The sequence below is a fragment of the Mesocricetus auratus genome, unplaced genomic scaffold (assembly GCF_017639785.1).
Source record: "Mesocricetus auratus isolate SY011 unplaced genomic scaffold, BCM_Maur_2.0 Super-Scaffold_100013, whole genome shotgun sequence".
NCBI classification, from domain to species: domain Eukaryota; kingdom Metazoa; phylum Chordata; class Mammalia; order Rodentia; family Cricetidae; genus Mesocricetus; species Mesocricetus auratus.
In genome coordinates this window covers 79,705,551-79,846,744 of record NW_024429196.1, presented here as the reverse complement: position 1 = coordinate 79,846,744, position 141,194 = coordinate 79,705,551, and the positions used below count along the sequence as shown (strand labels likewise).

The 141,194-nt window shown below is 47.6% G+C and overlaps 4 protein-coding genes and 1 long non-coding RNA gene across 12 annotated transcripts; 4 read left to right on the top strand and 1 right to left on the bottom strand.

Annotated features, from left to right (window-relative positions):
* The first annotated feature begins 36,090 nt into the window (after positions 1-36,090).
* On the top strand, positions 36,091-90,836 carry Tut7 (terminal uridylyl transferase 7). 6 transcript variants are annotated; one of them, XM_040756123.1, is made up of 29 exons: positions 36,091-36,177; positions 37,228-37,779; positions 43,011-43,192; positions 43,485-43,601; positions 44,072-44,249; positions 46,704-46,792; positions 50,263-50,314; positions 51,340-51,409; positions 52,342-52,468; positions 53,324-53,443; positions 60,635-60,787; positions 63,800-63,980; positions 65,297-66,402; positions 66,892-67,042; positions 68,234-68,320; positions 69,108-69,208; positions 71,653-71,710; positions 74,374-74,477; positions 75,654-75,743; positions 76,161-76,274; positions 76,422-76,499; positions 77,388-77,565; positions 78,836-78,883; positions 78,968-79,059; positions 79,997-80,112; positions 81,219-81,544; positions 83,900-83,964; positions 84,277-84,340; positions 89,840-90,836. In XM_040756123.1, exons 2-29 carry the CDS (start codon positions 37,260-37,262, stop codon positions 89,905-89,907), a joined length of 4,635 nt encoding a protein of 1,544 aa, XP_040612057.1. In that variant the 5' UTR covers positions 36,091-36,177; positions 37,228-37,259; the 3' UTR covers positions 89,908-90,836. The 6 variants fall into 6 exon arrangements, with proteins under 6 accessions (XP_040612057.1, XP_040612054.1, XP_040612059.1 ...); XM_040756120.1 differs by having other exon boundaries at positions 36,129-36,285; XM_040756122.1 differs by lacking the exon at positions 36,091-36,177 and adding an exon at positions 36,302-36,480.
* Positions 85,819-92,497, bottom strand: LOC121143698. The gene is made up of 4 exons (XR_005881015.1): positions 92,188-92,497; positions 91,599-91,748; positions 89,084-89,171; positions 85,819-85,971 (listed from the first exon to the last, which is right to left on the bottom strand). It is a non-coding gene; the product is annotated as an uncharacterized LOC121143698 (long non-coding RNA).
* An 84-nt stretch (positions 92,498-92,581) lies between these two features.
* Isca1 (iron-sulfur cluster assembly 1) lies at positions 92,582-103,959 on the top strand. Of its 2 annotated transcripts, XM_021231984.2 has the most exons (4): positions 92,582-92,771; positions 98,460-98,513; positions 100,403-100,508; positions 102,570-103,959. In XM_021231984.2, exons 1-4 carry the CDS (start codon positions 92,691-92,693, stop codon positions 102,716-102,718), a joined length of 390 nt encoding a protein of 129 aa, XP_021087643.1. In that variant the 5' UTR covers positions 92,582-92,690; the 3' UTR covers positions 102,719-103,959. The 2 variants fall into 2 exon arrangements, with proteins under 2 accessions (XP_021087643.1, XP_040612060.1); XM_040756126.1 differs by lacking the exons at positions 92,582-92,771; positions 102,570-103,959 and adding an exon at positions 92,782-93,022 and having other exon boundaries at positions 100,403-100,481.
* Positions 103,960-114,841: 10,882 nt separating this feature from the next.
* On the top strand, positions 114,842-121,422 carry LOC121143697 (spermatogenesis-associated protein 31D1-like). The gene is made up of 3 exons (XM_040756119.1): positions 114,842-115,016; positions 117,329-117,386; positions 118,263-121,422. The coding sequence occupies exon 3, from the start codon at positions 118,279-118,281 to the stop codon at positions 121,207-121,209; it is 2,931 nt and encodes a 976-aa protein (XP_040612053.1). The 5' UTR covers positions 114,842-115,016; positions 117,329-117,386; positions 118,263-118,278; the 3' UTR covers positions 121,210-121,422.
* Positions 121,423-130,007: 8,585 nt separating this feature from the next.
* Positions 130,008-136,079, top strand: LOC121143696 (spermatogenesis-associated protein 31D4-like). Of its 2 annotated transcripts, XM_040756118.1 has the most exons (5): positions 130,019-130,145; positions 130,225-130,245; positions 131,301-131,343; positions 131,808-131,868; positions 132,576-136,079. In XM_040756118.1, exons 1-5 carry the CDS (start codon positions 130,095-130,097, stop codon positions 136,021-136,023), a joined length of 3,624 nt encoding a protein of 1,207 aa, XP_040612052.1. In that variant the 5' UTR covers positions 130,019-130,094; the 3' UTR covers positions 136,024-136,079. The 2 variants fall into 2 exon arrangements, with proteins under 2 accessions (XP_040612051.1, XP_040612052.1); XM_040756117.1 differs by having other exon boundaries at positions 130,008-130,245.
* The last annotated feature ends 5,115 nt before the right edge of the window (positions 136,080-141,194 follow it).

The window sequence follows — 141,194 nt, the reverse complement described above, 5'->3', positions numbered from 1 at the left end:
GGAGCATGGCTGACCTACCAGGGATCCCATCCTAAAGAAAATGGACACTCGTGTGTGTGTGTGTGTGTGTGTGTGTGTGTGTGTGTCTGTGTGTGTGTGAGTGTGTGTGTGCATGCGTGTGCGTGCGTGTGTGTGCGCGTGTGTGTGTCTGTGTGTGTGCGTGTGTGTGTCTGTGTGTGTGTCTGTGTGTGTGCGTGTGTGTGCGCGCGTGTGTGTGTGTGTGCGTGTGTGTCTGTGTGAGTGTGTGTGTGTCTGTGTGCGTGTGTGTGTCTGTGTCTGTGTGTGTGCGTGTGTGTGTCTGTGTCTGTGTGCATGCGTGCGTGTGTGAGTGTGTGTGTGTCTGTGTGTGTGCATGTGTGCGTGTGTGCGTGTGTGTGTCTGTGTGTGTGCGTGTGTGTGTGTGTGTCTGTGTCTCTGTGTGTGTGTGTGTCTGTGTCTGTGTGTGTGTGTGTGTCTGTGTCTGTGTCTGTGTCTGAAAAGCCCCCGAATGTCTGCACATCCTCAGCTGAGGCTGGGAGCTTGAGACTCCTTTCTCCCTCCACGCTGGAATGTTGACCACCTTGATCTTGTACAGGTCCTATACAGGCAACCACAGCTGCTACAAGTTCCTGGGTGCAGAGCTCCTGTGGCTTCCAGAACATGCTGTGTCACTCTGGTCTTCCCCAACATCTTTCCACCCTCTTCCGTGATGATCCCTGATCCTGGGGCTGTGGGGTGATAACAGATGCCACGCGTGTGGGTGAGCAGTCCACACATGCCCACTGTCTGCATTGAACAAGCTATGGGCTTCTGTGTTGATCAGCATCCACTCAACAAAGACCTCCCCATCCCCCACCCCCCACCCCTTACCCCCCACCCCCTACCCTCCCACCCCCCCCACCCAGATCAGGTCTGGGGACAGAACTAATCTCCGAGTAGAAATACATTCGTTTAGAGGGCATCTTGATACTTTGTTCATTTAACAGAGTCCCTGGGGCCTTTGAGCTCCCCAGCCACGGGTTATTGGCCAGATTTAGGATACGAGACTTGTGTTTCCTCCTGTGGAGCAGGGCCTTAAGTCCAAGCAGAAGACAGCTGGTTACCTGCATAACCCTTGTACCACACCCACACGCGCACGTGCCTCACCATAGTAATCATCGCTGCAGATACAGAGTTCACAGCTGGGTGAAACTGTTGCTGGCTTGTATCTCCCAGCAGCCTGCACAGCACCTTCTATCGCTATGGAACCTAGCCAGCAAGGGAGAAGCTTCCTGGTCAGTACCAACATGATTTCTCCACGTCCTATGACCATGCGTATGGTGTCTGTAGCAACTGGGATCTTGCCACCAAGTTCTGGTGAGCGGCCAAGAGCAATGGCAACAGACTATATTGTTAGTGTCCAGGCTACTTCTGACCAACTCCGGGGGAGAGGGGGGCACGCCACACCTGGTACTGAGGCTCGTCATTTGCTTCCCTGAGGCTTCTGGAAGATTTTGTTTGCGGGTTTTGTTTTTGTTTTTTATTTTACTACCACCTAGTGGACAAAAAAAAAAAAAAAACAATCCTGAGAGCTGCTTAAAAAAAAAAAAAAGAGCCGGGCGGTGGTGGCACACGCCTTTAATCCCAGCACTCGGGAGGCAGAGGCAGGCGGATCTCTGTGAGTTCAAGGCCAGGCTGGTCTACAGCAGCGAGTTCCAGGACAGCCTCCAAAACAATACAGAGAAACCCTGTCTCGTGAAAAAAAAAAAAAAAAAGAGTATCTGAAAGGCAAAACTTGTGCTTTACCTTCAAAATAAACTCTGTAACTGCCATGTCCTCTTGCCTTGCTTTGGATTAAGTAAAGTTTATAATAAAGAGGCACTGGAAAAATGTATGCTGTCGTTCAAATCATCCTGAAAACAACACAGACAGTAAGGTTTGGTTTCCAGGAACCACCGACCCATTTGACCTCTCAAAGAGGCCCCGGCTGTATTCTCAGAACTTGGTCTAGCTCCTGCTCCTGCTTCCCAGATGGTCAGCTGGGAGGAGGAAGGCGAAGCCAGACAGAGCAGGAAGGAAAGGAAAGGCAGAGGGGGAGAAAGGAAGCGGATGGAGGGGAGGCACTCAGCGCGAAGCGAGCTAAGAATTCTAAAAACCAAAACAAGAAGGCTGGACTGTGCCGGAAGCCGATTGTGGAAGGTTTGCGTGAATTCCCCAAAGATTCGTGTGCCGGGAGAATGGTCCCCAGCGTGGTGGTAGGAGATGCGAGATGGGGAGGGGGAGCCACCCTTGAAAGAGGTTACTGTAATTCTCAGATGATATCAAGTCATTGGTCAAGGAGAAAATCCGAGTCCTGAATCCATCTAATGTCCTTCCTACCACGTGATCGCCCCTGCAGCTGGCCGATGCCCTATCTGATTCTCAATCTGTGGCACAGCCAAGGGCTCCTAGTGAGGACCCTGATACCCACCTGGTTACAGACTGAGGCCACCAGAACAGTGAGCTAAAAGCACTACTTCTGTAGCTCAGCCAAGGGTGACTTGGCCAAGAGTGTTTTTTATACATAGCAATATACATAAACCAAGACCTGGGACCACGGCTCTCAGGAGGTAGCAGCTGGGGTGGGGGAGATTAGCTAAAATTCAAAGCCGGCTGGGTGACAGAGGAAACTCCAGACCAGCCTGGGCTACAGAATGAGACCCTGTCTCAAAAAAAAATTAGAAACTGGAAATGGCCAGTTAAGAACACTGGATGCTCTTCCAGAAGTCCAGGACTTGGTTTCCTGCCTCCAAACTCCAGTCCCTTGGGGATCTGCTGCCCTCCTCTGGTCTCCTCCAGTACTGCATGCACATTTTAGACAGATGCAGGCAAAACACCAATATACATACAAATAAATATTTTTTTAATTTTTAATAAAATAAAAATTAAGAATCCTAGAAATCTATAAAGGTGGAGAAATATAAGGAGCTTAGGGGCCTGGGACTGTAACTCAACAGTAGAGTGTTCACTAATGCATATAAGGTCTCAAGGTCCTTTACCACTGACAGCAAGTTTCAAATCTCCCCAACCTCACCTCCCATCCCACCCTAAATCCCCCATCCCACTCACCCTGCCCCCAGCCTCACAGCTGCACCACGCATACACAGCACTGATGCCCTCCCTGCTGTCCAATCCCTTCCAGCCACCTTCCTTCCTAGGGTAACTGGATTATCTTTATGCTCGCCCTTCCTGCTAGAACATGAACACAGGAAGGCAGGGGTTTGGACCATTTTTTATTTTTTATTTTCTCCTTCCTGTTCTGTCCACTAACAGAGTAAACCCTGGCGCAGGCATGGTGAGCACTTGGTAGGTATTTGTGAGAGAGATACAGGAACAAAAGCAACAAGGGAAGGAATATGGCTATGGCGGGGTCCACTCCAGAGTTGAGCGAGGGCATCCGTGTGGTTTGTTCTGCTTCGAAGCTGACTCCCTTTCTCACACTCGGGCAGAGCACGTTTCCATTTGCAGATAGCCCCCTGACCTTTGACTCCTGCTGTTTTCCTAAAGATACGGTGTGGATACCTGGCAATCACTGCTGTCTTCCCACTGAATAAACACTTCTTCTGTTTGTCCCGGACAGAGACACCACGGGAAGCACACAGTTATAGACATAGCGTGAACAAACAGCACTCAGGATGGCCTGGGTGTCCATCCAAAGCAAAGATACTGACGGGTGGGGTGGTGCGTGACTGTGATTCCAGCATGCCTGTGTTACAGTACTAGCGAGGCTGAGGCAGGGGGATTACACATTTTGAATCTAGTCTGCTACGCTGGGATATTTGCAAATGGAAAAAATAAATAAATACAAGGAGTGGCATATCCCTGGGGCGTTCCCCACCAAAAAATGATTTTGCCAGTGGTCACACCCAGTTTCTTCTTATTCATGAGGCTGCCAACAAATTCAGGTTTCTCTGGTTCATCTCCTTTCATGCTGGTATATGTTTATTAAAGTTATTAAAAGTGAAATTATCACATCTCCCTGAAGCTCACGGGCTGATTTTGTATCCTCCAAGGTTAGCATTAAAGCCTCCATTCGTGACAAGTGTCTGAATCCATCAGGTCCCTGTTTTCTCACTAGCTCATCCTCCTGCCTGTATTCACCCCTGCCTCCCTGTATTCACCCCTGCCTCCCTGTATTCACCCCTGCCTGCCTGTATTACTCCCCCTGCCTGTACCCCCACCCCCTACCCCCATGTTCCTCTCCCTGTATCCCTCCCCAGCCTGTATGCCTATGCAAAAGGAGAAAGAGAACAGCTCTGTCTCCAGCAGCAGGTGTATCTTTCAGCTGGCGTGCCCTAGATTGTCCTAAAAAGAAGCAGCTGAAGAAACCATAGGAACAGAGGATTCTAACCCTCCCTGGGCAACTGCGCCCAGGCAGCTCAAGAACATCTATCTGTATTCTGAGTCGCTCCAGTTTTCTAGAAGGGAGGGCATCATTACCCTCCCCTAGCTAGACCCCGTGGTCTGCACACTGGCTCAGAAATGGTCCACAGAAGGCTCCACCCGGTCTCACCTCCACTCACACAGCTCAGCCTCTTCTCAGTCTCTGTGATTATTGGCTGCCTACGGGGATTTTACAAATTTCTTCAGTTTTTTCCCCTTTGTTGATTGAACCTAGAACTTTGTGCCTGCTAGACAGACAAGCATTCCTCCACTGACCTGTGTCACCAACATGGCTTCAAACTCATCATATACCCAGAGACAATCTTGAACTCCTGACTGGTGCAGAAGAATTTAAAGTTCAAAGCCAGCCTGGGTACCTACTTAAAACGATATCTCCAAATAAGACAGCAGGCCAAGCTTGGTGGACAATCCCAGCACTTGGAAGAGAGAGGAAGGAGGACCAGGAGTTCAAGGTCATCCTCAACTAAATAGTGAACTCAAGGTCAGCATGGGCTGCCTGAGACTGGCTGTCAATAAGGGGCTAGAGATGGCTCAGCAGTTAAGACCACTGGCTATTCCTCCAGAGGACCTAGGTTTGGTTCCCAGCACTGACAGTGGTTCACAAACATCTGTAATTCCAGTACCAGAAGATCTGGTACCCTCTTCAGGCCTCCAAGGTTACTGCACATAGGTGGTGCATACACATTCATGTAGGCAAAACACATTTTTCTAACACTGCAACCCTATAATACAGTTCCTCACATCGTGGTGATCCCCCAGCCATAAAATTATTCCCATTGCTACTTCATAACTAATTTTGCTACGGTTAAGAATCATAACATGCTGGGCGTTGGTAGCACACGCCTTTAATCCCAGCACTCGGGAGACAGAGGCAGGTGGATCTCTGTGAGTTCCAGGCCAACCTGGTCTACAGAGTGAGTTCCAGGACAGCCTCCAAAACAATACAGAGAAACCCTGTCTCGAAAAACCAAAAAAAAAAAAAGGAAAATAAAAGAAAAAAGAATCATAATGTAAATATCTGTGTTTTCCCACAGCCTTAGCAATCCCTGTGAAAGGGTCATTTGACAACCATACCCCCTAAAGGAGTCGCTACCCACAGGTGTAGAGTGCAGCCTTCCCGCCAGCCTGGTTCCAGAGCCGCATCAGTCCCAAATGAACACACAGGACGCTATATTAATTATGAAGCTGTTGGCCATTTGCTTGGTTTCTTACTGGCATTCTCTGACTTAAGTATTTACCTCACAATTGTTAATCTAAGTATTTCTCTTACCGGAGAAAGGATCCAGACCTCTTACTTCTATGGCAGATACATGATGTCTCCTCTGTGTTTCTCCTTCCCAGAATCCTTCTCAACTCCTAGTCCCACTATCTTGCTTCCCTATTGGCCAACAGTGCTTTATTGACATCTACACAGGACTTCCCCATCACACAGGTTAAGAACCACTGACTTAAACACACAGAATAAATAAATCTAATTTTTTAAACAATGAAACAAGCCCTCCTCCCACCAGCATCATTGGAACCTCATAGAGCTGAGGAATCCACGGACTTCACCTTTGAATTGAGCACAGTTGTGCCTCAGTTCACTCCATAAGTCCTGGCTTGGCTTTTATATGCTTACATGCGATGATAATGATGATGATGATTTTATATCCCTACCACAGTCCCCCTCCCTCCTCTCCTCCTAGTCCATCCCCCCACTTCCTCTCTGCCCCACCCCCATTTACTCCTCCTCCATTTCTCTTCAGAAAAGGGCAGGCCTCTCATGGATATCAACTAAATACGGCATATCAAGTTGCAGGAAGACAAGGCACCCACCCTCGTACTAAGGCTGGGAAGGCAGCCCAGGATGAGGAGTAGGGCCTCCCAAAAGCTGGCAAAAGAGTCAGAGGCAGCCCCTCTCCCACTGTTAGGAGTCCAACAAGAAGACCAAGCTACACAACTGTAACATATATTCAGAGTGCCTAGGTCGGTCCCACGCAGGCTCCCTGGTTGTCCGTTCAGTCTCTATGAGCCCCTGTGAGCCCAGGTGGGTTTTCTTGTGGTGTCCTTGGCTCCTACAGTCTTTTCTCCCCCTCTTCCCCAGGGCTCCTCAAGCTCGGCTGTGGGCTTCTGCAACTGCTTCCACCGGCTGCTGGATGAAGCCTCTCGAATGACAACTGGTCCAGGCTCCCATCTTTGAGTAGAGCAGGATATCATTAGGTATCATTACAATGTATCGTTACATTGACATTTTTTTGCCAGTCCTGTTTGGTTCTATCCTAGGCATCTGAGCCATCCAGCCTCTGAGTCCCGGCACTCCAGGCAGCGCCAGGGATAGGCTCACACTTGTCGCATGGGTCTCGGACTGGACCAATCATTGGATGACTGGACACTCCTTTTAAGTGTTTCTCATCCATTTAGATGCCTCTGTTGAGAATTCACTGTTTAGATCTGTACCCCATTTTTAACAGGAATATTTGGGGTTTTTTTTGTTTTTTGTTTTTTTTTTTTGATGTCTAGTTTCTTGAGTTCTTTAAAATCAGCCCTCTGACAGATATGGGGTTGGTGAAGATCTTTTCCCATTATTGTATGGTAACATTTTGTCCTATTTACAGTGTCCTTTGCCTTACCGAAGCTCCTCAGTTTCAGGAGGCCCCATTTATTAATTGTCAGTCTCAGTGTCTATGCTGTTGGTATTCTGTTCAGGAAGTTGTTTCCTGTGCCAGTGCATTGGAGAGTATTTCCCACTTTCTCTTCTATCAGGTTCAGTGTATCTGGATTTATGTTAAGGTCTCTGAAGTACTTAGATTGATATGGGTCTATTTGCATTCTTCTACATGCAGACATTCAGTTAGAGCAGCAACATTTTTGAAGACGCTTTATCTTTTTTTCATTGTATAAACTTGGCTTCTTTGTCAAAAAGAAGGTCCCATAGGTATGTAGAATTACATCTAGGTCTTCAATTCCATTGATTCATCTGTCTGTGTTTATGAAAATACCATGCAGTTGTTATTACTATAGCTCTGTAGTAGAGCTTGGCATCAGGGATGGTGATACCTCTGGAAGTTCTTTTATTGTATAGGATTGTTTTAGTTATCCTGGGTTTGTTTTTTGTTTGTTTGTTTTTGTTTTTCCATATGAAGTTGAGTATTGTTCTTTCATGGTCTGTAAACAATGTGTTGGGATTTTGATGGGGATGGCATGGAATCTGTAGATTTCTTTTGATAGGATGACCATTTTTACTATGTTGATCCTACTGATCCATGAACATGGGAGATCTTTCCATCTTCTGATATCTTCTTCAATTTCTTTCTTCAAAGACCTGAGGTTCTTGTCATACATGTCTTTCACTTGGAGTTACACTACGATTCTTTATATTATTTGTGGCTATTGGGAGGGTGTTGCTCCCCTGATTTCTTTCTCTGCCTGTTTATTGTTTGTGTGCAGAAGGGCTATTGATTTTATTTTAGTTCATCTTGTATCCAGTCACTTTGATGAAGGTGTTTATCTGCTGTGGGAGTTCCCTGGTAGAATGTTGAGGGTATCTTATGTATACTATCATATCATCTGGGAATAATGATATTTGACTTCTCTCTTTCCAATTTGTATTCCCTTGGTCTCCCTTAGTTGTCTTATTGGTCTAGCTAGCGCTTTAAAATACTATGTTGGACAGATATGGAGAGAGTGGACAGCCTTCTTCTATTCCTGATTTTAGTGGAATTATTTTGAGTGTCTTTCCATCAATTGGATGTTGGTTATCCCCTTGCTGTATATTGTTTTTATTATGTTTAGGTATGCCCCTTGTATCCCTGATCTCTCCAAGATTTTTATAATGAAATGGTGTTGTATCTTGTCAAATGGTTTTTCAGCATCTAATGATATGATCATGTGGGGGTTTTTTTCTTTCATTTTGTTTATATGGTAGATTACATTGACAGATTTTCATATGTTGAACCATCCCTGCATCTTTGAAATGAAGCCTACTTAATCACAGTGGATGGTCTTTTTGATTTGTTCTTGGATTTTGTTTGCATGTATTTTATTGAATATTTTTGCATCAATGTTCATAAGAGATATTAGTCTGCAATTATTTATCTTTGGTGAGTCTTTGTGTGGTTTGGATATCAGGGTGTCCCTGGTCTCATAAAATGAATTTGGCAGTGTTCTTTCTGTTTCCATTTTGTGTAATAATTTGAGGAATATTGATATTAGCCCTTCTTTGAAAGTGAGGTATAATTCTGTGCTAAAACCTTCTGGCACTATTTTTGTTGTTGGTGGTAGTTTGTTTTTTGGTTTTTGTTTTTTGTTTTGTTTTGTTTTGTTTTTTTGGTTTTGGTTTTAGATGGGAGACTTTTAATGACTACTTCCATTTCCATAGGGGTTATAGGTCTATTTAAATTGTTTAGCTGATCTTGACTTAACTTTGGTAGGTGGTATCTATCAAAAAAACTTGTCCATTTCCTTTAGATTTTATAAGCTTGTGGAGTACAGGCTTTAGAAGTATGACCTAATGATTCTTTGGATTTCCTCGGTACCTGCTATACCCCCTTTTTCATTTCTGATTTTGATAATTTGGATATCCTATCTCTATCTTTTAGTTAGTCTGGATAAGGGTTTGCCTATCTTGTTGGTTTTCTTAAAGAACCTCATTGATTCTTTGTGTTGTTCTCTTTGTTTCTGTTTTATTGATTTCAGTCCTCTGTTTGACTATTTTCTGCCATCTACTCCTCTTGGGTGTGTTGGCTTCTTTTTGTACTAGAGCTTTCAGGTGTGCTGCTAAGTTGCTAGTATGTAATCTCTCCAAATTCTTTATGAAGGTCCTTGGCACTATGAACTTTCCTCTCAGCACTGCTTTCATCATGTCCCATAAGCCTGGGTACGTTGCACATTCTTTTCCATAGGATTCTAGGGAGTCTTTAATTTCTTTCTTTACTTCTACCTTGACTCAATAGAGAGTTCTTCAGTTTCCATGAGTCTGTAGGCTTTCTGTTGTTTCTGTCGTTGTTGAATTCCAGCTTTAGCCCATGGTGGTCGGATAGGATGCAGGAGGTTATTTTCATTTCCTTTTTGTATCTGCTGAGACTTGCTTTGTGACCGAGTATGTGGTCAGTCTTGGAGAAGGTTTCATGAGGTGCTGAGAAGAAGGTATATTCTCTTGCATTTGGGTGAAATGTTCTGCAAATAGCTGTTAGGTCCATTCGGTTCGTAAAGTCTGTTAGCTGCAGTATTTCTCTATTTTAGCTTATGCGGGATTGACCTGTCCATTGGTGAGAGTAGGATATTGAAGTCTCCCACTATCAATATGTGAGAGTTGATATGTGATTTAAGCTTTAGAAATGTTTCTTTTACAAATGTGGGTGCATTTGGGGCATAGATTTTGAGAGTTAAAAGGTCATCTTGGATTTTTCCTTTGATGAGTATGAAGTGTCCTGCCCATTCCCTCTCTCTCTCTCTCTCTCTCTCTCTCTCTCTCTCTCTCTCTCTGTCTGTCTGTTTTGTTTTGATTTTTTTCAAGACAGGGTTTCTCTGTATTGTTTTGGAGGCTGTCCTGGAACTCACTCTGTAGACCAGGCTGGCCTCGAACTCACAGAGATCCATCTGCCTCTGCCTCTGCCTCCCGGCCACCAACACCCGGCCCTGCCCATTCTCTTGATTAATTTTAGTTTGAAGTTTATTTTGTTAGATATTGGAATAACTACACCACCATGATTCTTGGGGCCATTTGTTTGGAAAATCTTTTTCCAACCCTGAATTCTGGGGATAACATCTTGGATGCTGAGGGGCATTTCTTGTATGCAGCAGAAGGATGCTAGGTCATATTTTCTAATCCATTCTGTTCGTCTGTCTTTTTATTGGGGGAATTGAGACCATTGATATTGAGAAATATCAATGACCAATGAGTGGTAATTCCTGTTATTTTGTTGTAGTTTGTGGTGGTGGTTGTGAAAGACCCCAGGCGGGGGACTTTCACGGGAGGGAGACCCGAACCCAAGGAACACCGAGGCCACGAGCTTGGATGCAAACAGCAAGAGGCTTTATTGATAATACACGGGTACCCGGGGCGTCTCAGTCTCGGGAACTGAGAGCCCCGAGCTGGGGACTCAGGGGTTCTTTTATAGCAAAAAGCGCAGTACAGAAGCGAGAAGCCTAGTTACGGGACCCTGATTGGGTAATTTAAATGAGGCGGGGGCTCAGAACGAGGTTTCTCTCATCTGGACAGAGAGGCAATTAAGGTTTCTCTCATCTGGACAGAGAGGCAATTAAGGTTTCTCTCATAACTCAATTCTCGGCCTTGGCCCTATCTGAAGAACAAAGGTTTCTGTGCCTGCCCAATCTTTCTGGGCTGGCTGTGCAGACCATAGACACCTGGGCCCCTATCTGGACAGAGATAGTAGTGACTATGCAGCTGTAAAGACCTTGAGCTGAGCTTCCTTCTGATCGAAAAAATGACTATTCGGCTGATCTGTGGGGGAAAAGGAATTTTCCATAGGCCTCAGCCACCTGTGCTGGCCCGGGGTCTTTCAGTTGTATGTGTGTGTGTGTGTGTGTGTGTGTGTTCATTGAGTTTTACTAGTGTGAGATTATTTATTGCCTGTGTTTTTTTAGTTGTTGTTGACTTCCTTGGGTTGGAATTTTCCTTCTAGTACCTTCTAAAGGGCTGGACTGTGAGTGGATATCGTTTAAATTTGACTTATCATGGATTGTCTTGTTTTCTCCATCCATGGCATCCACATACAAATAACATGTACTGTGAGAAGCTGTCTTTGAGAGGCTGCAGTAAAAGCTAGCTGACTTACCCAGTTCGTACCTGAGAGGGGGAGTGTGGATTGAGAGAGGGTAGGTAAAGACATTAAGAGAAAGACAGAGACACAGGATAGAGTCAGGAGAGCAAAATCCAGCCAATACTGAACAGCCCAAGTTTATTCTTCACCATTCTTAAATACCTTAATCAAAAAGGGAGACATGGTATCATGTATATAGAACAAACAGACTTTTCTTACTCAATTCTCCAAGGATTCGGTAACCACCCCTTAGATTCAATTTCTCAGTTATCTGGCCTTGAGGATCAAGAGTAAACACACTTGATACCAGGTCTATTGTTATTTAGATAAAACACTCAAGGCCAAGATCAAACATCCTATTGTAGCCAGGCCTTACACCTTTAGGTCTTATGACTTTCTAGGGATACTTTTGAAGTCTCTGACCTAGATCCAAGATGACATGTAGCCGTCTTTATGAGCCCCAACAATGTACACACACACACACACACACACACACACACACACACACACACACACAAATACATGTGACTAAAATGTTTAAATAAATATTTACAAAAACATATCAAGTCAAACAAAAATCTCTGCAGAAAGTCCTGGTATAGACTGTATCAAGTAGAGGAGAGACCATCTGAGCTTGAAGACAAGATGGACAGGCAGAATCCAACAATTACAGAGGTGAAGAGTAGGAAGGCATCTGTGGAATCCCAAATCTGTAATTCTTGGTGTAGGAGAAAAATCCCCCTATTAAAGACATAGAAAATATTTTTTAAAGAATAATAATGGAAAACGTCAAGGGTTAGGAAGAGATAACAATCCAGATAGAGGAGGCATTTAAGATACAAACAGACAAGGCCAAAAAAACTACCCCCGTATCATACTATAATGAAACTCTAAACCCACAGAAGAAAAAGTCCATTGGAAATGGCAAGAAAGAAGAACCAAGTCAAGCTGAACAAATAACAGAATTCAAATGATGTTATTCATCTGAAACTTTAAAATCCAGAGGGGCCTGGAATGATGTATTTAGAAGTTCTGGAAGACAGACATTGCAACCCAGAATCCTATACACAGCAAGCTGTCTGACATGACTTATGGGATAACAAAACCTCTACCTGACAAAAAATAGGCAAAAGGAATTTTTGGCCGTTAAGCCAGTGCTACAGGAGATACTTGAGGGAATCCTTCAGTCTGAAGAGAAAAACAAACCCATCCATTGGGTTACAGGAAAAGGTCATGCTACAATAGTTTAGTAAGACAGAAAGCAGAAGAAAAAAAACCACTACATCAGCAAAGTAACAAGAATCCATGCACACACTGCAATAACGACTCTGTGTATTAATGTTCAGAATTCCCTAATCAGAAGATGCAGGTTAGATCCCCTTGGAATACACCTATATTTGTAATAAAAAAATCTTCAGGGAAATGGAGGTTACTACAAGACTTGAGGGCCGTGAATGCGACCATGCAGCCTATGGGGGCTCTGCAGCCTGGCTTGCCCGTGCCTGTGGCCATTCCTAAAGACTGGCATTTGATTGTCATTGACTTGAAGGATTGCTTCTTTTCTATTCCCTTGCATTCTCAAGATAGTCCTCGGTTTGCGTTTAGCCTTCCTGAGATTAACTTTAGGGAGCCTGCCCTTCGCTTCCAATGGGTGGTGCTCCCCCAAGGGATGGCTAATAGTCCAACTATATGCCAGATTTATGTAGCTGCCTGTTTAGATCCCCTCAGACGTAAGTTCCCTGACCTTTACATTATCCACTACATGGATGATATTCTTTTGGCCGCGGCCGAAGAAAGACAATGTTACATAGCCTTTGCAGAGCTACAGGAGCTTCTGGAGGCCCGAGGATTTATTTTGGCTCCTGAAAAGATCCAAAAGAGACCCCTTATACTTATTTGGGTCATCAAATTCAACAAACTGGCCTCCGGCCACAAAGACTCCAAATCGATTGTTCAAATTTAAAAACACTTCATGATTGGCAGAGATTCTTGGGAGAGGTGCAATGGTTTCACCCTTCTCTTTCTATTAAAACAGGGGCTCTTAAAGCGCTTTATGATATTCTTCCTGGGGACCCTGCTCCAACTTCCCCTAGACAGATTACCCCAGAGGCCAGGGAAGCCCTACAATTGTTGTTAAGAAGTATAGAGCAAGCCCACCTTTGGCGCATAGATTATGGGCAGCCCCTTGTTCTGGTTGTACTTTCATCTAGCTTTTCGCCCACTGCCGTGTTTTGGCAGACTGGTCCTATTTATTGGATACATTTGTCAGCCTCCCCTAAGAAGGTAGTGACCCCTTACTATGATCTCATTTTACAATTGTTGTGGAAGGCGCACAAGTTTAGCATTCAAACCTTTGGAAAGAGTCCTGATAAAATTATCCTTCCTTATGGTAAGGAGGAGGTGGAACATCTACAGATCTTCCATGATGGGTGGACCCTGTTTATTACATCTACAGGCGCCCAGTTTGATAACCATTATCCCAATAGTCCCTTGATGTCCTTTTTTAAACAACACCCTGTGATCTTTCCCAAGATTTTAAAGGAGAACCCTCTAGTTGGAGCTCGCTCAGTCTTTACAGACAGCTCCTCCAAGGGTTTCGCGGTGGTGGTTTCTTCTCAGGTACGGAAGAGGGTACCCATAGGACAGATGTCAGCACAAGCTGCCGAGTTGTTTACATGCTTGATGGCTTTCCAAATGTTTGAGGGAGAGCCCTTTAATTTATATACTGATAGTGTTTATGTTGCCAACATTGTTAGACCTTTAGAAACTTCTCCATATGTTCTTCCAACCTCCCAGGTTCGTTCCTTATTAGTTCAGCTCCAACATCTTATTTGGCAGCGCATCCACCCTGCTTATGTGGGATTTATTCGTGCACATACTAACTTTCCAGGACCCCTTGCCCAGGGCAATGAAATTGCTGACTCCTTGACCCGCCCTAGGGTCTTATTTACTCAGGAGCAGCTTGCCCACCAGCTCCATGAGCGGTATCATCTAAATGCCCGCTCCATTAAATTTCACACTGGGTGCCCCTTATCCATAGCTACACAGATTACCTCTCAGTGCCCTGATTGTGCCCCTTATCATAATTCTCCCAATGAGGGGTAAATCCCCGGGGCCTCAGGGCCAACCATCTCTGGCAAATGGATGTCACTCACCTGCCGCAGGCAGGGAAATTAAAATACATACATGTCTCGGTGGATACGTATTCTAAACTGATTTTTGCCTCTCTCCACTCAGGAGAGAAGATTAAAGATGTTATTTCTCATTGCCTGCAGGCCTTTGCCTACATGGGTGTTCCAGATGCCCTAAAAACGGACAATGGCCCTGCCTATGCCAGCAATCGCTTTGCTGCCTTTTGCAGGGAACATCACATTGTCCATTCTTTTGGTATTCCTCACAACCCCACGGGACAGGCTATTGTGGAGCGCACCCATGCCACTCTCAAACAGTATTTTAAGAAAATAAAAAAGGGGGAGTATGTTACCTCCCCCAATATTCAGTTATCCACCATACTTTACATTTTAAATTTTTTGACCATAGACCATAATAATTTGTCTGCTATGGAGAGACATTGGAACAAACCCTCCCAGTCCTTGGGATGGGTCAGATGGAAGGATTTGATTACAGGAAAATGGCAGCCACCCACTCCCCTACTAGCTAGGGTCCGAGGGGCTGTTTGTGTTTTCCCTCCAGGAAGTGAGAAGCCCATTTGGGTCCCCGAACGGTACATCAGGCATGTCGACCCCAATACTACTCCGGATACTAGGAATGCTCACCATGCTAAAGATGATCCAACCATTGCTGAACACTCAGGAAAGGGAAATATGGGCGTTGGTGAGGATTCCCCCCCATGTTAATGCCAGTTAGTCATTCCAGCTCCCTGTTCATCAAATTTTATAACACCAATAATACATTGGGAGCGGCTGCTGCCAATGAGATTAAAAAGTCAAAAACTAGACATTCTGAGTTTCCCCCTCCTAAGCCTGATACCAGGGTCAGGAAGTAGGGGAATCCAAGAGATTCCCAGTGGCATACGCCTTTAATCCCAACACACCTTTATGCAAGTTCCAGGACAGCCTCCAAACAATACAGAGAAACCCTGACTCAAAAAAAATTGGTAACAGTAAAGAGGTACTGGTATTAAGTAAAGAAAAAGAAAAAGACAAAGGTATATGGAATGGAAAATTTTGTTTACATTTAAGTTCTATTTTGTGAGTCATCTCTAAAAACTTTTGGCCAAAAGCCTGGCCTCTCCACCTTACATCTACAGAATTACAAAGAGTAGGTACAGCTGTACCCCATGACTGTAGCTCAAATGGAGGAATGATAAAGAACATACAGGACTTTTTAACCCTTTTAGTTCAAGGATTGGCTGGAGTTGTTCTTTTACATAGATTTCAATTAAGGGAGCTTCATTGCAACAGACTAATCGTGACCTAGGGAAAAAGGATGACTAAAAGATGCATGTATGTTCTAAATGTATGGTGTGGCCACACCGGTATGTATAAAATGTGATTGTGAATGCGTGAGTATGAACTGCTTATATGATTAAAAGGATACTTAAATCCCTTCAAAAATAGTTCAAAAGCTACCTAGATTGCTTTATATATAGCCAAAAGAAACATCCAGCCAGTCTGTTAATGTTTTAACAGAAAAATTTAAGATACAAATGAGGCCTTGTCAGCTAGTGAGAGCTCTACAGGTTAGATTTGGAAAGACTGCTCACAGACTTCAAATAATTTTCGAAAGTTATTTAGACACAGTATAGTTTACAATCTTTGAGTGATTTTCAGAAGTTTTTGGGAAATATCCAAAGGATATGTCCTTTTTAATGGGCATCTACAAATAATCTAAATAGTAAGCCCAATTTACCTAGATAGTTAACCAAGGAGGGTAGACAAATCCTTCTACTGTTATGGTCCAGCTTCAACAGTTCAAAAAAGAAAAATTTTTTTAGAAAATAAAAAAGGGGGAATAATGCCTCCAGTCCTCACATGACTCATCAAATAATACACTCCTCATTTAAAAATTTTATAATGTGAATGCCAGTGAGCTTCAGACAGATTCTGGCATGATGGAACTTGAGCAACCATTGCTCAGGTCAAATGGAGACATCCATGCACTAGACAGTGGAGAAGACCCTAATTTGGGGTCGAGGGCATGTTTGTGTTTTCTTTCAGGAAAAGAATAAAGCTTTGGCAGCTGTCAGACCATTTAGTGAGATGCATGGAGCAGAGAAAAACTGGACCTGAGACCATGGGAGCCTACCTAAGCCAGTTTGAGTGAGATCTCCTAAATCAGTGTTCCTGACCCTTGATGTCATCGAATCTACAGCCCAAGAAAGAAAGAAAACAGTCGGTTCGAGATTTCCAGTTTCTCAACAGACCTGTTGCATCAGCCTTCTGGACCCGTGAGTTTTCATCCCAAAGCCAACAGAGAACTAAAAAGACTGTCTGCCCTTGACACACCTTGAAACAACAGAATTCATTTTGCCAGTTTTCCCTTTAGGGGAAAAAAGGACCCATTTAAAATATTTGGACATTGGTATGGACTATAAGTGACAAAAGCCTCTTTTCAGTATTTGAACAGGACATGGTCACTTGAAATATCAGACTTGATGGTTCCTGTTTCTGGAATCACGACTAGGCCAGTGTATTTTTCTGGAGAAATGCAACTTGTCCTAATGCGACAACTATTGTTCATATTTTTCATAATGCTACATGTGTAACATTAATGATTGTACCTAATGTATCTGTGCAAGTGCACTTTCTAAATGCTTTCCTGAGCAGATCTTAAAACGATTGGAAACTTTATCAAATTGTAAATGTAAATCACATGCGGGTTACCCTTGTAACAGAATGTAAATCACGTGCAGGTTACCCTTGTAACAGACGAAGGCTGGTAGAATGTTATGGCCCAGATCTGGTGATGGGTATGGTGATGGAGAGGCGCTATGTCAATGGGGGTCCTGGAAATGGTGGCAGTGGCGGCAGGCATTCTGGCTTTATGCCGAGCTCAAACATGCCTTGTTCCAGAGACAAGAGATCCGTAACCAAGTATTGCTTAGCTTAGCCCATGGCAATCCCGATAGCCATGAAGGTTGGTTACAGATGATTTAAGGTTGGGGTATCTCAGATGACGGGCAACCTGTGGGGAAGACCCCCTCCCACCTAAAACAGGGGTTCAAGGTCCCCCAAAGACGGGAAAGGGAGGGTGACCCTACTTGACCTAAGACAGGAGTGCCTCATTTGAAAATAAAAAAGGGGTGAATTGTGGGAACACCAGACCTTGAGCAGAGACCCACTTCCCCTTCTGCCTGGGAGTAGGCAGCTGTAAGACAATGTTTAGTAAAAACATGTTTACTAAAAACGATACAATAAGTTCCTGGGAAAGGCCTTCCCACGGAAACCGCCCTGACCTCGACCTTGTCCAAAGACTAACCGCACCTTCAAAAACCCACACACATCCACCTCTGGTGTCAGAGCAGAACCAGCCAGGGGAGAGGAGAGAGCAGAAGCTTCTCTGGTGGGAGCTTTTCTTAGGAGGTTTTCTTGAACCTTTTTGGAGCCTGTTTAAAGTTTTCTTTATATCGTTGAATGAGTCTCTGTGTTTTCAATACCCAACACCCTCCGCACGTTCTCGGACACAGGCCGCGCAGCAGACGTGACACAGATGTGGAGTCACAGGTTAACCTCAGTGCCATGTGGTGGGTGGTTCAATATCCACTCTCACCATCTGACAGATCATCCTGACAAAAAATAAACAAATATCTCAATCAGGTGATACCATCAACCAAATGGAGTTAACAGACACCCAGAGAATGGTCTTAGTTGCGATTACTATCACTTCAACAAAACACCATGACCAAAAGCAAGCAGAGGAGGAAAGGGTTTATGGGGCTCACACTTCCAGATCATAGCCCATCAGTGAAGGAAGTCAGGACAGGAACTCAAACAGGGTGGGAACCTGGAGGCAGGAGCTGATGCAGAGTTCATGGAAGGGGGCTGCTCACTGGCTTACTCAGCCTGCTTTCTCTTTGTTGTTGTTGTTTTGGTTTGGTTTTTTGAGACAGGGTTTCTGTGGCTTTGGAGGTTGTCCTGGAACTAGCTCTTGTAGACCAGGCTGGTCTCAAACTCACAGAGATCCTCCTGCCTCTGCTTCCCAAGTGCTGGGATTAAAGGAGTGTGCCACCACCGCCCAGCATCAGCCTGCTTTCTTATAAAGGCCAGGATCACCAGCTCAGGGACAGTACAACCCCCAATGGGCTGGGACCTCCCCCATCAATTACTGATTAAGAAAATGCCCTGCAGCACCATTATGGATGGATTTTCTCAATGGGGGTTTGCCTCTTTGAGGATGACTCTAGCCTGTGCACAAGAATATTCCATTCAAACACTCCAGAGTACACATTTTTCTTAGCAGTCCATGGAACTTTCTCTGAAATATGTCTCATATTAAGACACAAAGCAAGAGAGATGGTCCATTGGTTAAGAGCACTGGCTGCTCTTCCAGAGGACCTGAGTTCAATTCCCAGCAACCACATGGTGGCTCACAGCCATCTGTAATGAGATCTGGTGCCCTCTTCTGAGCTGCAGCCATACATGCAGACAGAACAGAATACACATAATAAATAAATCAATTTTTTAAAAAAGACACAAATCAAGCCGGGTGTGATGGCTCCATCTTTAATCCCAGCACTCAGGAGGCAGAAACAGGTGGATCTCTGTGAGTTCAAGGCCAGCCTGGTCTATAGAGTGAGTTATGGGACAGCCAGAGCTAAGTAATACAGAGATCCTGTCTCAAAAAAAATTCTAATAATACAGGAAAATTGAAATAATTCCTTGTAACCTATCTGATCATGATGTATTGAATAAGACTAAAAAGCAACAGCAAGGGAAACCCCAGAGCATGCACACTTACAGAGGATAGAAACTGTGGTGTGATAAATGGGTCTTTGAAGAAATCAAGACGTAAGAGCATCCAGAATCAAAAGTAAAAGACAGCGATTCAAGGGTTGGAAAGATGGCTCAGCGGTTAAGAGCATTGCCTGCTCTTCCAGAGGTCCTGAGTTCAATACCCAGAATCCTCATGGCAACTCACAAACATCTATAACCCTGGTCCCAGAAGACCTGATCTCCTTTTCTTGACTTACACACATAAAAATAAAAATAAATTATATCTCTAAAACAAAACAAAACTCACAACAAGGCAGCGAAGCATACAGCATCCCCCGTTTGGTTTGAGATTATGCTCACCCTCTCCTTATAATAATGAACTTGAGCCTTGTTCCTTCACCTACACATATGATCCAAACATACACCTGTCCAAACGATACATGCAACAACCTCAGAACTCTCTCAATCCCCCAGCTGTGCTAGGTACAGCCCTCCCATCTTTGATAAAGCTAATCTGCCTGAACTGGTTTTAGATGCCTGTGCAGAAAAGCAAGCCTGTGTCTTCTAAGTAACTTTTTAGGGAGAATCTCTGTTTACTATATAATGCCTACACTTAACTGGGCAAGCATATGACTAAAACCAGATGTATTACGGGAAGGGACGTTCACAGTGGAGGAATGGCTATATAACAAATCTATATAAAAATAAAAAGCATCCAAAACTACCTCTACTGGCAGGCCCCTCCTTCACTTGGAGACTCTATCAAATGAGAGCCAGGTTCTAGCTGGGACCCAGCCAGCCTCGACAGCACACCCCTCTGAAACCTGTGCTATCACTTCGCTACAAATAACGCTAAACCTGTGGGAGCCCCTATGTTCAGTTCTTTAGATAAGAAGCCAAGAACCTAGAAACCTTCAGTCTAGAGCCTGAAAAACCACTAACAACAACCCACCCAAGGATCTTTAGATCTCTAAGTGCCTGCAGTAGAAAACTAGAGACGTCAAATAAATAACGTAAGGAAACACCTTTTAAAAGTTCTGTTTAAAAAAAAAAGAACAAGCCAAAAGACAGCACTAAGATCAAGGTAGAAATTGATGAAACTGAAACAGTGATAAGGAGTCGGGGAGACGGTTGGTTCTTTGGAAACATAAACAAGATTGGCAAACCCTTAGGCAGACTACCACGAGGAGAAAGGCAGAGGATCCAAACTAATGTGATTAGAGGAAAACCATTAGCTCTTGCCTTTAAAAAATGTATTTCACTAAATTTCAAAACCTTAAAAAAATGATACATTTTAGACAGATATGGGCTACAAAAATTAAACCAGTTGCCAAGAAGGCTCATCAGGTAACTGTGGTCAGTGCCAAGATAAATGGCCTGAGTTTGATTCCCCAGGACCCACGTGGGAAGGAAAACCTGGCTCCCACACGTTGTCCTCTGACCTCCATAGTTCCCTTGGGTCACACACGCACACCTGGTAAGTAAGGAATATTTTTAGTGACTGGACCACAACTAGAAAAGCACCTACGATAAGCGGTGAGATTGAAGCAGTGACTAGAAATCTCCCCACACAGCCTGGAGGTGGCTCAGCCTCACGAGAATTTGCTGCTCTTCCAGAGGACGGAGTTGATTCTCAGCACCCACATCAGACGGCTGGGAATCACCTGTAACTCCAGGGCCAGGGGATCTGCTGCCCCCTTCTGGACTCCATGGGCACACACACTCATACATGCACACACACAAACACACACACACTCACACACTCACACATGCACTCACATTCACACATGCACACACGCGTACACTCCTATGTTGAGTGAAGCCTTTTCCTTGCCAGCCGCTTTGGTTCTTCCCCACCAGTTGCCTGGGCTCTGCCGCGTTGTAGTCCCCAAATACAACAAGACACTGTATTAATTATGAAGCTGTTGGCCTTGCTTGTTTCTTACTGGCTAGCTCTGACTTAAGTATTTAACCCATAATTGTTAATCTAAATATTTCTCTTACCGGATATCTTACTTCTCTGGCGGGCTACATGATGATTCTTTGTGTTTCTCCTACCCAGAGTCCTCATCCATTCCTAGTCCCACCTATCTTGCTTCCCTATTGGCCAACAGTGCTTTATTGACATATACACAGGACTTCCCCATCACTCGTACACACTCACACATATACACTCGCATGTACACATACTTACGTGCATTCACACATGAGCACACACACACACACACACACACATGCACATGTACATGTATTACAAATAAAAACAAGGCCCAGATGGATTGAGTAGTAGGTCAAGCACACATGGTCATCTCAGCAGATGCTAGAAAGGCTTTTGATCAAATCAAACACCTTCATGATGAACAGCCCGAAGGAACAGCATAATACAGGCTGTAAATGACAAACCTACACCCAGCATTGTGTTAAATGAGGAAAAAGGAACACATAAATAGGAACAAGACAGAGGTCTACTCTCCCCATGTTTATTTAGAGCACATTTGAGTCCATTCGTGTAATTTATAATATTTACTGTATATAAATCATCCTTTGCATCCAGAATAAAGCCAGTTTGATCATAATGAGTATGTCTCTAATGTGGTCTTGAATCTGCTTGACAAGCACTTTGTTCAGGATTTTTGTCTCTATGTTCATCAAGGAAATTTGTGTGCATTTTCTCTTTCATTACATGTTTATCTGGTTTTGGCGTTGGATGATCCAAGCTTTGCTTAACTTAGCAATAAGACAGGAGAAGCTAATAAAAGGGAAACAAAGAGAACACGGAAAAGTCAAAGTATCTCTATCTACAGATGATATTATTCTGCACATAAGAGACCCTAAAGACCCCACTATAAAAATATTAGAACTCATAAACACTTTCAGCAAAGAGACTTGTTACAAATTTACTACACAAATCAATAGCCTTCCTTTATACCAAATGACAAGCAAACTGAAAGAGAAGTCAGGAATATATATATATATATATATATATATGTATATATATATTTTACTTTTTGAGACAGAGTTTCTCTGTATTGTTTGAGGAGGCTGTCCTGGAACTTGTTCTGTAGACCAGGCTGGTCTCGAACTCACAGAGATCCACCTGCTTCTGCCTCCCAAGTGCTGGGATTAAAGACATGCACTACCAACGCCCAGCCTGAGAAGTCAGGAATATACTTCCATTCACAATAGTTGTTTTTTTTAAATACCTCAGAATCCAGCTAACCAAGGATGTGAAATACTTCTAAAATGAAAACTTCAAAACACTGAAGAAAGAAATAGAGGGAAACCCTGAAAGATGAAATGACCCGCCATGACCTTCGATTGAAAGAATCAACCTTGGGGAAACGGCTGTGTTAATAAAAGTAACCTACAGATCCAAGGCAGGGCTAGCAAAATCCTAGCGGTATTCTTCACATAATTTTTTTAATCTTAAAACTCATGGGGAAGGGCCAGGCAGTGGTAGTGCACGCCTTTAATCCCGGGAGGCAGAGGCAGGTGTGTCTCTGTGAGTTCAAGGCCAGCCTGGTCTACAACGTGAATTTCAGAACAGCCAGGGTGGCTACACAGAGAAACCCTGTCACAAAACAAAACAAAACAACAAAACAAAACATGTGGGGAAGGACCAGACAAAGCGCAGGCCTTCACCCCAGCAGTCAAGAGGCAGAGGCAGGCAGGCCACATGGTGAATTCTACGCCCACCAGGGGGACAAGAGACATGTTTCTTTGGGGTCCTGGCCTTGTCTGGTCATCTATGCTGCTGTCCCCACATCCACACACATCTGGGCAGCCCAAACTGGACCCAGTGAATTATTTAAAAAGAAAAGACATGAATCTGGTTTGAGGAGTTCAGGGAGTTTGGAGGGAGGAGGAGAGTCGGCATGATCTAATAAAATACATTGTATACATTCAAGGGAGGAGGTGAGCCTGGATGGATCTAATAAAATACATTGTATACAAGCAAGGGATTTTCAAAGAATAAATGAGAGAAACTTCAGACACTAGGCTGTGTGTGTGGGTCAATGGCATTGCACTTGCTCAGCATGGACAAGGCCCTAGGCTCAGTCCCCAGGACAGTAAAAAGTAAATAAAACAAAGCAAACCAAATCCTTAAAGCCTGAAGGGACAGTAACAAGTGACAGTAGCATCCCTGATATGCTTACGTAGCATCAAGGAAGAAGGACTGGCACTTGCACTAAGCAAAAGTTGCAGGTGACGGAAAGGGAATAGCGTGTCCAACGCCTGAGGGAAGCCGGATTAGCCAGGAAGACCTGGAACGGGCATCAGGCCTTTCCGGGTAACCCTAAGAATGTATTTAAGTGGCCTGCGCTCCACTTGATTTTGTACAAGGATCCTAACAGGACTGCTTGCGCATGTAATTTCTCCTATTGTTTTCCCTGGAATAGAAGTGGCCCGAGAAGGGGAGGCTGGGAAGCAACACGGGAGGGTCCTGTCCCCTGGGGCCAAGTAGGACGAAAGTGTCTGGGGGGGCGAAGGGAAGTTGTTCTCAAGCATGTCAGCCGTGACAGCTTATGGTAGGGCTGTCTGTATTTCACTGTTTTTAGTTCATCGAACTCTGTGTTTCCTAGAGAGGACTTCAAGTGGCATGCCCTCCTCACAGGAGGCATGCAGCACTCTTCAGGCTTATCTGTTCCTTAGCAAAGTACGAAGCTCCCCTTTATCAGTCTTCTTTAGCTTCCAAACACGCTCCTTTCCTGCACCCTTCACAACCCTTCCCTCTGCCCAACTTCTACCACTTAGGCCTAGGAGGTAACACCCAAAGGCTGCAAAGAGCCTGAATTGCTTGCGAACGAACACAGTAAGAGTCACTGTGTTAACTCCGCCCAGCGATGTTAGAGAAAGCACTCTGACCGGGCTGGTCAGCACCGCTTTCTGTCAAGGGTGTCTTGACATAGCCACCAACAGTTTGGAGCAGCTGAGAGCAAAGGCCTCACTTCCTCCTCTGCTTTACATATATTTTTATGTGCATGTATGTAAGTGCATCATGTGCGTGCCTACAGATGTATGAGCTATTGCGTGGGCGCTGCAAACTGAACCGGGGTTCTCTGCAAGAACAGCGAGTACTGGTAACCGCTGAGCCATCTCTCTGGTCCCATTATCACACCCTCTCTCTCCCACCATTCAGTCTCCCTTCTTTCTGATTTGGCCACCATCTCTTGTCTTTCAGGACATCTAAAGGATGGAAAGCCTTACTCCCGAGCATTGTCCCTTCTTCTCTCCCTGGCACCTTCACGTCTCCTCCAGGCCAACCATATCAACTTCAGAATAATTATTTAATAATTCATTTGTTTCTATTTTATGTGCACTGGCATTTTGTCTGCTGTATGTCTGTGTGCTGGGGCCTGAGGAATACCAGGCCTGTTTAGAAATACATTTGTTCCTGAAGAAAGCTATATAGCACACTGTGCATGGGAACATAGCTCACTCAGAAAAGCCTGCACCTAGAGCCCCAAGTACTAAGGAAAGGGAGCATGAGAGCTACTTGAGCGCAGTCGCCACACAACCTGGATGACAGAATGAGGCCTTGTTTCAAAAAACAAAGCAATAAAAATAGAAGCCACTGGTAAAAATTCATTTTTAGCTTACATTTGAAATGTTTTTTAAAAAAACATAAAAATCATTTCAAGTATAAAAACATCAAATGAGCCAGGTTGTGGCCCAGTGGAAGAGTGTTCGCATAAGTGTGTGAGCAGCCCTAAGTTTGAGCACCAGCGCTACAGGAGGAAAAATGAAACAGATGTCATGTCGATAATCTTGATTAGCGACTTGCCAGGATCTGGAACTAACTGAAAGTCCTGTCTCTCTCTGAAGCAGGAAGACTAGTCCTGTGTGGACAGCGCATTCCAGCTGGTAGTCTGGAAGCGATGACCTCCAAGGCAGATGCAGTGTGGCCGGCCTGTGGCCTCTGCCTCCTGCTGAATGCATCTCTCTCCTGCTGCTTCTGCTGCTGCTGCTGCCACCAACCCCTGGTGGCATCAGACTGCAGCTTTTTTAGGCTCCCAAGGTGGGCTGAAGACCCACGACTCTCTTGGAGCCTCCCAGGTTTTAGATGCCAGAAGGGGACTGCCAAGGCCTCCGGTTTCTTAGAATGACCAGCTATCGGGCTGTCATCCTCTACACTGCTCCAGCCCTGGGGTCTTCCCCCTAGGAATGTGTCTAGAAGCCAGCTGCACCCCAGTCCTACGGAGTTATGATATGAGAGACCCCCTGCCCAATACAAGGCTCTGTAACCAAGCAGGACTTGTCCCCTGGTCTTAACTTTCTATTATGACCTGTGTTTCCATATTTCTCCTCTTTATTTTCACGGCATTGTGAGCTTCATCATGTTGAGGACAAGCAAATACCCACAAATTAAAACACAAAAATTAAATAAAACACATCCGCTGGGCCTGGTAACGCAGGCCTGTAATCCTAACTACTCAAGAGGCTAAGGCGATGGGATCACAGCCTTGATGGCATCGTGAGTTCCAGGCTACACAAACTACAAAATGAGATGGCTCCCGTTTCCAAAACAAACAAACAAAAGCACCCCCGATTAGTAAAATATACAGCCATGAAGATGTGGGGCTTAGCCATTTCAGCTGGCTTTACTTTTCATTGTTAAATTACACTCGAACTTGAAAAAGAAACCGTTTCAGGGCTGGCAAGATGACTCAGTCAGTAAAGGGGCTTGCTGCTAGGCTTTACAACCCGAGTTCCATCCCCAGGACCCACACGGAGATGAGCAACTCCTGAGAGTTGTCCTCTGATCTCCACACGCATGCACTACCAGACGTACGCACGAAACAAGAATGGATGAATGAACTAAGAATTTAAAAAGAAAAAAAATATTCCAGTGGGAATGAACAAAACAAATTTCTCATAGACAGGTAGCAAGGCTGGAAAAGCCAAGTGCCTAGTCATTTCAGGGTCACTTTACAAAGTCCACACAGAACAGAAACCTTAGCAGATGTCCAGCATTGGGTCACCCAAGCTTATCTCTTTGTGTAAAGACTAGAGCAGAGGGGACATTCATGACCACATCAGTTAAAACTAAACCATTTAGTTTAGATGAGAGAGGCGAGTAAGACTGTCACTCACTCAAACAGCTGTATGTGTATGTATGTGTGTGTGTATGTCAGTGTGTGTATGTGTTTGTATCTATAAGTCTGTGTCTGTCTCCCTCTCGTGTGTGTGTGTGTGTGTGTGTGTGTGTGTGTCTATGTCAGTGTATATAGTGTTTGTGTCTGTATGTCTGTGTCTTTTTGTGTATGTATGTGTGTCGTCTGTGTACTGTCAATGTGTAAATGTGTTTGTATCTGTAGGTCTGTGTCTGTCTCCCTCTCTCTTAGTATGTGTGTGTGTATCTGTGAATGTCAGTGTGTATATGTGTTTGTGTCCGCATGCCTGTGTGTCTGTGTGTCTGTGTATGTCGATGTGTATATGGGTTTGTGTCTGTCTCCCTCTCTCCGGGCTCCGTGTGTGTGTGTGTGTGTGTGTGTGTGTGTGTGTGTGTGTGTGTGTGTGTGTGTGTGTGTGTGAGTGTGTGTGTGTGTGTGTTGTCAAGGACTTTTCTTGAGTCCATATGATTATATCTCTAAGTGTCATCCAAGAAAAGTGCAGGGGTGTTAGGAGACAAATCTCTCAATGGGAAGAAAGGATCTGAGGGGCTGAAGTGATGGTTCAGTGGTTAAGAGCACTTGCTGCTCTTGTGGAGAGGCCTGGTTCAGTTCCCAGCCTTCACAGGAAGGCTCACAATTGTCTGAACTCTAGTTCGGGGGGGGTCAGATGGCCCTTACAACACCCATGGTTACTAACATACACATATGCAAGGAAAACACTCATACACATAAAATGAAATAAATAAACCTAAATATTCATTTAGGGTTTCCTTTTTGAGATAGTACTTCACTCTGTGGCCCAGACTAGACTCAGAGTCATGATCCTCCTGCCTCAGTCCTTTCTGAACACTAGGACAGATATATTCCACTATAGCTAGCTTGAACAATTGTTTTCACACTCCCCCCCTCCACACACACACACAAGACAGGGTCTCACTATGTTTTCCTGCCCAGCCTGGGACTGGCTGTGTAACCAACCTGGCCTCAAACTCGCAAAGATCCTTCTGCCTCTGCCTCTGCCTCTGCCTCCTAAGCACTGAGTGTTACTGCACCCTGTGAAAAATATGATAGCCTGGTGTGGTGGCACAGATTAGTAAAAACTGTGTTTGGAAAAATGGACCTTAAAAATTATGAGTTTAGGCAGGCGTTGGTGGCGCACACCTTTAATCCCAGCACTAGGGAGGCAGAGGCAGGCAGATCTCTGTGAGTTTCAGTCCAGCCTGGTCTACAGAGCCAGTTCCAGGACAACCTCCAAAACAATACAGAGAAACCCTGTCTTGAAAAACCAAAAAAAAAAAAATATATATATATATATATATATATATATATATATATATATGAGTTTAAGTTTAGTCTGGACTACAAGAGAACTTTGGGGCAAACAGCTATGTATCAGAGTAGGGTGGCATGGGTCCATTATAGGGGGAGGTTAAGGCAGGAGCTCTGACAGTTAAAGGCCCACTTGAGAAGCTTTAAAGACCTGGGTTGTTGTGTCTTTGCTGTAAGCCGTAGGCATACGACTTGGTGGTAGAGTGCTTACAGTCTCCAGTGCTTGAAAACAAAGCAAATAACAAAAGCTAGAACTTTGGTGCCTGTTGAAAACTCCAACTGGCTGGAGGGCACAGGGTGGGGCTAGTAACTGTTTTCAGGTTAAAATTCGTAGATTAATTTTCTTCTGCTGCTGCTGTTTTGAAGCAGTGAATCACTAAGTACACCTTGCTGGCCTGGAACTCACAGTTACCCATCTGCAGTGCTGAGCTCTGTGTGTGCCACCACTCTGCCCCTAAAATCATGAAATTCTATTGTATCTCAGTTATGTCTTTGTGCTTTCATGCCTGAACAAAAGAGAGGAACCAGAGGTGCACAGGCACATGTATGTGCTCCAAGAATGTATATGACGTACTTGTATTAGAAATCTTTTCTACTTGTTTTCATCTTATTAACCTGTAAAGAATAGCAAAACAAGGCAGGAAACAAAGGTCAAACACAGGTCATGTTTTATCTTCATGAGGGAAGTAAATGTGTTTCTGAAGGTAAATGGAGCTATGAGGACATTTTAAGAACCTGTGTTTACTCTCAGAAGCAGCAAGAAGTTAACACAAGCCTAACTCTCTGGAAGCCAGCCAAGCCAGGCTGGTGACTGACAGACTCACACCAGGTTCTAGGCTGGAGATGTGGCAAGAAGTTGCTGGACTCTGTACATGTTTACCTTCCTTTTGTTTTCTTTTGCTAGGTGTATTTAAAGAAGAGTGGACATGATTTGCTAACAAAGTGGGCAATGCCTCGAGAGAAAGAGAGTATAACCTAGCTGGTAAAACAATGAATCACTGTACTTCCGATGACATGGACCTACAGAGCAAAGGACACTGAGTTTGTTACAGGTGTATCACAGTAAACCACTTCCGTTCCCTAAAGAAGATACACTGTAATATGAAGAGCAGTGTCACTATTCTTAAAACAATCCTGGATGATCTACAGTCTCCTGCCCCTGTGTTTCTGCTCCAGGTTATTGAAACAACAAACATTTCAAGAAATTCAGTCTTTCTCCAAGGACTTCCAAAGAAAATCCAAACCAACCATTTCAACTGCATTAGAATTTTCATGATCAGTGTAAATCTCCAATATATGCTGACAGGTTTATTTTGATATACTTTTGATTAGTACTAGGTCCTCCATGTGATTTTTTTTCAGTGGTGGGAAGGAATCAAAAGCATTCTTCCTACTGAGTACACCCTCACATGAATGATGTTTTCAAGAATTTGTTTTTATCATGTGTGTGCACATATGTGCATCTGAGTGCGGTTGCCCTAGGTGGTCAGAGGCACTAGGTCCCTCTGGAGCTGGAGTTACAGGTGACTGTGAGTCACCCCACATGGGTGACTGGAACTGAACCTGAGTCCCCTGCAAGAGCAGCCACTGCTCTTAACCTCTAAGTCACTTCTCCAGCTCCCGAAGACAAATTTTTCCTTTTGTTAAGATTTAATTTCTTATGTGCTTGAGTGTTTTGCTCATATGTATATCTATATACATGTGTGTCCAGTGCCTGTGAAGGCCAGAAGAGGGTCTTGGAGCCCCTGGAACTGAAGTTATGGACAGTGGTGAACTGCCAATGGGTGGTGGGAATGGAACGTGGGCTTCTGCAAGAGTAACGAATTCTCTTAACCATTGAGCCATCTTTCCAGTACTCAGGATCTTAAAAGCAACTATTTAGAACAGGGAAAGACTTTAAGCATTTCGACATATCAGATGGGATGGACCGGGATGGATTATGGCACTTGGGAGTCATAGAATACTGAGTATTACAGCTCGATGAAAAGGTATCCTGGCACTTGGGAGCCAAGGAATACCACAGGTGACAGTAAGCATAGCAGCTTACCAGGGAAAGGCTTCCCCAGTTTATTGGCTCTGCTCTGGCAGGAGAGGGTTTCCCCAGTGAAGCTGCTACAGTTCTGCTCCAGTCCCCCAGAGAGAAGAGTGTAATAACTCTGCTTAGCCAGGGGAAGGTTTCCCTGGCAAAAAGTGTTACAGCCCTGCTCGCTCTGCTCTGCCCAGGGTCATCTCTGCTCAGGCAAAAGAAGGTTTTCACCCAAACCTCATTCAAGAGATTTATTGGGATGGAAGAATCCAGGAGAGTGGCTGCCCTCTGCCATGGTGGCAGAGAACAGCTGGGCAGCCTGAACAGCCATAAGCTGGACAGACACAGGGTTTATATAGGGATTCTTAGGGGGCGGAGTTTTCCAGGGTGGGGATTGGTCGGATTCCAATCCCTGAGTTTAGGATGGCTAGATCTCCTGCTCAGGGATTTATTAGCTTTCTGCACAGGCTTAGGGTCAGATTTGGGTCTGTTTTCAGGGCTGAAGTGTGCTTCTTTCTCTCGTCATTTTTAATCTTTTGGCTCCAATTTTAGGGCCTGTGTGCATTTCTTTCACTGGTTCTGATTCCAGGGACAAAGTATGTTTCTTTGGCACTGGTTTCAGGGTCAGAGTGCATTTCTTTGGTTCTGGCTGTAGGGTCAAAGTGTGTTTCTTTGGCTCTGCTCAAGGTGTGTGGTTTTTTTGGTTTTGTTTTGTTTTGTTTGGCTGGATCCTTTTTCCTACAAAGTCTATAGGCAACATATTGAAGAAAATACAAATCAAAGTATTTTAAGTCCTTAAAAGAGTGTATGCTGTGTCCTTCCTCTAGGATTCTAGGAACGGAGGCTGGTTTACCCAACCCAGGACTTTGGTACAGGGATTACTCACCTGGGCGTGGTGACGCTGCAGTGGCCCATAATAAATGTAATGATGTATCGCCAACTCCCTTTGGACTCTATGAATTGCCTCTGTCTTCCTGGCAAACAGATTATTAGTTTGGCTCCCATGAATTTTCAGAACTAAAACATCTACATAAGAGACCATCACAAAATTTTAAGAGTGCATTTCAAGGCACACACAGCTACATTAAAAACTTCCAGCTGATGAAGGTATGGATTTCAGTCAGGTCTCCTTGAGAGCTAAGCTTTGTCATCTCAAAAATGGGAATAATAATCATGTTTCCCCTAGAGTGGTTCCTAATGTGCTTTTCATTTTAAGAGGCGTGTGTGTGTGTGTGTGTGTGTGTGTGTGTGTGTGTGTGTGTGTGTGTGTGTGTGGTGTGTTCAGGCATGCAGGTGTTGGTGGAGCCCAACAGAGAGAGAACGGGGTTATAGATTGTCCCGCGCTCTATCTCGCCCGCAAGAATGACGCGGCACACGATCAGGATCCTTCTGCAGTAAGCTTTATTGCTCCTGAGAGGAGGAGCATAAGCTATCACAAAGCGAAGACCCCACGCCCTAACGGGACTCTCCTTATATAGAGAGTTTCTCTCGCCTCGGACGTGGCAGTTAATTACTGGTCCAATTATGTCACCCGAGGTGACGTAAGGCACAGGCACCCCCGGCCTCGTGGGCAGGGAGCTCCTGCTCATGCGCAGCAGGGTTGTCATTGCAACTGTCAGGCGGATGTCAGCGCCATCTCGCCATGGCGTGGTTCCAGGGCAGCGCCCAACATCTCCCCCTTTTTATTTTAATAAAAGCACACAAAAGTGTCCCAACTGGGCTGCATAGGCTAAAACACCCATCCTCGTGCAATGCAACAAAGTCGCTGAGGGTGCAAGGGCTGTTCTGCCGACAGCTAATGGCCACCTCGTCACCAGAGACAGAAACCAGATGAATGGCCTACATCCGTTGATCACCATCAGGCTCTGCAGCCCATCAGGGTTCGAAACAGATGAATATACCCCATATAGCACCTTTCCGCGTGCAATGAGACGAGCTCAGCGGAGTGCAAAGGCTGCAATATCAATGATCACCTTCTCTGGTGCAAATGTCCAAAACATTTCGGACTCAGAGGTGCAAAGGCTGATCTATTGAAGCAGGGGCAGAGAAATATAGCCGGAGTCTGCCAAGGTGACAGGGAAAGCCAGAATGAAATGGGGATAATCAAAGGCTATTCTCCACGCTTTAACATGGTGAGCCAGACCTCCGCCGAGGCCCCATACTCTAGAGCCGCGAGTGCCTGTGTAATCATGACTTTATCTGTTTTTGCCTTTTTGAACACTTTGCAAAACAAAAAGAATAAAATTGCCATTCCGAAGCAGAGAAACATCCCGAAGCAGAGAAACATCCCGAAGAGTCCCACCCCCACCCATTCCTTGAAATAAGAGAAGACAGAAGAGATCCATGACGACAGTCCTTCTTGTAGGGAGACATCAATTCTGGTGGATCGCTGTTCTCAAGTCCTGCAGTATCTGTTCAAATTCGAATGTCCAATTCTGTAAAATGAACTGAGAAAGACTTTTGGACAAATTAGCCGCTCTAATAAAATTTTCATATTGTATTGATGTAACACAAAGTCCAGGCATTTTATATTCACATCCTAACTGCGCCAATTGCCATAAAATATCCAATTGTTCTTGAACCAGGTCGATGCGCTGATTAACCAGCATCAACCCTCCCTGAATTTGAGTATTTGCCGAACTTTGTCGGTCGAGCGCCACTGATACTGATGATGAAAGACCATCAAGAGTATCTGCCGTTTGTACAGATGTGGATAGGGCCATTGCCGAGGCGGTCACAGAGGCAGCCACTGCTGTAGTGGCCACAATGGCTACAATTATGGCCGAGATGCCGAAATCTCTTTTTGTGCGTAGCAGAGACAAGCTACTCGGGGCTTTCACCGGCACGGGCACAAACCTCGGCATTCTAGTCACCACAGCATAAGAATATTTCGTGGCATCCCAGCATAATGTATAAAAGCAGCTCTTGGTATCACATCTTAATTCCTCATTCTCACCTATAAAATTATTGCTTACAATCCATAAAAAGGGGGCCAAACACAAACTGGTGATGGGGCATATTCTTTTCTAATAAATTCTTTATGCTTCATATCTGAAGCTTGCCAAGTGCCGGAGCCAGATCCCCCGAAAATTTGCCCTTCCAATTGTAAGAGATTTGTCCTTTTTCCCCAGCTCCTCCTCCTATCATTACCATAGGAGTCAAATCCGTCAAAGGGATTGACCCAAGTTGTCAAGGGTGTCATATTCAAAAAATGATGCCCTAGGCTGGGTGAGAAAGTGAAGGTATTAGGGCCTACCCAGTGTTGATACCTAGATTGACATTCAGTCCAAGGCAGGATATACTCTTCTGATTGAATCCCTTTACAAAATGGGGCTAACTTTGGCTGATCATGGGGAGTAGCATTAGTACTAACCGGCAGCGCCCAACATCGGATGCATTGGCTACAATCTCTAAATCAGTTCCCCAACTAGCCTCGCCTTGCCAGGCAGCCGATTGATTCCTCAAATTAACACAGTTAATACTATTTTTATTATCATTTACTTTGGAAAAATGAAAGCATAAGCTTCCTCTTAAGGAGAGGGAGCGATTTTCTTGTACTGCATGAATCTGATTATCTTGGGGCAAATAAGCTAGCCCTAGCTCTTTATTGGTGAAAAAAAATCTAGGAAACACTTGTGCATTATACATCACCGGCATGGGGAGGGGAAAGGTCGACATGATTCCCCATCTTCTTTCTCCCGTTGCCCTCCAGGCTTGAGCCATGATCATTATCATCAGGGTTCCCCATCTTACGAATGAGTCTTTCCGGAACCCAGAACGGATTGTCTTCATCCTGTGGAAAAACACAGACAGCTCCCCTGGACCTTATCAGGATAGGATCCGGGCCTTTCCATTGATTAGTTAGCACATCTTTCCATTTCACCCATTCCTTGGGCCTTTTAGGTTCTGTGCAATGTCGCTCAGCCGCACTCATCCCTGAATCATCCAAGTTCAAAAAATTCAGGGTAAAGAGTGACATGGCTATGGCCACTCTCGGTCCAGGGGGTAGCTCCATTATTGCTCCCCTTTTTGCTTTAATAAATATGATTTAAGTGTCCGATGTGCTCTCTCAATGATGCCCTGACCTTGAGGATTATAGGGCAATCCAGTAATATGAGTAACTTGCATTTGTGCACAAAATTGTTTAAATTTTTGTGAAGTATAGGCAGGCCCGTTGTCGGTTTTAAGACAGCGGGGTTTGCCCCAGGCACTCCAGGCCTCAAGACAGTGCTGAATCACATGAGAAGCCTTCTCCCCTGAAAGTGGGGTGGCAAAAAATATTCCAGAACAAGTATCAACAGAAACATGTATATATTGCAATTTACCAAAAGGGACATAATGGGTAACATCCATTTGCCAAACTTGTAAGGGGATCAAACCTCTCGGGTTAATTCCTCGATGGGGGACAGGCAAAAACTGACAGCAATTTTGACATTGTATCACTATATCTCTAGCTTCTTTTCTGGTTAAAGAAAAGCGTCTGCGTAATGTCTCTGAAGTAACATGAAATTTATTATGAAATTCTTTTGCAGCTATTATGGGTGAAGAAAGCGCAACAGCTGCAAGTCTAGTGGCTTGATCAGCGAGCGCGTTCCCTTTTGCCATGGGGCCGGGAAGACCAGAATGAGCTCTTATGTGTTCAATAAAGAAAGGATGCCGCCTTTGCAGCAGAGCAGCTCTAATGGCTTCAAATATGTGAGCCACCTTACTAGAAGGTCTAATCAACCCGGCAGTTTCAAGAATTTTAACTGCATTAACTACATATAATGAATCTGAAACAATATTAAGTGGGCCCATAAATTGTTGTAAAACTTCTAATACCACGAGGCATTCAACGACTTGTGGGGAAGATTCAGGAAAATGTTTTATATAAGTCATATCATTTACAACATAGGCCCCTTGTCCTGTTTTAGAACCATCTGTATATACTACTATCCCATTCTTAATTGGGGTATTAGAGGTAATTTTTGGGAAAACTAAAGGCTGGGCCAAAGCAAACTGTAAAAGTGGATGCCTGGGATAATGATTATCAAAGGTCCCTGAAAAATTTGCACCAGAGAAGGTGATCATTGATATTGCAGCCTTTGCACTCCGCTGAGCTCGTCTCATTGCACGCGGAAAGGTGCTATATGGGGTATATTCATCTGTTTCGAACCCTGATGGGCTGCAGAGCCTGATGGTGATCAACGGATGTAGGCCATTCATCTGGTTTCTGTCTCTGGTGACGAGGTGGCCATTAGCTGTCGGCAGAACAGCCCTTGCACCCTCAGCGACTTTGTTGCATTGCACGAGGATGGGTGTTTTAGCCTATGCAGCCCAGTTGGGACACTTTTGTGTGCTTTTATTAAAATAAAAAGGGGGAGATGTTGGGCGCTGCCCTGGAACCACGCCATGGCGAGATGGCGCTGACATCCGCCTGACAGTTGCAATGACAACCCTGCTGCGCATTCCTTAAATGTAGCTACAGAGGGATACTGTACTTCACTTGGTAGCCATATTTTACTGCCTGTAACTTTTACTCCTAGTGACAGGAATGTTCAATTTATGTTAGTAGAACAACTATTGACATTGTGGGACCTTTGAGATGGCTCAGCTGAGCCACAGATGATTCCAACAAGGTGGAAGGAGAAAACCAACTCTGACAAGTTGTTTGTAAAACACTTACCATTTAGCTACCCCCCCTTTTGTTTTTAATTCTATTGTATCCTGTCTCCCTAAATTACTAGGATTAAGTTAATATTTATTTACTTACAAAGTTCCCCAAAACAGTCTCTTGGAATAGCCAAGGCTGCCTGCGTTCCTCATTTTAAGACTGTTGGCCACAGAGCCAAAGGATTTAAATTTATGTGGTCACAGAAATATAAAAAAAAAAGCTGCCTTATTTACTCGTTGCTTGATGTTTTCGAGTACATCAGTTAACAATGAATGCTCAGCTAGAAAACAAATTTACCAATGCGCCCATTCCTCAAAATAACGACCTTTTCTTTTTTTTTTTTTTTTTTTTGAGACAGGGTTTCCATGTGTAGACCAGCCTGGCCTCGAGCTCAGAGACTCTTCTCCTGCCTCCTAGGTGCTGGCATTGAAGGCGTGCGCCACCCACGCTCCGCCAAAATTAGACTTTTTTTCACAGAGTCCGACTGTACCACTTGCAACCTACAGAAAAGAGCAGGGGCTTGAGCTCCGGGTAAGCAAGAGGCTCAGGTGGCTGGACTTCCTTCAGTGGGTAACGAAGCCCTCACTGAAACCTCGAGTCGCTTGGAATTATTTAAAAAAAAAAAAAAAGGCAGCAGCAGTTTGTCCCCCGGAAGCCACCGAGGGTCCCTAACCCCAGGGGAGTCCGAAAGCGCTCGCCCGGCCCACAGAAGGCGCTCCCCACGAGCTACCGGGAGCCTCCCGAGCCCCGGACCGCACCCGCCGCTCCCCACCCCCGGCGCCGGGCGGAACCTGGGCGGCGCGCGCTTCCGGTGCGCGCTTCCGGCCAGCGGCGGAGCGCGGGGCGGTGGGGGGGGGGCCACCGCCGGCTTCCAATCGCGCACAATGAGACGGCGCTGAGCGCCGGAAGTGGGGCCGAAGGAAAACACGGAGAGGAGCCGGGCCGGACAGGAAGCGGCGGGGGTGTGTGTAGGGGGGGAACCGCAGCGGCGCTGGTGAGTGCTCCCGGGGGCGCCGTCTCGTCGCGTCCCTCCCGGACTCGCCTCCGGGCTGGGCCCGTGGGTTCCCCGGGCCCCGAGGAGCGCGTCTCGCCCGGCCCCGAGGTACGTTGGCGCCGTCCTTCTCGGGCCGCCTCGGCCCGGCTGCGCGCCGGGAGCCCTCGGGGTCGAGTCCGCGTCTTCACTTTGTGTCGGGGCTCCGGCGCCGGCCCCGGTGGGGGGACCCCGGAACCCTGCCAATGGCCGGGCGCTTCCTGCTTCCTGGTCCCCGCGGCGGCGGCGGCGGCGGCGGCGCAGCCAGTAAGTGCGGGGCCGCTGCCTCGGGTCGCCCGGGGACTCCGCTGGTGGAAACTGAGGCACACAGGGGTGGGGCAGCCGGATGGGGAAGGAAACGGAGAGTCCTTCGGCCGAGGATTGCGGTCGGTGTCGGAGCCGGACTTGTCTGGGGCTGGGGCCTGAGAAACCGGGTAAGTCAGCCGGCGGGGGTCGCCTGGGGTTGCCGGGCGCGCCGTCGCCCCCTCGGCCCCGCGGTCGCGCCCGGGTCTGCGGTGAAAAGCGGAGCAAAGAGAGGAGGGGGGCTGATCCACGTTGAAACCTGCTCGCGTAGCTCCGGCTGCTTTGACACTTGAAAGTAATTGCCGACCTTTCCCCCCACCCTTTTTTTTTTAAACATAGACTTGGGAGTTTTGTAACAGTGTTGACTTTGGGTTGTTTGCTCTGAAGAGGGGTGTTTTTTATTGTTGTTGTTGTTGTTACATAGAAGCTGACCAAGTTGCTACATTAGTTTTTTTTTTTTTGAGGTTGTAGAGGCGTCTTCACATCTAGTCGGAGTATTAAAGGACTAATTTTTTTTATGAGCTCCGTAGGGCTGAGCCTCCTAACTACTGGAATGCACTAATTATTAGGACTGCGATAGCGATTTCGTGTTTTTTAAATGGTGGTGGGTGGGGGTGGAATTAAGGCTTCAGGGCATCAGCGTGTTACGTGGAGTATTTGGTGTGATATTGTCTAATAGTCTTGTTTCTCCCAAAAAACGCCTTCTTCCAGGAACAAAGTAAGAGAAGTTGAAGTCAAAGACCATGGGAGATACGGCGAAACCTTACTTTGTGAAGCGCACTAAAGATCGTGGAATTACTGATGATGATGATTTCAGAAGGGCTCATCCCCAACAAGATTATTTAATAATGGATGATTATGCTAAAGGCCATGGCAGTAAAACGGAAAAAGGCCTTCCCAAAAAAAAGATAGCGCCCGGGAACTATGGGAACACCCCCAGGAAAGGACCGTATGCGGTTTCCAGCAACCCGTATGCATTTAAAAACCCAATTTACAGTCAGCCTTCTTGGATGAATGACAGCCACAAGGATCAAAATAAGAGATGGCTGCCCGATGAACTTACCGGTAATGCCGATGGCTGGAGAGAGTTCAAGCCTGGGCCCAGGATTCCTACCATTAGCCGTTCGAGGAGAGAATCCTTTCAAGAAAGTGAGGATGGCTACAGGTGGCAGGATGGACGTGGCTGCAGAGCAGTCAGGAGGCTGTTTCAGAAGGACCTCACCAGCCTAGAAGCCCTGTCGGAAGCGGACGCAGGAAGTCCCGGTATGCCTCAAGTCTCTAGGTTACGTATCTGCATTATGGTTTTTTTCCCCCCGTCCAAATAAGTTTTGTTATTTTCAATAATGAGCTACTTAATGTGATCCGTGTTAGGGTTTATCGTGCTATGGTTGGGTGACTTCACCATATTCTAGACATTGGACTGTCACAAGCTCAAAGCCAGGCTGGGCTGCAGAACAGGGTACTGCCCCTCTCCCCCTTCCCCCCAAAAAAATTACAATACGGAAAAAAGTAAAGCTCACTTTACGTTAGTAAACACCTTATAGCAGAGGTGATACTGCAATTTCCGAGTAATGTGTATGTGTTTTCCTGCTCATAATTTTAACTTTAAAATGTGTTCAAAATGTACATGACAATTTAAAACAAAGTATTTTGTGTGAAGACAGAGTATAGGCTGCATATATTCCAGAGAGAGGGAGGTAGAAAGGGTGGTGGCCAGGGGGAAAGAGGAAGCTTGGGAAAGGGGAACTGAGTTGCTGTGTAAACAGATTCACCCCGCGGCCTGGGAGCACAAGCTAGACAACAGGATTTGGGAACACGTATTTAGAGACCAGAATGCAGATAAGAAGCAAGACTGGGAAGCTGTTTCTTTTTCTGAGACACAGTTTCATGTGGCCGGGGCCAGCCTTGAACCAAGTGCTAACTAAACTCCATTTCCTAGTAACTTCACATGCTTTGTAATAATTACACAAAGTGGCTGTGCACTTTTCTGAAAGGCGCCAGTAGATGTTGTGTAGCAACTACTTCTCAAAACAAGAAAGTTATTTCTGTCTAATTGATGTATTTACTGGCCTGAAATAAAAGTTGTGAATTGGATGCAAAAAAAAAAAGGTGAAAACTGTTTATAGTTTGAAATTGGACTTAAAAAGCACCTTTTTTTTTTTTTTAAGACAGTGTCTTAATGTGTAGTGCTGACTGGCCTGGAACTTACTATGTAGACCAGACTGGCCTCACAGTGGTCCTCCTGCTTCTTCTTTTGAACTAGAGTTTAAAGAACCCTGCCTCAAAAAACAAAAATAAACAAACTGTAAAACCCAGTAGCTTACAGATCTTTGAGCTGGGAAGGCTCTTGTGTGGGATGACAGTGATGTGCAGCCGCAGTCCTACAAATTGGATAGCTGCAGTTTGGAGAGGTTAAAATGGTCCAGATTTGTTGATGCCATGCTGGGCGAAGAAGAGAGACTCAAATTGAAACAGAAATTGGGGATTCATTCTGTGTCTCTGGCCATCACCTCAGGAATGAATAAGGAAACTGCATACTTATTTGTGATTTCTAGGCTTTTGATTTGTTTTTTCTTTTTTATAAGTTTGGGCGTGCTTTAAGTTTTCTAATATTATAGTGCCCATGTAGGTGTGAACACTATATTACATTTGTCTTATGGAAATTTAAAAAATGAAGATAATGTGTGTGTGTTACATGTCTGCAGTCCCAGAACTAGGGGATGGTAGAGATTTGAGGCCAGCCTGCACTACAGTGGCAGGACCTTGGATAGGGGATGAGTTTTGAGAATCATTTTTGGGCCAGGTGTGGTGGTCTGTCTACTCCTATAATGATAACATTTGGGAGGTGGAGACTGGAGGGGTCAGGACTTGGAGATCAGCCTCGGCTGCCTGAGTGAGTTCCAGGCCAGTCTAGCTTCCAGAATGAAATAAAGCAGACAAATGAAAAAGGAATGGGGAAGGAGACTTTTAGGAGTCTCATGCCCCCCTGGCTGAGCGGGAGGGACTACCTCACAAAGCACTTTTAAGCCAGGCTGAGTGCTACATACTGTTATTCCCAGAATGCTAGAGGCAGAGGCCAGCAGATGTGTGAATTCGTGGTCAGCCTGGGCTACATAGTGATTTTCAGACCAGCCAGGGCTGTTTAGTGAGATCCTGTCTAAAATTACTGCTCCTAATAATGATTTTGTAGATGTTTTGCAGCTAGAAAGTTTTAGGAATAACTAGGGAGGTGCCTCAGCAGGTGTGAATGGGAGTACATTGTCGTTGTGTTTACAAAAGCTCATTTAAGTGTGTGCATGGAGTACAGACATAAGTTTCAAGTTGCCAAGTAAGAAATGGATAGCTTCCGTTGAAGATCTTCATAAAGGAAACAAAGGATTTGTGTGTAATAGGAGTTTAATTTGATGTGTAAATCTGCAGTGTATGGAAATGAGCCTAAGAAAGATCAATAAAGGGACTGAAATGTCTTCATAAAAATTAATTAACTTTCTTTTTGCGATGGGGTCTCTCCTGTGTAGCTCTGGTGGGCCTGGAACTCTCTGTGTAGATAAGGTCACCTCACACTCAGAGATCCACCTTCCTCTGCGCCCCTTGTTCTGGGATTAAAGGGGTGTGCCACCATGGCCTGCAATAGTAAGAATTAAAGTATGAGACAATGTGATTAAAAATTGTATTAAAGTTGATTTTTAAAACTTTTTAAGCCGGGCAGTGGTGGTGCACGCCTTTAATCCCAGCCCTCGGGAGGCAGAGGCAGGCGGATCTCTGTGAATTCGAGGCTGGGCTGGACCGATAGCCTCCAAAACAATACAGAGAAACCCTGTCTCGAAAAACCAAAAAAAAACAAAAACAAAAAAAAACAACTTTTTAAGTACTGATTTATTTATTATCTTTTTCAATCCTACATTGTTGACCCTCCCAAACCTCAAGTGCCTTAATTGGCAATTATTTGGGGATTGTCATTAATAGACTGGAGACATCCATTCAAATAAGTATCCATTCAAATGTCCTCTGTGACTGGAGTGATGTACCATATGCAAATAAGATGTGAGGGACTTGGAATGCTCACAGACAGCTGGCGTTGTGACAGGCCAGGGAGCCTGAACCTTCCTGTCAGTGGCTATGGAGCCGCCTTGGACTGTTTTGTTGCTCCTAAGCTGCTCAGGGAGCTTTTCTCGAAGTTGGTACCTGCAGGACTAGGTAGCGCTGTCAGTTCTGTCTGTCCTTGATGTGGGACGTGTGTGTGTGTGTGTGTGTGTGTGTGTGTGTGTGTGTGTGTGTGTGTGTGTGCCACAGGGGGCTTTGTCGGGATTTCACTTTGCGTACTGGGAGGTACAAGGCTAATATCTGCCATATTTTTTTTTCGACACAGGGTTTCTCTGTATTGTTTTGGAGGCTGTCCTGGAACTCGCTTGGTAGACCAGGCTGGCCTCGAACTCACAGAGATCCACCTGCCTCTGCCTCCCGAGTGCTGGGATTAAAGGCGTGCGCCACCACCGCCCGGCCATCTGCCATATTTTAAATTGCAGCTTAGATCTTTATTTTACCTTGGCCCTGTGTCCTTAGGCAAGTCACTTAGTTCTCTGAGACTGCTGTTGTCACCGTGTGCACCATGGGGCTAATCTCAGCATTGATGTGGGCTTACTATAGGGATCAGAGGAGGCAGGGCACATAAAAAAGCACTTGCTTTCCTAATGTTGTGGGATGAGATAGTGATGCTTGCTGTTGACATCACCCAGCATTTGTTCAGCTCTCCCTTGCCAAAAGGAGTAAATCAGTGTCCCAGTGTGGCGGCAAGAGTGCGCCCCTGATCACAGCTACTGCTGCTGACTGCTGATTGATGGGTTGTTTTCCCCAGGCTGGGCAAGTGTCCCCAACATGGCAACGGCACTCTTTAATTTTGTAGGATGTCTGTGCACTATCCATATATAGGAACCCATGGTGGCCGGAGGGGGCGTCAGATCCCCTGGAATTAGAGTTACAGACAGTTGTGGGCCTCCTTAACTGCTTAGCCATCACCCGCCCTCAAAGTGGTATTCTTTAAAACTGGAAGTCCTGTATTTCCTTTTCTACCCAGAATTCTTTTCTGCACTTAGCCAATGCTTTGCAGTTGCTGTCCTGGTAACCAGTTCCTCCGAAAGCTGGGGAGAGGTTGCTCTGTGCAAGATCTTTCCCAAGCACTGATGTATGGAAAGCCAATGAAAATTGCTCCACCTGTTTAATCAGAATTTAAAAAAGATTTGTTATTTTAACTTACATGGGTGTGTGCATGTGTGGATGCCTGCAGAGGCTACTTGGGTGCTAGGAACAGAACCCAGTTACTCTGCAAGAACTAACTTCACTGAGCCCTCTCTCCAGACCCTCATTCAACATTTATTTTATCTTGGGAATAAATATTATTTCAGCCCCATGTTACAATTAGCATTCACTGTCTTTCAGAACCAGGTGGAGTCCCAAGGCTGCTTACCATAGTGTTTAAAGTTCAGTCCCACAATTGTTATATGCGTCACATGTTGAAAAGTAGTTAGCCTGAATGTATTTATTCAGTCTAAGGTTTAGAGAACTAACAATTCATAAAACTTATGTAGGGTAAACTTTGATCTTTCACTGCCAGTTTTTCCCCCCTGTGGCGTGTGCTCAGTCAGTGGTGGTATGTTAAAAAACCAAAGCAAAAGTAAAGTGGGAACTATGGTCTCAGTAAATAAAAGTTTGGCTTGGATTTTTTTCTTCTTAATGAAGGAACCCAATTATGATCGAAGGCTAAATTTGTAGCTAAGTGATTGTATTTGAAACACATAAAAATGTGTTTCTAAGATCTCTGGGTACACGCAATATTGTCCATTCTTACCTACTGGGATTCTTCACTTAAAAAAAAATCAAAACAAGCCTGGTGGTGGTGGCAGCGCAGGACTTTAATAACTTTAATTCCAGCACTTTGGAGACAGAGGCAGGTGGATCTGTGTGAGTTCAAGGCCAGCCTGGTCTACAGAGCAAGTTCCAGGGCGGCTAGGGCTGTTATACAGAGAGACCCTGTCTCGGGAAAAAAAATCAAAACAAATATGAATACTCTTCATTAAAACACCAGGTACATTTACAATTTGGTTGAAAATAATATGTACATTATATATCAAGTGTATTAGAATTGGGAGTACTTTTACTGTTGCATGAGTATGCTCAGCAGTGTAATGTGGGAGGAGATAAAATCAAAGTGTATGGAAAGTACAATCCTTTTTAATTGCAACGATTTGTGTGGATGTGTGAATGTGGAGAATTACTTTCCCCCATTGTTCAGTGTGGGGGCATCATTTATCCTATTGTTGAAATAAGTTCCTATGGGCTTGGGCTAGAGCATGGGGTCTAGCACTTGCCAGCGTGTGTGAGGACCTGGGTTCAATCCCTAGTGCTGTGTGTAAGGAGGTGAATTTAAACGAAGAAAGTTGTGCTTCTTACTCGGAGGGATGGTATTCAACACTGCCAATATTGTCCCCCAACTTAAGAAAACAAGAAACAGCGGTCCAGACCTCGGAAGCCCCGGAGGCCTAGAAATGAGGAGGGCGAACAGGATGGAGAGTTGGAAGGTCCTGTGATTGATGAGTCTGTACTTTCAACAAAGGAACTTCTGGGCTTACATCAGGCTGAGGAACGACTAAAGAGAGACTGCATCGACAGGCTGAAAAGGGTAACATTTTTATGCATACATTTGCTAGATTGTATCTGTATTTTACTTTGCACTGTGTTAGTAATCGCAACATTTACCTCAGTGGGTTAGGCTTTCCACTTCTTTATTCCTGTGTAAGTCTGCACGTGAAGGGATTCTCGGTGTGAGTTAAGAAAATGAAGAGTGACTGCCATTGTACCTAAATAAGAATGGCTGTCAGCTTTGAAAGTCATGGGGGAACCATTATTCTGGCTAATTTTGTTTCTCTAAATGTCTGGAGATAAATCTTTCTGTCAATCTTGTCAAACTGTAGCGACCACGAAATTGCCCTACAGCAAAGTACGCCTGCAAGCTGTGCGATGCTCTGATGGACTCCATCCCGTTCGCTCACAAGCACATGAAGGAGAAGAGGCACAAGAAGAACCTCAAGGTGGGTCCCTGGTGACTCTGTCTTCATGGCTCCCCTGGAGCCCCGTAGGCATCAAAGCAAATTACCAACTGAATTTATTTGAGCCAGAATACTTGTCCCCTACTCAGAAGTGTTTGCTGGGTAGCCCCCGTGAGTTTCCCCAAGTGCAGAGTCAAGCTGTGGGAAGCCATTGGTGGGACCTAGGTGTTCTTATGTAAACGAGGCACGCACTGTCTGTCTTGCTGTCTTTGTTCTCGTCTCCTTGTCCCCACCTGCTCCCTCCCTACTGTCCATATTAAGTACATAGAGCGTGCACGTGCGTTCGTGCATGTGTGTGTGTGTTTGATAGGATGGAGACCACCATGTCTAAGATGAGGATGGCTGTGAGGAGTCCAGAAATTCTGTAGATTTTCATTTTTCACTTTTCAGTGAAAAGTGACAGGTAGCAACTGTGTATGAGTCCTTTTTAATCTTACCATTGATCTTACTAGGAAAAGCAGGAGGAAGAGTTGCTCACCACGCTGCCCCCGCCAGCGCCTTCCCAGATAAATGCAATTGGCAGTGCCATTGACAAAGTGGTGCAGGAGTTTGGTTTACACAATGAAAGCTTGGATCAGAGGCTAGAGATTAAGCATGCCATGGAAACTGTGTTCCAGCACAAACTACCAGGTATTTTCTGGATTTGTTTTTCTATTTAGCATCTAAGAATGCTTCAGAGTTCAAGTTACTTTCAGCTAGTAAGAATTAACTTATGGCCTGGGCACAGGGCTGCTGCCTGTAATATGGGCTTACAGAGGTGGAGGGGAGGGTGTCCTGAGCTTGAGGCCAGCCAGCCTGGGCTGCATAGCAGACCCTGTCTCAAGAAACAAAGTATCACTGGGACTTTTTTTGCTACATCGGAAAACACCTATTTTTAGTGTTCTGATGGTGGTGTTTTTTTGGTGTGTGCCGATGGGGAAGGAGGGTGAGGGAGTGTTCATTTTGTTTTGTTTTCCTTCTTTCCTTCAGTGGTCTAGACTGCTCTGAAGTTTGCTATGTAGTCCAAAGTGACCTTGAACTCATGAATCCCCTCCCTTAGTTTCTTGTGTGCTGGGATTATAGGCATGTAACACCACACCTAGTGCGTGCATATGCGTTGAATATTCCATATTATTGACACACTATGAGGTTATCATGTATTAGTTACTTTTTATCTGAATTAACATAGGTTTTTTTTTGTTTGTTTATTTTGTACTAAAAGCGAACCCAGAGTCTTTTGTAAAGATTAGACATGTGCTTTGATATTGACTGAGCTATTTTTTTCTTAAACTAGGCTTATTTATTAGACTATTTTTTATAGCACTAGAGATTAAACCTAGGACCTTGTACATAGGAAATTGCTCTATACTGAGCCCTAGCCCAGTTAAACGTAGAGAGGTAGATTTTATGTGTCAGTTGGAGCCTAGTATACATCATGTGTTCTTGTTTTGTTTACTCTTACAGTGATTTTCAAAGGTATGCCTGTCTTTTGCCCCTTTCAGTTGTAGGGATAACTTTCTAGGGACGTGCTTGTCTGTTAACATTTAAAGTTGGGAGTGGTCAGTGCCTGACAGTCACTGACTGGTCCTTTACAGCAACAGACCCATCCCACACCCTGGCTGGGCCTCTGCGGGCAAATGGCTGAAGAAGCTTAATCAGCTTCTGAGTCTTCCCTGCGCGGCACAGTTGCCAGTAACAGTGGGCAGCCCCTCCGAAGGCCCCAACACTTGGGAGGCTGATGCAGGAGGATCATGATTTGGAGCTACCTGAGCCACACAGTGAGATGTAGAAGGGAGGTGGGGGGGGGGTCATTGCTTAATTGCCTTCCCTTACAACTCTAAATTACTCATACGGAAAAGTCATGCACATGATGATCTGTGACAAGCGACCAAAATTAAAAGCACTTCAGCTTTTGTTTTTCTCTGGAGACAAGATCTCACTGTGTAGCCCTGTTCACTGTGTGGACCAGGCTGGCCTCAAACTCAGAGATCTGCCTGCTCCTTCCTCCCAAGTGCTGGGACTAAAGGCGGGTGCCACCCCACCTGGCAGCTCTGTCTCTTCAAGCAACTTATGGGTGCAGACGTGTGTCACCTGTGCGTTATTTATGACATTCAGTTTCAGTGTGTACTTCCATTGAGCCAGAAAGACCTTCACTGTCAAGGGCAGCTTTTTCTTAAAAAAAAAAAAAAATTAAATGATTTTAAGTGACTTCTTGGGTTTTAACAGTTTTCTGTAACAAGGTATATTCTATTTTACAAGCAAAATTCACTGAAGTTACAAGTGACACCTCTATAAGGAAGTGGACAGATTCTGTCTCATCCTCAAGGGAGTTCTCATTCCTCAGCCTCACTGCATCCAACTGGTCACATTTTAAATTGTTCTGTAATGCTTTTGCAAATGATTTTCAGACATGGTTGTGTTGTGTTAAAGGCTTTTTGTTGGTGCTGTGGTGATTCCTACTAAATAGCAACTTTAGAGCCTCTGTCATACAAGCTCAGTTCCAACACCTAGGTGGAGGCAGGGCCATTGGGAGCTCAGGTACAAAGGGATGCCTTGCCTCAAAGACCTGTCCCCTCACAAAGATGATTATGTTAGCTGAGTGCAGCAGACAAGACTGTAATTCCAGCTTTGGGGAGGATGAGGCAGAATGATTGACCCAGGATCAAGGCAAACCTGCATAGCAGCAAGAACCCGTAGTTTTCATGAAACTTACTCTTTATAATAAGCTAGAGCCATGTGTGCATTCTGACTTTAGGAAGATATGCTTGCAGTAGCTCACGAGTATACTGTAGGTTTTAAAACCAGGTGTCCTTTTCAACATTCGGTATCAGAATTTTAAAAATCATTGCAGTTTTTCTAACAAGAAATGTGAGCGTGATCATGTAGGAGTCTTTCGATGCTTCGCAGCTCATGGTGGGCGGCTGCAGTCCAGGGATGAGCCTAGCAAACGGCTTTGCAGTCCTCGTTTGTGAGTGCCTGGTCTCGGCATGCGCTTGCTAGTGTGCACAGCTGTGATTGATGGTTTTGTGCTTTAGGAGCAGTGTTTGGTTACAGCTTGTGAGAGACTGTTCTGTCTGTGACTCCCATGTGCTTACTTGTTTCTAGACTGTTCTCTTAGGCTGTACGGGTCTTCCTGCAGCAGACTCGGCTTCAGAGACTCAGATGTGAACATTGACGTTCAGTTCCCAGCTATCGTAAGTACAAAATGATGTGGTGGACTTTGCAGTCACAGAGAATTCTTCTATTTGTTTAGCTTTTAAGAAAAGTATATTTACATGCTTGTATGAATTCATGTGCCCTTCTTACTCTGTGTGTGTGTGTATGTGTGTGTGTGTGAGAGAGAGAGAGAGAGAGAGAGAGAGAGAGAGAGAGAGAGAGAGAGAGTGTGTGTGTGTGTGTGTGTGTGTGTGTAGATATGCCCATGGGGGCCAGAGAGGGCATCAGATCTAGAGCTTGTGAGCCACATAATGTGGGTGCTGGGATCTGAACTCTGGTCTTCCAGAAGAACAAGTGCTCTTAACTCCTGAACCTGTCTTCATTTGAGCTTATTTATAACATTGCTGAATACATGGGCCAATTGTGTGTTTTTTCAGTTGGCGGGGCAAACATTCTTGGTCTTAGAATATCAAGCCAGTTGGTGACTTGGCTCCTTATCAGAAACACACAGATCTTGGTGTCCTTATCGTTTCTGTTCCTCCCAAAATATACACAGCAGCCACTTTCTTAAAGGAGTAATGGGGAGTCTCAGGGGCACGAGGGGCCTGGCTTTTAGACGTGAGAATTCTCAGGGTTTGGTTGCTGATCACATGGATTGTGAGGAAGTCAGGCCCTAATCTGTTGGTGGCCGTGCTCCTTTCTGAGACTTCAGCTTTGTCTAGTGGCAGCCAGCTTGTTCAGGAGCCTGCTTGGGACTTGTGACTGTCTGATGGCGAAAAGCAGAAATGCTTTTAAATGTGACCTGGATGTGACTAGATTCTGAGACTTAACATCCTCCCTGAAGATTTGCATTTTTATGTCTTTTGTCTTCAGCTTCAAAATTTTATTTTTTTACTTTACAGATTTTCATGCTTATTTTGGTACAGATCTTTCTTGCTTACATGTAAAGCTGGTTTTCTAGATGTATGGATCTTGTGAGGGTGTGTATATCTCCATGAATTCAGAAAGTTTAAATTCTTTTTTTTTCTTTTTCTTTTTTTGGTTTTGGTTTTTTGAGACAGGGTTTCTCTGTGTAGCTTTGGAGGCTGTCCTGGAACTCACTCTGTGGACCAGGCTGGCCTGGAACTCACAGAGATTCGCCTGCCTCTGCCTCCCAGGTGCTGGGATTAAAGGTGTGCACCACCAACAACACCCGGCTCAGAAAATTTAAGTTCTCTTCATAAAACCAACCTTCCTATCACAGGAAGGCAGATAGATGTTCAAATAATGTACATTTGTAAGGATTTATGATCTGGAAACCTAATTAACTCCCCTCTTATATGTTATTAATAATAATAAAACATAATAATAGTGATGGACCAGAGAGATGGCTTAGTGGGTAAAGGTATTTGGCTCCAAGCCTGAGGACTTGAGCTCAGTCTCGTGCCGTGAACTGGCCATATGTATGCCCCACACATGTGCCCAATGAATAAATACATCATATGTATGCCCCACATACATGTACAATGATTATATCATATGTATACGCCCACACATACATGATGAATAAATCATGTGTACGCCCCACACATGTGCACAATGAATACATGTAATTTAAAAAATAATTGGACTTTTTAAAACCCCTAATCTCATGATTACACACCTGTAATCCCAATACTGGAGAGCTGGAGGCAGGAAGATCAAGACTTCAAGGCTAGCCTCAGACAAAGCAAGCTGGAGGTAAGCATAAAGTGAGGAACCACACACACACAAACACCCCGACACACACACACACCAGCCACACAAGCCTACATTTTGGTGAAATATGATTCCCAAAGACATGGATAAATCAGAACTTTACCCACTCTGGTTCTCACTGGCTTTTTTACAGTTGGCCTATGCTTAGTTTAGTTGCTGGTTAAAAATATAAATTTTGAGACCAGGCCTGGTGGCACATGCCTGTGATCTGAGAGGCAGGTGGGTCTCTGTGAGTTTGAGGCCAGCCCGGTCTACATAATGAAACGTTCCAGATTAGCTGGGATTACTTAGTAAGACCCTGTCTTTGAAATAGCAACCAGACTCTGGGGTTGGATTCCTTAATGGTCTTGCTCATAGCCTCTCATTCTTGCTGTGCTTGGTTCTATAGCTACCTGGTTCGGCGACCCATAAATTTATTACTGCTTTTTAAAAATCTTAGTGTGTGTGTGTGTCTGTCTGTCTGTCTGTCTTCATGTGGGTATATGCATGTGAGTGTAGGTGTGCATGTGAGTATTGGATTCCCCCAGGAACTTAAGTTACAAGTGGTTGTAAGCTGTCCAATGTGGGTGCTAGGAACTGAACTCAGGTCCCCTGGAAGAAAAGTATGTACTTGTAACTGCTGAGCCATCTCCAGTCCCAATCTTAATATTTTTTTTAATTTCAAATTCTGGTTAGTGATTTATCAGAATAAATTCATAGTAATTTTGATCTGGTACCATTAATGTAGTAAATTTTTACTAAACCCCTGTTATATACTAGTTTGTAAAGGACAGATAGGCCTGACTCTCTGATGGCACTTGTAGCTAGTCAGGAGGTAAACTAGTTCCTCAGTTACTAATGATAGTGACAGCTATGCAGAGAAGCAAGGCTGAGTGACAAGCTCTGGGAAGACTTAGCTTCCTCAAAGAGGGCGCATTTCCACAGGACTCCAATTAAGATATAGACAATTGGGTCACTTGTTCAAGATCTTGAAGGCTATGTAGTAAGACTTTGATTTTGACCTAACAATAATAGGTATCACGAATTTTAAGGACCTTTGGTAGGGGGCGGGGTGTGGCTCACACCTGTAATGCCAGCATTTGAGAGGCAGTGGTAGGATTATTGTGAGTTTGAGACCAGCCTGAGCTATAGAACAAGACCCTGTCTCAAAAAAAGAAAAAAAAAAAAAGGCTAGATTGATGGCTCAACAGTTCAGTATTCATGCCGCTTTTACAGAGGACCTGAGTTTGACTTCCAGCTCTCACATCAGAGTGGTTTACAGCCGCCTATCCCTCCTATTCTGAGGATTTGACACCCTCTTCCAGTCTCTTCAGGGACACACACACACAAATAAATAAATCTGTAAATAAAACACCTCAAACCAAAAACATAAGAAACAGACTGAAGGATCCATTGGAGACTTTTAAAGGGTTTTGGTCCATTGAAGAACAAAGATTGGAGTAAGGGATACTAATGATAGAGCTAACAGCTGTGTTGCAGCAGTGTTTCAGAGCGAGAGGAACTTTGTTGCAGTGGAGCGCCTTCCCATCTTCCATTGAGGGACTACTACCTCAAGAATGAGGTTGTATGCAGTTAGCAATTTCTTTACCCACACACAGGCCTCCTTATGGGCTCTTCGCTGGCCTTATACACAGGCTAATGCTGTTTCCTTCATCTGTAGCAATGTGCATTTCTTATTTGGAAAGAAATTTGGGGAACTTCAGACTGTATTTTACCAGAAAAACAAAAGTGTTTAGGGATTATTTCATGTATTCATTCATTTATTTCCTAGATGTCTCAGCCAGATGTCCTCTTACTTGTTCAAGAATGTTTAAAGAACAGTGGTAAGGCCAAATTCTTCCACATTTTGCTTCTGATTTTGTCTTCTGTCTATAAATTTGAATATATCTTGCTACCAAACTACAAGTAGGAAGTTTTCTTTTAAAAATTACTTATATGGGTAAAATCCAAAGCAAAAATAAATGTAAATGCCCTTGAATAATTAACTAGAGTCCAGCTAGCACTGTGCAGGAACACCAGTCAGGCAGCTGTTAGTTTGACAGCGTTCAGAGTTAATGAGCCCTAGACTGTGAGCGAAAAATGCAAAATATGTGAGTTACTCTTGGGAGTAAGCTCATGGTGATTTGCTTTATTGTGTGGTTTAAATCAACATTACAAGCAGTAAATAGGTGTGGCCCCACCCTGATTAATGAACTCAAAGACAGTTGTTCCCAAATGGGCTCATCAGTTGTCTTGTCCAATACAGCGTCCCCCTTGGGGGGCTTATGGCTTTTTCTCAGGGGCTAGGCCTTATCAAATGGGTTAGGCATTCTTTTTTTTTTTTTTTTTTTTTTTTTTTGGTTTTATGAGACAGGGTTTCTCTGTATTGTTTTGGAGGCTGTCGGTCCAGCCCAGCCTCGAACTCACAGAGATCCACCTGCCTCTGCCTCCTGAGTGCTGGGATTAAAGGCGTGCGCCACCACCGCCCGGCTTCATTCGTATTCTTTTGTTATAAGAAACATTCAAACATCTCTTCTTGTCTCGGCCAGGACATATTTTGGCACTGTCGCTGAGTAGCTTTTGCGTTGCTTTGTCTTTATTCTCCTGTGCACATTTCTAATTACTTGGTCCACAGAGCATTTAAATGCTGCCTCAGCACTGCAGTCTGTCTCATCCGCCACTAGATTTGAAAGGGTAGGGCTTGGACTGTGATGATTTGATTCTTGAGCACAGTGTTCTCTCTTCCTATGCGCCCTGAGGGGTGTTTGTGGTAGTGGCCTCTCAACCCACACCTGCGGTTAGGTTTTCCCAGTTCTGCTTCCACAGAGGTTTTAATTAACCCATTTGGTTGTTTTTCCTCTTTCCTCAGATGCCTTCACTGACGTTGATGCCGACTTCCACGCCCGAGTGCCCGTGGTGGTGTGCAGAGATAAGCAAAGGTCTCTGTGTCTTTGAGCTGTTATTTTTATATGATTTATTTGGGTTTCTGTGAGATAAGATCTAACTATAACCCAGGATGGCCTGGGATCACAGGGGTGTACCACCATGCCCAGTTTATCAGATTACCAAAGTCACAAATATTTTGTTAAATCTCAGGTTTAATTTATAGAATTGTAAGTTTCTAATCTGACTATTATTTGTACTTCTTGCTGGAATGTTTCCCGTACTTTCATTGTAAGAAGAGAAGGAAAATTAAGTGCTGGAAGGATGTTAACAGATTTCATCTGAACTGGCCTGTTGCTTCCTCTCAGCGCCTTCTTTTCCACTGTTCTCAGTGGCCTTCGTGGCATCGGGGACAGTGGTCAGGGTGACCTCATGTGTCAGCTCTTTTCCCTTGGAAAGCACTGTCCCAACCACCCATCAGGAGCTTTGTACATTGTGATGGCTCTCCGTGAAGCCAATGCCTTTGACTCTCAGGAGAAAACTCTTGGACCATTAGGATGACCAGAGCAGACCTTTGATAATCCTTTTCTGTTCTTGTGCTCTTTCCAAAATTTCTAATACCCAAAAACAGCTGCCATCTTTTTTTTTTTTTTAATTCAGTTTCGGGGCTGGAGAGATGCTCAGAGGTGAAGAGCACTGGCTGCTCCCAAAGAGGAGCTGGGTTTGGTCCCCAGCTTGGTGTCTCACAGCCACCTGGGACTCTAGTTGCAGGGATCAGACGCCCTCTTCTGACCTTCTAGGGGGCCATGCATGTACGCGGTACACAACATACTTACATTTAGACACAACAGGCGCACACAAGGCAAACCAATCAGCACCTTAGTGAGCACTCCTGAGTGTAAGCTCTCTTTAAGTTTTACTGTTGGTGTAAACGTGCTGCCTAACACAGCTTTTCTCCTTCCCTCCCACCCACACCCTCCCCCACTAGTGGTCTTCTTTGTAGAGTGAGTGCGGGAAATGAAAACGCTTGTCTGACCACGAAGCACTTAGCAGCTCTTGGAGAACTAGAGCCGAGGCTGGTTCCTCTGGTGATGGCATTTAGACACTGGGCAAAGGTACGGTTGGGGGCGTTGAGAATGGGTTTTTGTCTTGTTTTGTTTTGTTGTTTGTTTGGGTTTTTGGGTTTTTTTGTTTTTGTTTTGTTTTGGCAGCCATGAATGCCACCATGCCTTAACTTGAGATATGTATCTGTAGGTGTCGAGAGTAGATGTCAGAATATTGGACTAGACACTATAAAATACACAGGTTTGTTTGCAGTTAGCAAGTCCTTTAGAGTTTGTATGTCAGTGTGACATTATTCCTCAGAAGATAAAATGAGTTACAATACTACTAAAAATCAGATTTGGGACCCAAGAAGTTCTATCTTAACTCCTTTGTGAAGACTTTTCTGAAGTGGGAGTGTGTATGATGACACTTCTTACACCATTCCCTGTAACTTATTCAGAGACTTTAGAAACAGAAAAAGTGCTGTAGCTGTCTTACAGTTCCCTGGTGTTCTAGATAAGCAGTCCCAAATGAAGATCACATCATGACAAATAAGATTGACAACTGGTCAGGTGTTGGCACATGTTGATAGTCCCAGCACTAAGGAGGTGGATATGAGAAACTCTCAAGTTCCGGGGTAACCTGAACTACGACGTGCCAAGATCCTGTCTCAACAAAAACAACTACAGGAGTAAAACATCCAGTTCCATAAGCAAAGCTTTACGATTCAGGTATAGCTATGCTAGAAGGTTCCACTTCTTGAGTCCGAGATAAACAGGATTCCCCGTTTTTAACTTGGTGAATGGGAAAAACCTTCCAGTGTAGCTCAGTGACAGTGAGTTTTCCAGTACAAGTGAGGCTGTGGATTTAGTATCCAGCCACTCCCAACTAATGTTATTGATGTGGGTTTGTTTGTTTTTTTGTAGCTTTGCAGTATCGATCGCCCTGAGGAAGGAGGCCTGCCACCATATGTGTTTGCCCTGATGGCTGTTTTCTTTCTTCAGCAAAGGGAAGAGCCCCTCTTGCCAGTTTACCTAGGATCATGGGTATGACACCTTTTGGTTGCTAGTGGTTTAATAAATTCCTTATGAAAAAAAATCTAAACACTTAGCCAGTCTACTTATCAGTGCTGAAATATTAGTAGTGGATGACAATATGTTATTCCGTACCCTGTGTAGTGATGACACTATTTTTAAAGAGTAACCTCATCTTAGTTTGGGAAAAACTCTGAGCTGAGTTTGAATTTTTCATTGAGCTTAACTTTTGGACTTGATACTTGATTTTATGTAGCATCTCTGTGCTGTTTGTAAACCATTAAGACTTTTGTCTTATTTTTATCATTTGCTGATGTTTTTGAGGCTGAGTTGCGCTGCTGCCCATGTTACCGCAAACGTGAGCTCAGCTTATCCCCGTGTCTCAGCTGTCTGAGTATGTGGGACCATAGCACTGTGTGTCTCTGCTTCCTCCGTAGCCCTCACACCCAAGAAAACAAGCTGGTGTTTGCCTCAGCTGTGAGCTGCAGAGTGACACTTTATGTCACCTTGTGACAGTTGCCCTTAGCGGTGGGACACTGGGGGTGCAGGTCTGTAGTCCAGCTGTGCAGGGAGCTGAGGCTGGAGGACCCCAAGGTCTAAGCTTTCCTGGGCTAAAGAGAGTTCAAACTCAGTTCCCTTAGGCAATTTAGCCAGAAATAGCTTGAAAAAATGAAAAGGCGAGCTGAGGGTGTGGTTGAAATGTGTGCCTTGGCCAGAGGAGTCCCTGTATTCATACTCTGACACTGGGAGCTGAGGCGTATAGACCTTCTCGAGGCTAGGTGTGCTGTCCATGCTGTAAACCTAGCACTCTGCAGGCTGAGGCAAGAGGATGGTGACTTCTAGGATAGCCTGTGCTATGTAGCAATGCCCCCTCCCTTGAAAAGGGGAGGAGGGACTCTAAGCAGTTATTTGATTATTTGATGAAGCGGTTGCAGTTTGCAACAATTAACTACCTGGAGCTGGGCGTTGGTGGCGCATGCCTTTAATCCCAGCACTCAGGAGGCAGAAGCAGGTGAATCTCTGTGATTTCGAGGCCAGCCTGGTCTACAGAGCAAGTTCCAAGACAGCCTCCAAAACAACAAAATCCCCCCCCCCCAATTAACTACCTGATAAAGCAAACAAAACTGTCAACATTTGTTTGGTTACAGCATAAAGAATCCAGATTTTTCACAATATAGAATAGTGTTTATAGTGTCTAGGATGTAATAAAAATTGCTCAGTGTACAAGAGCCAAAAAGCCTAGACAAGATCCTGTGTATTAGTTGGCTTTTGGTTGCTGCAGCGGGACATGTGAGAGATCAACTTACATGCATTTGTGCCAGTGGCTTGATTTTATGTTGTCTTGGCTGTGTTGCTTTGGTCTTTGGTCGCCCTATGTACATCATTGCAGTAGGGACACTTAGCATAAAAGACTATTCACCTCAGAGTGGCCACAGGCAAAGAGAGAGAGGTGGGGGCATGTTCTAGAGGTACTCTTATTAGTAAAGTAAATGAGAGGACCCAAGTCAGATCCCTAAAACACTTGTAAAAAGCCAGCTATTGTGTTGTGTATCTGTAAGTCCAGTGCTGGAGAAACCAACACAGGTGGGTCCCTGAAGCAGTCTCGACAGCCAGCCGAGTCTGATTTGGTGGGTGTCAGACCAAATGGAGACCCTGTCTCCAAAATCAGGGCAGACACCTCCTGAGGAACACATTGAAGGTGGTCCTGTGGCTTCCACACGTATGCACAGGTGTGCCTCCTGCACCATCCCAAGCACACACAAGTGAGAGATGCATGAGGTCCCAGAGTCTCCTGTAAGGGTGTGTCCCAGCAGCCTAACTTCTTCCCAGGAGGCTGTACTTTCCCAACCTTCTCCCACCTCCCAAAAGCACCATAGACTCCCAGCATGGCCTTCAGTGTGTATATTTCCAGCACGGCCTTCAGTGTAGACTTCCAGCACGGCCTTCAGTGCGTGGGTGTCTGGGGGACATTTAAGTTCCAGACCACATCATTGACTCCAAATCTGCCCAGAGGTGACAGCTGCCAAAGCCTTGAGCCCAGCTTTGATAACTTTGCATCTGGAGACAGAAAGAATGCACTTAGAATAAATGAAAGACAGAGACACAGAAAGTGCAAAGAGAGTGACGTGGCTGTTAACCCTGAACCAGTGTCTGTAGCAAGCTTTCTTGAACTTCCAGCCCCCCAAATCATGACATGGAGTCTTAGTATCAATTATGAGTGCTCGTCCTTATTTTGTGATTGTCCCACTAGCTCTTATAACTCAATTTCACTATTTCTCTTCTGTGTTTTTTGGTTTTTCGAGACAGGGTTTCTCTATTATTTTGGAGGCTGTCCTGGAACTCGCTCAGTAGACCAGGCTGGCCTCGAACTCACAGAGATCCACCTGCCTCTGCCTCCCGAGTGCTGGGATTAAAGGCGTGCGCCACCAACGCCCGGCTCTTTATCTGTGTTTTACCTCGAGGCTTTTTACCTTTTTTTCATTCTGTATGTCCTACTTTCATGGCTGGTGCCCTGGGCATCTTCCTTCTCCTACTTATTCTTTCTGCCCATCAGCCCTGCATGTCCCTCTACTGCCTAACTATTGGCCATTTAGCTTTTTATTGGACCAGTCAGGAGCCTTAGGCAGGCCAGGTAAAACAGCATCACATCTTTACATAATTAAACAAATGCAGCACAAGCAGATGTAACACACCTTTACATGGTTAAATAAATACTCTATTCTACAACGAGCGACAGCAGTAGTGATCTGAAATGTGAGTGAGCTGTTAGACGACCCTGTTAGAAATGCCAACCTAGACGGCATACATCTGTAGTCCCCGCAGTCAGGACGCTAAAGCAAGAAGGCTGAGGGGCCTGGAGAGAGGGCTTAGTCCTTAAATCACTGGTTGCTCCTCCGGAGGACCCAGGTTTGATTCTTAGCATCCACATGGTGGCTCACAACCATCTGTCACTCCAGTCCTAGGAGATTCCACACTTCTTCTGGACTCTGTGGGTACCAGGCACATGTCATACACAGACATATTGTAGGTAAAATATCCATACACATAAAATAGACAAATGGTTTTTAAAATGTTGAGTGATTGGAAGTTGCTTGAGCTAGTAAGACTGTCAATACTGCTTATTTTGTTGTTTGCACCCTGTCTTCAGATATCAGCCTGTTCCATGAGGGCCAAGGGTCATGAAATAGCTTCACTACAAAAGAAAGAAGAAGCAGATAAACTGTATACTTTAAAAAATAATTTTATTTTATTATGCTTATGGGTGTGTATCTGTGCACATGAGTGCGTGTGTGCACAGAGGCCAACGGTATCAGAGCCCCTTGGAACTAGAGTTGCAGGTGGGTGTGAGCACCTGACATCGGTGCTGGGAATCAAACTACGGGGCCATCTCATTTCTCCAGCCTCAGATGTACATGGTTTATAATACTAAACGTAGCACTTTCAGCCAAAGGAAAAATAACCCAGTAAGCCTTTCCTCCTCCTCCTCTTCCAATGTCATCTCACCATGTTGAGGCCTTGACTGACCTGGAGCTTGCTCTGTAAACTAGATTGACCTCAAACTCACAGAGATCCACCAGCCTCTCTCTCCTGGTTGCTGGGATTCAAGGTATGGCAGCTTTTTATTTTGCTAGAGAAGTTGAATTTGACAGTAGACATTTATGGAAAGTATCTACAGCTAACTCCCATACTTCCTTCTTCTGAAACATTAAAAATGCTTGTATTTGAAGGTTCTGGGAGAACCTGTATGTAGCTGGCGGATACGGTATTGATGCTTGTAGCTGCCTCAGCACTCAGCATGGAACTGCCCTGGTATGCCATGGGCTACAGGCGCCTGGCCAGGCTCTGCTTTCCCTTCTCATAAGAAACTTTCTCAGCCACCACTGATACCAACATGTCCTAGTATGAATTTGTCCTTTAGACTCCCTCTTACACCTTAAAAAAAATTCAAATGCTGATGAAAATTTTGGGAAGCTACCCTCAATGAAATAATGACCACAAAGAGTGGCTGTATTGTGTCTGGTCCCCTCCCCAAGCAGCCGACCTGATTTTTTGCTATCATACCATGACATGCTTTTCTATTGCTGTGATAAAATGCCATATCTTAGTTTGGATTTCTGTTTCTATAAAGTTCCACGACCAAAAGGAACTTGAAGAGAAAAGGGTTGACTTTACCTGAGGGAAAACAGGGTAGGAACAGGAGCACAGGCCACAGAGGAGGATTACCTTTCCAGGGATGGCACAGCAAGTTTAAAAATTAATAAACTTTTTAAATTCTGAAACTCTTGCTGTTCAAAAACTGTTAAGGACAGGATAGACTCTGTGGTAGAGTATAACTGGAGTTTTTCATTGGTCTAAATAATAAAAACCCAGAGTCAGATATAGAGGAAAATGCTAAGAAATCAGAGAGAAGGAGCAAGCCACAGCACACCTTACCTCCGTAGTGTCTCAGTTTACAAGAGAGTGAGTTCCTTTTCTCCCTGCTTATATCCTATTTCTGCCCAGCTATCTCACTTCCTGCCTGTCTGTACAGACCTCCAAACCTCTATGGTTAGCTAGTGGCAAGCTCCTTTCTCTGACCTTCAGACAGGCTTTATTTGTACAAGCAAGATATCACCTCAGTAGAGCCCTTTCCTGGTTCTACAAAAAAGAAGAAAATGTAGCACGAATAATGAAAACCCAGAGACAGATATTGGGGTTCAAGAAGAAGATCAGAGAAGCAAGGCAACCAGCCGCCAGAGAGCTCTCACCGCTACCAATGCTCAGACCAAAGGGATGATCCCTGAACCTCAGACTGCATCTCCAGACTGCACTGCTGCTCAGATTCACTGATACGGCACTGAGCTCCTTATGTTCTCTCTCATGCTGGGATTAAAGGCATGAGCTCTGTTTCTCTTTTAGACTGATTCAGCCCTGGGTGGCCTTGAACTCACAGAGATGCAGCTGCCTCTGTCTCCTGAGTCCTGGCATTAAAGGTGTACGCTGCCACCAATGCCTGACTTGGCCTCTATGGCTGTGGATACTTTTGCATTCTGATCTCTCTGCAAGCTTTATTAGATCCTAAAGAATAATGTATCACCACAGGAAAAATTATGATGAAGACCAGAAATACAGCACTGACTTCAAGAACACTGATTCCATGCATCTAACAAAGAGGCAGTGTCACTCCCTGTGTTCCGTGGTGTCTTTGGGACAGTTGTTACAGACCGCTGTCCTCTCCAGCTATTCTGGGTGCCGTGTTAGAACAACAAACCAAACAAAATGCATGTCATAAACATGTTTACCAGTCAGGGTGAGGCCTTTCTCATGCGCTAGCACATGCGTGTCAGGTTGGATGTTTGAGAAAAGGGGAAGCATGTAGAGAAAGGGAGCGAGTCTGTGGCGTTAGAAAGGTTGGGAAAAGACTGACGTCTTAGGTGAAAAGGAAAGCGGACAGGCAGGAGAGCCACGCACGGGCTCTTACACTTCAGTAGGATTGCCGCCAGCTGGGCCATTGATGAACAACCTGTTTGCGTAGATGTACATTCGGTAACATGCTCCACAGTTTGTTAACTTGTTGAATTACATGTGATGGTTGTGTGGTCAGCTTGACAGGATCTAGAGTCACCTGGAGGAAAGCAAGCTTCTAGGTGTCCTTATGGGAGTTGTCTTCACCAGGCTGATTGGGTAGAGCAGAAAGCCACCTTCACTTCTCTGCCAGGACAGACCATGAGCTCGAATTAACATGTTGTCCCTCATGTTGTTTCTTTCAGCGACAGGGAAAGTAGCCCAGACACCATGACTGATGAGCCCCACGGTGTAGGGAGAGAAATGTCCAGCGTTTCATAGTGCCTTTCAGAGCTTAGCGCCCCTAACCTTTTCTTCTGCGGTACCCTGGCATTTTCTTTAATAATGTAAAAAAAAAAAAATACACAGATTCTTTGGGACTTAGTAAGAATTCATGCTATCTAATATTTTATGGAGTGGTGATTCTGGGAATTAAACTAAGGGTCTCAAACATGCTACCATCACAAATGCTCCACCACAGAGCTGCATTGTTAGCAGCCTCCTAACTTCTGTCATGCATGCATGTGTGTGTGTGCATTTGTGCGTGGTTGTGTTTGCATGTGTGTGTATGTGCGTGGTTGTGTTTGTGTGTGTATGCAGGTGCCCACAGAGCAAAAGGCATCAGATCCCCTTGGACTCCCGAGTTACAGGTGTTTGTTAACAATCACGTGGGTGCTGGGAATCAAGCCTGTGTCCTCTGGAAGGGAAGGAAGCTAGTGCTCTTAGACACCGAGCCATCTCTCCAGCCCTGCTGTACTTTGAGACAATCTTGACAAGTTGGTCAAACTCTCCTTGAACTCCTTCTGCTTCCTCCTGAGAAGCTTGGATTCCGGGGTATGCACCACCATCCCCGGAAAGCTGTTCTGAAGTGAGGAGGATCTAGATGATAGTTGCCTATTTTCACAGTGCTGATAGGAGCAAGTCCTGGTATCCTTTGAGAAGTTTTAAACTGTGTCACGAGCAGATAAATTACGGCACCACTACTCCCGTAGCGGGCTCCACGTCTCAGGATGCTGAGGCTTAGAGAGATGCCTCAGACACTCAAGAGCACTTGTCCATCCTACTCTAGGACCAACAACCTCAGGTGCTTCTCAGGCTGTTTTGTTTTCTCATAGGGTTTTATTCTGGGTTGTTTGTCTGCTGTTTGCAGTCTTGTGACAGGTCTCAGACACACTCTAGAACTATGCCCCGTCCCAGGATACTGAAAACTTACTTTGCAAAGTCACCATGGCTTTTGCAATTCAAAAGCCTGCTCTTTACCCTGAGAAGATACTTAAATTACCAAATTTCAGAGGTAGTTGGTGAACTGTCTTGTAGTTTTTATTTCTGTGATTTTATTGCTGTGTGTGGCTGTGTGCACGTTTCAGTATGTGTGTGGAAGTCAGAGAACAGCTTTCGTCCCCTGCTTGCTTGCTTCCTTCCTTCCTTCCTTCCTTCCTTCCTTCCTTCCTTCCTTCCTTCCTTCCTCCCACCTAGGGATTGAACTCAGGTCATCAAGCCTTTACTCATTGAACCATCTTACCATCCATCCCCTAATCCATGTCAGCAGTGATCTACGGTGTGTGTTAAGTTTTTATTCTTGCGAACTAAAGTCTTAGTACCCTCTGCCACAGAGTTGTTCATACTGTATAGTAAGATGTGTCTGATTATTTTTTCTAGATTGAAGAATTCTCATTAAATAAATTAGGGAATTTCAGCCTCAAAGACATTGAGAAAGACTCTGTGATCTGGGAGTACACTGATGACACCACAGGGGGCGCCAGCGCTACCAAAGAGGAGGCACCCAAGGAGGCCGCAGCCAAGAAGGGGCAGGTATGTTCTCTCCCTCCTGGCCATCCTGCTGATTTCCCCTGTCTGAGCTGTGGTGTTGATTCCTCAGTCTGGTTCCCTGTCTTCATTGTCTTTGCTGCCCCTTTGGGTTACATTGGTTTGGGGTTTATAAACGGGGTCTTAACTTTGTTTCCCATGCTAACCCTGCAGCTTGCTATATATGTAGCCCAGGGTGGTCTGGAATCCATGGCAGTCTTCCAGCCTCAGCCCGTCAAAGTCGTGGGATTATGGACGTGAACTGCCATACATGGCTTTCTCTTGAGTGTCTTTGAGATGAAGTGTAGGTTAATTGTACAGAGCAGTGGATCTCATTGCACACAGCTTTTCTCTGCATGACTGCAATATGTTTATCTTGCTCATTCCTCTGTTACCCTTTCTTGGTCCACCTGTCCCCTGCCACTTTTCCTTATCCGTGTCCCTGATAGACCCCTTTTCACTGTCCTGCCTTATCTCACTCCTCCATTCTGCATATGAGACAGAATATGGGGTGCTCATATTTGTGAAACTGCTTTATTTTAATAACATTTTCGTGCCAACTACATAATTTCCTTTTTTAATGAATAACTAAAATTCCATTTATTGAGAGAGACCTATTTTTCACCCATTTATGGGTTCCTAGGCTGACTCCATAGCATGACTGACGTGAGCACTGTGTTGGTAAACGTGGGTATGCAGGCTTCTCTATAGCAAGCTGATTTTGGGGACAGGACTGGGTCATATGGTTGTCCCAGTTTATTTCTTAAGGAGCTCACGTACTTACGACTATTTCATTTCCTTGTCTATTCAGCCTCTTGGATAAAAAAATAATGAAAAAGGTTGAAAAATTGACATCACTAATCCATTTATTTATATGGCTTCTTCTATATGCAGAGACCTTTTAAAGATACTGAGTAGACTCTGATGTAAGATGACTGTACTAGTCATAAAATACTTCATGGCTCTAAGCCAAGTGTACACAAGCAAGTCGTGTTATCCTCCAGTCCATGGTGTATGCATGTCTCACGTGGAGCAGTGGTGAACTGTGGGCTCCTGTTTCCTAGAACCGGGGGGACAAAAGAGATGTCCCGACCCTGCTGTCCAGAGACCACACCATTCTGTTTTCTGTGTGGGTTTTGCTTGTGGGCCACAGCCTAGACTCTCGGCAGGGTTTGTGCATTTGAGTCCCAGCTCTGGCTTCTAGTTGTGTCCTAAGGTAGGCTACAATCTTCCTGTGCTCCAGCTTCTTCCCCACAAATAGTCTTGATGCCCTCTCCTGACATTCACCAACTCCTAGAGAGTTTAACTCAGTGCCATGCATGTGGTGAGCACTTGGTCAGCCCTAGCTGATATTCTTACTTTACTTGGAGAAGACAAGTTGAAGCTAGTGGTGTAGACACTGAAAGTCTTGTGACATCCCTTGCAGTAAGCTTTGAGGGCGTTAAGTGAGGGACTTAAAAGTCCTTGCTAAGCCTGCTGATGGCTGTGGGCACAGAGGTGACGTCAACAAGACTCTCAGGGTTTGTGTCCTCACCTACCATGTGTGGGATGGAGGCCATGCCCATTCCAGTCAGGAGTCTGAGCTCTGCCTGTGGTCCCACCAAGTGACTTTCATGATTGCCAGAATCCATGTGCCTGCGATTTACTCATTAATGAAGTATCATACCACTTATTTTGAAGTGTGATATAAGAAGTGTGATTGATTGTAGACAAATTTATATACTTTAGGTGGAAATATTTTATTCATTGTTTACTAGAGAAAACTGTGAAGAAAAAGTCAATGTTATGTGTCCATTTAAAGCTTTATTTTAAATTTATTATTTGGAGAGGTTAAGCAACCTCTAGAACATACTTAACTTCAGAGTGGTGGTGGTTCGCTTAACTTCTGCCGATTCTTCCTGCTAAGCAGTGTCACGACAAGTCGTGAAGGTGCTCAGACTTTCAGTTCCTTCTGGTAGCACGTGGGAGTTGAACTGAATCAGCTCTAAAGGGCATCTTCCAGGTGTGACGTTGTGTAGCAGTGATGTTTGCATTTCTTCAGGAGATAGTACCTGAGAGAGTGCAGAGAGCAGCCATACCTGCAGCTGCTTTCCCTTGCTTCTGATTTAACCCTCATCGCTGTCCTGTGTTATAGGTGTATCATCCCTACTCTGCAGATAATGATAGCGACCATTTTTTGAACACTGTCTGCCAGGCACTGTGCTAAGCACTTTACAGACACTATCTCACTCAGTCCTCCCAACAACCCTATGAGGTGGGTACTGTTATCCCCATTCTCCAGGTGAGGAATTCAAGTCTTAGACAGGTCATAGACCTTAACCGAGGTCATCACAGCTAGTACCTGGCAGAGTGTGCATTTTAAACTAGGCTCATCACACAGCCGGTTTTCCTGGCCATGATCCTGCCTGTGCTGCCGATCATAAGAGTGGAGAAACTAAGCTGCAGAGTAGCTGAGAGCCGTGAGCTGCAGAGTCACCATGGGCCGCTCCCGTCCCTTTCTGTCTTGAGTCCTGTACTCTTTCATTATGTCACGTATGTCGTTTGAACTTGTCAGACGTCTGTCATTGACACGCTAGTGTCAGCTTCTGATATGAAGCATTATTTGGCTTTAAGATTCGGTGCCACTTGGCAGATACAGTGTGTGGGGCAGTGCTCGTGAGCCTCTTCCTCCTCCCCGCCTCAGCAGTGCCCACGCCCGCACAGGCGCCTGCCAGCAGCAGCAGCAGCAGCAGCAGGAGCCCTTCCTGAGCCCAGCCTTCCACAGGGGCCTCTCCACCTACTGCTGAGACGCACAATTAGCTGTGCTGTCTGCTCTGTCTGCTCCCGTGGTGAAATTCCTTAACATGCTCAATCCCAGGGTTCACCTCTGACCAAATAGAGCCTACAATTAGATTATCTAGATGTCCAGCTCATGGTTTTCCAAAGTCTTCAGATTTCTCACTTAGGCTTGAGTGATCTCTTAACTTCTCAGACTGAGCTGGCATCTGAATTAACCTCTGTGCTCCTTATCATTCATAGGTGCCATTGACATTTAATGTAAAACACCAGCCTTCGGTGCCAGTTGGGCAGCTCTGGGTGGAATTGCTGCGCTTCTATGCCTTAGAGTTTAATCTGGCTGATTTAGTGATCAGTATTCGTGTCAAAGAATTGGTGTCCCGGGAATCAAAGGACTGGCCCAAAAAGCGCATCGCTATTGAAGGTAATACCGTTGGGTCACTTTTCACACAGTGTCCGTCTCACAGCCTGTTTTTATCACGTTTCTCTTTGCAGTTCTGCCAGAGGTAGGCCCGGTCAGAAGGTAAAATAAACACTAGACTCCTGCATGCAGGCCATTGGGTTGTAAGGGACCAAGGTACAGTGGTACAGTGTCTCCTGAGGTACAGTGTCTCCATGTCAAGTGACTGGTTAAAGGTACCCGAGTCCCTGCTTCATAAGGTGCTTGGAACCCTAGACGCTTTCTCGGTTTCCCTGTGACCCATAGGTTCTTATGCCTTTCTTTTTACTGCCCTCACTTTTTTGTTTTGACATTCTACCCTCAGGAATTCCTGTTGAGGTTTAGTTTTACAAAGATGAATGAAATATTTTTCTTGTGAAAAATGCTGTTCTTAAGTAAGGTTGGTTGACTCCAGTACAGGGAACAGAGAGTTTATTTTTAAAGCAGAGAGCAGTAACTACCTCATGACAACACGTTGTAGTGAAAGTCAGCTATCAGACGGTGATGGGCTATTGTGTCACCGAATGGGTGATCTCTCAGCTTTGCAGAGTCAGGAGGTTGAAACCTTCTAGAAATCTTAGCTGTCCTCCTTTAACTGAAGAATAACAGCAAAACTCCTACATGGAAATCTCAGTTTTGCTTGATTTTTTTTTTCAAGCTTTATGTTGCATAAGATTTTTTTTTCTTTTTGCATAAATTCTATGTGCAGTCTTGGGGAATCTCACATTTTAAACCCTCCCCTGCAGTTTCTCTGGCTCAGCTCTTCTGGCCAATGGCCTAACCTGCTGGAGTTCTGGGGGAGGAGGAAAGATTGAGAGAAGTGGTGTCTCCTCCTGGTGCCTCCCTCTCGCCCCTGAAACTCAGGCCAGCCACTTCAGTGATGGGGCCTCCCAGGGCGGAAGAGTGGAGGTAAGCTTGACACCTGCAAGGCTGACTGAGGAGGGTGCGGAGCACTCAGCCGCAAAGCCTGTTGGGAAGTGTTAAGTTCCCCAGGGCTCGAGAGACACACTGACGGTATCTTTGCTACGTCCAGTCACTGAGCAGCTAGGGAAGGGGGATCGACTCCTGTGGGTCCTCTCTGGAGAGCAGGGGACTCAGGAGCGCTGCTTTTGATCTTAAACTGCTGCCCTCACTCCCACCCGAACTGTTTTTAAAATGTATCGAAAGCATGGGAGATGCATGATCTATTCGACTGTTGTTTGTGACCTGCTTTACCTGTGAAAGTCTAGTTTTAAGCATGAGGAAATAGAAGTTATGAAGTGGTGGCTTTCTCTTTTTTTCCCTCTCTTTTTTTGTTACAGACCCCTATTCTGTTAAAAGAAACGTGGCAAGGACCCTGAATAACCAACCTGTGTTTGAGTACATACTTCATTGTTTGAGGACAACATACAAATATTTCGCTCTTCCACACAGAGTTACAAAACCCAACCTTGCAAAGCCTACTAGCCCCATTACCCGTGTTTCAGACCCATACAAAGAAGCAAGAAATTGTGGCCCAAAGCTCCAAGCAACAGATGCAGATACACTGGGGAAAGCAGCCATGGCTCGAGGTCCTGGTGTCCCCACCTCAGGTGACTGCAAGGCTCAACCACTTAAGAATGCCGCCGAGCAGTTGGGAAGCCCACCAGAGGAGATCGGAAGTGTGCACACCCAAATGCACCAGGACAGCTCTGGCTGTGTCCAGGCAGAGGTCATTTGTGAGGGTTGTGAGGGTGCCACAACACAGCATCAGCAAACAGGAAGTGACAAGGGGAAAGCCGGAAGGAAGGTGGGGCACCTTTTGAGCAGCAATGACCAAGGTTTAAGCAGCAGCCGCCAGCCAGAACTTGAGAACTGTGGCAGCCTTTGTGGTCTGCAGGCAGACAACACTCTGGAGTTAGTGGGGCTCCGGAACCCTGGAGCTAGGGAGTGTGACAGCCGTGCCCCTTTGGGTGACAAGGCCGATGTAGATGAAGAAGACACACTAGGCGCTGCGGAAATGAAAGAGCCTCGGAATCGCCGTTCCCCTCTAGTCCGGGGCCAGGCGTCAGCAGCCATGCACTTTGATGACGATGAGGAGGACGACGATGACGACGAGGAGGAGGAGGAGGAGGAAGAGGAGGAGGAGGAAGGGGAGGAGCCCAGGCTCAGCATTAACCACACAGAAGATGAGGAGGGGGTTGTTCGTGAACATCAGGAGGACAGCAGGCACACTGGGTCGGGTGAGGAGGATGCTGTCTCTGAAGAGGATGACTTGGCTGAGCCTGCGGGTGAAGATGTGAGAGAGTGTGGAGAGCACACGGGTGGGACTCTGCTCGAAGACCTCAACAGAATAAGTCTTAACGAAGAAAGCTTCCCTGAGGAAAGTTCACCCGGTGGCCAGTCCGACTTCTATGAGTTTAGAAAACTGACCTTCACCAAAGGCAAGGTAATGGTTGAGATGGTCTGAGATCTGGGGGCCTCTAGATCAGTCTGAGGGATATTGTTTCTGGCTTTCTTTCATTACATTTATCCATTCATCACCTGTGAGGGATAGGCGTGTATGCCATTTGCATGTATGTGGAAGTCTGAGCCAACTCGAGGGGGTCAGTTCTTTCCTCCCACTGTGTGGGTTCCAGGAATGGAACTCAGGGCGCCAGGCTTGGCAGCAAGTGCCGTTTGTCAGCCTGACTTCCGTTTCTGTGCACTAGAGTGGCGGCTTCCCATCTGTGGTGTAGCGCAGTCTGATGTGTAGCCGCCTGATCCATGTCCCTCCTGAGACTGGCAGGGACATGCACAAGCGCCCGGCGGTCGGCACCTGCGTCCCCCATGGCATGTCCCGCCTCTCAGGCCAGTAGGGTTTATGTGTAGTTAGTGTTTTTCTAAGACCCTTCATTTAGCAGAGATTCTCTTGTTGTGGTCCACCGTACCCCTGCAGTCTCCCACCGTAGTGTGCAGCTTGTGTAAGCGAGAAGGCCATCTAAAGAAGGACTGCCCCGAGGACTTCAAGAGGATCCAGCTGGAACCTTTGCCACCACTGACTCCCAAGTTCTCCAGTATCCTAGACCAAGTTTGCATCCAGTGCTACAGTAAGTCAGCCTTACAGTAGGTCCTTTGAGAACTGCGCACAGTGTGTCGTGGTCACACCCACCTGACGCTCCAACCCCACTGCTCCCGATCCACTCCCCACTCCTCACTGCTTCCATTCCTGCCCCTCGGACTCCAGTCTGTACTTCCCACAGACTCCTGGCCGTGGGCCACTGGCTGGAGCCACAGCCACTCTCCTTCTCCCAGAAGCCATCGCCTGTCACAGCCCCTCAGTTAGGCGTGAGGGCTCCCTGACCCTCCATGCTGGAATATGGAGTGCCTTGGTCTTGGGGAGGCAAGTGTGGCTGCTGAGAGCCCCTGAATGCAGCAGTCCTGTCATGTCCAGAAGACGAGGCTGTGGTCTGATGGCCAGTGGCCTCAGACTCTTTGACCCCTCTGTGATGGCGCCTGAGCCCTAGGGAAGGACTTTTCAGTGAACACTAATGACAGCAGCATGCAGGCTCTTTAAGGAGCCTTGATACCGAGAGAAGCATCAGTTTCTATTTCCAGAAGGAGCTGCTGCTGCTCAGTGACTAAAGCCGCTGCTGAACTTGCTCTCCTTTGCTTCCTGGATGACGGAATTATAGGCAGGACTGTCATGCCCAGCTTAATCCCTCCTTCCCTCTCTCTAACAGGATCTCACTGTGTTACTGAATCCTTGGATTCAAGTAGTGCTTCTCTGTCTTAGCCTCCCAGATATCCAGGATTGTCCAGCTACCATTGATATTTTTGTTTTGTTAGATGTTTTCAGATATTAAAAAAAAAAAGAAAACCGGGCTCCCAGTTAAAAACAAGACAGCCCACGGACAGTTCTGTGGGAATTCTAGAGGATTCTGTCAGCCCAGGTTTAGAGCCCCATCTCAAGAGCAAGTCTTAGGGATAGACTCACTGAGGCAGGGTCTCCCTGTGTGGCCCTCGCTGACTCGGCCCTCAAAGTGGTCCGTCCGCCCCCCCACCTCCCACTGCTGGCGTTACATCTGTGTCCCACAAGGTCAGCTTGACAGATGCTGTTTTCTGTTTTGGTTTTTTTTATTGCTAGCACTGTCTGCTGAGAAGGTATAAAATCTAGTTTTTGAAGCTTATAAGTTTTCTTTTTCTCAAAACTATTTTTTTCAGCTTTTCTAGCAGTATCAACTCTTTATATTTTAAAAACCACTCCCCTATTCATTGTATATGTTTTTTTTTTTAAACAGAAGATTTTTCTCCAACTCTTGTAGAAGATCAGGCTCGTGAACATATCCGGCAAAATCTAGAGAGTTTCATAAAACAGGACTTTCCAGGTAAGTAACCTTTTTATCTTTAGAAAAAGAAAGAGACCACGTGTGTTTCAGGCACATTAACTTTAGAGGCAATGGGAGACCCTTGTGGTGAGTAAGATCAGTGTTGAGGTGCTTTAAATATATATATCAGGATGAGCGTTGGTCCACCACATCTAGTTTACCAACAGAAAGGTGACAGTGTAAGATCACCCAGCACACATGAGGTGAATCCACTTGGAATTAGAGTAAGTCACACACGTTTTCAGGAACTTAGTGATTAAAAAAGTACATGCTGTTCTTGCTGACCAACTTCAGGGGCTCTGACACCTCTGGGCTCTGTGGGTATATGCAGTAACGTATGCAGACACACACAGAGGTAAAAATCAATCTTTTAAAGCACATTGCAAGCATTGCTCTTACAGTACTAAATGGTCCACGTTTTTCCTTGAAACATCCTTCATTTGGGCATACAGCAGTATCCACGTATCTTTCATGTCATACAGCATGTGTATCTCAGTAACCGAGGGGAGCGCTAAGAGCAGATGGTGGTTAAAAAGGCAATGGGCCTGGCGAGATGGCAGCAGGAAATGACCTTGACGCCTGCTGGCCCGAGTCCAGGACCCGCACCTTGCCCTCCGCCCTCCACACGTGCACACAGACACAGTAAATAAACACATAATTGTAATAAGAACGTTGAAAGACCTCAATTATGAGATAGGATAATTAGCAATTGGTATTTTGGGTTCATTAAAACAACAATTAAATGTACTCAGGTAATGAGCTATTACTTGTCATCTGTCCCTAACAGGAACTAAATTGAGCTTGTTTGGCTCCTCCAAAAATGGATTTGGGTTCAAACAGAGTGACCTTGACGTCTGTATGACAATTAACGGACATGAGACTGCTGAGGTACGGTTGCCACGTGAACACACATGTGCTGTGAACATGTGGTTAGCGCCGTCCTCACTGGCAGAGCTGTGAGGCATCTGGAATGTGCCGGGGCATTCCACATGCAGTGCACCACGGAGCACAGCCTCTGACACCTGCGTTGACCCGCTCGGGGGATGTGAGGAGTAGAGAGCTCTGGCTGGGCGTGGGTGGTGCACGCTGTGGTCCTAGCACCTGGGAGTCTGATGGAGGAGGATTGCTAGAAGGTCAAGGTCAGCCTGGGCTGCCTAGCAAGAGCCTGTCTCAGAGCAACACTGACCAGGTAGCTCTGAAGGGACTGCCCAGTGTAGTACAAATTGCACTGGATGCTGTGAAGCCAGACCACCTACCTTCACCAGTACCCATTGGCTTAGCCACTAGACCAGGGCACATGTCCTCCCAGAGTTGTCTATGGTGTTGGGTTGCTTACACACGGTGAGTATTCACTCTACAGCTCAGGGTCTAGATTTGAGGCAAACTTGGTCTTATCAGTACCAAGACATGTACTTTGGTAGCTAAGTAATCATTTCTGTTCCCCCTGTTGCTTTGGGGAGCTCTCTCTTGGGTGGCTTGGATCACATGTGTCAGCAGACAGCTGAAATGCAGCTTAGAGCCTGGTTTGTTGTTGTTTTGATTTTTCCCCTCTTCTTGAAGATGGGGCTGCTGTATAGTCCAGGCTAGTCTGGAACTCCTGATTTTCCTGCCTCAGCCTCTGATTCCTGGGGTTATGGCCTGTGCCATCGTGACACAGCCTGTTGGCACAGATTTATTAGCATAGTGCCTCACTCAGTCCTGTATGTGTTTACTGTGGCTGCTTTCTCTCCTCTCCCTCTCCCTCCCTCCCTCCCTCCCTCCCTCCCTCTCCCTCTCTCTCCCTCTCTCTCCCTCCCTCCCTCCCTCTCTCTCTCCCTCCCTCCCTCCCCCTCTCTCCTTCTCCCTCTCTCCCTCTCTCTCTCCCTCTCTCCCTCTCTCTCTCCCTCCCTCCCTCCCTCTCTCTCTCCCTCTCCCTCTCTCCCTCCCTCCCTCCCTCCCTCCCTCCCTCTCTCTCTCCCCCTCCCTCTCTCCTCTGATAAGTGCCTCAGGCATTCCAGGTGGGCCATGCGCTGAGTTACACCTGTCACTGGGGATCCTTTGTTTTAAATGATGGTCCCATAGAAGCTGTTGATCTGGTGCCTGCACTGCTGCTGCTCAGGAGCTCTTCCCTGGCTTTGCTCTGAGTCTGCATTCCAAGGGCGTTTCTGACTTCAGGAAAACAGCCCAGATATGGAATGACCCACTATGTCTCCTCAAGGTCGGCTCTCACTAATGTGGTTTATAAACTACTTTTGACAGCATTTCTAAAGTTGTAGGATCTGTGTAACCGTCAGAAGGACTTATGCAGATGGGAATCACAAACACGTTTTTTACTTGAAGGCACAGTGGTATGTGCTTGCATCCCAAAGTTTGGGAGGCACAGGCAAGAGGGCCTTGAGTCTTGAGGTCAGCCTGTGCTGCACAGGCTGTGGTCTAGAAAACAGCAAAAACATGAAGAAGGACTTGGCCAAAATACTATTCCAAATTACTGTGTGACTTTAATTATGGCCGGTCCCACAGGGAAACTACCTGAGTTGAGTCACTTTCCACAGCAAGCCATCAGTTCTTAACTAAACTGCGCAGATCTGCCAGGCATAAATGAGACCAAATACAGAAGCCCTCTCTCATATCCATGCCTGAGGTATTCTTCCAAATGAGATCGTTCTCATGGCTCGAGTCCTTTCTGCAAGCTCTGATTCGGACTTTTGTTGTACATCCAAAAGCAATTAAGGCTTGTTTAGAGGCTTGCATATCTTTAGGGTGTTTTGTATGTATAGTAACTGACATTCGACTCAAAGGGACATAAAAACCATCTGAAATTGGGCTTGATGCGTCAGCTGGACAGATGAAAGTGCTTCAGCGGGATTCTGATGCCTGGCGTCAGTGCCTGAGTCCCACAGTGGAAGTAGAAAACTCACTCTGGAAAAGTTGTTTTCTGACTTCCATGCATGCTCTGTTTCACACATGTATCATCCTGACAGGTGTGTGCCCACACTCAGTGACACGTGCTCACACAGAAAAGTGAGAAGAAAGATGGGTGGAATGAACCTCACTGCCTGCGCAGGTGACAGAAGCTGTCACAGTGTGGGGCCCAGCCTCCTTTGCTTGGGGTCTGACCCAGAGCCTCACCAGCTAAACGAGCACACTCTAGCACTGAGCTCTATCCCCACCCTTCTCCTGAGTCTCACTAAGTCACCCAGGCTGGCTTTGAACTTGCTGTGCGGCCCAGACAGCCCTTCAATTGTTGACTGTCTTCTCTCAGTCTCCCGAGTAGCTAAGATGACAGGTGTGTGCCCGCAGGCCCAGCTTGTCTCCTGATTTAGCTCCCATTTCTCTCTGTGCCTTTGCTGCAGGGGTTGGACTGCGTACGGACCATTGAGGAGCTGGCAAGAGTCCTCAGGAAGCACTCAGGTACCTCTCCACACTCCTCAAGAGTGCTTTCTACCTTCTCTTTAGTTTTATGTATTTAGAGTTTATTCATGCCAATGAGAAGGAATGCCTTCTCATCTATGAAATCATGTAGTATTGGTATCACTAAACTGTTCTGTGGTCTAATATGGAAGAGAATTGGTAGTGATGACTGTGAGGTTGGTGCTAGCTGTTTTCTCTCTGTTACAAAGCGTATAGAAGGCAGGTGAGAGGTGAAGTCACTTTGTGCCTCGTGTGTGAATCCAGCTGTAGACACTGCTGAAATCTGTGGCGCATGGTGGAGAGGATACAGATGTAGTGGGTTGTGTTTGCATCCCATCTCAGCACTCTGTGAGTCATATGCAGGACGCTTAACATGGCTGCATCTGTTCTCGCTACAGATCTAGAAGGCTGCTCCAGGTAGTTTCTGAAGCATTTAGAGCCGTACAGTGTGTAGGTCCTGCTAGTGGCATACAAACCTGAAATGCTGTGACCAGAATAGTGAAAATGTGTGTCTGTCTGCTTGCTTGTCTCTTGCTGGGGTCGAATTTGAACCCTTGCTCAGCAGAGGCAAGCACTCTACCCCTGAAGTACCCCAGTTCTGTCTTAAACATGGCTGGCCTCAAACTCACAGAGATCCGCCTGCCTCTTCCTCCTGAGTGCTGGGATTAAAGGTGTGAGCTGCCATCATCCAGCCTCAAACATTAATTTCTTAAACTTCAGTTCTGAGGATAAAGAATGAAGGTGAATAGCATGACCTCTGTTCTTGTGGACACACTCATGGGTGTGCACGCATGCACAAGCGTGTGCGCACACACACACAACACAGGAATAATTTCCTTTGTATATTGAGAAGATATTTCACAAGTAAGAGTCCATCTGTAAAGATAAGTTTTGTTTGGATTCTCAGATTATGCAAAGAAACTGAAGTTCCTAGAGTCGGATGTCTTTAGCGTTTAGGACTGAGTTGGACTCTTGACATTTACTGTAGCTCACCCTACTTGCTCTGGGTCCTTTTCTGGACCACTGGGCTGAGATAGACACGCCCTGTCCTAAGCATCCTCAGTGTAGATTTCGTAAAGACAAACTATGTTCAGTGGTTGTTTTTAGAACGGAAACTGCTCTGTGTAGTCATTCATACAGAGAATTGTATGATAGAAATAGGATCTAGAGAATTTAATAGAAACTAGAGGGCTCTGCCCACAAGCTAATGCCTTTAGAGGCAGTCTCCCCAGCTGTGGTATTGAATGCCTGCTCTATAATTACAAGTGGTGGTTATTGAAGGACAGCACAAACGTGAAAAGACCTGTGTCTCTCCTTTGGTGGTATTCGGGGGAGCTGAAGTTCGGCATAAAACTTGATTGCACTGGGTAGAAACAGGAGCCGAGGTGACATGCAAGGGGGAGTCTCGGAGGACAGGTTTGGGAGTGTCAAGAGAGGTCAATCATGGCAGATTCCTTAAAGAGAGAGAGGCACAGCAAATTGTGGAGATTCTCAATCACAGACTTCCCTCTGGTTCTATGCTGTGTGAATTCGGGTTTGTTGTTGTTTGTTTTGTTTTTTGTTTCTTTGTTTTTGCATTTCCATTCCACTGCCTCTACCTGCTCTTACTCTAAACCCCTTCTAGACTTGAGCACTGACTTCTGTGCTGTCAGCACAACAGGCAAATGCCTGCTAGCCTGACCTGTGCGCAGCCAGTGAAGCTGGGGTTGTCCAGCTTTAACCCAAGGCCCTGCCCCACAGCTTACCACTGTGCGTTCCTGAGTGGCCTCTGTGGTGAAGTTGAAAGCCTGGTTGTGGAGGGTCCTCCGTGTACCCCCATTACGTTAGGCCCATGGGAATTGAGAGCACCCTCTTCTTGCTCATATAGGCAGCCTGAAGCATGCATCCCTTGTCCTTGCATTCTCGGGCCAGCATGCATTTCAAGCCCAGATGTTCTTCAGGAGTGGCCACCCTGCTTCTGTCCCTGTGCCTCTGGTCCACTGTTTGCCAGAAACACGGTTCAACTCAATGGTCCATGATTCTCCGTACTTAACACATTGGCTTCTTTGCCTCAAGGACAGTTCTTCTCAGTTTCCCTCTGTTTGTTATAGCACATTTTTCCTGCCATTTTCCTGCCTGCATAGAGTCACGTAAGGGCCCTGGAGCATTTTTGTGCCATTTTCCTTACCAGGTAGATGCCCTCCCCCCTCCACTACTCCAGCATGCTCAGAGCGTAGCTCAGGCCGTCTCCTCGCCCACTGCGGGTCGTTCCTTCCTTTTCCATCCATTGCTCTAGTCTGTGGTGACCACTGTGTCAAGCATGATCGGATGGCTCCATGGGCCCCTGGTCAAATGGAAAGGGTGGTGGAACTCGTGTGTAGGCCCCAGTAATTCCTCTGGAAACAGCCCCGCCGCCACACGCGTTTGCAGCTTCTCACGAGCCAGCTGGTTTATGTGGAGGACGGTGGACTTTTTGGTTCTTGTGATTCAGTTATCAAATATGTGTTGAATAGATACAGACTTTGCCAGGTGTCTTCCTAGTTATTTAGTAAGAGACGTTGTTGATGAGTTGTAATGAATGCACTGAGACAGATAAAGTTAGGTCTGTTTATCGTGGGGCAGTAACATGAGGACCTTCTCTGCCCAGTTGTTGGGTTTAATCACACGTCTTATTTCCCTCATAGGGTTGAGGAACATCCTGCCCATCACAACAGCAAAGGTGCCCATTGTGAAGTTCTTCCATCTAAGAAGTGGTCTGGAGGTCGACATCAGCTTGTATAACACACTGGTAAGGTCTCCAGGGTTGGGCCAGCCGTCTGTCTTTGACGAGTCTCACAGACTAGCCTTGCCCAGTCTCACCTCTCACTCACCATGTTGTGAACCTCCTGTTTTCGTTCTTGAGTGCTTTTTGTCTTTTTTTTTTTAATCTTTCTTTTTGCTTGCTTCCTTGCGTCCATTCTTTCTTTCTGCAGGGATAGGAGTGGGGGTTGACAGGGCTTCATGATGCCGTGATTAGCCGTGACCTGTGCAGCTGATGGTAACTTTGAGCTCCTGGCTCCACTCAGCAAGTGCTAAGATTACAAGCATAGACTCCCGTGCCTGGCGTTTTGGGCATTTTCTTTAGGGAGATAAAGAGGGATAAATGTCTCTTTAAACATAAGTAAGTGAGATGAGGCGTTTATCTCATCCTCCTTACCCTGTCCGTCATTTTGGCTGCTCAGCCTTAGCCCCACATGGCTGAGGCAGCTCTCTGCCCTCGCTTTCTTCTCTCTTTGGGAATTATCTGGGTGCATGGTGTGTGCCTTGTGCCTTGTAGTACTCTGAGGCTGGGACTGTGGTGAGTTGCGTAGCTATTCATATCCAAGGGGCTGAGAGTGTAGCTCCGTGGTAGGATGTTTGCCTGGCATTCCATCCTCACTCTTGTCAGTGAGTTGGTAAATGCTCACCGTTTAAGTGTGAGAGTTTGTGTGTGTGCACATGTGTGTGTGCATGGGGGGGTGCGCATACACACGTGAGCGCAAGTAAAGATTCACTTTGCACAAGGTCGGAGGAGCAGGTTTGTCGCCCTGGCTTGGCCTCGACTGTAATTTGGTTTGTGTTCCTTGTCCCTCCTTTTTGGCCTCACTTGTGACTGCTTCCAGGCCCAAGGGGACGTGAGACCATTTTACTCAAATGGTGCCAAAGGGAAAAGGATAATCTTAGTTCTATTTAGAAACTCCTTATTGTATTTCTGCCTCCATCTTCCAAGTGCTAGGATGACAGCCCTGTGTTACCTTGTTTATTTTAATGGCTTTTTAAAAGTTTCTTCAGACTAATCACAAGTTGCATGTATTTGTCATTATCTCTTAGATTAACACACCTTATCTCAGAAAGACAGAAAGAACTTTCTAAAATGTATTATGGTGTGAACCTTTCTAGGTCAAAATGCTTTCAAAGCCTCATGGTGCCCTTTCCTTTTCCATAGGCTCTTCATAACACAAGACTCTTGTCTGCATACTCAGCCATTGACCCCAGAGTGAAATACTTGTGCTACACCATGAAAGTGTTCACAAAGGTGGGTATGCTGCTGCTTGTGGCTTCTCTGGAAATTGTTCTATGTTTGCAAACCTCGTAAAGCATAAGTGTGACACTACCGCCCTGCACACATAGTAGGTTAGCTTGGAACTTGCGATATAGACCAGGCTGGTCTTGAACTCACAGAGATCCTCCTGCCTCTGTCTTCCAAGTGCTAGGCTTAAAGGCGTGCATCGCCACACCTGGTTTGATGTCTTTTAGTTTTTCATGGTAGTACTGCCGAGACTAGCAGTCCACTGCTTTCTTGAGTTCAGTTTTATTTTTGAGTTGGTTGCTTTAGCTGACATATTCTCATTTTCAGAAATGTGGTTTTGCTTTAGCTCCTCGAATGAGGTAACAGGGTGACTGCAGCCTGAGTAGAAATGGTGGTCTTGACAGCGCTGTCTCCTTCCTCTAGATGTGCGACATCGGTGACGCGTCCCGAGGCAGCTTGTCATCCTATGCGTACACGCTAATGGTGCTATATTTCCTTCAGCAGAGGTCTCCACCTGTCATCCCTGTGCTTCAAGAGGTACCCACGGGGCCTGTGTCCTCTGCAGAGCAGTCTGCCTCTGCTAGTGCTGTAGTTCTGTAGTCAAGTCTTTAACTTTCCCTGGATGTCTGGGTAGCAGTGCGTTAGTTTTTCATTCTGTACTAATGCTTTGAAATTTAATTTCAGATATACAAAGGTGAAAAGAAACCAGAAATACTTGTTGACGGCTGGAATATTTACTTTTTTGATCAAATAGATGAATTGGTGAGTATTTTAAGGTAAAGATTTTCCTAACCCTTGACTAAAAGTTGTTCTGTTCTGTGCTGTGATTACCTTGGTATAGAGTTGTCACATCTGTCTGTTGTGAGAGTGAAGACTGGCGTTCACAAGTGTTCCCTTTCACTAAGCTAGCTGTGTTTTTAGGCACTGTACCCAGGATTTCATCAGTGTCAACTGGTTTTTGGTAGTAACTATTCCAAGGGAACAAATTTTTGCAGCGTGATTCTGGTTTTTTGTGGTTTTTGTTTGTTTTCAGTTTTTCTGTGGCTTTGGAGGCTGTCCTGGAATTCACTCTGAAGACCAGGCTGGCCTCGAACTCACAGAGATCCTCCTGCCTCTGCCTCCCGAGTGCTGGGATTGAAGGCGTGCGCCACCAACTCCGGGCTGTGATTCTCTCTAAGACTTTGTGTTGATTCGCACTGAGTTCTGCCCTGCTGACTGCACAGCACCCAAGCTTCTTCACGGAGTCTCCACCGTCAAATTCTGAGACACTGCCAACAGAGGAGCTTGATGCGCTCATGTAAACGCTGCTTTAAAAGACACAAGGAAATCAGGCATGGCGCACACCTTTAATCCCAGCACTTGGGAAGCAGAGGCAGGCGGATCTCTGTGAGTTCAAGGCCAGCCTGGTCTACAAAGGAAGTTCCAGGACAGCCAGGGCTACATAGTGAGACGCTGTCTCAAAAACTCAAAGAAAACAAAAACAAAACAAACAAACAAACAAAAAACAAAGGTGAATGAGAACTCAAGCAATGACATTTTTGTGTTTATAAGCGAGTTGATCAGTCCAGGTTTTTCCTCCTGGGGTGCAGTTGTGTACAGCTGTTAACATTTTACGGTGGAGTGACATCCCTTGTTCCCTTTTGTCTCTAGCCCACTTGTTGGCCAGAATATGGAAAAAATACAGAATCTGTTGGGCAGCTGTGGTTGGGACTTCTCCGTTTCTATACGGAGGAGTTTGATTTTAAGGAACATGTGATCAGCATCAGAAGAAAAAGTCTGCTCACGACCTTTAAGAAACAATGGACCTCAAAATACATCGTTATTGAAGGTAGGAGTAAAGTCAAATTAGAAGTGGTATGTTGGACTAGCAAACGGAGGGGTGGTGTGCAGAGCCTGTGAGTTGTCGTGGAGTCTAAACTGTGAATGTGTCCGTGCACTCTTTCCTGGCAGGATGGCTTTTGTGGGCAGCTACTGACCTGAGGCCCAGAGCGTGCAGCGCAGCAGCCCTGCTGTGGCCCACACCATCTGAAATGCTCATTTTAAATAACTGATGCCTTCAGGTGGGGCCTCTCACGAGTCCAGAAGTCTTGGTTCAGCAGAACCCGTGGGGGAGGGGGGGCAGTAGAGATGAGGTCACTTCAAGGCAGTGGGCATTAAACCCAGAGCCAGCTGTTCTTCTCGTTCTGAGTCTGTCGTGGATTTGTTGTTTTGTTTTAATTGTTTTTGGTCGTGGGTGAGTGCACGAAGCATTTAAAACTGAATGTGTGAAAGAGTGAGGAGCCCACAGCTTCCACTTTGAAAGCCTGTTCTAACTGAATAGAGATTCATTGAGTTGTATGGACTTTGGGTCTGGTTAGTTTTGGTGTGTGATGGTTTTATGTATTTGCAAGGGTCTTTTTTATAATAAAGTTAAAATAATTTAAAACTAAAATAAAACCTTACTGAAGGTTGGAGAATGCCACTAGAAATGAATTTTAGACCTTTGCTTACTGTAATAGTTTGTCAGTGCTGACCATAGGGAGAGGCTTTTTCTAACTGGGCCTGGTGCTCAAACCTGTCACTCCAGCACTGGAGGCCGAGGCAGACGGATCAGGTCATCCTATGAATTTAAGGGTCCATTGGAGCATTGATGATTCGAGTATCATTTTTACAGAGACAAAAGGAAGATTAAATGCTTTTATGAGCTGGGAAGTAGCTGAGGAAGTGTCTTCTTGGTCTCATAGGATCCACTTTCTTACCATGCGCTGGTGTCTAGATGGTGTGTGCACTTCATGATTACTTCATTTCTTATGATAGTGTTGGATGCAGAGCTGCGAATTTAGCCTGGGCTCTGGGTGGAGGTGTAAACACTATAAAGATGACATGGGACAGCATGTATAACCTGAAGGACTGTATAAAGATGACAGGATGCTCCTTTCTTTTTAATGCTTTCGGGAGATCCTGCCTTATATGTAGGTTTGCCTTTTGCTCAGCTGTGCATACCTCTTACTAGTCGGCAAAGAGGCAGCGCTCTCTTCTTGCTGTGTGGACCTAGGTTAAGGATGGATGGCAGCATGTCCTACTTGTTATCTTCTTGTCTCTTTCTTTTTCTCACTCAGATCCCTTTGATTTGAACCACAATCTTGGTGCTGGATTATCAAGAAAAAGTAAGTTGCTCTTGTCTGTAAACTTTGTGCAATCTCCTGTTCCCGTGATGCCTGCAACTGAATTCCTGCTTTATTTCTTTACAGTGACAAATTTTATAATGAAAGCTTTTATCAATGGTAGAAGAGTATTTGGAATTCCAGTCAAAGGATTTCCAAAGGACTACCCTTCAAAAATGGTGAGTTTCTGTTAGAAATGCCAGAGAGCCACTGAGGTGCACATTGTAACCACCCATAAGTATGCAGTCAAGGATGGTTGAGTAAAGATGATTGACATACCATCTTCTCCTGTGTCCTTCTGTGGTGTGGCATTTGAAATATGTATTATTGACTGCGGCCCCCACAGTCTCTCCAAATCTATTCCTTCCCTCTGTCTAGAACTTTGTCCCCTTTAAATAACAGCGTCTCATTCCCTTCCTCCACCCAGGAAGACTTTGCTGCAACTTCTACATGTGGGCGTGTAGGTACTTTTAGCATAGTGTTGTCAGGTTCCTGTCAGATACTACTCTGGGCATCTACAGTAGTGTGTCTCACGCTTGTTCAAGAACTCCTTCCCCTGAACAGTCTGCTAAGATGAGTACTTTCTTCCCTAAGTGTGTAGGCAGGACGCAGCCTCCCACAACTCCTACAGCAGACACTGGAGTGGACCTTCTGTTTCTTTCTCTTCAGAAGCGCACAGCAGCACCAGGACTAGCATGTAGCTCTTTACTTTGCCTTAGTGTAGAATTTGCACGACGTAGATTATGTTTCTCAGTTCACTGCCATTTTGTTTCCTGACAACCTCTACGCATGGCCTTGGCTCCTCCTTTTGTATTGAAGCCGTGTGTGTGTGTGTGTGTGTGTGTGTGTGTGTGTGTGTGTGTGTGTGTGTGTCTGTGTGTCTGTGTGTCTGTGTGTCTGTGTGTCTGTGTGTCTGTGTGTGTCTGTGTGTTTGTTGTCAGTATCTTCCAACTAGGTTTAGGTCAGTCTATCATTCATGCCTCTCACTGGTCACTGGTGTCAAGGCCTTGTTTGGGATGAACAATACAAATATTAAATCCTTACCTGTTCTCGCACTGGTTATGTGGTGTGCCGTGGTCCTGTTTGCTGTTCTTTTACACAGCTCTGTTCTTGTAGGAATACTTTTTTGATCCAGATGTCCTAACTGAGGGAGAACTGGCTCCCAATGACAGGTGTTGCCGAATCTGTGGAAAAATCGGACACTTCATGAAGGACTGTCCCATGAGGAGAAAGTAAGCACATGTTGACACGGGGTAGCCTTGCTTCTGTTTCCTTGCTGCACTAGTTTCTAAAGGCGAGTCTGTTGATACAGAGGAAAAGAGGAAATAAGCCTCTGAAATGGAGCATTTTTCAGATAATTTTTTTTTAAAAAAGCACAACGAAGTGATCCCCGTGTGCAGATGCTGAGGGCTGGCTCACATGAAGGTGACCACCCTCCAGGCCAGCTGCTCTTCCCTGGTTTTAAATTACCTTAGTCATTAATGGTTACTTTGAGCCTAGGCACCACGCAGTATCCTGATGGTGTTGGTGAGAGGCAGGGGGATATTTCTTATGGTCTGCTTGGACCATTGTGCTCCTGACTGACAGTGGTGTTGCTATTAACTGGGCAGTGCTATTCTTATTTCAAAATGCACTGTGGCATGCTAGTGATCAGTAGTGCAGAAAGAAATGGTCTTGATACTTGGGTGCTGTTTACAGGGACTCTGTGCACTTGGGAGGCTGAAAAAAGATCATGAGTTCAAGACCAGCCTCAGCTACAAAGGGAATCTGAAGCCATCCTAGGCTATATGTCACATTCTCTCAAAAAAATAAAACAGATGTGACTAAAGAGATGGCTCAGAAGTTAGGAGCACGTGCTGCCCATGCTGTGGGCCCCAGCTCCATCCCTAGTGCCTGTGTCTGGTGGACCATGCCTTTAACTCCAATCCCAGGGCTTCCGTGGGCATTTGCATATGCATGGTACACGTACATATACTTAAAATAGAATTACTTCTAAAAAATAAAATGAAGGGAAAAGTGACCCACATTTATTTAGATAAACCTCTTCAAAACCATTGTTAAAATTGTCTTTGAAATTCAAGTTTCAGTTCAGACTTTCACTGCCTAGTGACAGGCCAATGCATCAGAAAGTCTGATGAACACAAATCATGTGATGATGTGAGTTTCATCACACGGGTCATCAAAGCAGGCATTGGCTCAGCAGTGAGCGCTGGCTTCGCAGCGTGTGGCAGACAGGCTTTGGGCTTTCTGGTCCTGGTTATCTCTGCATCTGGACATAACTTGATATTTTGTTAAGTTTCCATAGACACTTTTCCTATTAGTATTTTATCTTTGATAGAGTGAGGCGACGGCGAGACCAGGAAGATACCCCAAACCAAAGATACTCCGAGAACAAAGAAAAAAGAAGTAAAGAGGACAAAGAAATTCCGAACAAGTATACAGAAAAGGAGGTGTCAACAAAAGAAGACAAGCCCACACAGTGCGCAGCTTCAAAAGCAAAGCCATCGAGGGCAGTTGTAGACCTGGGGCGGGAGAAGATTCTCAGGACACCTGTGGAGAAATGGAAGAGACAGGATGACAAAGACTTAAGAGAAAAACGTTGTTTCATCTGTGGAAGAGAAGGGCACATTAAAAAGGAATGCCCACAGTTCAGAGGCTCTCCAGGTATAGACACCCCTTCAGAGACCTTGATGTCTATGCTCAAGGGATGTTAACCTTTTTAGAGTTTTTCACATTTTGTATTGGTTTCTTTAGGAAATTTCTATACTCAGCAAAGATCATGCTGTAAGGAAGTGGCGTCTCCCTGACACCCTCTGTATGACTTAACTGCTTATTCCTTAGTCTTAGGAAAGTGTAAGATTGTCAGTGAAGTGGCAGTTGGCTCATCTCCAGCCCTCATAGGCGTAGTCTCCGTAGCCAGTGAACACGTTACAGCGAGAGGCATGCCGCTGCTCACTGTGCGCACTGCCTAGTCACCAGGGGAGGCAGCAGCCGAGCTTATCTCAAGATGCCACCGTGTACCAATGAGCCGCTCACTTTCTCATCCACATACTCTGAGCAGGTGCGTAGGAAAGAGAATAGGAGAACGCTGACAGGGTTCGTGTCTGCAGAGAGCTGTGGGTGGATCTCGTCTTTAGCCCTCTAATTTAAATACCTTTCTGTCAGTGACCATAGATAGCTCTTCTTAGGATGAAGGGGAAATTGTCTTAACAGCCCACAGCTCAGAGTCATCCACAGATCTTCTGGAGCTACTTACGAGGCTGCAGCAGAAGGTCACCTTAGCCCGGGAGTGACAACATCCAGGGAACATAGTGTGACCCTGCCTTGAGCCTAAAATCACACCACCCCCACGTATTGAACCTTTATGTTGCAGCATGTGAGTGAGCTGGTTATTTTTACTGAACACGTTATGTCTGTCATGGGACCTTTTTAAACAGAGTCTGGGCACCTTTAACCTGTATAAGTTATAGTCTTCAAAACAACCTATAGACTGTACTGGTCCTTAGAATAAGCCTGGGTGAATTTGGGTTAGTGTAGAGAGGAGCCCTAGAGGGTAATTGTTGCTGCACATTTGCTGAATGTGTTAGTTAGGGCAGCACTTCCCTCCAGACACCGTGTGCATGTGCTGGGAACACTGTTGCACTCTTGCATTTTAGATACCAGGTCTGCCTGAAAGATCCTCTCGGTGTTTACATCTGAAAGTTTTAGATCTCTCTCTCTCTCTCTCTCTCTCTCTCTCTCTCTCTCTCTCTCTCTTTTTTTTTTTTTTATTTCTTTGGGTTTTTGAGACAGAGAATCACTATTGTAGTCAAAGCCAGCCTAGAATTTGCTATGTGGTCCCAGCTGGTTTTAACCTCAGAATCCCGCTGCCTCCTGAGTTCTGGGATTACGTGCATATGCTATTATGCCCAGTTCATCCTTATTTATTTTTAAGGGAGCCTAATATAGAAAGAATGTGTTTTAACATTTTATTTTAAGTAATGCTTGAATATTTATGAATGATACAGCTTTGACTGGCTTCCACGGCCTGAGTCAGCCTTGTTCTTCTAAGAGGTTGGAACTTAGCCCCAATATTTGCCTTGATTTCTCTTTATAAGGAGGTGTGATTTAAAGAAATTAAAATAGTGACATGTTAACATTTAGTCAACATGCTACTCAGGGTCAATTAGGCACTATTTCAAAGTTAAGTATAGTTAAAGGTGGCCTCAGACAACAGCCTCCTTAAACCTAGTTGGAACTAGACAATATGGATACAATTTAATAGTTTTCTCGAAGTTCCTCTTGTACTCTGTATTGGATAAAGACTCAAGGCTGTGTTTACAAACAGCATGAAACAGATCTTTGTGGTCCCCTTCTCCTCTTCCTTCAGCGTAATCTTCCTGTATTGCCCCCACAGGTGCATTCCTTTGTCTGGCAGCAAGCCTTAAATTACTGACCAGTATGTCTCAAAACTGGTAGAGTGGGACCTAGGGAGACGACTCCGCTAACAAAGTGCTTGCACAAGGACCTGGCCTCTGTTCCCAGTGTGGACATGAAAAGCAGGGCATTGCAGTGAATGCTCTTAACCCTGTACTGGGGAGGCAGAGGCAGGCAGATCCTTGGGCTCACTAACCAGATAGCTTAGCCTAACTAATGGAATCCCAGTGAGACACCCTTCCCCCCCAAACCAGAATGGACTACTCTTGAATGAACTCAGATACACATACATACACCCCCACACACACACAAGCGTGAGAATGGCGGTTCTGGAAACCTGCATATGTAGTGTTCACAGCTACTGTCAACAGTCAGCACTCGAGGGCAGGAGAGACACGGGGAGCTAGAGTGTGACAAATGCTGCTTGGTGGTAATTAAAATAATCAGTTGTCTCTGTCCCCAGAGTTCCGCCCTTCCCTGTCATTCCTTCAGTGGACTGTGTGGAATTCCATCATCACATCAACAGAAATTTTTTCTTTGTGCAAACAAGGCTGTTGCTTTCTATTTAACATGGGAACGAAAAGTGTTCCTTTCTTTCTGTAGGTGTGTGTAAGTCAGATTATGTGTCTGGATACCCTTCACCTAGTCCTTTGAGACCAGTTGCTCAGGTAAAAGCCAGCCCAGACCTGAGAAAGGAGCCCCGTTCGCTCTGCCTGCTCTTCCCCCACCCCCACCCCCCAGTCTTCTGGAGCGCTTGGAGCAGTGTGCTGGGTCTCCCGGCTGCCCTGTGTGCTTACTCCTTCTGCGCCCATGCACTGTGTGGTAGGGCTTGTTGGGCCCTGGTAGCAGGGGCTTGCTGGACGACTAATGTGCAAACATCTGCCACCCATATGCCTAATCCCAGCTCTTGGATACACTTTGAGACTGCTTCTGTTACTTTTACCTTCAGTTTTTGTAAACCAGTCTATTCCTTTTTTTAGGCAGAGCTTTTACATGAAGACAAAAAGAAACAAAAAACAACCATATTTTTGAGTCCCCAGTCAGGTATGTGGTTTTTAAAGGATCAGATATGTGTTGTTTTTCTTCTCTGAGTATTTTACCACATGCCTTTTGAGATTCTTCCTTTGCCATGTGGCTCTGATGGAGGGTTTATCAGAACCTCACAAGGGAACCTAAAAAAAAAAGCTCTCGCCTTGCTTGCACCTTATGTCCTTAATCTGATTGTTCCGGGGGTGTATTCTGGGTGACTTTGCCTCCCTGGGGGAGAATTGCTACCCTCAGCCATGGAGTCCTTCCTTGTACACTTTGTGACTACTGTGGGACTGTCATTGTCTTGCCCTCACTGTAGTCTCCTCGTCGAGATTATCTGCCATATTCCAGAAGAAAGAAAGCCTTCACCCGAACCCTCCACTCGGCAGCCAGACGGCTATTTCACTTATTTATCCCCTCAGTAAATATCTACTGAGACTCTGACTGCAAAGCCCCGGCCTTGGCACTGAATGCACCCCTGCGAGTGGCAAAGCCCTTCCTGTACAGTCTTGTCAGGGACAGACGACAGCAAAGGACACCCATATGGCCACAGATGCTTGAAGCAGGGAAATTGCAAAGTGATGCTGAGTACGGCACTATCTCCTCTAATAAAACATCATCTCAAAGTCAGCCAAGTCATAGGATGTGAGGGCTGCTCTTCAGCCCGAGACTGTGGCAGGAATGGTGTGAGCATGGGCGAGCAGTGGGAGATGAAGTCAGAGTAGGTGAGTCTGGTGTCCTGGAACTCCAGCAGTGAGGAGGGACTGGAAGGTTTTTGCTTAGTGAGACGGGAACCTACTGGAGACTTCGCTGGAGGAACGGTGCTCTTTGAAGACTTGTGAAAGGCTAGGGTGGGAACGCTGCAGCCACCAGCGTGTTCACCTAGGTAGCTGAGTAGAGGTGACGACTCAGCCTTGGGTGGAGACTCTGGGGAGGGTGGTTGGGTGTGGATGTTCTGAAGGTAACACCAACAAAATGGATGTATTGGGCAATGACATGAAAATACAGTAAGGCTCGGATGTCACAGCAGTCTTTGTCTGAGAGCTAGAAAAATAAAGGAGAACCTTTTGTGGAGGAAGAAATCAAGGTCTGTTTCATAGCGGTAGCTGTAGAATTCTAGGGCAGAGATGTCGAGTGGCCAGTTGACTCTTACGAGCCTAGCATTTAATTGGTCCAGGCTGCAGAAAGGAGTGTTGACAATGTGGAGGTAGCATTTTAAGCCCCCGTGCCGGGAAGATCTCCCAACAAGTAAAAGCACATGGAACAAAGGGAAGTGTGTGGACCCTGGAAATAAAGAAGACACAGAGAAAGATGACCAGAGAAGGAGCAGGAGCCAGAGTTTGGTCTTGGAGTGCAAGGGAATGAAATGCTCTGTGAAGTACTGTTCAGGGTTGTGTGTGGAGACTGAGTTCAGCAATGGGCTTGGAACCTGGGCTCACTGGAGCCTTTACAAAGAGCTTTCCTTTTGGTAACAAGAATCAGAACTGCATGGAAAGGAATTGGGGCCTGCTCGGCCTTGGCTGTGGTATTAAGGGCAGAGCTACCTCCTGCCATGTCTCAGGCCTGTGGAGGGACGCGAAAGAGAACATGGTGGACTGCCAGGGCGAGGAGGTCTTTCCCTGATATTTCAAATGTTCTTCTGAATCCTGAAAAAGAAAGGACAAAATTGAGGTAAAGAAAAGACAGTGGATTTTTTTTTCAGCATTACTATAGGAAATAACAAAACTATAAAGCATAATGAAAATCGGAGTCCTGGCCAGTAGATGACCTGAGTAGCTTTGCTAAATCAGTCTGTCCTGGTCCTTTACCTCTTTAAACTTAAGGAGGCTAGCAGAGGGAAGTTAAGAACCAAGAGCATGCACAGTCAGTCCCTTTTAAGTTCTTGCATTTCTTATGAAAGAAAAGAATGGGGGGGGGTCTTTTGTAACGTGAGGTTCTTTGTCCTAGCCAGTCCCTCAGCCCTTGAGCCCCAAATAAACACACAAAGACTTATGTAATTATGAAACTGTTGGCTGGTGACTTGGGCTTCTTATTGGCTAGCTCCATCTTAATTATTAACCCATTTCTATTAATCTTAAGTATTTCCACATGATCTTATCTTACTGGAGAAGGATCCAGTGCATCCTATTCTCCTGGCCTCCACATGGCAACTCCTCTCTGCCTACCTTTCCCAGAATTCTCCCCTTCTCCTAGCCCTGCCTAATTGGCCAACAGTAGAAGAAAACTGCAGATATTAATTATATATCTAGAAATGGCATGGCATGGTCAACTGACATTTAGTTACAAACAAGTTGTTATTCTGGATAAAAACCCTCAACTAAAAAACCTACTAACTTAAATGTATTATGGGGAAATTTTATTACAGATTATATCCTGCTTTCTATAAGAAAAAAAATCCAGATGGGTAAGATTTCTCCTTTCCCATAAAATAACTCATGAAGTAATTTACACCTGTCATGTGCAGATGTAAATTATGTTGTTAGCATGTGAACTGTGCCTGTGTTATAGAATGGCTTTCCCTTGAACCCTTTGTAGACTGTGCCTTTGACCCACTCGTAGTCTTTAGTGGGCACATGGTGGTGGACAGCTGTGCTCTTACCCTTTGACTTTGCTGGTCTTGGGAAACAGACGCATTTCTGCTTCAGATGCCATGGCTCAGCAAATAGTGTTACTTTAAACTATAAAGACCACTGGTGGGTAGGGATGGCTCAGTGGGCAAAATGCTTAAGCTCAGTCATGAGGACCAGGGTTTGGGTCCTAGGTGGATGCTAGGTGGGTGTGGCCACCTGCTTGTAAACCATCACATAAGAGGCGGAGGGGGGGAGCCCACAGAGAGAGGCTGGGTGCTAAGTAGCCCTGCCTCAGTGTATAAGGACAAACTCTATGGGGGAGGTACTTCAGCCTGTCTCCATATGTGGATACACGCATACAAAGTGTCCAAGCACATATGAACATACGTAAGCATGAAACTATCATACACATGGGAGGGGCCAAGGGACTACACAGGGTTTGTTTGTTTCCATTGAGCTTTAAAATCCTGGTCAATGATAAAGTTATTATATGGCTATACATAAACATGAAGGAGGAAAGATAACTACCAATCTCTGAAAATGACTGATTTTTTTTTTTTTTTTTTTTTTTTTTTTTGGTTTTTCGAGACAGGGTTTCTCTGTGGCTTTGGAGGTTGTCCTGGAACTAGCTCTTGTAGACCAGGCTAGCCTTGAACTCACAGAGATCTGTTGCCTCTGCCTCCCGAGTGCTGGGATTAAAGGCATGTGCCACCAACACCTGGCTATGTCTCTGATTTTTAAAGCATCAGGTCATAGAATTAAATGGAATTTTAAAAAAGGCTTGTGGTAGGTCATTCTTTTTATATATATATCTTTTGCAATCATCTTATATGAGTATATTCATCAATTGACTACCCTGACATACTTAACTACAACAAAAGCATTTATAAATTAGATTTTAAAACACTCAAGCTATAAAAATTTCCTCTAGTATGCGTTTTTATTTTGACTATGTAAATGGTCAAAATAAATGTTATAAAAATTAAAGTTACATTTTATGTACTTATTGAAAACGACTTACACTGAGATAGGATACTTCCTCTTTGAATAAGCATTGTGTGTGTGTGTGTGTGTGTGTGTGTGTGTGTGTGTGTGTGTGTGTGTGTGTGTGTGTGTGTGTGTGTGTGTGTGTGAGATATTCCTTATGTCTTTGATGTGTAAACACTGAGAAATCCCAGTAGTCTTTATGACAGCAAATGAGAAGCAATAGAAATACTTAGAGTACTGGTCCTTAACCTTCCTAATGCTGTGACCCTTTAATCCAGTTCCTCATGTTGTGACCCCCAACCATAAAATTATTTTGTTGCTACTTCATAACTGTAATTTTGCTACTGTATGAATCATATAAATATCTGTGTTTTCTGGTGGTCTTAGGCGACTTTTGTGAAAGGGTTGTTTGGACACCCCCCCTCAAGGGGTAGTGACCCGCAGGTTGAAAGTCACTGCTTAAGAGGTTAGAAATGTTTATTCCTGGCTTTCTGAAACAGGTGTTCTCTGTGTGGCCCTGGCTGTCCTGGAACTCAGAGATCTGCCTGCCACTGCTTCCCGAGTGTTAGGATTAAAGGCGGGTGCCACTACAGCAGGCAGAAGATATGTTTTCTACAACAGTGCCTGAACTCAGTTACCTGAATTCATTGTTAATTATGTGACCCAAAATCAAATCATGGCATGTCACAGAAAGTTGTTTTTAATGATTGTTCACATATCAGTGGAATTCTTAAGAAGTAAGGGGCTCCAGACATCATGTCGACACAGCTGCCGGCATGTTGCTTGCTTCCCATTGCCCTAGGAGTCATGAGACATGTGATGGGAAGCATAGTCTCCGTTCTGACATAGCACCGAGTTCACTGTAGGAACACAGTGTGCAAAGCCGTTTCTTCAGAGACATGCTCACGCTTCCGTCTTCAAGAAGTGTGTGTGAGCTCCAGTACAACCAGTGTTTACGGTGGGCTTCCTATAGTTAAGTCTCTCCCTTACAAACACATCCAGGATGTATCTCCTGAGTGCTTCTAAATCCGGTCAAGGATGTGTTTTCTTCTTTATATAGTCTTTTTTCTTTAGGAAAACTGTGTCCCTGCCTTTGAAAATATGCACTACTGCTTATATTTTACTTTCTTTGACATTTAATGACAATTTAATAAATGACATTTAATGACAGGGTGAGGGGCAGTTTTAAAAAGGAAGGTACCTTTCTTCTACCCTTAAAGATGAATGTATTTGAACCAGGTGTGGTGGTGACAGAGTCCTTTAATCCCAGCACTCAGAGGCAGCCAAATCTCCATGAGTTCAAGGCCATCAAAAAGAAGAAAAGAAAACCGAAATAAAACAAAATTAGTTGACATGATACCTACCAGTCACTAAATAGTGTATTCTCTCTGGTTTGAGTAGAGCCCTCATTATACAGTAGTAGCAGCTATGCAGGTTCTCTCAAGTTCCCAGCAATCTAGCCTACGTCACTGATGTGTTCAGACCCCTGGACACAGTAACTGCTGTAAGGTGTGGCTTGCTTTGATGGTAATTAGTTCTCATTCCTGTCCTTCACCTGTAAGTACGGTGAATTTTATTTTCCCCTTGTATGTCCATAAGGTATTACCAGACTTCTAAAGGGTAATGGCGGGAGATTCTAACTTCTGACCAGAGAAGTCTTTGTCATGTTTGGTTGCAGACAAAAAGAATGACCTTTGTAAAGAGCGTTCAGTGTTGGTTTCCTCCGGCCTTGGCACCAGTCTGGGAACACAGCCTGTGGCTGTGTTGAAACAGCCTCCCTGGGGGGTTGGGGGGGCTTGTCAGCTCTGTAATGCCTGTCGGTGCACTTGTTCACCCGACCCAGGACAAGTGCCCTTTCCAGTGGGACACACTCTGTGGGTGACTGACAATAACTGTTGTGTGACTTTGATCAAGTAAGGCAATGTTCATTTATGTCAGATTTTGTTTTTCCTCCTAGGTAGCCTTTCCAGTAAATACATGACTCAGGGGAAACCCTCAGTGAAGAGGACCCAGCAAGAATCATGAGGGAAGGAAACACAGCCCTGGAAATGGCCACTCAGGCTCCCCATCCACTTGGAAAATTAGGTTCACTTCACAGGACATAGCAACACAGATCAGGCTTCAACGGAACAGTTGAGGGAGATGTCGGAATTTTTAAAATTTTAATGAAATTGTTAATGAGGAAAAGAAATTTTTTTAAACACAGTCTTAACATCAGTCCCCACAGATTTGAAGAATTTCATAGAAAGCCATGATGTATTTAGGCCAGCTTGAGAGAAAAGAAATGTAACTGTGGGCCAGTATTCAGGGACTACAGTGTCTGTCGTGCTTTTTAATTCTTTCAAAGCACACTAAAACCAGTGTGCTGTTCAGGGGAGGCGTTAGCCTCCTTCCCCTCCACACCCCTTTTTGATTTCCAAGAGGGGATTCTGTTTGCTGCGGACCCTGGTGTGGACACACATCAGACACGTGTGGACCGTGCTGCTGTACCTCTGCGAGCATTCTCCATGGCTCCTGGTGGAAGTGGGAACACAGAATGCAGGCACCTGTGGCGTGGGCCTCTGTGGCCTCCGGCACCACTGACAGATCTCTGGGGCTTCCTTCTCTAAGTGACATAGAACTGTTGTGCTCATAAAAATGAAGTCATGAAAACAAGTAGTCCTATTTGCTGGTTTTTAAAAAAGGACATTTCAAGGGGGAAACGAGAGAATAAAAATGCTTTTTACTTTTTATGATACTCAGAAATTAGGGTGGAGCGCTCTTACAAACCTCTGGAGATCAAAGAGGCTGCTGCCTGCCAATCACAAGTATGACTGGCACCCTTCTGGATCTGACTGGAGCCATCTCTGAACTGTTTCTCTAACTTCACAAGCCTTTCTGAAATAGTACGTCGTCAGAACTATGCCTCAGTTTATTTATCATTTTAAAATAAAAATCAAACTTTCGACCTGTAATTTTATCCACATTATTTTCTTATTTAAAAGCCTCATTAGAACAATCAGTCAAGGATCTGGGACAGGAAAAATGTCCTTAATATTGGTGCCTGTGAGGTGTGCCTGGCTGTTGACAGCTGTGTGCAGGAGACTGGGGGCTGAGAGAGTCTGCCAAGGGCATTCCCCAGAATTGGGAGGTCTTGTACCATGCGTGTACGTGTGCATGTATATGCACATCTGTTCCTATTCTGGCCACAGAAGTCTTTGAGAATTAGGAAATCATGCTAAATAAAAATGGTGACCAACGCCGGGCGTTGGTGGCGCATGCCTTTAATCCCAGCACTCGGGAGGCAGAGGCAGGAGGATCTCTGTGAGTTCGCGACCAGCCTGGACTACCAAGCGAGTTCCAGGACAGCCTCCAAAGCCACAGAGAAACCCTGTCTCAAAAAAACCAAAAAAAAAAAAAAAAAATGGTGACCATCAAAGTCGTGCTACTGGGCCGGCCACCTGCTACGTGACTGCTCAGCTGCTGTTCCTCTGAAATGACAGCACGCCACTGTGGCCTCAACAGCCACACCCTCCTCACACCCTCCTGTTGTCCCTCCGCCTGTAGAGCACACAAGAAATAAGCCACCGGACTAACGTGTATCCCTAGTGGGTATTTTCTTCTTGGGTGTTTTTTTTTTTCCGTTGGTTTTAGGGGTGTATGTGTTTTAGAAATAGAAAACAGAATTGCCATGTTTTCTTCTATCCTTGCAGAGGTTTCCTGGGGGCTTGGCTTACAGCGAGACTGGGACGGTGAGGCATGTCTGCCGGCAGCTGAGGCAGTAGATAGAGTGCTCAGGACTCGGCCTTTCTCCAGGTACCAGTCTCGTGCTCGCTCGCTGTGGACAGCGCTGGCAAGCTTCGTGGTAAAGGTGGTTTCTCGGTGTTCTTAAAAAAAAAAAGTGAGACTTCTGTGTTTCTGCTTCAAAGGTGGTTTCTATTTAAGTGATGGGGTTGAGGGGAAATCTTCCCGAGTGGAACAAAGCCCTCCCAAGACAGATCTGCGCGAGTGTGGTTCCCAGTGTCACAGACTAACTAAAGCTACTGCTCCAGGCACGTCCCGGCAGAGCATTTAGCCCTCAGAGCCGCCCCGGGGTTGGGGGGGGCGCTCGCCCTCCGTCCCACGAGAGGACGCTGCCCCGGGAGAGCACGGGTCGCCCAAGCTCGGGCGCTCCCTCCCGGCCTCCCCGGAACCCGGAGGGTGGCTCCTCCTCGGGGCTGCCCGCCCCACCCGGGCAGCTGCAGCCCCGAGATAAGCAGGGCCCCGAGGGGGGGGCGGAGGGCGTGTAGCAGTGCGAGCGGCCGCTCCACACCCATACACACACACCCCGGAAACCGAGCACGGGGCCCGACCGGGACCTCCCTCGTCGGCGTCCACGCTGGCTGCGCGCGCGTGACGTCGCGGTGACGGGAAAGGCGCCGCACGGGTGTCTCAATCCGCTCGCTGCACCGTCACAGCGGCTTCCGGCAGCGGCGGAGCCCCGGGACTCCCGCCGGGGGTGGGGGTGGGGGTGGGGGTGGAGGCGCCGAGCGGAAGCAGGCGTCCCACTTCCGGCGGCGCAGCGGCCTTTGCGCCGCCCGCAAGGTCGCGGGTGAGCGCCCGCGCGTCGTCATCGCTGACGGCCTGGAGTCCCGGCCCCGTCACTCACCGGGCCGTCCAATGGCGGCGCGGGGCGGGCGGCGCGGGGCGGGGCCTGTGGCGCCTGCGCCGGAGCTTGTGGCGTCGAAGCGGCCGCCGTGTCCATGGAGAGAGGCTGAGGCTGCCCAGAGGCTCCGGCCCGAGCGAGGCTGCGGGCGGGCGGGCTGGCGGGCGGGCGCCGCGACGTGGCCATGTCGGCGTCGTTGGTCCGCGCCACGGTGCGGGCCGTGAGCAAGAGGAAGCTGCAGCCCACGCGGGCGGCGCTCACGCTGGTGAGTCGTCCCGATGGAGCCGAGCGAGCGAGCGAGCGGACGGGCCGCGCCGGGGTCACGGCGTTCCGGGAGAAAGGTCGCGCTCGGGGCGGCCGGCTGTGGCTCAGCGCCGTCACCCGCCCCCGCCTCCCGGGGAGGCCGCGTCCTCGGCGGGGCTGTCTGTCTGTCTGTGTCCACGGTGGGCCGTTGCTGGGGCCTTCGGTTAGGCTCGTCTGCGTCGCCGTGGGGTCTCGACCTGTGGGCTTGTGCCTGTGAGTCTCTCTCTCTTCCTCTGTCTCTCTCTCTTCCTCTGTCTCTCTCTCTTTCTCTGTCTCTCTTTCTCTCTCTCTTCCCGTTTGGCATTTTTACCTGTTTACTTGGGAGTCTTGGAGCTGCCCCTTCCTCCCCGACCCCTCCCTCTTCAGCAGACGTTATCTAATTCCCGCAGTGTTTTCAGAGGTGAGTTAACCCCCACTCCCGCCCCCGTCCCGCCGCCCCGGGCCCTGCCTACCAGCAATAACGTCCCGCTTGCACAGACCCTGCCCCTGCCCGGGGTTTTGCAGTCTTGCGCATCGATCTCGGTCCGCAGCCTCAGCTGCGGAGTCTGTGGTCCGAACTCCTCCTTCCGAGTTACGCCTGGTCCTCGAATCTCCTTTCCTTGCCAGCAGGAGACTGACTAGCACTGCGGTCTGCTGGCTGGTTTCAGGTGTCTGGTAAACATTTTGAACCCCAGCATGTAGCAGTTAGATAATCAAAGGCTTACTGGGGGCTGCGGTGGGGGGGGGGAGCGAGGAGACTAAGCAAGCGTAAGCGGATGCAGATTAAGTCTGTTTGCCTGGCCACAAGGGTCTGGCAGCGAGAATTGACACATTGGAACGGCTGGAGAGCGCTCTGGAGGCTGCTAGGAGCGGGCGGGCCATGGCAAGGAAAGGTGCCCGTCTCAGCTGGTGTTAGTCCTCGGGAGAATTGCGGGGCTGTGGTGGTGAGCGCACGGGTGGGGTGAAGACTGGCAAGGTCTACAAGCCAGGGATGGTTGCGGCTCACCACCGCGGATGCTTGCGGAGGCCATCCAAGGAGGATGGGCTCCTTCCTCCCAGCCCCGAGTCTCCTGGGCTGGATAAGTAGGATTGAGTTTGTGGGGAGCCCGCACACGTCCGGGTTGACAGGCCGCTTTCCCGCCCGTCGTTGTGGCAGGCAGTCTAGAGGCTCCTGCTGCCCCTGTGATGGAACCCTGGGCCCAGCCAGGCGGTGTGGGTGTGTGCGGAGACTCTAGGTCACTGTAGGCAGAAGACTGCCTGATGGAGGGGCTGAGGACGCGTGTAAGGACCTGTTACTTGGCCGGAGCAGGACCAGAAGACCTCTGAACAGCGACTGGCACGTGCCGTGCGGTTCAGAAGCTGTTACCAGGACATGTTGAGTACAGATGGTTCTAGTCGGGCGGCAGAGAGGCTGCCTAGGGTGTGAGGAGGAAGGGAGCCTGCTAGCAAAGGGTGGTGTCCTCCTGCAAGTGTGACTTTCCGCTGTGAGCTTTGCCGTCGCTAGCTCTTTGTGTCACCAGTTTGGTGGCCCTTGCAAATGCTCGATTGTACCTAAACCGCAGAACTGTAAGACTCAAACACGTTGAGCAGCCAACGGGGTGGGGGAGGGGCAGCTGGCAGAGGACGTGCTGGGAGGCATGAGTTTCCTCTCAGTTCCCAGATCACAACAGCTGGGGTGGGGGTGCTGCATACTTGTAATCCCAGTGCTGGGCCTGGGCCCCAGTGGCCAGCCAGTGACCTACTGGACAAGCCCTGGGCCTGTGAGGCAGATCTGAAACATTGACTTGGGGTGCGTTTCCCAGCACTCTGGACAGCAAAAACAGCCTTGAAGTAAGTCTTGGTTTGTGGCTGTGAGTTTTAGATTTACATGTATTTAATGTGTGTGCATATATGTGGACGCGTGTGCCTTAGTGATGGTATGGTAAGAGGGAGTCGTTTCTGACCTTCCAGCATGTGGGACCCAGGCATCAAGCTCTGTCCCGCAAGCTTGGAGGCAAGTTCCTTTACCTGAGGAACGCCTCACCAGCCCTTCAGTGGTCTTTAACACCTCCTTCAAAGCAGCCACGTTCCTATGGTTTACACAGGAGCTGATTAAAAGGCATCGTTAGGTTTTTCTTGTGTCCTTACTTCAGGTTGAGCTCTCTAGGGATGATGCGGACACAATAGAGCACTGCCCAACTTGAAGAGGACTTCGGGGAAGACCTTATCATGGCGGGTGTACACTTAAACCTGGAGTCAAGGGGCACACTTCTGTCTAGTACCAAGTACAGTGTTATACCTAGACTAAAAGGGGCACCCCACCCCCCAGCTCCAGTCAACCCCGTTCTGTTCTTTCGGCTGACAAGAACAGTTCTTCAGCTGAACAGCGGCAGTTCACTCCACTCAAGGCAGCGGCATGAGGGTCAAGTATTAGGACCCGACTGCGGTACATAATGAGTGTCTGTTTCCAAAACAAGGCAGAACCAGAGCAGTCCCTTGGCCAGTTCCGGCGTCAGACCCTCTCTTGAGAGCTCCTTAGTAACAGCTCCCCGGGAGGAGCATGGCAAAGTTAAGGTCCCATTTGGTCCTTTGACAGCTGCTCAAAGGCATTCGGGTCCTGCTGGTGTCACTGTCCCTTTGCATGTCTTTCCCTGTATACAAGATGTCAACATTAACAGCCTGTGCCTGCGTGGACGATGGTTCTGTGTCCCTTGTTTTTACTTACTGTGTTGAGCTGGTTTTGTTTTGAGAAAAACCTAGCTGTGTAGATCAAATTCATGATACTCCTGCCTCACCTTCAGTAACCAGGAGTATATGCAGCTACTGTTTAAATGTTTTCTAAGACTTGAGGAAAAAAAAAACATGCTGATTTTTAAAAATCTAATTGAGTAACTGAGAAAACCTTATGGGATAAAACTCAGGCCCAGTTAATCAAAAAGCACCCATGTGCTCTCATCTTCTCCTTTGACGTGTGCCTGGAAACCCAGGCTCTTTCAGATTCTTGCTCCAGCAAACACTTTTCTCTTGCTATGCCTTTTCTTATAAGCTCTTTGTTTTATGAGTGATTCGTCTGCATGTATGTGTACCCTGAGTGTCTGGTGTCCCCAGGGGTCAGAAGAGGGCATTGGAGCCCCTGAAACTGAAGTTAGAGATGGTGGTGACCCACCCTGTGGTCAGGTTCTCTGCAGGGACAGCTAGTGCATGCTCTGAGCCCTGAGCCACCTCTGTGCCTCCTCTTGTAAGAGTGTTTTCAGAAGTTGTGTTCTGTTGACAAAGAATAGGGTTATTTCCTCTGCACTTTCATAGCAAATATGCCCATAAAAATGTACAATGGAATACTGGAAAGGAGATGCTCGCAGGCAGTCACTTGGAAGTGTAATAAATAAGCACATTTTTAATGTCCTATTTATCCTTGATAAATCTTTTACTTTCACTAAAATTGTTTTCTTTCTGAAATTGAGTTTAGATAATTAAAACCTATTAGAATCTTTAAAATGTGCACATCTATTTAATTCACTTCAAATGTGAAGCAGCGAATATTGGTATATTCTGGCAACTGATGGCACCAGGTAGCAGCCCTAGGCTGATGTTCAGGACGACACTCTGCAGCCCCTCCTGAGAAAAGCAGCTGACAGTCAAGGTATACAATTAAGAGCAGAGGCAGGGTCTTCCCTTGCTCCTGCTCCATTACAGTTCCCAGAGCGTTTTTTCCCAAGGATTTAGAAGCATAAGCTTGCCTGTCAGTTTCTCTGGTTGCCTTGTGCTCTTGATTATTTTAGTAGCTTTTATGTGGCTTTATCTCTAAATGTCTTACTGCTGTAGCTTTATTTTATGAGAAGTACAAATAATGGCTAATTAAAAACTGCCAAGTAACCAGAGAAAAGTTCAGAGTCTTACTATAACTCAGTCTGCCTGAGCATCACAAATTAGGAGTGTGTGTGTGTGTTGGTTTCCTTTTGCAGTTTGTTTTATTTCTTTTTTTGACATGCATCTGTATGCTGGGCCTTGGTCATTGTCGTTCCACATTGACCTTACACACACACACACACACACACACACACACACACACACACACACACACACCATTGAAGCCATTCTTCCTAACAAGCCCCAGGACTTAGATACGTTGTTGTTAGAGGGTTTTTTTTGGGGGGGAGGGGTGTTTGTTAGTTTTTGAGATAGGGTTTCTCTGTGTGGTCCTGGCTGTCCTGGAACTCTCTTTGTAGACCATGCTGGCCTCTAACCTAGGGATCCACCTGTCTCTGCGTCCTGCCTTCTGGGATTAAAGGTGTGGCCACCACTGCCCAGCTTGTTGTCTGAATGCCTGTTTGTGTTAACTCCTTTCTTCTGCCCTGCTTGTTGTGCCTGTGAGCCACTAGGTCTCTGCACTGTGGCTGGGGTCAGGGCCTTACAGACCACACTGACACTTAAATAGTGCACCACACAGCATCCATTTGTGTTAATCCGCTGTGTTGTTTTCTTTTTGTGTGTGGTATGTATGTGAGGGGCCCTGGTACATGGGCACATCTCCATATCATTCATTCCTCAGGAGCCATCCATCTTTTTCTCTGAGACAGGGTCTCTCACTGACCTGGAATTCCCCATGTAGGCTAGGCTAGGCTGGCTGGCTGGCTGCCTCCCTACCTCCCCTACCTCCCTACCCCTCCTCATCACCTTCCTACCCCACCTGGCCAGATTATTGTTTGTTGTTTTGTTTTATGGAGATTGAACTCAAGACTTTGAAACAGCCTTCCCCGCCTGTAATGCACAGCTTCTCACTGTGTGTTGTTTTCATTGTTGACTCTGTATTCTCTAAGTTGATTCTGTGACTCTTGGTTTGATTCCACATTGTATTTGCACTTAATCATCTGTCCAAGCCTCTAAGTGAGATCTAGGGCCAGGCCTGTCCCCGAGCACTGGCCTGATGCTTGTTAGACATGATCTTAGTAGACCCTGCCAGTTGAAATAGCTAATGAACAAAACAGGGTAGGAAGGTCAGCACTCCCTTGCTGCGATCTCTCACCTTTGTTGCTGTAGCTGCCAGTTTGCACTGTGCCCCATCCTCTCCTGGACTTAATGCCACACACTCCAGGCTGCCCTGGCGGCTTTTCAGAACTTAGTCTTCACAGGAATCCTAGGGAACAGGATTATCCCTGTTACCTCAAGTAGGAATTGTTAGAAGAAACTGTTATGTTGTCTACCTTTGGGACATACCCAGGGATTAGTCCAAGAATGTAGCATGTCAGACTAGGTTCCCAGCATCCTCTACGGGAAGGTGGACACTGATCTGAGGGCAGTCCTCATCAGGATGTTTTCTCCTGCTGAAGGCCACTAACCTAGGCTGAACTGCATTCTTAGCAACACAGTCACATACTTAGTCCTGTCACTGAGGAACGTGGCTGCTCACCTAGATATCCTGGTATGTTGTTGACCCCCACTGGAAGTCTGTGCCTAGAGGCAGCTCTAGCCATGCGTTCAGATGGATCTATCTGAAGGGGATTGAACCAACAGGGAGAGCACCCAAAGCTTGGCTCTTCTGCTGATAGGCTGTGTGTGAGCACTGTGCTTGTTGCGGGGTATGCCATAGATGCACAGAATCTGGTCTTCCCAGGAAAAGTGGTTTCTGTTGGTGGTAGTGTGATGTGGCTGTGGCTTCCGAGGATGAGCTTCCTAACTGTTTTTGTTTTTCCAGACCCCCTCAGCTGTGAACAAGATAAAACAGCTTCTCAAAGACAAGCCAGAGCACGTAAGTAAGGCCTGGGAAAGGTTGGGGGAACTAAAGTTCTGTTCTCAGGACAAGTGTATTTTGTTGCAAATACATGTTTTCATTTTTTACAATGTTTGATTTTGTTAGTTTTTACATTGCTAAGGACTCAATCTCCTGGCCAGACTCATGCCAGGCAAGTACAGGGAGCTGCACCCAAATTCTTGAATCACACAGGGTGTTTTTCCATAAAAAACAGCTACTCACTACTCAAAACCCTAGACAGCCAAGACTCCACATTGCCACTCTTAGGCCAGCGGCAGCCCGAGTGCATCTGTGTGCTCACTGTGGCCGGGCACTCTCTCCCACTGCATGCTGCATGGCAACAGCACGTTCTCTCCTTATGTTGTAACAACCTAAGTCTCTCCAAGGAACCACCGCCAGCATGCTGCTTGTTCTCATGTGCATCTCCTTCTGTAGATGACAGCATGCTTGGTTACACTGTTTTCACCTAATAATTCAGCCTGAAGACCTCGCAGACCTGAAGGTCTCCCCTTTCATGGCTGCACATATTCCACTGAGCAGGTTTGATTGTTCCGCTGGTCCTTTGTATGAAAGGCTGCCACGGGCATCATTTACCAGCTGTAGTTGAAGTGGGCCATGCCTGGCTTGCCATGCCCACAGAGGATCTTTCCCTGCATGTAGGGTAGTTGAGTTAGGCTTGTGAATCGCTTCAGGCTGTGGCCTGTGCATAGTGGTTCTGGGATTGTTTTCTGGATTCTCTTGTGCTACGTGACTGGACTTCTTGAACGTTCATCCTAAAATCTGTTAAGTGCTGACATGTATCAGCCTTCTGACTCTGAACTCTCTAGCACATAAATTGACCAAAAATTCCATGAAATTAGCCTTGTAGATTTGTCCTTAGTGGTGTAAAATGTGTAGTTTATAGCATTAACTTAAATTCCTTTTCCAAAACTCCCATTACCGAAACCTTCCTGGACTGGAATTGTATAGAAACAAGGCTACCTTTGAACTCAGGGGAGATCCACCCATCTCTTCCTTCTGAGTGCTAGGGTTGAGCTAGCACGCCTGCCTAAAACTGAAGTTTCTGGTTCTGAAGAGGGTTTCTGTTTGGTTTTGCTTTCTGTGTTTCTGGGAGTGCGTGCAGGACTTGAGACATGCTGGGCAAACCTCTGCTGCAGAACTGTACCCTCACCCTGTCTTACACACTAACGTCCACTGCCTAATGTCTGATGACTCCTGATTACAGAGATAGAAACTAAAGCCTGCGCTCAGGAACCATCCATGCAGCTTATTCCCATTTGGAATAATAAAATGCCTTCAGTCTAAGCTTTGGGAGCAAGCACACCTCACAGGGTTTCACAGAATTGGAGTGCCCTGGTAGGGAAGGACTTAGTAGGACTTGACTGTTTACTTAAAAGGCTTAATTTGTGATGATGGGGTAGCCTACTGTGGGTAGACGTATCCCTATCCTGGTGGTCCTAGGCAATGTTAAGAAAGCAGGCCGCAGGCCGCAGTCCGAGCAAGCCATGAGGGAAGCAGTGCCCCCCATGGCCTCCCCTTCTAGTCCCCTTCCCCTACACACAAAGTTTAAACTTCTGGGGTCTTTGACTTCCTGGTATTTGGAATGTTTTGCCAAACTGCCTTAGGAAGGAGGCTCCTGTGCAGAGGCAGGATGGTTACCAGGTGACAGGATGATCCTAGGTGCTTACTGACCATGGGAGCCTCCAGAGAGTACCTCCCAACAAAGTGGAAGGAGACCTATAAAGGAAGCCCGGGTTTAACGACAAAACCTACCATCAAATGCCCTTTTTCAAAAGAAAAGAAGCAGCCCTTGTGCCTCAGCCTCCAAAACAGGTACTGGACTCAGGGTGTAAGTCTTCACAGTTTACATTCTCGATTCTTTTTAGGTGGGTCTGAAAGTCGGTGTGCGAACCAGAGGCTGTAATGGCCTCTCTTACACCCTGGAGTATACAAAGACAAAAGGAGATTCTGATGAAGAAGTTATTCAAGATGGTGAGCTCTCGTCATTTTGAGACAGTTCTTTTGTAGCCCAGGCTAACCCTGAACTTCTTATGTAGCCTTAATTCCTGCTCCAGTTCCCATGATGGGGTGTAAGTGTGGTTTTTTTTTTTGTTTTTTTTTTTTTTGGTTTGTTTGTTTTTGTTTGTTTTTTGGTTCTGTAACATTTTATGGGCACTTTGTCCTGGTGAAAACTTTTGTCCTTGTACGAAACTGATGTAAAGACTGCTGTCCATGTTAGGAATAGTCTGAGTGGTGCTTGCTACATGCCCAGCATTGGCAAGCAGGCTTCGTTATCTGTGCAGCCACTAAAAGGAGAGTTAGTTGTGGCATTTTTCCTGGCTTCTGTTGAAGAACTTGGTGCAAGGAGAGGCTTGCAAACTGGAAAGCCCAGGGTCTCACACAAAAGTACCTAGTGAAGCTTTGAACACCATCAGTTCTCTCTGAGGGTTTGGAGAAGCTGTGTTTTGTTTCGGCTCCAAATGTGAAGGTTTTTGGATTGTTTTTGTGTCGTCTCCCCCCCCCTTTTTTGAGACAGGGACTTCATGACGTAGCCCAGTTTCAGACTCTTGGTTCTCTTTCCCGTAAGTCCTGAGTGCTGGAATCACAGACCCTTGCTGTGATTGCTGAGGGTCAAGTTCATCATCATGGGGTTTTAAGAGTTGTGTCAGTGTGTGAAGTCAGAGGTCAGCTTTTGAGAGTAGGTTCTGGGTATGAAAACTGCGGTAGTCAGGATTGCACGGCAGGCTCCTAAAGGAGCCAGGACCCCTCACCACACAGACTTTAACCCCATAAAGTGACCGTCCAGCCATTGCTGTTGAGACCGTTCGCGTGGGTGTGCGTGTTGGTGCAGATCCCCAGAGCCAGGAGGCAGTTGTGAGCTGCCCGGGTGGATTTTCTGCGGGAGCCACACATGCTCTCCAGCCACAGCTTCACTTTTGAGGACTTTTTCTTAATTTATCAGTTACTGCTTTTGACACCAGCCCGTGTCATCTAGTAAAACCCACCAAGGAGTAGGGTACAGTGGCTCAGGCTTAATACTACTACCATTGGCAATAGGATCTTATGTTTTGGGTTCAAGATAAGGTCAGGCCAGCCTGGGCTAGCAAGATCCTATAAAGGACAGCTCTGCAACCCTGGAGAAAGAGAGAGCCACGGGTTTGTGTACTGAATGTGTTGTTAGTAGCTTGCAGCCCTTTTTGTGTGAGACAAACAGGAATTGATTATATTCACAATTGTACTTCCATCACATTTAACTGAAATAATTAACCAATAAAGGCCTTTTTGAAATTAAAAAAAAAAAATGGAGCTGAAGAGATGCCCAGAGGTTAAGTGCTGTGGCTGTTTAGAGGACCAGTACCCATATAGTGGCTCACAGCCATCTGTAACTTTTGTTCCAACACCCATCCTCTTCTGGCTTCCACAGGCATTGCACACATACCTACAGGCAAAACACCACACATGAAAAAATCTTTTTAAAATGTCAGTTCAAAAATGCAAGCTTCGGTTATTCTACAGAGGACAGGACCTATAGTGTGCATTCATGTTTAAGAGATGTTCTTGTATTTTTAAGAGGTTGTCTCTCCTGCAGTGACAAGGGAATGTTACTCATTTTTAAGGCCTTCAGCGGATTACGACTCTGGGTCCTATGGGCATTCTCTAAAGTCCATGTCTCGTTGTTTGGTCTTGGTTTATATGGTCTGGTTAGAAATGCACCATGGAACAACAGTACTGTGGGCGTTTTACAGGCGTTTTTAAAAACTCACAGAATTACACGTTTCCTATAGCAGATTTGGGGGCAGGGGTGAGTAAAATACAGTGAAAGGCAGACCACATTTTACAGAAATGCCCGGGGATTTCCGTATGTAAATAGGTCTTCCCTGTTATAATTAGCTGGGCACAGACTGGGCTGGTGGGAAGCTGTGTGCTTCCTCCCTGTAAAGAAACTCTGGAGTTACCCAGAAGCTGTGGGGTTATCATGGTACCCACTGGAAACTCGATGGCAGGTTCTCCACACTGCAGGCTGTATGTGACATGTGTTTTCTTTTCCCCAAGGAGTCAGAGTGTTCATCGAAAAGAAAGCACAGTTAACACTTTTAGGAACAGAAATGGACTATGTGGAAGACAAACTATCCAGTGAGTTTGTTTTCAATAACCCCAACATCAAAGGAACTTGTGGCTGTGGTGAAAGCTTCAACATTTGAAACCTCAGGACTCCAAGCTCCAGGAGAGCCGGGATCTACCTGGGAGCTTTCTGAAGAAATCATGTGATTGTCGCGTGCTCAGAGTTTATAATGTGTGGCCATCTCAAGGGGAAAAATAAAGTGATGCATTTTGGAAATCACGCCAGTGTGCTAAGAGTCCCAAAAACTTGATATCTATATCTGAGAGACCATTGGTTTCTTTGGGCCGTTCTTCTGTTCTATACAGAAAACTCCTGCCTTGCTCTCAACACTGCAGTGGGCTTTGTGGCCACAGACAACAGATATGCACCCATAGATCCAGGCGGGGCAACTGTGGGTGACAGCGTAGTGGTACCTCATTCCCCTCTCACATTTGCCATGGCCTTTTATATTTTTATTAGAAACATGGTTATCAGATGCCTCGTTTGCCTGCCCCTCAGCAGTTCCAGGCGTCTGAGTGATGGTGTCAGAAGGGGAGAGCTGCCCGGCCTGTCTCAGTCTGTCCTCTAGGATGTGCTTGGAGATGATTTGCTTAGACTTTCAGTTGGAGGCTGTCGTGACCAGCAGCCAGCTAGCTCACTGCGCTTCACCCTGTGCGTGTGGAGACAATCTGAGCACAAGTTAGAAGAGCTAGACAGCACCCAGCTCTCCTTCCTTTCTGCACAGGTGACGCCCATGCTGCGTGAGACACTCGGGGGTGAGTGGTGGGTGGCCTGGGCAGCATTGTCATTAGACTTTATTTTATGGAGATTGTATTAGTTTTCTGTTGAATGGAGAAGCCTCATTTAAACCCTTTGTATGAATTGTTTGTTTAGAACTTTAAAACAGTAGTTTCTTACAGAGATCCCACAGGACCTACAGAGCAGAGCATGGAAGTGTGGTCTTAGAGTTCCCAATATGCGTATACTCTCTGGTTCCTAAATGAAAGAGCTGAATTTTTAGTATTTTTATCATCCATCTTTCGAGGTGTGGTTTTGCTGTAGTACAGGCCAGCCTCACTCTCAGCCCTCCCGCTTCAGCTTTGAGACATGCCAAGCTTTTCTTCAGAGCGGTCTTGACTTGTGTTGACATCTTAAGTGACCTGTGATTTTCATGAAGTAGCTGGGTTAATATTTGCGCTATTTACTAAAGTACCTACCACAAAATACACCGTGTTGATAAGTCTGTATCATAAACAGAATTGTAGAATTGTTGGTACATCTTTAATTTGTGCAATATTGTATGTAGCAATTGAGTATCAATTAAAAAACACCTCTTTGTGATCCTAATACTGTCTTTTGTGGGGTGGGGAATTGGGGTAGTTAGCTGCTAAAGCCACAGACAATTGCCATTTTATGCTACTGTCTCCAGAAGCCTAGGAGCACACTGGAGATGGTGCCGTCTTGCTTTGCGATTTGTTTGTGGTACACACACATACACACACACACACCATCCCTCCATTTGACACAGATAGCCTCCAGTCCATCATCCGCACTCCGGATGCTTTTCCTTTGTTGCCTAACTTCAGCTTCTCTTTCTTCCAGAAGGGTCTTAGCAGTTCTGATCCAGTGAGACTGTCCTGAACCTCACAGAGCTGGCAAATGAACCAGACAGCACTGAAGGGTATTGGTACTGTACCTGTCACGAGTGGGGTACTTGCCAGAACTGTTCTCAAGCAGTAGGTCACACATGAGAATCTAAAGCATGACATGAGCAAATAGTTTTACACATTAACCCAGTCAGCATTCACACACACACACACACACACACACACATACACACACACATGCTCGGAACAGGTACAACATATACTGAATATTTTGATGGCCTCTAGGGGTGGGAGGCAGGTGGAAGATGGCCTCAAGGTTATGTCCTCTAAGCTGAGTTTTAAAGACAGGAAGTGCAAAGGGGAGAATGAACAAAACTAACTGGTTTGAAAAAATGTAGAGGGAAGCTATGCCCTGAAAAAAACAAGGCACAGGAAGGGGGGCTTGAAACAGACTCTGAGCTCTGCAAGGGCATCAGTCTGTACAAGGGAGTCCTCAGAATACAAGGTGCAAGCCTACAAGCATAGCATTGGGAAGCTGAGGCAGGAGGATTGAACATTCAAGACCAAACTTGAGGCTGTGTGTGTGTGTGTCTGAAAGAAAACAGCATTCAGAAGTGTCAGCCCTGTGCTTTTACAACAAAGTGGGCTAGAAGAGGGTAGGATGGGGCTGCTGCAAAACCCTGGAGGGGACAGACAGGGACCAGTGTGACTCGGGTTATGGAGGTACAGCAATACCTACAGTTTGGGCTTGGAGTTTTCCTCTTACAAGGCCAAGACAGGAACTCAGCTGCTCTGGTGGTGTGGCTCCACAGGTGCATCCTTTCAGACAGAATGGCACAACCTGTAATCCTAACAACCATGTCCCTCAAGCCGCAGCCCCAACCAGGAGGTTCTCACATATCCATACAAGCCTTGTGCCCCCCAACCCCCACCCCCGTGACCTGTGGGGTATCAGATGTTGTGCCAGGAGCCTCCAAGGTGGCAAATGTCTTTCTCCATATAACCTCAGTTAAAACAAACTTGACTGTGCTGGCCAGGAAGCTCCGAATTGAATGGGCGGAGCCCCGCCGTGGTTAAAAATACTCCTTCGTGCAGTTTCAGAAGGCCATCCTGCTGCGCTTCATTGTTCTGAACCGTCTCCCAGACCCCCTCTCTGCACCTACAAGAATGCCTTTTTTCCTCAAGCAGGAAGGGGAGTAGGACGTTGGGAAAAAAACCCGCACGATTGGGGGTCCCTAAGATACTCAGTACTTCCTAGGATTGATTCAGCAGGAAATACCTCAAAGAAAAAAAAATAGCCCTTGTCATGTTTTGATGTGTGAGCGATCAGGAGTCCCCTCTGTGATGTTGGGCTGAGCACTCGTTTAAGCCCCAGGGCATCGTTGACTGGGGCCAGAGACAGACTCGGCCCAGAATCAGCACAGACACTGCCAGTCTTGGGATGAAAGCTGGCCTGGATTTGATCCCGTGGAAGAAAGGATCCATCTACCCTTGACCTCAGCTGGTGTTCTCAGAAGAGCACACAGAGAGCAGGGTCACAGCCTTGTGACTACACGGACATGCTGCCGTCATGATCCAGTAGCCCAGAATGCCAGGGTTCCTCGGCAGAAGCTACAAGAGAAGCATACAAGAGGTCTTTCCCAGCAGCCTTTGGGGAAACATGGACTTCCCCGACAGCTTCATCCCGAATGTCTACTCTCCGGACACGTGCAGACCGGATTTCTATTAAGTTGCCTGGCTTGGGGGGTTTGTAGTACATGCAGTTTGCCAAATGTCAGAATCTCAAATGCCCCACCCATCTTGGGCTATCTTAGCACAATTGAGCGTGTGTCCCTTACCTATTATGACTTTCCAAGGTTTGGTCTCTGTAAGGATTCAGGCCTGCCCGTCCCCTGGCAGAATGCACTCAGGCAGTACCTTGGTCAGCCCAGGTGCAAAGGACCCCTTTAAAAGAAAGCCCTCCGCCCACTTATGCCCTCTTCCCCGTGGCTCCCCTGGGGCAGACAGGACTTTTCTTGTGTCCTCTTCTCTTCTGTCCTCTCTCTGTGTCTTTCTCTTTTCTCGTTCCTTCCCCTTTCTAATAAAACTTCTCACTTAAGCTCTGTCTGCCTGGCATGTTTGTCCCCACCCCAGTCACCCTAACCTGCCATGGGGTCCACCACGCAGGGTTCCCAAGGCTCAGGGCCACAGCGTAAGGGCAAATAGAAGAACGTAAGAGCCAGAGGAGAGGCACTGGAAATGCCACCTTCTGGGTGTGGCAAGGCTGTGGCGCTCAGGAACCCACACAAGACCTGCACAACGCAAACAAAGCTGATAACACATTGATGGCAGCACTAACTGCACTTAGTGGGGCAGCACTAACTGCACTTAGTGGGGCAGGGACGGAGGGGATGGTGGGAGGGAGTCACGGTAGTTATCAAGAGAGATTGAATTAATGCATGAAATTGTCAAGAGATAACAAGATTCAAACATCTTAACAACTGAAGTTTTTCCTAAGTGATTTACAACACTTCATTTCCTATAAGCTATCTGAAAGGGTAAACTAAACTCAAGGGCTTCACTTCTAATAATTTAGAAATAAAGGGAGCAGACCTCACTCAGCCCCTACTTTAGCAGCCATGATAGGCTACAGAAAAGACACGTAGGCCCCTGACACAAGGAAACTCCAGATCCTCTGGCCTCCCGGAGTCTAGGGCTAAAACTGAGCACAAAGAAACTCCAGACCCCCGGCCCAGCTTCCTAGATACTTCGTTCCTGGGAACTGTTTGGCCACAAAAGAAACTCCAGGGAGAACCAAAACCTCCCCTGTGGTCTCCAGGATATAGTTCTGAAAACTATTGGTATCTATGTACAACAGGCCTCATGTAAGTAACAGGACAATGCCATAGAAACCACAGAATGTTCCCTTTCAGCACCGACCAATGAGAACAATTGGAACACAGGTATTTCATGACAAAATAGGACTTTGAGAAATTCTCCTGATTGTTCCCAAATGTCAGCCAATCAGAAACCAACCCATACCTACTGATGTAATCCTGTATCTTGTCTTTAAAACCTAGCAGTAGACAGGGAACTTCACTCCCTCTGGAGGCTGCTGCATCAGCTTGCTAGACAGGGTCCCTGTCATGGGTGGATGAACAATTAAAACCTTGCTTTTGCAGTTTAGTGGGTTTGTCTTCCTGGTGGTCTCTGGGGGACTTTGCAACTTGGGCACAGCACTATCTGGATATAGAAAACAGTTCCAACATTTGCTGGGTGCTTGCTAACTTTATTGCTAAATTATGAAGAGCAAACCTAGCACCTTATGTCTGTCTCCTGGGCAAGCACCCTACCCCAGTTCACTGCTGAGCTGCGTCCCCAGACCAAGTACTTACAGCCTGTATTAAGCCCTGTACACAGGGACTTACTTACCATCACAACCAACTCAGCAGTGTTGCTCCTCCTCTGGTGCGTGAGCTAAACGGATGCCTTGTCTGCTTTCTATAAAACATTCTACTATAAAAATAGACTTGAGACCCGCAGCTGGGAAGGGTGCACTTGGACTCACAGGGTGGGAAGTTTGAGGCCCTTGGCTTTAGAGCTGCAGGACCCGTTGTGAGTCAGAACAAAATGATAGACTTAGGATGCCGTGAGGCGGCTGTGCATAGCTCACAGTGGAGCAAACCCAAGCCAAACCAAATCCCAGCGTGGAGAGGGGACTCCAGCAGGAAATCCCACCCCTAGCCATAGAGGTACTGGCAACTGTTAGCTTCTGGGAGAGGGAGAGCGTTTTCTCTAAGAGCGTAGCCTCTGACAAGTCAGCCGTGTTCCCGTAAAGGCCACACACCCCAGAACATTTGGGCTGCACAAATTGATCCTGATAGGTTTTTGGTTTGTTTTTTAGAATACAAAATTAGCCAGGCATTGGTGGCGCACGCCTTTAATCCCAGCACTCGGGAGGCAGAGGTAGGCGGATCTCTGTGAGTTCGAGGCCAGCCTGGTCTACAGAGCGAGTTCCAGGACAACCTCCTAAGCAATACAGAGAAACCCTGTCTCGAAAAAACCAAAAAACAAAATTGGGTGGGTGGGAAAGAGTTTGGGAAGGAGACGAATGTGATCCAGACATACAAAACTCCCAAAGAACATGATTGTTGGTTTGTTCTGTTTTTTGGAATTTTTTGTTTGTTTGTTTTGGTTTCGTTTTGTTTGGGTTTCAATGTGTAGCCTTTGTCTATCCTGGAACTCACTCCGTAGACCAGGCTGGCCTGGAACTCATAGAGGCCCCATCCACCTCAGCCTCCCGAGTGCTGGGATCAAAGAAGTCGGCCACCATCACCTGGCTAATACGTGTTTTTAAACCAAGTTTAAAACAGGAAGGAAACAGTGAGGGCCCATCCAGCTGGTGAGACAGAATGAGAGGGAAAAGGAAACCAGGGGCTAAGTTGTCTTCAAAGGAGCCCGTGACAGAGGACTTTGGTCCCCACCTCTAAAAAAGAGGCTTCGCATCGCCCTTCATCTGGGAGGCAGCCTTCATTAATGAGCACGCGTGCCTCTCAGGGACATTCCAGACAGGTAAGTTTGCCCATGAATGGTTCCAACACTGGCGGTTTTCCTAACTGCAAAAGCACCGTGCCAGCGATTTTCAAGCTCAGTGAATTGAAGTCCCCTAAGGTGTGGGTTACAGAGCGGCCTCAGCAGGTAAGAGTCCTGGCTGCTCCCCCAGAGCGCCCCCACCTGGCAGCTCACAACCGTCTGTAATCCCAGTTCCAGGGGGACTGACGCCCTCTTCTGGCCTCCATGGGCACTGCACACATGTGGTGAACAGACAAACATGCAGGCAAAACACTTACGTACATAAATAAAATTTTTAAGAAATTTAATTACCCGCCGGGCGTTGGTGGTGCACGCCTTTAATCCCAGCACTCGGGAGGCAGAGGCAGGTGGATCTCAGTGAGTTCGAGGCCAGCCTGGTCTACAGAGTGAGTTCCAGGACAGCCTCCAAAACAATACAGAGAAACCCTGTCTCGAAAAACCAAAAAAAAAAAAAAACAACAAAAAAAAAGAAATTTAATTACCCAAAGGAACTTCATAAAATGCATATCCTAGCACGGTATGGTAGGACTCATCTTTAATCCTGGCACTTGGGAGGCAGAGGCAGACAGATCTCTGTAAATTCAAGGTCAGAATTCCAGACTAACCAGGGCTAAACAGATTCTGACTTAAGAAAATAATAGTATAAAGCATATCCTCAACATAATAGTATAAAACATATCTTCAGACGGAGTGTCGGTGGTCGATGCCTTTAATCCCAGCACTCAGGAGGCAGAGGCAATTGGATCTCTATGAGTTCAAGGCCAGCCTGGTCTACAGAGCAAGTTCCACGACAGGCTCCAAAACTACAGAGAGAAACCCTGTCTCAAAAAAAAAAAAAAAAATAGCCTCAGGCTTCACTTACCAAAAATCAAATGAACCTCAGGAAGCAGACATCAACTGTCACCCAAATAACTGGATGCAAGAGATCTGGGGTCACTTTGAGAAAACACTGCTCTGCCTGACAATGTGATTTAGGATTGTTACTTTATTCTCAGTATCAGTTGCTACATATTACCAATGTCACATAATAATTGCGACTGTAGCATGTTTCTCAACACCATAGTGCAGCTTCCCGGAGGCATCCATTGCACTGAAACTGGTTACTCATTGATCTATTCAATTAGGAAAGTGTCTAGGCTGCCCTTATTATATAGGAAGCGTGTGAGAGGAGGAAGTCATTACCTGAGGAGTGAAAGACTTGCTGTGGTGAGGAGCGGCAGGGAGCCGGTGAGTTTATGTTTTCTGTGGGGACACACACAGGCCAAGCACAGCTGGTTCCACGGTCTGCTTTTGCTCGAACTGTGCAAGCATCCTTGGGGAGGGAGTATGCTCAGCTTCTGGCAAGGCACACGGAGCGGGTGGCCGTGAAGTAGTGTCTTGGTCACTGTTCTGTTGTTGTGAGGAGGCATGATGACCAAGGCAACTCATAAAAGAAAACATTAAATCAGGGATTTTCTTACGGTTTCCGAGGGTGAGTCTATCATCAACGCGGTGGCAGGCAGGGGTGATGAAGGAGAAGTAGCAGAGCTACATCCTGACAGAGAGAGGGAGAGACTGGGCCTAGTGTGGGCTTTTGAAACCTCAAAGCCCACCCCCAGGGACACATCCCCTAGGACTAAGCCATATCTCCAAAGTGGCCACACCTCTACCAACAAAAGGCTACACCTACACCCACAGGCCACACCCACGCCCACAGGCCACACCTCCAGGCCTTCCCTGAGAGCTAACTGGGGACTAAACATGCAGATCTATTAGCCTGTGGGGGCCAGCCTCAAACCACCACAGAAAGTGACACTTGTATTTCAGGTTCTTGAGAGTAAAGAAATATAAAAAGAATAAGCCACATAAGGATGGGGAAAACACAGAGAGCTTGGGCCCTATATGGTGCTTGCAACTTTTAAATGCTAACTCACAAAAAAAATCAGCGGCTGCTGAGAGATACTGGATTGTATGGGAAAAAACGGCTGCGTTGGCCGGGCGGTGGTGGCTCACGCCTTTAATCCCAGCACTCGGGAGGCAGAGGCAGGCGGATCTCTGTGAGTTTGAGGCCAGGCTGGACCGACAGCCTCCAAAACAATACAGAGAAACCCTGTCTCGTAAAAACCAAAAAAAAAAAAAAAGCTGCATTAAACCAACCTATGTATTTTAAGGGTGATTTAGCTTTGGAATGGAAGTCAGGAAATGTGCTGCTTTGGGGGAGAGGTTGTGCCTTTGGTTCCCCGGGAAACAAAAAGCTATTGATCACTGTCCTTGTTAGGGTTTCCACTGCTGTGAAGAGACACCATGACCATGGCAAATCTTTTTTTTTAATTATTATTATTTGTATTTGGTTTTCGGTTTTTCAAGATAGGGTAACAGTCCTAGCTGCCCTAGAACTAGCTCTGTAGACAAGGCTGGCCTCAAACTCACGGAGACCCGCCTGCCTCTGCCTCCCAGGTGCTGGGACTAAAGGCGTGCGCCACCAACGCCCAGCACAGCAACTCTTATAAGGAAAACATTTAAGTGGTTGGCCTCACAGTTTCAGAGGTTCAGTCCATTATCACGACAGGGAGCATGGCGGTGTGCAGGCAGATGTGGGGCTGGAGGGTTAGCTGAGAGTTCTACATTGTTTAGGAAACAGGAAGTCCACTGACACACTGAGCACAGCAAACCTCAAAGCCCGCCTCCACAGTGACACACTTCCTCCAACAAGGCCACACCCACTCCAACAAAGCCACACCTCCTAATAGTGTCACGCCTGTAAGATTATGGGGGCCAATCACATTCAAACTACTACAATCACTAATTGAGAAAATGCTTTACAGCTGCATTCATGGAGGCATTTCCTTAACTGAGGCTACATAAAACCAGCCAGTACAACTGACCCCTTTTCAACCTGACATACAACACATCACTATTTTTTTGTTTTTGTTTTTTCCAGACAGGGTTTCTCTGTATTGCTTTGGTAGTTATCCTAGAACTCGCTCTGTAGACCAGGCTGGCCTCGAACTCACAGAGATCCGCCTGCCTCTGCCTCCCGAGTGCTGGGACTAAAGGCGTGCGCCACCAATGCCCCAAACACATTAATTACTATTAAGCCGTAACCCTTCCTCACTTATTCATCCCCAAGATCTCACATTAAAATCATAAGTAATTTTAAAAGTTCCACAGTCTTTACAAACTCAAACATATTTAAATTTCAATCTGTTTAAAATATTCAATCTCACCAGGTGGTGATGGCACACACCTTTAATCCCAGCACTCGCGAGGCAGAGGCAGGTGGATCTCTGTGAGTTTGAGACCAGCCTGGTCTACAAGAGCGAGTTCCAGGATAACCTCCAAAGTCACAGAGAAACCCTATCTAGAAAAACCACACACACACACACACAAAAATCCAATCTGTTTTAAGCTCAAGTCTTTCATCTGTGGGCTCTTTTAAAAATCAAAATTAAATTAAGTACCTTCTTCAAGAGGGAAGTCCCAGGGCCCCGTCACAATCTGAACCAAGCAAAACCAAACATCAGCAATATAAATAACTCAATGTCCAATTATCTGTGACTCATTTATGATCTTCTCGACCCCTCCAAAGGACTTTGGGTGGCGTCTCCGGCCCCGCCCTCTGCAGCACACACAGCTGTCTTCTAGGCTCCCCTGGCTCCACTCCACTGCCGCTGCTGTTCTTGGTGGTCGTCCCCTAGTCCTGGCGTCTCCAGGCTGCTGGGGTCGTCTGGGGCAACTGGGCTGCACTTCACCAATAGACCCCCCCTAGACTCTCCTCATGGGGCCAGGCCTCAGCGTCTCTGCGTGACTCCTTCAGTCCTGGGCCTTCAACTGCCACTGAGGCTGCACCTTCACCAGTAGCCTCTCCTGACCCCTCACAGTGCCAAGCCTCAGCTGCTCTCCATGACCCCTTCATACCTTCAAAACCACCACCTCCTGGGTGAATCATACACATTACCAACTCCTGGTTCCAACACAAGTTACAACCATGGCTGCCTCTGAAACACATCTTCTGTGCTCTCAGGAAACACTTCTCAGAAGATTTCACCTCAGCGATACTGGTCTCAATCACTGCTAATGTCTTAGCTCCAGTCAGCCAGCCAGCATCAACTGCCCTGTCACGTGAAGTCTTCACTTGTTTTTTGTTTGTTTGTTTTTGTTTTTGTTTTCCGAGATGGGGTTTCTCTGTGGCTTTGGAGGCTGTCCTGGAACTAGCTCCTGTAGACCAGGCTGGCCTCCAGCTCACAGAGATCCACCTGCCTCTGCCTCCCGAGTGCTGGGATTAAAGGCGTGCGCCACCAACGCCCGGCTGAGTCTTCACTTCTTGTTTGTCACAGATGATTCTTCGGCTCCAGCTAACCAGAACCCCAGAATCCTAAGTCAAAATAGCACACAGCCCTTGTGTTTAATCTTCCCTCTGAACCTTCACAAGCCAAGCCTCCGTCCTCCACACTGCTCTCAACATTCTTGTCTTCCAAGCTCCCACAGGACGTCCTACTGAGGTCTCAACACTCAATGTCTTTTCTAGCCCCAGGTTCCAAAATCCCCCCACGGTCCTCCCCAAAACATGGTCAGATGATCTGTCATCGCAACACCCCACTTCCGGTTCCAACTTCTGTCTTAGGATTTCTATTGCTTCCACAAAACAGTGACCAGAAAGCAACTTGGGAGGGAAGAGTTTATTGGGCTCACAGTCTCACATTGCTGTTCTCACGGAGCTGCATCTCTGGGAGGCATTTCCCCAGCGGAGGCTCCTTCCTCTGATGACTCTGGCTGTGTCACACAGAACCAGCCAGTACAGACCCAGCCACGAAGAAACTTTTTAACATCACTTTTTAACATCACTTTTTAACATCACCAGGTGAGCCGGGCGGTGGTGGCTCACGCCTTTAATCCCAGCACTCGGAAGGCAGAGGCAGGCGGATCTCTGTGAGTTCGAGGCCGGGCTGGACCGATAGCCTCCGAAACAATACAGAGAAACCCTGTCTCGAAAAACCAAAAAAAAAAAAACATCACCAGGTGATTATAGCGAGTAATCAGTGAGAGTCCTCAACCCATGTTCTTCCCTGGATTTGACAATCCTGGGTCACACTCTGTCACCAGGGACTTGGGGACTCACCCCCAAGGCCTATTGTCAATCAGCCCCGTCTAAGTGAACCCTGGACCTCCGATGCAGCTGCTGACATGGCCGGGGAAAGTGTATTCTGTAGGTAGAGTTGGGAGATGTCAGGGTCAAAATAACGATGTAGGCGACACGAAAGAAGGGAAGACTGAGTTCTCAGACATGAGAGCAGCGCACTGATTTGTGAGAATAAGTGCGTGTGCACAGGCGCGCACACATGTGTGTGCACACGCATGTGTGCACAGGTGCATGCCCTGTGTGTGTGTGTGCACGCGCACGCGAGCATCTTAAAAGTCTTGGTCCACTTGAAGCTTCCCTAGTTTCAGAAAAATAAATGGAATAAAACCATACCCAAGAATGCTGGGAGACATAATTGTATGCATTTAGTATAGTGTATTTTTATATTCCTCTGCATTTGGTGATCTGAGCCTAACCCCGATGAAAGATGTTAAGGCCCTCTGGCTGGAACATGAAAATGTTCTAGCCATCGTTTATAAAAGCAAGTACAAGAGAAATTTTCTCCCTAATCTGAGTGAAAAGAAAGCAATTCCATAGATAAGATGTTCTGGAATACATTTGTGCCATTGAGACTAAAGCTCCAGCCCAAAGTAGGGATTCCAGGTCGGCTGGAATTGAGAGCTGCAGAATCAAAAGGGGACATGAGAAGTCCTGGTCGCAGTGGGGACAGACAGACAGACAGAAAGGTCCATGGGGCACGTGAAGCGAGAAAAGCCACAGGCTTGGGCAGAGGGCCCTGCTGGGACTTAGCGGGGGGAGGGAGGAGTTGGGGCTCACCCTCCTCCCCACCTCACAAACCCTCTATGACTCTTCCCTGCTCTGTGATGCAGACCCTGGGCCTACAGGGAGCCCCAAACGGCCTCACATCACAGCTGCCTGAGCAGCTGTGAGGGTCACACTATGGAGAAGGTTCTGCCCTTTCTGAATACCGCTACTGAAGGAGGACGGTTGTTGGGCTTTGGCTCGGTGCTCTTGGACGCCCATCCACGGCGCCTTCCTGACTGCAGGGGCTGCTTCTCCCGTGCCTGTTGTACCTGATACTGGACTTCGTTTTCTTCCACCGTGGACAGGCCAAGACCTCAGAGAGGTGAGGCAGTACGGTGAGCCCGTTTCTTTTTTTTTTTTTGGTTTTTACGAGACAGGGTTTCTCTGTATTGTTTTGAAGGCTATCGGTCCAGCCCGGCCTCGAACTCACAGAGATCCGCCTGCCTCTGCCTCCCGAGTGCTGGGATTAAAGGCGTGCACCACCACCACCCTGCCGGTGATCCCATTTCTATGCTCACATCATTGGATGAATTTAAAGAGTCCCAGAGAGATATCTGAATGGGGGGGGGGCAGTTTCTGAGGAGAGAGGAGAGCACTGCTGCCCTAGGGCATGAGGTCTGGCAGGGCAGGGATTCAAAGAGGACCAAGGTTTTCATCTGGACCCACAGCCGACCTCTCTGGGCGTCACTGCAAGTTCCACGATCCAGGGCGGAGCACTAACGCTGGGTCTCTCGGACTTCTTTCCAGACACTCCGAAAAGCAGGGTCTCCTGTCATTTAGCCTGCCCTGCCCCCACCTCTCATTGCCCTTCAGCAGGCCCTTCCCAAGCTGGCCCTGCAGGAGAGGCCCCCGGCCGAGCAACACCTGGAGCCTGAGCTTTGTCCCCAAGACATGGGGCCTTAGAGGTGCTGAGCTGTGGCTGCCAGCCTGAGTCTATGCCTGGAGTAGAGGACTCGCGCTCAGAGCATGAACTATGGACCTCACAAACTCCTTTACTCTCCCCAGCAAAGGGCAATTGGAAAACAACTGTCTTTCGGAGTTAGTAGTGGAAGGAAAACTGTTATTTGAAGTCAGTATTCAGAGCACCCGGCTAGCTCAGTCGATAGAGCATGAGACTCTTGGTCAGTGTTCTTGAATAACAGACGCCCAAGAGAAGCAGCGAAAGTTAAGGCTACCTTCTAAATTAAGCCTTTAAAAAAAAAGTTACTGCTACCCACATTCTTCTGTTGTTAGTATCAGAGCAGAACCAAGAGAAGACGGTGACATTTAAAGCCAAGGTTCCACCTGAACCAGCCGCCCCCTCCTGCTCTCCCGTGAGATTCTGGGCCCACGATCTGCCATTTGCTAGATAGAACACAGTTCCTCTCAGGAAAGAGCTTTCAGAGAAAACGCTTGCACATTCACGCCCGAGCACTCCTCAGAGCCCTGGGTCTGGGAATGTGCCCCCCCCCAGTCCATAGTCGCAGGCATTTGAAGGCTTGGTCCCCAGGAGGTGGCACTGTTTGGGAGGCTTGCGGGGTGTGGCTCATTGGGAGGGGCGCAGGTTGTGAGAGCGCAAAGACTCCTGTCAAGTTTACTCCCTCTGCGTCCAGCTAGAGGCTCCAAACATGAGTCCTCAGCTGTTCCCGCCCCCCAGGATTCTTGCTGCAGTGGGCTCTTGACCCTCTGGAACTGTAAACCCAGAAATACAGTCTCATGTAAGTTGCTTTGGTCATGGAATTTTATCCTGGCCACAGGAAAGGAACTAAGACAGAAACTGGTGTGAAGTTGGTATGATGGACCTGGGTCCTTCCTTCTCCCTTCTGGCCAGGGGAAGATTAAAAAGGCCTGTCTGTTGTATGGAATCACGGTTTCTGCCTCCTGGCACCACGCCAAGTGCTTTGTCCCTGAGAACTCAGACAGCTCGGGTTTCCCATGGAAGGACTCCTGAAGAATCCTTACATCTCAGACGTGGAGGAAAAGCCTTTGCTTTGGTTTGTCGGCCAAGGGTACACTCTCTTCCTGGCAGGGAAACCGTGGCGGCAGGGGCTCCAGACGGCTTAACTGCATCTGTGTTGTTTTTAGTCTAAGTTGTTCTAGTTACCAGTAAAGCCTCAGGAGTCAGGTGTTGGGGTGAAAACCTAGATCAGACAGACTGAGAAGCAGCCACCTGGCCTTCCTTTTTGACCAGAAGCCCCGCAAGAGAGAGTCTCTCTCCACACTGTCCCAAACCGAAAAGACTGTGAACCTCTAAGTCCCTTCCTTCTCCTCTGTGTGGTCTTGCTATGTCTTCCCGTGTCCTCCTTCCTCTCTATGGCTAATTCTTGTCAACTAGTCACTGGCTCTGCTCCTTGGGCCCCCCCCACACACAAAGTTAATTTTATTAACACAGCCTTGTAGCATCACAGTGCAATCAAATATTCAGCAGCACGTTAGCAGTCAGGAAGCAGTGATACATGAGGGCAGTTGGCTTTACTGTAGCCACTATATGCAGTTCAGGACCCCAGCCCACCGGCCAATGCTGCCATTTAATGTGGGCCTTCCAATGTCATTAAGCTAGTCCAGAAAGCGCCTCCCAGACATGCTCGGGGATGTTGTCAATCCCACCAAAGCAGCAATTGAGATTTATAGTCACAGTTACATGTGAACTACTGCTTTTGTTTTCCAGATTGGAGAACTCTCCAGAGAGAAGGGGGGAAGAGGGAAGAGGTTGTCCGTTCTGGAAGGTAATTTAAGTAATTTTTAAAAATCCTTTTTCCCTTTGTAACGTGGCAGTGCACCATGGAGGCTCAGGGCAGCCGGGTCCTAGTCCTGGGAGGGACAGTCACTGGGAAACACAAGTGAACTCTGTAGAAGCGTGGTCTCTTTAGGTCAGAGATGTGACAGACCGTGGCAGGCATCAGGCAATCCCACCTTAGCAGCTTGCGCCTTGCTATTTGAAGACCCATGGGTGGGCATCACGGCAGCCGCTACCTAACAGTAACTACGGTGTCCTGCTGAGGTCAGCCACCCGCTGTGCCTACCGACGCCAGCACACACTGCCCCATCTTCTGGTCCCTCTGGCTGGCTTAGCTCTTGTGACTGTTCCCAACCTCACCAGCCCCTCTTGGAACTCCAGCGCTAACCCCTCTGTGGGAGCCTTTTCCCACTTTCTCCTAACCCTAACCCCTAACCCTCCATCCTGTCACCTAACCAGGTCACCCCCTCAGGGGAGCCAGCTTCCAGTCTCACCACCGGGTAGCTGTCTGACGCCAGGGCACCCTCCTTCCCTTGGATTTGAGATTTCCAGTGAGCATGCCCTACCCCGGCAACCGCACACCCTCCCTCTCCCCTCGCTGGGAAATGCTTCACACGGCAGAAAAGATGACCCTGTTATTCGGACCAGACTACTTTGTCTCCAGTAGGGAGCTGGTCTCTTCTTCCTGTTCAAACGCAACGGTTCCCAGGGTTCCCAGTCCCCACCAGAACACACCGCTGCAGCCGCCGCTTGAGATTGCTGCCCTGCAGGCTGTTAGCAGACAGCTTCCCTGTTGCCCCGGGGTAGGGTGTATGGAGCCTTGCAAACCGGGAACAAGCCCGTACCTCTTGTTCTTCACATACAGGAACTCAAGGAGCCAAATGAAAAAGACAATGACTTGCCAGGCTCTGGAGAAGAACACAAAGGATGAAGGCATATTCCCAGAGCCCAAGGGGTCAGAGTGTCAACTCCCAGCACCCTGGGACTTCCTGGGCTCCTCCGCCACTGATCAGGACGCCCCAGCCCCCCAAGCCAACTGGAATCTCAAAGGGAAACTGGGGAAGCTTGGGATTTCTGAAAAACTCCTGCGTATGACGATTCTCGGGGGAGACTTGGGGCAGAAGCGCAGTCAGCTCTTCTGGGGTCTCCCCTCCTTGCACAGCGAGTCCATTGTGGCCACGCTCCTGGTGCTGCCCCTCAACAGCTACCCCCTCGAGCCTCACCTTGTGCTCTTCAACGGGGTCTGTAGAGCCGTCGCGGCCCCAGGGTTGGGCCATGGCTCTGCCGCCCTTCCCCAGCCCCACACCTTACCCCTCAGCTTCGCGGGGCCTCAGCCTTTTCCCCGCGGCGCAAGGCCGCAGCCGCAGACTCTCCCTTTCCCCCGGGCCCACGTGCGGTGTCCACCCTCTCCCATGCGGTCGCCGCCTCTACCCCGTGGACGCACTTTCCAAAGGCCGCACACCAGGACCGTCTCTGGAGTCTTAGGTGGAAACGAGCACCTTCAGGGCTACTTGTTGCAGAATCATCAGGATAGTTTGTGGAGTCTGGTCCCTGAATGGCAACAATATGGAACTCCCTTTGGCCTTCTGGTTCCCAGCTTGCCCCTGGTCAGCCAGCCTTCACGGAACTATGTCTCCACCCCCAGGACTGGCCATTTTCATTTCGGCAGTGAGCTTCAGGACAACCTGGAGCCCTATGGACCAAACAACCCCATCCCACCCTGGTGCTACCACCAGGCCTCCGGTAGGACAGGAGTCCTGGAAGTGATGGTCCCTCGGTTCAAACCAACAGAAACATCTCCCCACAGCTGCAAATGCACCCGCCCTCAACGCACCGTACACTGGGACCAGAGCTGCAGCGACCTTAGGACTGCAGAACCGCGTCGCTCGGGAAGTTTCTGTGAGAGGGCCTCGGTGAAGCCTCAGCTGAATAAGGATGTAGCCCAGAATCTCGGCCAAATCCTAGGGAAATGCCCGTTTGGCAGCCCACAGATGATCTCAGGATGTTACGTACTGAAGGGTCTCAGGGTTGTACCCGAGACAGAGATAAAATGGGCATGCCCCTCGGGGGTTGGCTTGGAAAATGAGCAAGACGGCATCTCAAGGAAGAGCTTGGACCAAAGGCAAACAAGAAGCATTCTTAGGTTGCATGTGAGCAGGAAGCTCTGGCAGATCACGATGGGTCGGATCCCAATCAAGGTCTGCTGCTCATGGCTCGCCGAGGATGAGATGCTGAAGAACTCGCCAACAGGAAGCACTCACTGCGACACTTCTGTCCCTGCGATACCTTTTCTTGATCACAAGACACAGAAGATGCTGGAAGCCCATCTCATAAGGTACCGGGTGAGCCAGAAGTGGGGCCCCCCCATCAAAGTTATTGAATCCATAAAATTCTATATGTCGAGAGAAGCTAAAACGTGGCCCCTTCCTCAGCCTGACCACCCCTTATCTTCTGGGATAGATTTGAAACGTAGTTTCCCCCGTCCCCTCGGAGAAAACTCTAAGCTTTCTCGTAAAGACAATATGGAAACAGCAGATGTAGATTCCATCATAGATCACCTACCCCTCACCATCTCACATGCTGATGGGGAAGGAGAGGGGCCCCTGGGGAAATCCCACCCTGGCAATGGTTATGAGGTCACAGAGACGACCCAGGCAACCGAGGGTGACAGGCTCAGCAGCGATGACAACACCAGCCAGTATGACGCTGAGCTACAAATTAGACCCTGGCAGGAGCAGCCCATAAAAGAGCTAGTGGCTGAATCCAAGTCGCAGAATGAGGTGGCAAGTCCTTCTCGCCTGGCTGTCACCGGAGGCAGAGAGATTGTGGGAAAGCACCCCGCACCCGTGCTGATAGCACCCGACACGCTCCTCGGGGCTCGGGATGTAAGCGTCGTCCTGTCAGGGTTGGGTCCCGGCTGCAACTGGGAAGGCCCCGTGAGGCAGAGTGAAGTCGGGAGTGAGCCAGCCTCTGCTGCAGCCACACCACACAACCCCTCAAGGGTGTCGCTTCCCCAAGAGCAGGCAGTGTTGGACTTTAAGAAGCAGCTGTTTAACGAGCTGAAGCTGAAGCTGGAGCAGCAGTCACAGAGTCAGGCCGAAGGCTATGAGAGCGACGTGTCCTTTGCCTCCGACAGCGTGGCTGGTTTCTCGCTGTCGTCTTCCAACAGCGCGTCCAGTACGGACGTCTCCGTTTTCAGGGACTTCCATCCCCATCTGTGCAACACAGGGACCGGTTTGGATCCATGGCCCGGAGTCTTGGGGCATAACGCAGGGAGCTTAGCACCGGCTGAGAAAAGACCGGCCTCACCAGACAACGGTAAAAGTGAGACCCCAAAGTCAGAGAAGAGGAGCCAACCTGTTGCAGGAAAGTCAGACAAGAAGTCACACCCTCCGGAGAGTTACTTCAGGAGAAAGATAGGACAGCTTTTTCAGTGGCTTTATTCCCGCAAGGACAACACAAGACGCAGAACCGAGAAAGACAGGGCTCTCTTTATGAGCTGTGGGCCTCCCGAAGCCCATGAGCTCATGGCGACCCTTGGGAAGCTCCTGGAGGATAAACTGTTGTGTAGGCAGAGATCGGGGTTCTTGGAGTGGAGCCAGAAGAACTGCCTACAGGCTCAGCCAGAGCCCACCAACAGACAACCTTCCAACCAGGGGGCCTCCTATGCCCAACATGGAGGAGGAAAACCTAATTGTTACCGTCCCCAGACAGCCATCGCTCCTGGTCCTGGGCAGAGACATCATGTATCGTTTGGGCAGCAGCCCCAATTCTGGAGTTATTTCCCTTCCTGTGAGTCCAGGGATCTCTAGTCCCATTCAAACCCTATTTTCATGAAGGCGTGTCATGTGACTCCCACTGCCCTCGCATCTGCTAAAGCTACCGTTATGAGACCTGACTCTTCTACAGAACATGTTTCTGTTTATGTGAAGGAAACGTTTCCAACTTTCCAGTCCTTGTTTAAGAAAATTAAAATATTTTCAGAGCAATACACCCTGCAATTAGAATAAATGTTTCTTCTGAGAGTTTTGTGGGCCTCCTAGTCCCTTGTAGGATGCTTGACAAGAGCCTCCCCGGCTTCATTCTGGAGCCTTCTATTTCACTGGCTTATGTAACTTTTAATTTTGATAATTCCATACCTGTATATAATCAACTATATCTATTCTCCCATCCTCCCCACAATGTCTCTCCCAACGCACAGTCCCTCCCAACTTCATGTCTTTTAGATATAACTCACTGGTCCAGTTAGCGCTGCCCATACAGTGGACCTCCATGGGAGCATGGGAAGCCCACTGGTGACCACATCTTCAAAAGGGGATGACTCAGTGGCTAAAAGCACTTGTTCATCCAGGGGACCTGAGTTTGGTTCCCATGGTAACATCAGGTAGCTTGTCACAGCATGTGTAACTCCGCTTTTGGGGAAATGATTTCTCTGGCTTCTGTGGGCACCCACCCATGTGGCAAACACGGAGACCTACATACATGTAAATAAATAACAAACCTCTTAAAACATGTAAATAAACAACAAACCTCTTAAAACATGTAAATAACAAACCTCTTAAAAGACAACTCTTCCTCCCAAACAATGGTCCACTGCCAGACTCTCCTCCGTAAAGGGTGGGGGCCAGGATATTGTCTGCCCCGCCCATGCTGGGCTTGCGGCTGGCTTGATCTTGCATAGGCCTTGTGCAAGTAGCCGTGTGTGCCATGACTGTGTTCCAGAGCACTTATCTCCAGTCACTCTTCCCTGGTGTTAACCGAGCCTTGGCGCTGGGGTTGACACAACTCCCCCGTTTAGGGGTGAGCACTTCTCTCTTGTTCTCAGCCCTTCACCTGGTTCTGTGTGTCTGACCAGACTGAGAGCAGCCCAGGTCTACAGGGAGAAGCATAAGGCTGGCGAAACCTCCCTACAAGCTACCATTCAGGGCTGCTCCAGAGGTCTCCGAAACCACACAGGCTGTTGCCGCTGCGGTTTACCCGTCATAACTACATGCCAAGACCCTATTGCTAAAGACACCAGGCAACAGGCTACAGGAGCTAGAGAGATCAGTCACAAGCCACCAGGAAACATCCAGCTGGTTTGATGCTGGAAGGGGCTGTGTGGGCCACTGGGGGAATGGGAGGAGAAACCAGTACCAATAGTCTTACCTAGTGCTGGGCCTTGCATGCTGCAATATGAACCTGCTGGGCAAGATGTGCCTACCAGTGTGCATCTGATTGGATTTTGAGACATGATCCATGGAAGGGAACTTCGTATCAGGTACTGTAATGCAGTTCAAAAGCCCGTGGCTGGAGGAAATTGTTTTTATTCTGCTAAATGGTCATCTGGGAAGTAGCCTTTAAAACATCAATGCTTGTGCCCATTTTGAGTTTTTGACACAGAGACTTATTCTGAAAACTTCCAGGCATTTCCATTTTTAAGTTTTCCTATTTTCAGGTAGGGCCTCACTAGATGGCCCCAGTTGCACTGGAGTGGAACTTGCTGTGTAGACCAGGTGGGAATCAAACTTCACAGAGAACTGCGTGCCTTTTCTGAAATTAAAGATCGTTATGTGTGTGTGTGCCCACAATGCAGTAGGTGGCTGGGAGGTGCTAGGAACCTCTCAGTGGCAGCACTCCGCCTCTGAGACCTCTCCAGGCGTTTTCAGGTGAAGAAAAAAAACCCTACAAAACACGGATGCCAACCTGCTGTTTCCCGGCATCCTCACTGTCCTACACAACACAGCGCTTCTGAGCTGGGCACCTTCTGACACAGTCAAGGCAAACATGTCCCCTGCAGTCCCAGCAAGTATGGGGCCCAGGCTCTGGGGTCGATGAAGGGGAGATGGCTCCTTCTCTGATCTCGTCGTCAGAGGACTGCAAGTCACCTGCTCACGGAGCCATCTGTCTGTCCCTCACGAAGGGTGCGGTGAGGGCCCTGCTCCCCACTTTTATCTGACACTCATGGAGGGGTGACATCTGGCAGGCATCCCGCCCTCCCTATCTCTTCACAGACGGAAAAGACAACTTGCAGCTGTTAAGGAGCCCTGGGTTAAAATTATCTTTTTTTCTGAAGAGGAATTACTTCTGTCCTTAAAGGGTACCGCCTTGAATGTCTCGCATCTGAACAGTCACTGTGTGAGGTGTGTGTCTATAAACGGAGTCCTTAATTGGTCTAAATAATAAAAATTCGGAGGCGGGTGTAGAGGAAAATGCTGAGATCAGAGAGAAGCAAACCAAAGTCACCTTTACCTCATTAGCTTCCCAGCAGAAAAGAGTGAATTCCTCTCTTCCCGCTTACATCCTCTCTCCACCCAGCCTGTTAGTCTATAGAGGCCACCCGACCTCTACGGTTAGCTAGTGACAAGCTCCGTCCTCTGATCTTCAAACAAGCTTTATTTGTACAAGCAAGACATCGCCACATGTGTCTGCAGGCCTGCAAGTCATTCTGTGAGGCGCGTGTCTGTAGACCTTCACGGTCTCCGTGTGAGGTGTGTGTCCGTAGACTGCGCTGCTCTGGGGCCAGTAACTGGCTTTTATGGTGGCGTGTTGCTCTCTCTGGCACTGCCACTGTTTCCTATTCTTAGCTTGAAAATGAGATGCCCTCCTTTCCCACCCCAGAAAAGTCTCCAGGTTGCTAGCTTCTTGACGTTAGCAGGACAAAAAGGCCCTACAGCAATCTCCTGAGAGGTGTCCTGCACGGCCTCACAGTCTTTGAGAATAAAGATTATTTTTGAGAGGAATCAAAAGCTCAGAATCGGGAGGAGGAGCCGCTCCCTCACCCTCACAACCTCTTCCTGTCTGGCAGCTGGGGGACAAGATGGACTTTCTAGTGCAAAATGCTATGATGTCACCACAGCAGCCTCTTTCAGCATGAAGACAGCCCGGAGGGATGCTGCCAGGTTCCGTGTTAGTCTGGTGTACTTGTCATCCAAAGTCACAATGATTGCAGCATGTACTGACCGCCTCCTGCTGTCATGGGTACCTTCAATTTTAGTGGTTAAGAACCTAACTTAATGGCTCAGTCTCTGCCTTGGGGTCTTGGACACTGCTGGAACTGGAAGGTTTGACAGGGAAAGAACTCATTTGCGTGTTCACTAATCAGCTCCTGGCAGGGTGGGGTCCTCAAGGCCATTCGGCTGAGGCTGTCGATCGATCGCATGGCTGGCTGTTGGCTGGCGGCCTCCTTCTGTCTTGCACCGTGGGTACACCCCATGCGGTAGCTTGATTCATCAAAGCCGGGGCGGTGGAGGGGGGGGGTCGGGGGAGGTTTGCTAGCAAGACGGAAGCGCCAGTGTGTTACTGCATGGGCAGAGACATCAATGTGTCACACACTGCAAGTGCAGACACGCCCGTGGGTGTGCGAGTGCAGATGACATGCCAGCCTTTCCTGCCACCTCACCGGCTAGAAGCAAATCCGCAAGAGTGGTTTGACTCCGCGTGAAACGGCACGTGTGTGTGTGTGTGGATGCCAGAGACGGGATGGCTGGCACCTCCGTAGAATTCTTTCCCCACTCTGTACCCTTCTTGGGATTCTGTTCCTAAAGCCACAGCGGCACCAGTAACGAGGGGAAACAACCTCCCCCCACATACATGTCTCCAACAGCAAAGTGTTTAAACGCAAGTGAACCGGGTTCTGGTTAAACCAGCAAACGACAAGTTTTAATCATCCAAAGAAAAGGGACATAGGAAATGGTAAAGTCGCTCGTGGCGCCGCCTGGTATGGCACTGACACCGTTGCATCCTCTAGGAAGCAGGGAGCAGGTACTTTGGGGGCTCAGCCAGACCCCCATCCATTTCTATTTTGCATCCCAGACCCAAGATTACATGGTAAAGGCCTTCGGCACGGACAACCAAGCCTACGGGAGCATTGCGGTTGACACAGTTGGGTTTCTCTTATTAGTACATTCAGGGTGGCATACTCACCAGAGAGAAGGGGTCACACCATCGGTAGGAAAGCATCTCCTGGGGGTTCAGGGCCTGTGCTTCCAACCCAGGGATGCTTTTCACACACCCAGAAATAGGTGGAGAGAGCAAGCTGTGTTTAAGACTCAGCTACTCGTCTCCATTCAGAAAAACACTAGGGGTAGCCATGAGACATAACCCTCCCTCGCAGAGCATCTAGGAAGCAAACTATCTCAACCGTCTTAAGAGACACCCATCTGACGACTAGCCACGTGCTAGAGACTTCATTGTGACAGGGAGGTTGTTTTCGAGATGACAGGAGGACCTCCTCCCTAGGGAGCCCTGCTCTGTGTAATTTTAGGTGTTTACTTGTGGCCAGTGGATGCCTGGTGGATGTTTCTTCTTCCTGCCAGAGTGGACTCCAAAATGAATCAAAGTTAATTTTCCACCTCTATCATCTAGAAAACTTTTGCACTCTTTTTTCCCCCCTGAGGCAGGATTTCTCTGTGGCTTTGGAGGCCGTCCTGGAACTAGCTCTTGTAGACCAGGCTGGTCTTAAACTCACAGAGATCCGCCTGCCTCTGCCTCCCACATGCTGGGACTAAAGGCGTGCGCCACCACTGCCCGGCTAACTTTTGCACTCTTGACCTCAGAGGCTATTTGTGATTTTCACATTTTCTGGTCCCAACAGAAGCTCTGAGACACAAGGCACACAGTATTCAGGGCTCACCAGACTCTCAGTGGTCACAGTATATCTGAGTGTCCCTGGGGAAGAAGGGTTTGGAGCTACAGCAGATCCTGACTGGCAGTAAATTAGGTGGTCTTGTGCAGATCGCCTGTGGAAAGCGGCAAGATTTGCAGTGGGGTCAAACGATGTCTGCAAGATGGATAATCATGGAGCCCCATTATGTTGGAGGCTGGAGAAAGACAAAGCAGTGCACTGTCCAATCATAACCTGAGATTCAATAGTAAATGTGGAACACAGAAATCAAGGGACCAGGAAAGACCAGGGTTGGATATCCTACATTTAATACAGGAACTTAAACAGGTTTAGTTCAACTTAGAAAAACTACATACTGCTGGTTTTACTTCAAGTTTGAATTCAAGTGGATTTTTGTTTTGTTTTGTTGCTTTGGTTTTTTTTTTTAAGACAGGGTTTCTCTGTGTCGCTTTGGAGCCTCTCCTGGCACTCGCTCTGTAGACCAGGCTGGCCTCGAACTCACAGAGATCCACCTGCCTCTGCCTCCCGAGTGCTGGGATTAAAGGTGTGCGCCACCATCTGGCTTTCAGGTGGGTTTTCATGTTTATACCTCATCCTGTCTCTTCAGAGCTTTGAGATGTGTCTTTCTCCTTGTTTTTGCAAGCATACCCTGAGGGACAGAGGAAACTACCCACATCAAGAAGGTTTACAAAGGTCAGAAAGCCTTGAACAGAGTCCTGATATACAGAGATGAATAATCCGGATCCAAAAGATAGCACCTCATTCAATTGATTTAAGGGCAAGAGCTGACTGCAGTATCCGAGAAAAAGGCTGGAGGCTCATGCCACCTGGTGTCCAAGACAGTTGCAAAACTCCTGGATGCTAGACAGCATAGCTTGCCTCCTGTGTTGCCGAGGAAAGTCTTCCATGCGTGCGGCTGTTTCTCTGCCCTGAGAGAACTGTGAATGAGGCAACATCTGGCACCTGCTAGTCAGGTGGAAACAAACTCAGCTCTCCTGATGTCACCCAAGGGTGGCATGCTTGCCACGTGAGCACAAAGATCTGAATTCAGATTCCCAGCACCCCCACAAAAAGCTGGACTTGTGCCTAAGACCTCCGGTGTGTGCTGGGCAGATGATAGTCTATCCAAATTGGTGAGCCCCAGGTTCAGTGAGAGAAGCTGCCTCAAAAAAAAAATGAGGTACAAGGCCAGCCTGGTCTGCATGGTGAATTTCAGGACAGCCAGAGCTACGTAGGACGTCTCTGTCCCAACAAATGAGGCAGAACTGTCCAACAAGAAAAGAATAAGAGACTGTGGGGGTGCTCGGCATCCTCTCCCCCCTCAAGACTCAGAGATCACTTCAGAAGAGGGGTAGAAAGACAGTGAGGACCAGAGTGGGAGGGGTCTCCAGAGGGGGGAAGCATTTGCCAGGCACGACAGCACAGTTGCACAAATGAGCTCACAGTGACTGCAACTGTGTGCACAAGACCCACCCAAGATCAACCAGCCCCAAGGTCAACCGGCCCCAAGGTCAACCGGCCCCAAGGTCAACCGGCCCCAAGGTCAACCGGCCCCAAGGTCAACCGGCCCCAAGGTCAACCGGCCCCAAGATCAACCAGCCCCAAGGTCAACCAGCCCCAACTCCAGTGCGGATGAGGCTTAGGAGCCACCACAGCTGATGGTTGCTAGAGAAGGGAGAGTCACAAGAGGGAGGAGAGAGAGAGGGGAGGAGAGGGGAGGGGAGGGCAAGAGAGAGAGAGGGGAGGAGGGGGGGAGAGAGGGGGAGAGAGAGAGAGAGACAGGAAAGAGGAGAGAGAGAGAGAGAGAGAGAGAGAGAGAGAGAGAGAGAGAGAGACCATTCCCAAAATGCCTCCTTAAACCCTAGTGTTCACTCTGCTACCCCACAGTACCATGTTCAACCCGTTCCGTATCTGACCCTGTAGCACCCAGGCCTTCGTGATCCTCCTAAGCTGCCCGCCCGCCAGCTTCCACGACTCACCCTAGTCTGCGCCGACGAGCCTGTCTCCTGTCACTTCTTGCCTCAGCTTAGGCCCACCATGGAGCTTTCTCGTGTCAAAGTTCCTTGACTGTGATGTCGCATGACCTATCAACCTTCCCTTCCCTAATGTCACAATAGTGCCGCCAGAGTGCCCGGGTCCACACGGATCACCCCAGTCCCGACGCACCCTTACCACAGGCCACGTGCAGACCCCTTTCCCAGCCTCATCCGGGTCTGTAATCGCCCCTGCTAAGTGGACAGGGGGCTCCCACTTATGCCCAGACTCGCTCGCTGTGGTATGCCTCCTCTAGCTCCGACACCCGTCCGCCCTTTGCAACCTTCCTCCCCGCCTTCTGCCCCTCAGCTTCTAAAGGGCAGTTTCTGCCTTCGCCCTACCTGCTTCTGCTGTCTGCACAGCCTCTCGTGTTCCCCGACACACTTTCAGCGTGTGTCACGCAGTGGCCGCTTAGCCTGGCTGCTTCCCTTCTCACCCCAGTCTGTCCAGTGTGCCGGGTTCTCCCCGCGCCACCTGCGCACTCCAAGAACATGCCAAACCTCACCTCACCTGCGTCCTGCCCTCCTTCCCGTCCTTCCTGATCTTCCAGGAAAGCCAGTTCCCAAACCACCCTGGCCAATGCAGCAGACCATGTCCCGCACCCCCACACACACATGCTTACGTGGCCAACTCACCCGTCCTGTGGCCCCCTTAGCCTCTCATCCTACCTTGGCCCCTAAGCCTATACCCATGGCACGTTCTTGCCACCTGGCCACCAGCCACCTCCTAACTTGCCATGCTCCATGCTCCCCAGCTCGTCCGACCCCACACAAGGCGTCCCGTGGTCAACACACCCGGCTTGCTTTCTCCTGTGGCTCTGCACGCCAGTCTATGCTTCCCAGCAGCCTTCACTTCCTTCTCGTTCCCCAACCCGGCTTAGCGCACAGCAGCGGCCAACCATGACGGTGAGCCTGGTCCTCATTCACCCTGGCCCACTTCCTGCTGACCTGCCAGCCCCCGGCCCCCCCAGCAATCCAGTAGTCGTCTGCTTTTCCCAGGATCTGACAACACTGTCCCCTGTCCCTCAACTTCCCTCCTACCCAGCCAGCTCAACTCCACCCGGTGCAACCAACCACAAAACACAACACAACAAAACAAAAAAACCATTTGCCCAGCCTACACTTTCCGCCAGCAAACCTAAGTTCTCCAGTTTCTATTCAGCTAGCCTACCAGGATCCCCACCTTATCCTGGTCTGTGTAGCCGACTTTAATTCCCAGCTACCCACGGACCGTCACACCAGCCTGCTGGGTTCCCTGAGATTCTTCAGCTGGCCGGCCTGCCCTCTGCTCCTGTCACCCCAACACCACCATCAGGTGTGCCCCACCCGACTCTATGACTAGCCTACTCCTCCCTCATCTGGCGTTCCAACTACGACACCACTAAAAATAAATAAATAAATAAAATTGTATAATCATACCCAAAAGGTAGATGGGAGTTTTAGTTCTACATACCCCGTATTTACAACAGCTTTACGATTTTACCCTGCGCCCCTGAAGGCCCCGCAGGCTGACTCAAGCTTAAGGCTGGCCCTTGGGTATTCACAAAGTAAACGTGTGCGCGGCAAGGAGATTTCGCCTTGGCTAGTTTGGTGAGGAGGGGGAAATGGTCCTGCGGATAAGGTGTGCGGAAGGACACTGGTCCAGCCGAGGTCCGCCAAACAGCAGCAAACATTTCCAGGAAGACAGCCGTGTCATACCTAGAGCGGGAGGCTTGCAAGAGTCCGACTCGAGAGTCCCAGACAGTGAATGGGGGCTGAGGTGAAGCCCTGGCCACAGAATAAACCCTGTGGAACGTGGCGTGAGGGGGAACGGGGGGGGGGGGCAGCGGGCTCAGGCAGAGGGCCGTGCTGGGGAAGGGGGTGGAGGACGGGAGGGGCTCACCCTCCTCCCCACCTCACAAACCCTCTGTGACTCTCTCTCTCCCTGGCTCTGTGATGCAGGCCTGACTCTACAGGGAGGCCCACGCGGCCTCAGAGCACAGCTGCCTCAGGCAGAGGCAGCCCGTGGCGTTCCCACTATGGAGAAGGTCCTCTCCTTTCTGGATAGCGCTACTGAACCATGGCTGAGCTTTGGACACTTCTCCTCGGCCTTGGTGGACATTTACCCCAAGTGCGTCTTTCTGAGCGTAGTAGGTGTGCTTCTCTTGTACCTGAGGCGCCTGATCCCGAAACCATTCCCACCCACACAGGACCATCAAGACGTCAGACAGGTGAGGAGGCAGTGTGGTGAGCTCCCAGGGCGGCCTCTTCTTTTGCCGTCGCCGTTTCCACGCCTGTGGTATTGAACTGAGCCCGGCGGCCTCGGAGCAGCGCCTGAGCTAGGGCAGGACGCTGGAGAGGAGAGAACGCCGCTGTGTGAACGCATGGAGCCTGAGATGGGGGGAATTAAAGTTTCCTTCCCCCCTGGGTGTCCATGGTCCAGTGTCGGTCCATAGTCCTGGTCTGACTGGCTTAGTTCCAGATGTCAGGTTCTCTGAAGGACAGTGTCTCCCGACGCCCTGTCCCACATCACGTGTCCCCTTAGCTCCTTCGTCTCCAGTCTCCACTCGCTCCAGGTTGTGCTGCGGGAGAGCAGTGGTGACCTCCCACGGCCTCTAAGCAGAACCTGAGCAGAGCTCTGTCCCCAGGACAAAGTGTCCCCCAGGGCGGCCACTGTGACTCTAACTTTAGTCTGTGCTGCTCACAGTGCCCAGGACTTCTTTTTGTTTGTTTGTTTGTTTGTTTGTTTTTGTTTTCGAGACAGGGTTTCTCTGTATTGTTTTGGAGCCTGTCCTGGAACTCGCTTGGTGAACCAGGCTTGGTCTCGAACTCACAGAGATCCATCTGCCCCTGCCTCCCGAGTGCTGGGATTAAAGGCATGCACCACCACAGCCCGGCCGTGCCAGGGACTTCTTAATGGTGCTCCCAGCTGTGACTATTGCATACGAAAATCCTCCTTTGGTTTCTCAAAGAAGGAAGGACCGAAAGATCTATCACTTTTAAAAGTAAACAATAGGGGCTGGAGAGATGGCTCAGAGGTTAAGAGCACTGACTGCTCTTCCAGAGGTCTTGAGTTCAATTCCCAGCAACCACATGGTGGCTGACAACCATCTACAATTCAATCTGGTATATATGTAATTAATAAATAAAATCTAAAAAAAAAAAAGTAAACAATAAAGATCGGAATTAATCTTACTTGGCTGGAAGTTATCATGTTCTTGGTTAAATGGATTCTTGGGCATTCTAGGAAAAACAACAGAAAAAAACTTTTTCTTTTTGTTCACAGCAACAGGGCAGAGCTAAAAAAGGGAGGAGAGCGTCATTTAAAGGTAGGCTCCCGCCTCTAGGGTGTCAACAGCTGGATCTCCCTTTCCTGTAATTTCCATAAGAGAGTCCAGGCCCATGATGCGAGGATACCACGTCACCAGACACCACTATCTCCCTCGCAGGAGACTTGAGAACCAGCCCTGCACCCCTGCACTACTCACCCCTGCAGTGAGCCCAGGAGGTGCCCAGGAAGGACTGTGGGTTGTTTCCAGGCTGCCTCCTGGTGTCATGCCCATGCTTCATACCTGGGGCTCATACATCTCTCGGGAACCCCGGCTTGTGAGCCTCTGCTGGTGTGCATAGTGCGATGACGCTCGCAAAGGGACCTCATAAATGAGCAACTTGGTCGCGTCTGCTGTTTCTTGATGCTCTCAGACTGCGTGTGTGTAATAGCCTAGGTGTTTCCTTAGAGGAGCTGGGTGACTGACGCGCACTTGTCTCTGTCCTTTGTCCCCGCGCTTTCCAGAATTTAGACTCTTCCACAGAGAAGCACAGGAGAGGAGGAAGCTGCTGTCTGTTGTGCAAAGGTAACAACTTTCCCTTTATTTCAGGTCCTGTTCCATCCCTACCCCAAGGTCGATGCACCCTGGGAACTTAGCGCAGCTTGCTGTTGTCACGGGAGAGGGGTACCCAAAGGGATAAGTGTGTAAACTGGAGTCATGGGGAGAGGATGCCGCCTCTCTGGTATCCAAGGACAGAGCAAAAGGAATAGGCACAGAGGCTCCAGGTGTCTGCACCCCACACGTGCCTGCAGCCCATGCATTCTATGAATTCTGGTTGTCCTCGTCTGGTTGCTGTTGGTGTGATAAAACACCTCAACCAAAAGTACCTTTAAGGAGCAGGGGTTTTTTTGTTTGTTTGTTTGTTTGTTTGTTTTTGCTTTAGCCTATAAATCCAGATCATGGTCAGTTGTTGAGGGAAGTCAAGGCAGGACCTTGAAGGCAGGCGAGTTCATTGCCTACAACCAAGGAACTCTCTTCATAACCAAGAAGTAAGTGGTAACCGTAGAGAGTGATGCTTGTTAGTAACGCTTAGATGCACTTACCTTCAGTTTAGTTGTTGTTTTTTTTAGTACAGGCCAGTGCCGTCTGTCTAAGGGCGGTGCTTCTCAGTGGGCTTGGGCCTTCCCACATGAATTAACAACCAAGACAGCTTTCTACCGGCTTGGCGCTACAGGCCTGTCTTATGGAGGCACAGGGTCCTGACCACGCGCCTGGAATTCTGTCTTCCCCAGCCCTTTAGGACAGCTGTATGATGCCTCCCACTTTCGGCAAGCGCTTTGCCCGGATCCCTGCTGCGACGTGTGCAACGGGGCGACGGCTAAGGTCAGTCGTCTGCTCTCGTGGGGCCCCCTGGACGATGGCGCTGCCTCCGCCTCCAGCGCGGCTTCCACGGCTTCCGTGACGGAGACTTCGCTTACCCCGTCCCCTCCCCTCTCACCGAGTCCTTCAGGGTGTCCGCTCTCGTCTCCTTCGCCTGCACCTTCTCCTCCCCCTCCGCCTCCTTCCCCCTCCGTCGCCTCAACTAACAAAGCCACCCCCTTGGAAGACCTACTTTTGCGTGCACCACAGGGTGGCTCTCCGCCGTCGGAGCCTGTCCTCACAAGCACTGACTTCCCGCTGGGCCACAACCCACCTCATCCTCCTCCCGAGGCACAGCCCGCCGCTCCTCAAACGGAAGGGTCTGCACAACTGGAAACCCTTCCGTCCGCGGAGGGTGGCCCACGAGAGCCGTTCGCCACAGCCTCAACAAGCAGGGAAGCTCGTGGTGACACACCGGGGTTCTCCACGTCACAGCCGGGATGCTTGGTTAACTCCCACTCTTCTGAGGGTTTTTCGGGGAGACAAGCCTCAGTCTATTTCACAATGCCTGGGAAACCCTCGTTTCCCGACTCCCGAGTCCTGGCGCTGCTTGACGGGCAAGACAAGAGTCAGGCTGACATCCTTACACCAGAGGACAAGGAAGGGAAAGCAGACTCTTTCCAAAAAGTCCTGGCGGCCTGGCAGGAAATCTCACGGTCTGAGCTGCAGAACTCTGGAGGCTCCCTTCCTCTGGGGGGCGGCAGAGGCAGGCTCAGTGAGCTAGGCCTGAGCCGGAGGCTCGCTGGGGCTCAAGTCTCTGAAGACCAGCTAGAACCCAAGCCTCCACAGCACTTCTGGGGTCTCCCGTACCTTCACAGCGAGTCCATGCACACTGTCGCTACGCTGTCGGCTCACTGCTCCTCCACGTGCTTCTGGTTCAACAGAGCCCCGGACGCCTCAGCCCTGACTCACCCCACAGTTGTGTCCATGCCCGAGGGCCAGCCTCAGTCCCTGGGTGTCCTGCTCGCCGAGACCCAGGCCCAGCTTCAGCCTCCAATCCCAATGCCGCCACTGTCTTCCTCCCGGTCTCAGATCAGGATCTGCGGGGTGTATTTTCACAGGTCCCAGGGAGAGACCGAAGCTCTTCTGCAGTCTGAAGTCCACCTCCTGGAGTGCAGCATCCTGACAGAGAGATGGGAGAGGGTGTGGGCTTTACCCTCGGGAGCCCAAAAATCTCAGGAGGAGTTTCGCCTCCTGCCTTCCAAGCCCTCGCTGGTCAGGCGCTCCTCCAAGACCCACGCTCCCAAGCACGTTCCTCCTGGAAACTTCCCCCTGACTGACGCATTCCGGAAGAAACTTGAGTACCACCTCCGAAAGAGGCTCATCCTACAGCGCTGGGGCCTGCCCCAGAGGATCTTCAAGTCTCAGCCGTGGACGAGTCCTGACTTTGCCGAGTCACCTGTGAGCAGCTGTGAGTTCTCGTGGGTCTCTCTCTTTGGGCACCACGACAGCAAAGACCCACACGACCCTGTGCCGAACCAACCTGGAAGCTCCCAGGAGAGGTGTTCAGAGAGTCTCCCTCCAGAGGGAAAAATGGCAGAGGCAGGAGGACAGAGCTCAGAGACTGTCCAGAGACATCTGCAGAGTAACTCCAAGGGCGCTCTAGATAATAGCCTGCAATCTGACTGTGAGGAAAACCCACGATTCCACTCGCGTATTCTGCCGACCAAACCTTCGGGGACCTCACAGGTGAGCCAGTGTCGGAAAAAGATCGAAACTGCCCTGCAAAAGCATTTGATCAGGCGTCTCGTTGAAACACATGAGCGTCAGATACCTGGCACTGTGTCCAGATCAGGGAATCGTCCTCTCCCTTTTACTTCAATTGCGGGCAAGGAAGGGCGTGAGGCTCAGAGACAGTCACCTTCTGATAAGGAGGATGGACATGTCAAAAGCAAGTCTGTGCTGCAACAGACATCCATTGTCTTAAACAACACCAGCCTGGAAGAGTCAGAGAGCAATAAACACAGCCAAGATGTGCCCAGAATATCCAACGAGGCTGGCCCTGTGTCACTGGGTAAGAGACTGTATCCCAGCAAAACAGTTCGGGGGCATCAAGGAACAAAGGTGAATGACAAAAGCACGTTTGTATCCAACAAGGTCAGTAACACGGTTAAAGGAGGGCAGCTCAGTGGTCTTGAATCACAGCCTACCAAGATCTTGAACACCAGCCAGGGCAAGAGTACCCAAGGGGCAGATGGGAATACAGCAAAAGTACAAAGTACTCTGGTAGCTGGAAGGGCCCTAAAGGAAACATCAGGTCCCCATGAAAGTCAGATATCTGACTATAATAGTCGGGTATCCAGGGAAGAGAAATTCAAACCAGAAAGCAGGCTGCCCATCCAAGTTCTAGGGCCCCCAAATGACAAACTACCTGCCTCAGACGAATTCACTTGCAAACCTTCCCCCACACGTGGCCAGAGCCCTTCCAGGGGGCCCGTGAGTGTTTCTCAGGTAAGGCGGCAGGAGACCTGGAAGCCTCCTCACGTCTTAGGCAAGGGCCAGAGCAAGGACATCCCTTCATCTGCCAGGAAATTATGGCCTGCACCATGGAAGACGGAAGAGCTGGGGACAGGGGCTGCAAGGCCTGGGACATTACAGGCCAGCAGGAAGAGTTGCCATTCACAGGAGAGCCTGACCCAGGGGGGGCACGGGGAGAAGCCCCCCCAGCCCCTGCCAGCGAAGGCACAGACTCCCCCTGAACACCAGTTCAGAAAGCACTTCAAACAGCTTCTGCAGCGGCTTTCTCCTGACAGAAAATGCAAAGGACAGGAAACGTTGCAGAGAAAAGACGCTTCTCCTTCACCACCAGCGCAGGACCCAGAACTACTTAGGGGGAGAGCTACCTTTCCCGGGAACACCATAGCTCAGAAAGCCATGAGAGACCCTGGGAAGGTCCCCAAGGAGCAACTGGGGCATAGGTATGGTGCAGCAGATGCCACGCGCTCCCGTGTGCCCTTAACTACTCCTACCAAGCCTGTGAAAACTAAGCCAAAGAAAGAGGGTTGGGTCCCAGCAGAGCCAGTCCAGGGGCGTCTGTTCCACCACCAAGCAGTCTACCCTAAAGTGCCAAGTCCCAGGTCCTACCACCAGGCCACAGCTTTTGTTGGTCAAAGGAGTTGGGTGGAAGACAGGCAGCCCCAGAAGCGTGTGGTTTCACAGCCAGAGGTGCACCGAAATTTCCCCTCAAGGAGAGTTGGGCAAGTTCCTCGGGCAGCGTCGTCCCTGCCTGTAGGGACTGTGTTCGCAGACTTGTCCCGATTATGTGAGCAGAAAATTCTGGCTCAGAACTTCAGTGGAAAAGGTTTTCTTCCCCAGAAATAATCTATCTCTTATTAATGGTACTGATTGCCCCCAATAAATGTTCTGATGAAGTCGTGTCTTGTGTGTGTGCTGGGCATGGTGTGCTGTGTGTGCTGAGCATAGTGTAGATTTTAGGTGACGTGAGATTTGTGTTCAGGGAAATTCAACTTTCGCTGCGTCCCCCGTGTGCTTCTGAGAGGTGACCTGGTTCTCTGGGCTATTGTTTTTTGTTTTGTTTCGGTATTTTGGCTTTTTGAGACAGGGTTTCTCTGGGTAGCCTTGGCCATCCTGGAACTCCCTCTGTAGGCCAGGCTGACTTTGAACTCATAGATCCACCTGCCTCTGACTCCTGAAATTAAAGGCATGCGCCACCCCTTCCCAGCTCCCTGGGCTCTTGTTAAGAATGGGTGTGATGCCCCTCACAAAGAACCTGGGGTGCTACTTAGCTCTTGGCTGAGACTCATTGCCAGTATATGGCATCCCACATGCCCTCCTCGCTGACTTTCATATCCTGGAGATCAGAGATCTCCTTACCGTAGGATGTGTCACCTACAAGGACAATTAATTCCACGAGGATGGAGCATTTTGACAGTTTACAGCAAACTATGGAGCTGTTGCTACAGGTGACTGGTTAGGAAGTAGTCACAGTAGCAGACACTGCTTACACAGTCTGTGACAGGTGCTTCTCAATGGCTGTCAGAAACCTTGCCATTCTGTTCTTGCTGCTAGAGCTGTGCCCTCTAGAAAAATCACCCAGGGAAATAGTTCTCCTCCCTGACCATTTCTTTTTTTGGTTTTTCCAGACAGGGTTTCTCTGTTGTTTTGGAGGCTGTCCTGGAACTCACTCTGTAGACCAGGCTGGCCTCGAACTCACAGAGATCTGCCTGCCTCTGCCTCCCGAGTGCTGGGATTAAAGGTGTGCGCCACCAAAGCCCGTCTCCCTGACCATTTCTTTAGCCTGTCTAGAGTGATGCTATTCTGAGAAAAATCATCACCCTGCTGTCAGGGCTAGAAACATTTCCTGGGATGTCACCTTCCTTTCAAGTTGTGTGCTTAAGTAAGACTATATGACAAACATAGACAATGTCACTCAGAAGGGATTACACCCAATGACCCCCCCACATTCTTAGGCTCGTCTGTGCCCCCTGCTAATGTCAGCATCTCATGGGGCTGATTTCGAGCTGTATGGCTCATTGCTGTCATAACTTACACAACTGTCCTCCAAGTGCTGACGCCTGTAGGATTGTTGTCTGGCATGACACGCGCCTCCCTTCATCTACCCTTCATGGTATGTGAGTTCTTGCCCTTGGGGTGTGGAGTGCACTTGATGTCGACACCCAGGGCTGCGTGGCGTTGGTTCCGCACCTGACCTATCTATCAGCATGCCGTCTCCCCAAACAACCGTCGTTCTCCATTGTCCTGGTTTCTATTGCTGGGATGAAACTTGACTTAAGCCAACCCTGAGGAGAGATGGTTTATTTGGCTTAGACACTCCAAGTCACAGCCCACTGAGGGAGCCAAGGCAGGAACTTAAACCAAGTGGGAGCCTGGAGGCAGGGGCAGATGCAGAGGCCGTGGAGGATGCTGCCTACTGGCTTGCTCCTCATGCCTCAGTCAGCCTGCTTTCTTGTAGAACCCAGGACCACCAGCCCAGGAATGGCATCACTCACAATGGGCTGCCCCCACACCGCCCCCATCAATCACCAACTCAGGAAATGACCTACAATCTTGCCTATAACTGATCGTACGGAGGCATCTTCTCAGTTGGGAGTTCCTCACCCTCAGATGAGAGTCTGTGTCGCGCTGACAGAAAGGCAGCTAGCCCATCTCCACAGCACCCTGCCAGGCTTCTGACTAACCCTGGTAACTGCCTCTGCCAAGCCTGCCAGGCTACAATTACCCTCACTCATAGCATCTGGCTGACTCCTGGCCTGTCACCGTGACTCCCCCACCCCCCACCCGACCCCCGTGTCTCTCAGGTTACCTTGGCGCGGTCCCATCTGCGAGGCTGCCTGGTTTCCCCCAAGTCGCATCACTGCAATCCCACCGCATCCGGTGCTGCTTGGCCTGGTTCAGGTCCCCCCCCCCCGCCCCGCCCCGCCGCTCTGCTCCATCCGAGAGTGCCATATTCCCCAGTGCACACTTCTCTTCTCCGTCACTCCATACCATCAAGTACCCTGTTGTCCCCTAGACCCTGCGGCAGACCTACCCATAACCTGGCCTACCGGCTACCCTAGTCTACCCAGTCTGCCAAGGTAACAGGTGCCTATGCACCCTGCTTTCCTGTGCATCCGGCTCAGCCTAGGCCGCTGCTCCACGGCCAGCCAATAGCCGCTTTCTCCCGGACCTTGCTCCTCGGCCTCTCCACCCGAGCTAGCTGCTGTCTCCTCCTGGCTTGCACCACCCCACACCTCAGAGGTCAGGTTCGCCAGCTCGCCACGCCTGCCTGCTGCTCGCCGGCCCTGCTCCATTGCTCGCCCTAGTCCACGTGGGTACCTGCCCTCCCACTTCAGCCAGATTGCGGTTGCCCGGCCCGTGACCCCTCTGTTCCTCAGCTTACCCTATTCATCCTCCTTTGGCCCATTAGCCTGCCATTTGCCTACCTGGCCATATGCCACCAAGTATGTCCTGTCCCATCACATACTGCCAGTTGGGGCTGCCTGTCTTACCCTACGGTGGCCTGCTTGTCCGGCTCTGCAGTTGATTCTAGTACCTGGCTGGCCGGCCTCCCAGAGGCCCTTGTCTCTAGAGTCATCCCAGTCCCCTGCTATGTGACTGGCCCTCATATGCCATTCCTCCATCTCCATTCCCCAACCTCCCCCCCTGGTCCAGGGCGGCCTGACAGCCAAGCTTAGATTCCCCATCTGTGGCCAGTTTACCTGTCAGTCTGTCTCATTTCCTGTCTCCTGCTAGTGACTGGTCACCAACTTACCCTAGTCGACAGCTGATGGGGGACGTCCTGTGTATATGTCAATAAAGCACTGTTGGCCAATAGAGAAGCCAGATAGGTGGGACTAGGAGTCCAGGAGGACTCTGGGTAGGAGAAACACAGGGAGTCACGATGTAACCGCCATAGGGGTAAGAAGCCCGGAAACTTCTCCGGTAAGAGACATACTTAGATTAACAATTATGGGATAAATACTTAAGTCAGAGCTAGCTAGTAAGAAACAAGCAAGGCCAACAGCTTGATAATTAATACAGCGTCTTGTGTGTTATTTGGGGACTACAACGCGGCAGAGCCCAGGTGACTGGTGGGGAAAAACCAAAGCGGCTGGCAAGGAAAAGTCTTCTCTCTACACACAGCCACCTGGCCCATCATACTATAGTATACACTGACACCCAGACTAGCTACCCAACTTACTTTAACACACACACACACACACACACACACACACACACACAGCTTTTGTCATTTATTTTGGTAAAAAAAGCAAAGAATTGTCAGATTTGAGCCAAAATCCTTTCCCTAAAACTGGGCCTGTCATTGTGGTGGCACACACCTTTAATCCTAGCACAGGAGGCAGAGGCAGGCAGATCTCTGTGAATTTGAGGCCAGCCTGGTCTACACAGAGTTCCAGGACAGCCGAGGCTACATTGTGACACCCTGTCTCCAGAAACCAGAGAAAGAAAATGGGCCCATGAATCCCTGCATAGGAAACCTAGAGCCTGGAAGCATTGAACTGAAAATGATTTTCAAAACCAAAATGGTCGTCAATCCTACCCTCTTCTGGAGAAGAGGCTACGATCTTGATGCAAACGCTTTGCTGGAGAGATGGGCTCTGACCTGGTCCCCTTCCAGACAGAGCCCACTCTCCTAGTGGGAAGGGCTTGGCTTGAGCCCACCCAGCTGAATGAGTAACACCCTAGGTGGCAGTGCCTTCAGAGTGCCCCTGTGCGTGGTGAGGTGGCGGCAGTCTTGGGTGTGGGCAGAGGGCTGATCCAGACGGAGGGCCAGGAAGGCCTCTGTGAAAGCTCAGGCTCAGCTGAGCTCAGGATGCCGATTTGACAAGAGGCTGCTGGGCCAGCGTGGTTCCTGACTTGCTTTCAGCATAGCTGCTAGTCTCCTCGTCCAACCTCCTCCTCAAATACCGTCTTGCCCCTGCCTCCAGTTTCTGCACACCCGAGAGCCTATGGAGACACCCTAGGGAGGCCACATTTTGATAGTTTGTCCTGTCCTAAGAGATGGGGGTCTGAGGAAGACGTAACCTCTGTCATGCCTATCCCATCGTCCCCCATGCCTGGGTTACTTCCTTCTTCCTGTTAGCGCCTCTCCAGGTACGCTACTTTTATTATTATTACTTTTTTTTTTTTTGGTTTTTCGAGAAAGGGTTTCTCTGTATTGTGTTGGAGGCTGTCCTGGAACTCGCGCTGTAGACCAGGCTGGCCTCGAACTCACAGAGATCCGCCTGCCTCTGCCTCTCGAGTGCTGGGATTAAAGGCGTGCGCCACCAACGCCCGGCTACGCTACTTTTAATTAGCGTGTGCAAATCCTACCATCTTGACGAGCTGGGGCTGCCTAATGCCTGCAGTCTCCCGACCCAGTCTCCTCTGGCCAGTCCATCGTGCTCTCAGGTCATGGTGCTTAACTACTGGACTGGGCAGCCGAGTCATTCCCAGGCTCATCCCCAGACTGCCGTCAAGCCACACGTCTTTCCTCACCACAGGGTACTAACCAATCATGTTAGCCCTCCCCCACCCCCAGTATACACCCTGTCCCGTCTCCCAGCCCCCCCCACTCCCCGGCCCTCCAGTCCTCCGTGTGTCTTACACCTCATCATTTCCACTCAAATGTCCTCTCCTCCCTCTTAACCCAACTCTCTATGCAGCGTGCACGCGCACGCTCCGTTCCTTATAGCGTTCCTTATATACGGGCCACCAGTAACCCAATGACCTCAACAAGCTGCCCGTGGGACTTGCTTTAAGGACACCCAGATGCTCTTTTCCTGGACTCCACCTTTGATCGCATGGGATCCTCTGCAGCAAGAGACGGTAGACATCGGAGAACCGGCAGCCACACGGAATCGGATCGCTGACAACTGGCTCTTGGGCGTGACTAAGTCCCTTTGCTCTAAGAAACCAACCTGCCCTGGTCAGACGAGGATGCCTTCATGCTAGGGGGCCACTGGTCTCAAGAATGTGGGAAAAGTCTGAGAGGAAGAGGACTGTGAGCTAAGGGACTGAAGAATCTCTTT

What these genes read in the sequence shown, in the direction of transcription:
- Tut7 (XM_040756123.1), top strand. Translation starts at nt 37,260, where the DNA reads ATGGGAGATACGGCGAAACCTTACTTTGTGAAGCGCACTAAAGATCGT. An exon ending in AGCGGACGCAGGAAGTCCCG is followed by an intron (nt 37,780 to 43,010) that starts GTATGCCTCAAG and finishes CCCCAACTTAAG; the next exon opens with AAAACAAGAAACAGCGGTCC. An exon ending in ATTTTTGAGTCCCCAGTCAG is followed by an intron (nt 84,341 to 89,839) that starts GTATGTGGTTTT and finishes TTTTCCTCCTAG; the next exon opens with GTAGCCTTTCCAGTAAATAC.
- Isca1 (XM_021231984.2), top strand. Translation starts at nt 92,691, where the DNA reads ATGTCGGCGTCGTTGGTCCGCGCCACGGTGCGGGCCGTGAGCAAGAGG. An exon ending in TCAAAGACAAGCCAGAGCAC is followed by an intron (nt 98,514 to 100,402) that starts GTAAGTAAGGCC and finishes GATTCTTTTTAG; the next exon opens with GTGGGTCTGAAAGTCGGTGT. An exon ending in TGAAGAAGTTATTCAAGATG is followed by an intron (nt 100,509 to 102,569) that starts GTGAGCTCTCGT and finishes CTTTTCCCCAAG; the next exon opens with GAGTCAGAGTGTTCATCGAA.
- LOC121143697 (XM_040756119.1), top strand. Translation starts at nt 118,279, where the DNA reads ATGAAAAAGACAATGACTTGCCAGGCTCTGGAGAAGAACACAAAGGAT.
- LOC121143696 (XM_040756117.1), top strand. Translation starts at nt 130,054, where the DNA reads ATGGAGAAGGTCCTCTCCTTTCTGGATAGCGCTACTGAACCATGGCTG. An exon ending in GAGGAGAGCGTCATTTAAAG is followed by an intron (nt 131,344 to 131,807) that starts GTAGGCTCCCGC and finishes CGCGCTTTCCAG; the next exon opens with AATTTAGACTCTTCCACAGA. An exon ending in CTGCTGTCTGTTGTGCAAAG is followed by an intron (nt 131,869 to 132,575) that starts GTAACAACTTTC and finishes TGTCTTCCCCAG; the next exon opens with CCCTTTAGGACAGCTGTATG.